The sequence below is a fragment of the Chiroxiphia lanceolata genome, chromosome 6, assembly GCF_009829145.1.
Source record: "Chiroxiphia lanceolata isolate bChiLan1 chromosome 6, bChiLan1.pri, whole genome shotgun sequence".
NCBI lineage: Eukaryota > Metazoa > Chordata > Aves > Passeriformes > Pipridae > Chiroxiphia > Chiroxiphia lanceolata.
In genome coordinates, this window is record NC_045642.1 from 61,557,739 (window position 1) to 61,701,917 (window position 144,179).

At 45.8% G+C, this 144,179-nt stretch overlaps 1 protein-coding gene across 1 annotated transcript; it reads right to left on the bottom strand.

The window, feature by feature from the left end:
- Window positions 1-800: 800 nt before the first annotated feature.
- On the bottom strand, window positions 801-65,690 carry PELI2 (pellino E3 ubiquitin protein ligase family member 2). The gene is made up of 6 exons (XM_032691511.1): window positions 65,523-65,690; window positions 40,567-40,696; window positions 9,835-9,936; window positions 4,486-4,683; window positions 4,008-4,196; window positions 801-1,410 (listed from the first exon to the last, which is right to left on the bottom strand). The coding sequence occupies exons 1-6, from the start codon at window positions 65,597-65,599 to the stop codon at window positions 844-846; spliced, it is 1,263 nt and encodes a 420-aa protein (XP_032547402.1). The 5' UTR covers window positions 65,600-65,690; the 3' UTR covers window positions 801-843.
- Between the last annotated feature and the right edge of the window lie 78,489 nt (window positions 65,691-144,179).

The window sequence follows — 144,179 nt, forward strand, 5'->3', positions numbered from 1 at the left end:
CCACACACCCAAGGGTCCTGGACGTGCCAAGCTAAGTTAAGCAGAAATAAAAAGGCCAGACTACACAGACACAGAAAACACTGGCTTAAAACTTAAGTATTCAAAAGAGTAAAGTGGTTTTTACCAGATGCAGAAAAAAAAAAGAAAAAAATCAGCCATCTCCCACACCTAATGGCCAGTGGATATCTATTACACTGAAAGGAAATCAATACAAACAGGATTTCCTCAGTTTCAAGTAATCTTTGATGCCTTTTTGGCCAGTTGTGTTATACCATAATAGATATTTTAATAGCTTTTATCCTCTACACTTTAGGCAGCTAATTTTTCTCTTACATACCCAATTATCTCTAGTGAACATTCACCTCTGGTTGTCCACACATTCTGTATTAGCTCCTTGAGAAACTATTCAAGTTAAATTATATTGCAAATTAAAGACAAGTTACATTCCGTATGTTCCTTCTAGATTTGAAAAATAGGTTTTAAAGGCTTGTCAAAGTTTAGAAGAGAAAACCTTTCCATTAAAAAATCTTAGCTTAAAAAAATCATTTAAGACACCTTTTTCTGATCCAGGGTACTAATAAAAAGATTACAAATATACTACAATTTGACCAAGAAGACTTCATGAATATGCTGCTTTTGAGCATGCAACAACCACTGATATCTGTCGAGTTCCAGGTATCAATGTATCCCAACTCCACCCCGGCCCCTCCAGCCCCACCCCGACCACCCCCCCCCTTATTAATAACGTTATAAAAAAAAGGGTAAAATCTAGAAGTTAGTGGCAAAAATCTTCACAGTAAATCATTAAAGGAAACTTTTTATTGTGGTCGCCGCCGAGCGGCATCAGTCGATGGGGCCCTGGAAGATGAGCTTGACGCAGTTGTGCTCCCCGGAGAGCTGCGTGGCGCAGAACGGGCAGGCGGCGTGGAACGCGTGAGTCCCGTGGGGCAGCGGGATCTGGGACCAGTACTTGGCCGACTTCTCCGAGCACACGTGTCCGCAGGGGGTGAAGGCGTGGGTGGGGGGCCCCGCATCCACGTAAAAACCGGCCTCGCAGCCCAGCCAGAGCGGCACGTAGGGGCCCACGGTTCTGCACATGGGGCACTCGCGCTCGTTGGCCTCCGTGTCGCTGCGGTGCCCCCAGTTGTGGTAGCCGTGCACGTGGCCACAGCTGAGGTAGGCCCAGGGCTGCTTCTCCTCCACCACATCCTTCCTGTTGATGCTGGGAAAGGCCAGAGTGTTCAAGCCCACGGGGCACTGTGGCCTGGCAGCGTTGATCTCCTGCCGCAGGGCCTCGATGTGCTTCTGCGTCGGGGTGTGCAACAGTCCGTCCGCCGTTCTCCACAGCAGGGTGGCCCCGCACAGGTCGATCAGGGAGCCGTCCTGGAGGATGTTGGTCTCATTTTCTACCTGGTGGTGGGACACAAGGGGAGGTGAAGTTCAGCCTGAGAGCTTTTACAGCCAGCCGAGTTAGTTCTGCAAATGCATCGTCTTGCTCACCAAAGCATCGCCATCCCTACCTGTCACTTCATTTTGTCTTATCGGTGCCTTGTGGCCCCTCCTGTGCCTGAATCCACCTCAAGTCTTAATCTATATTTAAGACTATAAGAACGGAACTACAGAATCAACTAGGTTGAAAGAGACCTCTGAGATCATCAAGTCCAACCTTTGGCCCAACACAACCTCGTCACTCAGACCACGGCACTGATGCCACATCCAGTCTTTTCTTAAACACCTCCAGGGACAGTGAATCCACCATCTCCCTGAGCAGCCCGTTCCAATGGCTGATCACTCCCTCTGTAAGAAATTTCTTACTGATGTCTAACCTAAACCTTCCCTGGCACAGCTTAAGACTGTGCCCTCTTGTCCTAATAAGCATTGGTTTCTTATTCTGTGCTTGTACAGGAGGTTCAGCATTTCCAACAGCAACACTAATTATTATGAAGAGCCTTCCTGCCTCCAATTCCTTGGGAAAGGATATACCCCCCCCACCCCTGACCATGCACTTTCCCTCTCTAATATTGATTCTCTGTGTGCCTTTGTCACAGTTCAGTAACTCATGATAGACTGAAGAGGAGACTTGCCATTCCCTAAGGGTTGCATTAGCAGGTTCTCTCCTGGAATTCTTTGCCCACAGAGACTGACAGAGGCTGCTCACTCAGTAAAAAATCCTTTCTGGACTGAAAACTGCTATCCAGGACAGTTCAGGTATTCCATGCAAATACAGCCCCAGTGTGCACTGCCTAAAGGCTTCTCTTGTCTGATTAAAAGCAGTTATCTGAAACATTTTCAAGGAATTATGACAAAACCACATTGTACTTCACTGAAACATTCCTGATTTTAATGTCACAAACATATAAGCAATTTGTGCTTTTCCTATCAGTTATGATGAATATGTATTTAAAAAGTTCTTTATGAAATTAAAGAGGAAAACAGACCTACTGCCTGGCTTTATACACACAAAGTATGTGGAAAATACCACTAATGCAAAACAAACACCCAAATACAAACAAACACGTTAAGTAGGTCACATGAAATCATCATGTCTGCCTCAGAATACTATGAATGACAACCAATTTGGCATTTACATTTTAATCCAGTTTAAATTCACAGCTTAACTGTGGATCATCCTTGCACAAAACACCTCGATGGGCACAATGCAGACCACAGATAAGAGGTCACCAGTGCAAAATGGTGACTTCCAGCAGAAAAATTCAGTGGCTCAAGTAGAGATGAGAGAAGCCTGGATTTGATGCTCTTTTCAGATAATTCCTTCACAAACAGCAAAGCAAAAAGCTCCCTCATATGCAACGTGTTCAATTCATTATACAAGCCTCCATTTGATTTTATGAACCCAATCAACGAATACTGATCACATCAATACCAGTGTGCCATGTAATTTTATTGAAATGAGAATTCGAGTCATTTTGGATGCAGGGAAGGGGAATTCATTTGTTTTGCTGTGCCTTTCTTCAGCACCACTAAAAAGGTGTTTTGCTACCCACGTACAAAGGGTGCAATTGCCACATCATCTGTCCCAGTCCCCGGGCGACGTTCGCCTGCCACTGTTAAAAGTGACAATGCAATTTATGTCCTGCAGGGTGTCTGCTGAAAGCAGAACAGTCCAACTCCATTTCCATAACTCCCTAAGCAGTCAGTTTTCTGCAAAGCCAAGGGCAGAGCTGGAAAGTCAGTTCAGTGTGAGTGTGTGGGATCCCTCCAACACCTCTGAGCCAATGGGAGCTCAGGGTAGCAACACAAAAGTAACTTTGGCATGAAGAAGAGGAGGACATTCCCCCAGTCTATATGGTGCTGTTTGATTGCTATCATTTCTTATCCCTTTTCCTTCTGCCCCCAAAGGAAAAAATAAAATGCATTCTCCTTTGTAGGCTCTACAGGTCTTGGGAAGAGGAAAGAACAAAAGCTATGGGAATTCTCTCCCATCTTGTATTGAAAAGTGCACATGTGCTTTCATGGAACTTCTCGTTATGAATGTCACAGGTCTCTGGCAGATGAAATCTCTCACTTCTGGTAAAGGTAAAGCCCATCCTGCTTCACAGGATAAAACAGGAATATACTTTCAGGGCTTCTCTTATCTTCCTAGTGGCAGGTAAATCAAACAGAAGGTGTGTTGTCCAAACTGCTTCTGCATGCAAGTGGACCCTTCAGACAAAGACAGCTCCTTGTGCAGTAACTTCCAGACAGCCCCAGATCCCAGGAGAACATTGCAGAGATGGAGATTCAAGAGCAGAGTTTATTTAGCTTTTACACTCTGTGCTGTTTCACTTGGGAAAGCGGCTTCAGCAGAAAATTTAGAGTGTTCTGTATATCAGAAACAGAAGTGCAGTGCAGAACCTGCTGTAGCACACAGATATTTAAATGCTTTCAGTGCCCACCACCCAGGGACAACACTATGACTCTGCAGTCACCCCACAACTGCCTCCACTCAGTGCCAGGAAAACAAGCATCCCTTGTTTTGTTTTAATCACCAGTCACTTCCAACTCACCAGTTTCCCCCTCTGCTGGGCAGACCTGGTTTCCCGGAGCGTGTAGACATCCCCACAGACCGAGATCTCCCGCCACACTCCGGGCTTGGACTCCTCCGTGAACCCTCCTTTGGGATGCATCACCAGCACCCCGTTGGTTGTCAATCCATCCATGTGGCCATCGGGATTTTTCCACTTTGCCGCTTTTTCCTGCGTGGGACAGTCACAGTGACCATCAAACCAACCTGAAGAAAACCCACCAGCAGCTACTAAAGTGGAGCTCCACTGTTAAAGACCATTATGACCACGAGTCTCTGCTGCTCATAACTCAGGGCACATAAAACTGCAGCTCCTCCTTAACACTGCAGCTGGGACTTTGGGGTAATAAAAGCCTAATGACAGTGTAAGTTATCAAGTAGTACAAAGGACATTTTGGGGCTTGAAAATAACAGAGAATAAAACCCAGAGCTTGCTCATAACAATTATTAGTAGTACTTACACCAAGAAATATGTTTTTAGATGAGTCAAAGCCAGCTGCAAAGATCCTTGCTGTGTAGGGTGGGCTCCTGTCACAAACTATCCTGCAGGCAAAGCGGGATATGGTGCTCTGGGTGATCTGGGTTTCATCATTATTTTGGCTTCCAGAAATAGTATCTGTTACTACAAAGTCTATGGGGCTTTCTGTGGACCTCCCAACCTGCAAAAAAATTCAGATACAAATATAAATAGAAATACCCATGGAAATGTGAAGCACCGAGAACACAGTTCTGACAAGTTAATATTGATGGCATCAGTAAACTACTGTCTCCTCAATTTTTGGATGGCAAGATGCAATCAGAGACTCACCTGTATTTGTCACAGGCAGAAACACTTCACTGACATGGAATGGTAAATTTTCACTTACCACAACTGATGTTCGTGTTTGCTTGAAACAAATCAACAGAGCTGATTGCTTTGACGAAAGTATTGTCAACAAAAAAAGTATTATCACCTTGTATTTCCTCATCCAACCACAGCAAATTACTTATATTCTGTCAGTGAAGGAAACACTGGCTTGGATTGACAAATTTTATTCACATTTCCAGTTCCAAGGCAATTTGCCATGAAAATAAAGGACTTTTTTTTAGACACATCATAACAAAAAGCTACCCACCTTCACGTTTTCAGAATTGGTGGTCCCAGAAAGAAGAGTTCTCAGGCAAAACCCACCACATGATTAACAGAATTAATAAACTTTCTCCAGCAGAAATGAAACACATTTGATCAGCAGACAAGAATATTTTTCTATTTTGCCATCTATGAGTTTTAATTCTAAAACTAGGAACATCCAGGCAGTTGGAACACTTCATGACACATGGATAGAGGGAATCTGACTGCCAACCAAACGTACAGTGAGGCTTTATCAATATTTCCACAGGGAAATTAGTGTTACACCAATTTTGAGCATAACTGGGAAGGGGAGCTGAGGAACAAGGAGCGGAACAGAATATTAATTTTAAAGACAACTTGTGATCAAACAGAATTAGGAATATTCCTCACATGAAACCACCTTCAGTATCAGGCATCTACATTTATATAAAATAGCCTCCTCACTGCACAGGATCTCACTGTCCCCCAGGAAGTTACATTTGCTTAGTTCCTGCTCTTCAAAGCAATATGGGGAGATGTGTGTGGTTCCATCACTAACAAACATCTCTGCAAACTAAATTTGCTGCAAAGACACATTATTCAAGAGTCAAAGAAAGTAATATTATTAATACCTAAACTCTTGGCCCAACTGAACTGACAGAAATAGTACAGGGATCTCTCCTGTACTTCTCTTCTGCTTCAAGCTCTACTTTGCAGGGTTACACTCCCAACACATGTCAAAATTCCCATCCGATGTGACACATCCAGTTATTTTCTCCATCTCCCAGGTCTCAGCCCAAGTAGAAAATGTGATGAGTTTGCTGCAGAGGAAACACTCAAAAAGGCCTAATCAGAAGTGTACATTTCAATTTTTCACTCCTAGAATACCCTAGGGACAGAGTTTAGAAACTGTTTAATATGGGACACTTCTGATTTATAGAACTTGACAACTTGAAGCTGAAATTCACAAAGCAATATTCTTCTTCTTTTTGCAGTATTATTTCTAACAGGCTTCTATTTCCCATCCAATGCAATTCCTGTTAAGAGTCAGCACCAGGAACCTTATGAATATCTTTTGACTATTCTCTGTGTGGAGCTTCTTAAAGGATGATCAACAACAAACATGAAATTAGTTCGTTCATAACAAGTTTCTGCCTGTTGCAGGCTCTGAAATAGATCATTCCACCAAAGCTTTTAGATGCAATTAGAGAAAAACCTGCCTCATTTTTCCTTAAAGGATGACAAAACACACAAGTGCTTGCTCCGAGTCTTCCTCACATCACACTAATTGGTAACGTGAAATACAAATATGTTTGGATGTAACCATTAAAATCTATAAACAAAGTTTTTATGTGGTTTTTAAAATCTCTGAAATGGCAAGTAATATTTTATATAAACACAGTAAGTACTTTACTGATCTCATTCGTGTCACAAGTATGTCTATGTGACATCAAATAATTCAAATATTTGGTTTTCTTCCCTTTTTTTCCTTGTTGAGAAAGCCTTCTAGAGGATCAGTCATGTATTGTGCTACTTTTCAACATCAGAACTTAATTTTAAGAAGTGGTCTTCAAAATCTGGCAATTTCTTCATGCTCTGTATCAAATCAAGAATTTGGGTTTGAGATCATCTGACAAGAAGCTCTGTAGGGAATAAATGAAGAACTCGATGTTATCAAAATCACCCATCAAAAACTTGAACTCATCTGCTGTTGCAGTCAGACCACAGTCACTACACACCCAGTTCCATTATTCAGAGTTACCTTTTTACACACTTCATTACTCATTTTCCTTCTGCAGCACAGAAGACTTTCTTCTTTCTACCAATTTCAGGCTGTGTTTTGGGACTCTTCTTGTTAACTGTGTCATATTACATATTATTTCACAAAGCTGCTTCCAGTAACAACCCATAAATCTTCCAAGTGATGCCTAAGACAGGGCCTGCTGCCTCCACTGCAGGTGACTGTTGAAGGCTGCGTAGGAGCCAGGCAGTCCATCAGTTTGCTCGTGTCTACTGTCAATCACAGCAGTTCTATTAAAAACACTCCCTCCTGAGACGAGGCAGAAGCAGAAAACCTGCCAGCAGATAATTTAACAGCTGCACATTCTTGGTCTTCAACAGAATTTCACTGTGAGGAGAGGGAGAATTGGGCCGTGCATCTTCTGAAGGGCTGTTCTTCAGCAAGAAACCCATGTTCCGTACAGAATGTCCCTGCTCCTTGGGTAAGTTACTTAAGGTAGAAGCTACACATTTTGGTTCCTGGTATAATCATCCCATCAAAAATATGGTCATTTTCCTTTTATTGCAGAAAAATGTCAAGAAAAATGGCATTTAGACAGCCTGAACACTGCTCTTCAGTGTCTTCTGAATTTCCTTCCTGTCCCTTGTATAGTGTCCCATATTTTCCATGTATGGTTCACTTTAGATAAGCACCTACTCGTGCTTCTTCCTGGTTTTGAGATTGGAAAGCATAAAACAAGCTGTTGTGAGTTTGCAATCTTCCAAGTTTTCCTGTTTGTTTCTGGTAAAACCGCAGACTAACAAGTTACCAACACAACACTTCTCACATTTTTCCTTCAAAGAAAAAGACTGACAACAGACCCTTAGAGTGGATGAAGGAAAAAAGGTGACAGCTTTTTTGTGAACTGTGAACCTCCCTCATTTTCACAGGAAATCAGCTTTAACTCTATGGATTCAGTCCACGCAGGTTAGAAATGGTACCTGGCCTTTCAGCATTCCTTTTGCCCACTTTGGATCTCCCAGACTAAAATGTTACAACCATCATTATAAGCTTCTCACATTCCTTCCTGGGGTTACTCTGCACAGGAGGAAGCAGTGGAGATTTGAAAAAAGCCAAGTGATTCGCCCAAGATAATACATGTTAACAGCATCAAAGTGGGGCCTTCATGCTCAGGATAATCCTGTGGTCCAGACATTATCCTTCCCTCTTCAACTTCTGCATCCTTAGTGTGCCACACAATCCAGGAAAACACACATTTGAAAAGAAAACAGTGAATTCCAAAGACTGACTATCCAAGTGATGCTTGATCAACAATAAAACTTCACTCTGTGGATCAACAGACATGTAACTTGTTGTCACATCCCACAGGGCTGCACAAAACACTCCTCAAGTAACTTCTCTCCAAATGCCCACAATCAGATTACTGGGGATAATTAAAATCCAATGGCTTGTTTTTATAATGGAAACCTCTCCAAGCTGCTGTCTGGCATCACTTCAGCAGCCAGTCATTGCCACAGTCGACCAGAGAATTCCTGTTTCCCGTCTCACCAGCCCCTCCAGGCCAATGCATGGAGTGCAATCCTCAGGGAACAGTGGCAGGGAGTGGAAATATGAACCAGGACACAGCATTTGGAAGTTACAACATGACCATCTACACATCTCAAGACAGAAGAAAGAGATTGCACTGAAAAGAGGACTTATAACAATACAGAAGCCTTAACCCTTATCAATATCTGTGATTTAACCCCCTCAATAAAAGCTGTAACCACCACCAGGACAGTCTGCAATCAAGAGAAGAGCTGTCTATATACAACACACCCAGAAAAGCAGCTGTTCTGCAACTCTTTATTAATCACTTTAGTGAAAAAATTCCAGCTTTCAAAAATGGCTTTTTAAAATTTACACACAGGAAAAAATTTCATTGGAGCCATTCAAGAAATAAACAAATATCACATAGTAACCCAAAAGGATGGGGGACATTTTTCTTTTACTAGAAAACATAGAAAAAAAAAAGCTATTTCAGTTCACCCTGAGTGTGTGATCCTTCATCCTGCAGCAAATGAACGAGACGGGGGTTTAATCAATTCCTATTTGGACCTAACAGTTCCAGTCACACTGGGAAAATTTAATATAGAGCAAAACACAGAAGCCACGAGAGGCAAAGACACCCCAACAGAGCTATTTCCTCTTCTGTCAACAGCACTTGAGGGCTGACCCTCCTAAATATGAAAGGCTGGAGGAGAAGGAATAATGATTCCTGGGGAGTGCCCTAATTAGGAGTCACAGACAAGACAGATCTGATCAGTCCAGAAAGGAAAAGGTTGTGTGTGTGTGTTTGGGTTTCCCCAAGTTTGAAGTCTAAGTTTGTACAGGATTTCTGCTCCCTTATTATATATAAAAATAATCATTGCCCAAGGAAATAACTCAGGTTACCAGATGTTAAATGCTGCAGAAAACCCCAAATGCAAACAGGGGAGAGTGAACACGTGCTGGATAAGAGATGGTAGGTCAGAGAAACTCAGCACAGCCCCCTACACCACCTGAGACATTTGCACACCCCTCAGGAACAGTTTATCCTTCTATCACTGCTTTGTCTCCTTTAGGGCACAGCTCCCACATTCTTTTACCTTCCTACTTCCCATCCCACGTCCTTCTCCTATCAACCTCCTTTTCACTCCAGCTACTTGATTCACGGGAGGGTGGTGGGTGTATTTTTGTGCTTATTCATGAATCCAAACAAGCACACATTTCTAGGCAGTACTGTTTGTCTTTGGAGGAAAAGCAGAGTACAGTGGGAGCAGTAAGTCAGTAAGGACATTAACAGATGCTGGTGTGGGTTTGAGAAGAGCAGAATAAAGCAAAATTTCAAAGTGCTCCCATATTAAAGCAGGTGGGTTACACCATGGAAAACCCACAGATCACAGAGAATACCCAGAATTGTGCTTTTAAAACAACAATCCATGCATTGCAGAGTCTTACCTGGAACATGTCTGTGTCCTTATCATGAGTATATTCCACTATAACTGTCTGATTCCTGGATAATGTGAAAGAGATACTGTGCTGACCTTTAGAGCTGATTGCCTGGTGAATAAAACAACAACAACAAAAAAGAGATGTCTATTACACACAAAAATACTGTAATCAAATTCATTTTGCTGCATAAACACCTTTGCTGCGATCAGGAAGAGCAGTGTATCGTGACATGTTATTACAAGGCTGGGTAAACACACACAATGGGATCTTTCTGGTTTGTTTTTAATGGAAAAGCCCAAGCTGCACTTGTTTATTTCTAGTTCAAAAGCACCCAATACTTACCATTTTTATAGTTTAGACTCCAAACACCTTCTCCCTCTGAAATCATATTCAGTTCCTAACCTTTGTATCAATTTGTAACCTAGGACAGACTTGGGGTTTAGGGAGTTTTGGTTGGTTTGTTTTTAAAGCAAGTGAGCAACCCAACTGATTTCCAGTTAAAAGTGCCAGGATTTCTGGGATATCATTACCATTAAGTAAATTTCTGGTTATATGAGAAACAGTTTAACATTTTATATAAATGCTGACAAAACCCAAGCACTTGCAAGGGGTTTTTTCTGCATTAAAGGAACATTACTTCTTACTACCTGTCAAAGTAAACTAGTTATAGATATGGATTTAGCATCAAAGACTAAATAGTATTTCAATATTTAAAAGAAGACTAGAACAGGGCAACTCCTATTTTCTGCTGTATCTTACCAAGATTAAGGGAAAAGAGCTGAGAAACTAAATCTATTGGCTAACAGGGATATAGATGTAAATATAAGGTCCATATAACTGCACACAATTCTGAAAGGTAATGAGTGTTACTGCTCAGAAAACACTTTGCAGACACTTAAGCAGTGAATTAATAGGTTAATTAAGGCTTTCTCTAGCTTTCATCTGAGGGGATAATTTTCTCCAAGAGGTTCTCACTTGCTCCATTCCTTCATACTGCTTTTCACCTAAGGAATTCACAGACAGGGATGATTAAACTAAACAACTAAATATATTCCACTCATCTGTCTGCCATCTCTCACAAAAGCCTAAATTATGCCAAAGCCACATCAATTATTGAACAAATCATTAAAAATCTTTCTGAATGCTGGAGGTATTAAAAACATCTATGTGCATACTAAAAGCCTACCAAGGGTTAGCAAGGGTAATTTGAGACAGAATTATTGAAAACACATAATGGAAGGATTGTTCTCTTGCAAACCTCCCGCACTTACAACACCAGAGGTGCTTTTACAACACACCTCCTGCTGAAAGCTCTCAGCAGCTCCAACACTTGCTAAAGAGTTGGGCTTAGGTGATAACACCTGGAGGGAAAGGATTTAACATCTTTGTGGGAGACAGGGACAGTGGGACTGATGGTGACACCAAGCTGTGCGGTGAGGGAAGGGATGGCATCCAGAGGCACCTGGGACAGGCTGGGACAGGTGGAACCGTGCAAACCTCATGAAGTTCAACAAGGCCAAGGGCACCTGAACCTGGATCAGGGCAATCCCAGGCACAAACACAGGCTAGGGGGAGAATGGATTGGGAGCAGCCCTGAGGAGAAGGAGTGGAGGTGTTTGTTGAACAACAAGCTCAGTGTGACCCAGCCATGTGCACTGGCAGCTCAGAAAGTCAAATGTGTCCTGGGCTCATCCCACAGCGTGGGCAGCAGGAGAGGGAGGGGACTGTGCCCCTCTACTCCACTCTGGTCAGACCCCTCCTGCAGTGCCACCTCCAGCTCTGGGTCCCCAACATAAGGAGGACATGGAGCTGCTGGAGCGAGTCCAGAGGAGGCCACAAAGATGATCAGAGGGCTGGAGCAGCTCTGCTATGGAGACAGGATGAGTGTTCAAGGCCAGCCTGGGCAGGGCGTGGAGCAACCTGGTCTAGTGGAAGGTGTCCCTGCCCATGGCAGGACGCTGGAGCTGCACAATATTTAAGGTTCCTTCCCACCCAAACCATTCCGTGATTAGGCAAGACAACCTTTTCCAGTCCCTTCCCAGTATTTTCTTTTCTTAAAACTTTCAAGCCATAGCTTCCCTGATTTTGTTCCAAGACTTGTAACAGTGAAAACACTTGAAAAGTGATGCAAACATATTTGGCAATCGGTGATATGCAGATTCTGAATTTCCCAGCCTATTTATAGTGTTTTGCAATGACCATTATGCTGGCACACACAGCATGCTGCAAGAACAAACAGCATCAAGATGCAATTTGGATGGAGTCACAGTCGTTGTGACCTGCTGGGACACTCTGGAGCGTGTATGGAAAGTTTTTATTCTCTATGCAGGCTTGACAACTATCAAGGGGATCTCAAGCCCTCAGGTGTTCCTAGAATATAAAGGAAATAAAGTGATAAACAGGAGACCCTTACACCTTGTGTTTTCAGCTTAACATGGCAGTAATCAATTTATATTTGTATTGCCAGATATCACCATTTCAAACGTCAGAAAGGAATAGTTTTCACGCACAGGAGTTCCTTCATTCCCACAGAAATGTGCTGCAGCTGGGATACAATGAAGGACAAAATTCCCAGGCAGGGATGTGTGCCCTAAGTTTGTCAGACAAGCTCCTGCATCAAATGGAAGCTTTGGCGAGACCCGAAACTCAAAGTTTTAAGGTCTGATGGAAATAAACACAGAGGGAAATATTAAGACATCCAGAATTCCTTAGTAAAGTCATGTCCTAAGCCTGCAGAGCTTAAAACTTAGGTATGTTATAATAATACTGACCTGGGTCAGCGTGTCCTCTGAAATTCCAGGGTAGGACAACCTTTTCTGTGTGTGCTCCTTTCCCCTCTCGACTTTTTTCCCCTCATCTACTTCCTCTCCTCTTTGTTTTCCACTATTTAAGCCCAGTTAGTTTCAGTGAGAAATGCTACATTTAACTTCCTGGAATTGTTGTAATCATTTTTAGGAAAAAAACCATCCCAAGAACATTATGAGAAATGTTTCAATTTGTGTGCTCTCACAGTCTGCTCAGCACCAATTCAAAAGACACTTTACAGGCAGCTTAAGTGCTGGTCTCAAAGCAATTGGCCACTTGTAAGTAAAAAAACAAACAAAAAAAAAAACAAACCACAGTATTTCAGGAACTACACAAAGCAGTGAAAGTTTAGTATCCTAATAAAACAGTATTGAGTGGAATGCAGACACAGGCAAATCCTGAAGGATTTTTGACAGCTTGAGGTACAACAGAACCACACTACTGCAAGTCCCAAAAGAGCCTGGAGACTGATTGCACCAACCCCCTTAAAACTGGTTTGTAGCAACCAATAGTGAGTTTGCCTTTTTAACTGCTTTTAGCAGTCAAATTTCCAGACTTTTTTTTTCTTTTTTTCCTGGCAGCAGGATTTCCCTCCCAAAACCCCCTCATCTTGTCATGGAATTGCCCTGTTGTGGTCACTGAAGTCATGAGAAGAGCCCTGACCCTTCAGGATCTAGAGCAGCATCACAAGTTTTAGGAGAAAACTTCAGAGGTCCAGGTTGGACAACACCACATCCAACTTTCTGGCAGGAATTAAGACACAAAAGAACAAACATCTGGCACTAAACTTTACCTCTGCCTTTTCTCCTCCACCCCAAGGCTGCCAAAATCCACCACAGCAAGAGTGAGTATTTTTAAAGCTTGTAACTCTTGGGTGTGTGGAATTGTAAAATCATCTATGTTCTAAAAGACCTTTAAAGTCATCATATCCAACCATAAATCCCAGGGCTGTGGTTCCACTCGAGTGGCTGTGGAAGACAACACTTCCTTCAAACAATCCCAGCATTTTGGGCTCCTTTACTCTGCCATGTGCTTAATTTGAGATCGGTTTGCTCCTGCCTTTTAGGTTCTTAAAGATTTCATGAAAATTATACATTAAATTCAGGAAAAAAAACCCCAAAACTACCCTTAGTTCCCAAATTCTGGAAAAGCCTCACTAATATATATATATAGCCTTAGCCTGGCAAGCAAATCCAAAGCACATGTCACCTCTTGTGTTTTAGGAATGCTGGTGGGGAGATATAGGCTGGAATTATTCAGCTGCTGGATTAATTCAGCCATAAAACAACAGATTGTTTTATATGGTGAACTGTCTCAAGCTGCTGAATTCAAGCCATTCCCTTTGGAGGAAACAGATAGGAAAGTGGAGATTAACTGACAAAAACCCTGAGCAGGAATAGAGGGAAGAAATAAAGAGATTCCTCCAGAATAATTCCACTGTTAGTGACTCCATGTCCACACTGGTGCCGAGGGACTTGAGAAGTCCAAATGCCAAAGAAAAGGAATGGGGAATCCTGAGGTGCCATATTTTGAAGGGACAGATCTCCCCAGCATCATTCCAAGACAGAGCTGATGTTTGCACAGCAGTCCATCTGTCTCCATGAGGTTTTCCAGCTGGGGGACAGTTAAGCCAAGCAGGAAGACTCCTCTCCTCCCCCCTGCCCAAGGCAAACCCCACACACCTCCCCCACTGCCTCCAGATCTGTGTTCTGGTGATTTCGGGTCCAAAGACTGAAAGGAAAAGGTCCCCAGCCCACCCCACAACAAGAACATGGCCTATACAAATATTACTCTTGATTTCTTTCACTTCTCAAGTTTGCTGGTTTTCAAGTTTACACTTATATCCTTCCTTGCTGGCTGGAAGTTCACTCAGCCCTGGTTTTTCCCCTGCCTCCTTACACACACTTTTTCATTCTTGCTCCTTTCTCTGCGTTTTGAGAACAAAAACCTCGTGGTAGCCCTTTGCCCCGGCAATCAAAGCAGCAGCCAAAGGCTACGACTTACAAATCTGTCGGGTCTCGGAGGAGCCAAGATCAAACAGAGATCAAACACAACCTGCTTCCCCAGCAGCAACGCTGCAAAACCCTGGAATATCACAGCCCACCCCAAATCTGTGCTCTGCACTGGTGGGAAGGTGGGTGCCTTCATTCCAAGAAGGGAGGAAGTAGAATAACCTCACCCCAAGTATAAAAACACCTTGTAGATAAAGGAAGTAAGAATTTACAGTGGTTATATTTAAAAACAGTATTTCCTAGTGGTTGGGTTTGGTTTTTTCTAAGCGTAAGTATAGAAAAAGGAGGGAACAATAATAATAATAATAAAAATAATAATAAAAATAATAAATCTTCAGCAGATTGGTTGCCTGACCAACTGAGTGGCACCAGTGTCCCCTCTCTCCTAACCCTGACAGCAGAGGTGGCTGTTTTATCAGAATGTCCACCTTTAGCTCCTACACAGGCTTCACCTCTGCCCTCAGTCAGATGTTCCCTATCCAGGAGCATCTCCCGGTGTATCCAGCAAACTCCTGCACGCTGACAACGTGGCTCATTTCCCTGAGTCATCCCCAGCCCCAGAGTTCAAGAGCAGGTCAGGAGCTCACGGCACGATTACATCAACTTAACACTATTAAGTCAAACCTCCCGTGGAAGGAGCGTGTAAACGAACCAGAGAAGCACATCCCAAAATTCTCACAGCCTTCAGGCTGCTGCTTACAAGGCTTCCAGGGAACAAGTCTAATCCAGTTCTAGAAATAGAGATTTTATTGCTTCCTTCTGGTTTGCAAACCATGTTTCCAAGGAAAGAAGAGGGGAGGGAGAAAAAAAAACAAATCTATGCATTTGGAAATTTAAAATTAAACCGTTCCCTTGTGCCAGGCAAACTCCCCAAAGAACAGGAGAGGGACTTAATGTTATTATGGCTCCCAACTCTCGTGCAGAAATAAAGGCTAAAATCCATTAAGAAAGAGGCAGATGTCCCACAGGAAGGGCTGCTCCGTCAGAATGGGAGTTTTAGTTTAGTTAATTAGGTTGGATTAGGACAATCAAGTGATTTATGGGAACACTTTAGTTCTCTTTGTTGGCAGTCGGGCTGACCCACACCACAACTGACGTGTCCAAAATTAATGACAGCAGAGCCTTCATGAGTTAAATGCTCTCGGACTTGGCTGCCGGCCTTCGATTTCTTTTACAAAGAGAGAACACAAGAAACACTCAGGGATGTCAGACAAAAGATCTTGCAACTTAAAAGGGAGCTTTAGCCAGCAAGGAAGGAAGCCTTTAAAAGCAAAGAACACATCACATTCCCACTGGATTTTTGGACAGACTGGCTGCCAGAACCAGCAGACATTGAGTTACCATAAAGAAAACACAACAGAAGCTCACGATCATGAGACACTGATATTTTACCCACATCAGAAAAGTGCGTCCACTTGGGGAGCTTCCCAGCAAATCAAGACAAATGTCAATTCATGTAACATTAACTAAAAGACGTTTGCAGTTTTACTCTGTCTCAACTTGAACCCAACCAGTAATTGTCCAGAATCACTGCTCCTCTAACACTGCATTTCACTAAATTCACATTGACCTCTGGCTGCTGCTAATACAGCTATTACATGACATTTTCCTCTAGCCTTTTGCAACAAAAATAAGAGATTATTATGGAAACCTTACAAGTTTCGTGTTCCTCCAGGAGAGGCTGAAATATCTGTACCAACCAGAATCACTGGCCCAGTTCTCTAATTCTGCATCTGCCTCCTGCACAGCTCCATACGAGCCCATTCTTCCATGTTCTCCCTTCCTTCCCTTATAAAAACTGTCTACATGACAATTGGAACAACATTTTGGAATATCAGTTGGAATATCAGTTAACACCTTGTCTGTCTCTAATATTTCAGATATTATTCTCATTCTCATCAATTATTGTCAATATTCTCTTGACAACTAAATGAGTGTTAGGAAATGGTCAAAAGAGAGCAAGAATCAGTAGCTGCAGGTGAGGAAAGAAATGTGCCACCACAAAGAAATTAAATTTTGTCACTTTAAAACTATGCACTGTCTGCAATCCCTGTCACAGTAAAGGAGTTGACACATGTGACCTGCAGGTCACCCACCTCTCCAACTTACTGAATGCAGATCACCCCCCAAAATTCAAGGCTCAGTGCCTACACAGAAACAAATTCAGCATAGTCTGGTTTATTTACACTCCAAGTTTTTATGGCTTTCCGAGCATTCCCAAGTTTGCTCCATGCACCCTTTGCTGCTGAGCTGGGAGCCTGGAGGGGGCAGAAGGGACAGCACATTTGTCTGGAGCACATCAGAGCCATCTGCTCCGAGTGCACACGTGGGGGCTGTGCCACCACTTGAGCAATTCACCATTTATCGACTCAACAGGCAGATGTTAAACCATTGTCTCCATTTGCTGAACCTGCCTGGGTGTGCAGTTTTAGACAACCAGCCAACACCACACGTGTATTCTCCAGAAGCAGCATCAAAACGGGCCATTCTCTGGTTTGGGGACTGGAGCAAGTAAAGAGGCAAAACTCTCAGAAGTTTTTCTAGATAAGATCCTGTAAAGCCAGGTCAGGGCTGACAGACACTTTCCAGAGAAGAATGTGGAGCAGGCTACTCCTCAGACAAAAATGAGCATTCAAAACATCTTCAGAACACATGGTGGGTGTTGGTTAAATTGCACAGATTGAAGTTTAGGGGGCCAAATCATCATTGTTGCAGCCACAGTGCAGAGTCCTATCTCATTCATACCTAGGACTGCTGGCCAGCTCTGGTAAAACAACCCAAGTTGTTCCCCTTAGTAAGTAAAAGCAGCTCAAAGCAGACACCAGTTCATATAACAGGCATCACTACGTGATGCAGCGGCTCAGGAGTTGCTTTGTAAATCACAAACCTTTGGTGGATGTGAACCAACACTTTGCCTCACCAACCTGTGAATCATTTTCCTCCCAGTATCACCTTTTTGCTTTTCTAACCCTTGAATTCTTTCTTCTCTCCTTCCATTTTCTCCAGTCCGTGTTCAGTAACATCACATTACAACTGATCTTTCGTCCATCTTTGAAATCATCTGTATTCTTCCTCCTTCAGTCAGCTTGCTGAATTTTCTCCCCTGAGCAGACCAGAGCTACAGACAGCTCAGAGGCACCAACTGAGTGTCAGATACACCAACTACTCAAAGCATAAATCATCTACCCCAAAATCCAGAATGTTCCTCTGGACAAAACACTTTGCTGCTACACTTTATCACAACTGCTCTGGATCCCCCCCCCACTGTGTTACAGGTTAGATTTCCATGTACTTGTCCACACAAATTGCAACCAAATGATTTAAGATACCTCTCTGAAGACCAGCAAAACCTTCCCTGACATGTGACCTTCTGGAAAACAAAACTTCTGACCCCAAAACTCCCGGCATTATTCACTAAGAGTAAGGATTTCTCCTGGAAGACTACAAGCCTATAGATTTAAACATGAAGGCATAAACATGATTTTGTCACTGCAGCTGGATCACATCCCCCAAAACTCTTGACACACCCACAAAAATATCAGTAATTAGAGGAGGATGCAACAGTGTTTGTAACTGAACATTCTGGTGCCAACAGTCTACAATTCATTTATACACATCAGGAACAAAAGCAGCAGATGCCTGGCTACACTTATGTAGTTAGATATGCCAAGCACACAAAATACCCACAAATTAGAATCCTTAACTAAAAACCAGACAAAAAAAAATATAGTGATAAAAGTCCCCTCAAGGGCTTCTATCAATCCACAGCCTGAAAGATTTGTACACTCTGCTCATCAGCAGTGAATGCTCCTGTGAATCAAAGCACCCCTGAGCACCAATCTGGGCCTGCCTGCCAAAGGAGAGCACATAAAAACACCAGGAGAGGCTGCAGATCATCCTACAGCTCCCAGGAACCATAAACTGCATCTGACACAAGTCAATTTTACATTAAGGCAGCCAGAGGCTCTCCAGACAGTTACCTTAACAGACCTGTTAAAGCAGCTGCACAAAACTCTCTCAGGAGGGAAAAAAGGGAAACTTCCTCTTGCCAAAAAGCCATTCAGTGCTTCTAGAAAGCAGTTGCATTTTATAAAACCCAGCAAGGGGCAGAAGCTCCTTTCTACACATCACACTAAAGAATACTGTCCTGGTAGAAGGCACTCTTGGACAGAACAAACCCAGAAGCAACCAGGATCTTTTCTACTGGTCTGGGATTCCTAAAGGAAATGCACCAAGTCACTGAAAACTGGACTTTGAAGCAAATCTCTTCCATGGGGACTTTCAACAAAAATAAATAAATAAACTGCAGAATAGTTCAACTGGTACTTGAACCAAGCTGGACAAACAAGTCCACCTTTCAAAGAGCATCCTCACTGCAAGAGACCTGGGGGCAGAAGGCACAGCGGGGGATGTGTGTAGGATCTGTCTCCTACAAGGATGAAAAGGACAGATCTGATCTCTCAGTACCCTTAATACTCCAGCAAAAGAAATAGCATATGTTAATACCACACATCTTGCTGTGGAAAATGATCCCTTTGGGTTTCTTTACAGTCCCATGAGTACGCAGTAAACAAAATATTTCTAACTTCCCCGTTCTTATTGATACAGGTCACCAAGAATCTTCCGGTGTAAAGCTCGGGGCTTACTCACATTCCTTACACACAACTCAGTACATTTAAAAATACACACACACTCTGTTTGAACTGTGTTTAACTGAGGTACTTAAGCGATTTAAGTCAACAAGATAATACCCTAAACAGCAGTCAAAATGCAATCCTGATTTACACTGCTGCACAGGAGCTGAAAAATCAACTTGCTAACAAGTGGGAGCTTCTCTGCAAGTGCAGTTGCCAAGCTCATTTCAAAACATAAGTGACTGTAAACTCTGAATCTGTGTAGAACTGAAAACAAGGCTGGTCCCAATTCCCAACTCTTTTTTATCCCAATTATCCAAGCTAAAAAATAATTTAAGAAAAAAAAAAATCTCTTCCCTCAGGAGAAGGCGTGGCTCTGGGAACACGGGGTAACCAGTACTGCAATTCCACCTTGAAAATTAAGAAGGACAGTGAGAAAGCAACAAGTACAAATGCCACTCTCAGTCACTCACCTGAATAAACAAAGTGTTTACAACCAAATTTAGGACTCATTTATCACAATGTTTTGTCCCTGGGTGTCACTCCAAAACTTCTGCCATCCAGGTTCACAAAACACATTGGACACTAGAACAGGGAGGTTCAGCTGAAAGCCAAGTATTTGACTTCTGCATCTCTGTGTATTTACCAGCTTCGGCGTGGAATAAGGGACTGGGGGAAATTTCAGTATCAACAGAGCAAAGCAAGTACAAAAGAACTGTCTGAGCACACTTGAGCCAAAATACAGGTCATGTCTGCCACTAAACTGGGATCGGAGCGGAGCCAAACAGGACTTTTAGAGCGCAGTCCAACCCAAACAGTCGCTGTTGTAAATGTGCCACATCCTCAGCCTCCGTGCCCGGAGCGTTTCACCTCCTCATTCACAGACCCGGGGAAGCCTTTAGTGACATTTCAAAGCCCAGGGTGTGAAAAGGGTGAGCTCGGGGCAATTAACACCCAGGAAAATCCGAGCCTGGAGACGGGCATTCGACAAGAGCAGCCACATCTGCTGCCCTCCCATCAGATAAAAGCCCACCAGAGCCCATTACTATTCCGAGCTGGTAGCAAATTCCCTCCCTTTATAGCTTTGGAATGGAATAAATTTAGCTTACTCCAGATTGTACTGAGGGATAGTCTGCAGCCCAATTCCCAGTGTTCAGAGAAAGTAATTAGAGGATTAGTCGCCTCTATTGGTCCCCGCTCCTGTTATTTTCATTGTGTTCTCAAATTCAAATCTTCCGTCGTTTTTCAGTCAGATTGATTCGGACAGAGGAGAGGAAGAGAAAATTTATTTCCCTGAAATTTAAATCTCTCGTGCCAGCTTAAAAATTCAAGCCACAAAGTACTCGTTTTGAAAAATGTATAATCCCGGAGTTTGGTCCTGGCAGGCTGCGCTGGTGCATCCACACCCAGGAGTTACCACTTATCTTTTCTGCAGTTTATTAAAATTTAAAGGCAAGCTTTACAGGCAACTTGCTTTCCATTCATATGTAATGGCAGATAAGAGAACGGGCTCACCAGAAGCTCTGCACTTCACACATGGTTTTACCACTGATAGGACCTGCTGCCCTCCCTCCCCCAAACAGGCTCTCTCAGACCGAGAGAAAGCACAACTCCATCCCATATTAACGCGTTTTTTCCACATTTCCCTTTAGCAATAAGACCCGAACTGCCTGAACGCACAGTCAAAAAGATTCTTTTTAAAAATAAAAACATACAGCACAAGACTAGAGTTGCAATAGCAAATTTATGGGATATGTCACTATTTCTATGACAAACGCAGACCAGTTCCCAGTGATGGATGGGATTTGGGGTTTTATACTGAATGAAACAAACTCAGAAACAGCGTTAAACAGGGACACAATGCACGTAGCAGGCCCACAGTGTAAATAAGGCACAGTTTTAATTAGGGTTATAGAGTACCCAGTGCTTCCCAGAACAAAGCAGCCCACGTTTATGTGGAGAATACAGAAGCCTTATGAAATTACACACAGCAAAAAGCACTTCAAGGTCCTTTTTTTACCCCTCGGCAGGCCTGGGTGGAAGCTCCTTACATCAAAATTACTTGTGTTTCCCAGTATTAACTGATTTAAATCATGTTTTTAATTTGGTGCCTTAAACTACTTGACTTCTTAAATCAGTTGATTAAATCGGGTTTTTAACAAGTAGGAAAATCTTTGCTGTGTTGATTCTTCTCCTGGCAGAGCTTCGAGTGTTGAACACACAGCACTGTCAGGCTGCCCATAACAGAGATGATGAATAAAGATGATAAAGATGATAAGTGTGCTCAATATTATTGCTTATATTTAAGAAAAAATTCATTAATTTAAATATATGTTTCTGAGAGCTTTAAAAGCAACATTTGACAGGTTTCAGAGTCAGAGAGCAAAAGTTTCCCCTCTGCAACCCCTCTGCCAAAAAGCCCCATTTCAACTTTCGAAATATATATATATACACACACACATAAATATCTATCTATATGTAACTAAAAATATGGAAATCACACGGCTCTGGGTTGAATGTTAGTCAAATTCCTGCACACTTTTGGAATATCTGGATGGTATCCAAAGGAATCCCCAAGACACTGGATGTGCAAATGGCAAGTGAAGTCAACCACGGGTGAGTGAATTAAGAAGCAGCTCCAGTGACTCCTTGGAGCAAACGCTGTCTACAAGTAAATTTTCAGATCATCTCATGCAGGCAGGAAAAAAAATCATGAACAGGCTTTTTAAAAAAAAAAATAAATAAACAGCAGTGACTGTGAAGATGAAATTGCAGAGGCTCTGCCACCACTCTGCTGAGCTCAGAAAATAATTTAAGAATAGTTAATGTGGGAACCTGCACTGACACCAATTGATTCTTTCACAAGGTATGAAAAGTAAAGCTATGAAACCCAGCAGGAAGCCTAATTAATGACAACAGATGAAAATGGCAATCCAGATCAAATGCCAGATAAAAAAAAAATAATTAAGAGCTTACATATTTTTAGAGCAAATATAATAAATGGAAATCCAAAACGATAATCTCCTCAAAGTCAATATAACTGAAGAGTGTATTCAAATTCACATTTAATATAATTATAACTGAAAAAAACTTACCAGTTCTTACCACAACCACCCAAGAAGCTGGTTCAGATACACTGATTAAAAACGAGAACTAAGTAACAGAGCAATGCTGAAGAAATGCAGGGCACAGAGCCAACATAAACACTCTTTTTACTTACAGATTGTACACAAATAGTTGGCTTTACTTAGAGAATTACTTTCAGAAAATTGCAGAGGAACCTCTATTCAATTCTATAAACACGTAAGGAAGGGTCTGAGTGTCTCAATAACTGAAAGCACTCCTCACCTCCAACATCACTTCCAACCACTGTCTTAGTATGTCTTGTCCTATCAAAACATTCATTTTTGCCTTGACCCTCCAATGCTTTATTAAATCTCTGGGATAATGGCATTTACTCATTAACAAGTGAGGTAATATGTAGAAAACACCTCACAACCAAAAGGGGTTTTTTCAGCTACATTAACCTACCCTGCTCTATCACCCTCTACCATTATTACTAATATGGCTCTGGCACATAATATGTAATTTAGAACACCTTTTATCACAGCCATCTCATCCTGACCTTTTCATTTCTGTAGGTGGCAACTGATGTAAAATTATTGCTACTCAAGAGATTTGCCCTCTGATTGTTAAGTTGGGTCAGGGAACGTGGATAACAAGGATTTAAAATTATGGCAGAACCTATAAACCAGAATTTTTGGCTGATTACAAACTACATTTTACACTTCACACAGTATCAATCCAAATTTACAATTCCTCAGATGAAACACAAACTTCAGTTTGAGGGGTGTTTTTTTTGGTGTTGGATTTTGTTGCTGAGCCTCTGTAAGAACAGCAAATAATCCCTTAAATCTCTGCTCTGTTGCAGGTGGATCCACAGCACCTGCTTTGTCTAATGAGGCACCAGGAACACAAAGCCCTGACAGCTGAGAGGGTTTTTCCCTGGATCCAGGAAGGAAAAGGCTTCCACCTCCTTCCCTGCAACCTGAGGGTTCTGCAGGCAGAGCTGGAGCTACAAATCACACACGGGCTATAAAAGATGTTATCTTCCTTTAATCTTCCCAGACTGATGCTTCCCAGGCTTTCTATCCACATACATACACAGATATTATCCTCTCACTATAAGCACTGTCATTTTCTACACCTAAAAGAAAAAAAAAAAAAAAAAAAAGAGAGACTCCATTTTGGCATTTACTCCCAAACAGCCCTAATTTGTTTTTGTAACATCCACTACCCTCCACACCCCTTTTCACTGCATTCAGTGGCTACTGCAACACAAAAACAAGTTCCATCGTTCTCCAAACAGGGATTTGAAAGACAATAGTCAGCACCTGTTTCAGAATAACCACCTACTTTTGCATACTTCATTATAATATTTTCCCCAAAAGAGCACTTAGAGAAATAATGAAGATTTCTGAACTCCCAATTACTTCATCGGGTCACATTTTCCCCATACCAGGGATCTCTCAAAGTCATCCCATTGTCTCCCACATGGATTTAAGTGCATCACCCTTGGCTAAGACATTTCAATCTTCTTCATGCTAATTTGATACCATCAATATATTAAGTGTAAATATATTAAATTAAAAGCAAACCGGGCTTCTTCAAAGAGCTTCAGCTTTCATACAGCAACAAATGAGAATTTCTAGGCAGTTGCTGCAGTTCAGAAGCAAATTCCTGAGCCACTTTCTGCCACATAAGTGGCAGTTTTTGACTGTCTGTGGTGAGTAACTCGTGGAATAGCTCATTTAAGCTGCCAGTTTTCATTTGCTGCTCTACAAGGCAGAGTCTCTCCATTCCCTCCTTCAAATCAGTTTTGTGACTCCTGTTTGAATCCTCTCCAGCTTTTCAAAATCCTCTTGGACGCTCGACAGCAGAGCTGCAGAGTGTTGTATAATGCAGCTCATCAACACAGACTGTGCAATTCCACCATTCCCTTCTCATCCAAGCCAGGAAATCTGTAACTCTCTTACTGATTGCAGAAAACTTTGATTTCCAAGACACAGTCCCTGTTGCAATAGCTACAGACCCTGCTGAATCTCTCCAACTATTTAGTTTTGCTGGTATTTTGGTTATAGCTAATTATAAATAACATGCCTCTTTTAAAAACCCCTTATCACCAAGACAACCTCAAGGCAGCTGTTGCATTTTATTTACCCTTCTGACAGTTGAACTGCTACCAATTTTCTCAAGTGGCGTTTGTGGGGTTTGTTATTTGGGGTTTTCTTCGTTGTCTTTTAAAAATTTTCTGTCACTTGATGCATTTAATGCTGGAAAATTGCTTACCACTATGGAATCCCATTAGTAATCAGCTCAGGAATTCAGATTTCACAAATAATTTACTGGGATTTAAATTAATTAATAGCCAGTTGATAATGGTTAAGATAACATCACACAAAGCTCCTTTCCATTTCTCTCTTTTTGACTTCTCATACCAGGATATAATTAACTAAAAAATAAATAGTAAGGAAAATACAGTGCACAAGTTATTATCCATCAGCTTACCATCCTCATCCACTTCCCAGCATCCCACAATACTGTGGGACACCAGCAGTTATTTGATCCCTCTCAGCTAAAACCAGGAAGATGCCTCACATTCACCATAGTAACAGCCCAGTCAGACTTATCACCAGGCAGATGAACCAGGATAAGGTGTTTAGGATTAACTGTATCCATACCCACTGCACATAATCAGACAAATTCCACGCTGAGACCCTGCATAAATCAGCAGATTATTGACAAAAGGACATTATCCACAGAATTGTGTTCACCAGCACCATATTCCCACCCTGCACAGGGGACACAGAAACTCAGCTCCGGTCCCTCATCATCCAGTTTGCCCTTCCAGGCTCTTGGAACTCTTCAGGAATTCCCCACTGCTCTCTCTCCAGCCATCAATTCCCTCTCTCCCTCTCTCTTTAGCCACTCAGGATTCTTGGAAATACTCATTTAGAAAATGTTCCTCCTAGTTAGCACTCAAACCAGGATTCACCTTCTAATCCTGCAGTGAACAGACACACACACTGCTCTGCTTTTCCCCCAGATCCCTGTGGAGAGGGATGAAAAGGTTCATCCTGGAGAGGTGCTGTGCAGGCTTTACTGTGCTCACCTCCCTTTGGGAAGGGAACAGCCAGGCTGCCCTGCATTCCCAGCAAACACAAAGATGCCTTGGTACTTAAACTGCAGGAAAGGGGCCCAATCCAACCCAAATGGAAGAGGAACTCGTGGCACTCATGGCTCCCGACGCCTTCCTCAGGAACGGGAGGGTGAGTAGTTCAGAATTCCACATTCCTCCTCACTGCTGCCCCATGTGCTTGCTGAAAGAGTCTTCTATAAACCAACATCTCATTTACACTCAGCAAGTCACAGAAGTGTCAGAAAACATTTCTTCTCAAGTGATGACTTGGAGATTCCTTACGTTATTACCCAGCCAAGCAAGGAATTGCTTTGGACTAGAACCTGCTAAATGAGTTTCTCTCAACACACTCACCACAGACTGTTCCCCTCAACCCAGATGATAATCCCACATGCAAAATGTTAGGATCATCCTTCATATATAATCCCATCTTCCACTGAAATGGAATCAAAACGCACAACACCAGAACATTTAATTCTCACTGGTACATTTTTTTTTTTCCCTTCCTCCTTTCTGGGAGGATATGAAAAAGTCAGGATTTACAAAGCGCCAAATCTATATATTGGCATACTCTCTTTAAAGTGAAACATTCTGAATGGACCTCTCCATATCACCTCATTTCTAAAAATAAATATTGAACAATGGTTAAGGCTCACTTTCCAGGCACAGAGAACCGTGAATTGCAGGCAGCTACTTAAGTACATTCTTCTCAAAATATTACAGACATTCCCTTAACAAGGAGCTCCAAATGCATTCAGTTCCCCTGACTTGAACTCAATACTCAAATGCTGGCAAATATATCACTATATACACTGCGGAAAAAGAACTATGCCTTACTAAAATACACAAGCAAAAGAAAGAGCAAAAGAAAAAACAAAAAATCATTTAAAGGGTCTTGAAATACCAGGTGCTCAACTGAGATAATCTTATGAAGGGAAAGTATGAACAGAAGATTTTGTGTCTGTAACCAAACGTGTCTTCAGCTCAAACTTCAGATTTGAGAGCTAAAATCACCAAATGAAACAGGGTTTAAGTGTTAGGAAAAGACAAAGCACTACCTTGAAGAGGAAAACGTTACTACAAAGTGTAAGAGTCTGGAGGGTCTGAAGCACTCCTTAGTTGCCCTCAGGGTTGGATCAGCAAACCTAAAACTTGAGGAAAGCCTGCTTAAATCCATCATGGAATTGTTAGAGCAGAAGGCTTTAAGGGTTAAAGTATTAGGTGCCTGTCAAATGACATTAAGCAATATTAGAAACAGAGCAGTTTAAAGCCGTTTCAGAGCTGGAAGTGTCCCTGCCTTTGGCTGATAGTGGGGGAACGAGCTGATGCAGCACAAAGTCAACGCTTTTACCACATCACTATCAAACGAGTGGGTTTGAACACCAGAAGGCTCTGTGAGAACTGCACGGATTCTCCTGTTGCTACAACAACAGAAAAAAAAAAAAAAAAGAAAAAGGGGGGGGCGGTTAAATGTTCCATCAGCAGGGATGAAACGGCACACACAGAGAAAATAATAATTTGTTGTGTCTGTTGAATCCTGAACTTCACCTTGCTGGGACACGGCAGCGGGGAGAGAGGAGCCGCTGTAATGAAGCCCCTCGGGAGGACAAAGCTGGAGATAATTGCGGCTTTGTCTCTCCGCACATCAACCCGAGCAACTTCTGTGAGAAAGTTCAAACGCCGCCTCACAAATTAATTCGAGATTTTTGTTTTCGGTTCAAAACAAACAAAAAACCCACACGGGCGCTTGGGGGGGGGGGGGGAAGGCACTGAGGGAAGAACAACCAGTTCGAGTTGTAAGAACAAAAGGGAGACATTCCTCCTGCAGGGAAAAAAAAAAAAAAAAAAAGGCTGAGCTGTTACTATGAAGCTTCTCCAGTGCAAACACTACGGGGAAAAACGAGCTGAAATTCTGGAAAAGATTCATTTCATCACAAATCAGTGTTCAGATGCATGACTGACACCTTCAGCCCAGACAAGCTTCCAAGGAAAGTAATAATAGTTTCGAGGAAACCACAGCTCTGAAAGAACAGCATGTATCCTACATTTTTCGTTTCAGTACCAAAAGGCCTCAGTACCAAGGAAAATAGAAAGACAGCAGAAGAGTTTGAAGTGAACATGTAATTTTTAGTGCTCGTCTCTGTGCATCTCACTTGGCAAGGCAGATAAAGCACTGATTTTCACTAAAACGCAGGGCTAATCTACTGTAACTAATATTCTAATTACAGAATCATGTTTATTACTCCAGGATTCCCCTTTCACAGAAACGTGAACAAACAGCGATACAACAAAACACTACAATTTCCTGCTTTACAAAGTTAAAATCTACTTATTCATGAAAATTCACAACTAGGAGTCAGTGAAGACTTTAGGATTCAAGCCAGAACCATCAGGGGTCTGAACAACTTCCATGAATACAGGCATTCAAAACAAACGATTAAGAGAACAATTTGTAGTTCTACACTTTAGATTATTAAAAACCTTTTCCAGATCTAAAGTTATATGGAATATCCTGTCAACACAACCCCTCCCCTCCTGTTGCTGCACTGTCACAACTGGTGTTCAGAGACTATAGAAACTTGCTGTGGCAAAAACAAGCTTCTCATTTTGCCAGCTCAGGAGAGAATTAAAAAAAAAAAATCAAAATCTACCATCATGGAGCAATGGATCAACACCAGTGCAAGTGTTATTGTTACAAGTGAAAACCGGGACACAAAACCCCTCACAATTCCTGTGCATCCTGGACTATTTTTACTTTATATATTCCAGCAGGAGCAAGGCTCTACACCAGCACTGAGTGCTGAGCACAGGGCATACATGGTTTATATATTAAATGCAAAATGAGAAGAAAAATTCTCTTTTAAAACCCCATGAGTACATTTTCTTTTCCAAAAAGAAAATGTTCAGCAACGTTTTCCTGAAAAGCTCAAAGGCATCTCACTGAGAGGCCAACTGGAAGAAGAAAAATCAACTCAAGACTCCTGGTGTCCCTCACTTCCCAGTGACAAAAACAGTGGGTGGAGGAGCAGTAAAGGTGGGTCAGTGGTAGGGGATGGGAGGGGGGAGGTGTGATGGGAAGGAAAATAACAGCAAAAAGACTTTAATCCATCGTTTCAAACCAATTCATTACATCAAATTCCCCCTTCTTTATGTTCTGTATTATGTCTGCATTCATAAGGTCCACAGGAGATGATGCACAAGGGAAGATAAAGCACAAGCTTCTATATCAGTTTATTTCCACATTATGTATCATTGTCTCATAAAAAGTTCATACAACACATTCTTCCACAACTGTATCACAGCCTCATCCTGTATGACAATTATTTAAGAGCTCAATGCAACCCCTTCAGCCCAAACCTTTGATGCTTTAAAGTCTTGGGGAAATTGGAACTAAGTCCCAACCCAATTTTGCAGCAATTCACCCAAACACCAAACCAAAGAGCAAATCTTCCCTCTGTTAACACACACAACTGACCAACCTGCACCTGACAAGGAGACAACCTGCCCCACACAGGTATCAATCTTAGTTTCTGCCAAAAGCACTTTAATACAACCACAATCATTACTTTAAAGGCAAAGTGTTTTCCTTCAACGTGAAGCAAAACATACAGTCAGTACAAGAAACTATGAACAGAGAACTAGTACAGCAAGTCAATCATAAATTAGATTAACACAATGCCAAAACATTTAGCACATTTTTGGCCTTTCCACTTTGCAGACAATTTCTTCCTGCTGACAAAGTTATCTTAGCAAATTCCATCAAAGGTGAATCTTATCCCACTCCAAGACTTCCAGTGGTCTGTATGAAAAAGCATTCCATCACCATACTAGCTTATAGTCAGCAGGCACTAAACAAACAGAGTGAAAAGCAGTGAGATGCTTCATGAGGAAGGGTTGCAGTTGTAAAAAGAACGTGGTATCTGGATCAATGCATGAAAAAAACCAAAAACAAAAGACAAAAAAAAGAAAGCACAGAAGCAGCAAACCATCCTGGCAAATTAATGTGCAGACTTTGCCCAGGTTGATAAGACTGAGAACATAATATTCGAATAAGAAAGAGTTCCATTTTAGAGGAAACCTACTTTTTATCTTCACTGTCCTTCAAATACACATTGATACACAACGGGAAAACAAAAATCACACAAGTGATAAAGAAGAGACATTATGTACCTGTAACAAGTACCCTAAGTGCTCTCTCCTTCCTGTTAATCAAGCCTGAGAAACGGGAGGCTGAAACAATTCTGGAACACTCAACAGGCTGCTTAGATACAGTTGAGGTATCTGATTTATGGACGTTTACTGGTGTTAACAACACAATTCACCAGTTGGCAACTGAAAGCCAAGTAAGTATTGCTTTAAAGACAGCCTGTGCACAATTAACAAGCGATTCTGGGCATGACATTTCCTTGAACACAACTTCCTTGACTTCAAAACAAGAAGTATCCCAGTCTTGGCAGGAGTACAGAAAAAAAATGACTCTGCAGACACTCGAGGTTTTGGCAGAAAAATTACTGAAGGACAACAGATTCCATGAGGATCCCAAGATGTCAAACATCCTCTGCACACAAACTTGCTAGAGGTCCTTCTGGAGCGACCTTCAGCCAGGGCTAAATCAGCAATTAAGATACCAAAGTGGGAATGACCTCCTGGACACAGCCCTTGCTCTAAACCAGCACGTGCTGCTCAGCTGGAGTTGAGACTCCACTGGCTCTGCAGAGCCCAAGCCTGCACAGCCAAGGCTTCAGCACCTTCCCACGTGGAACAAATGTGCCAACACAGGTACCACTCTCAGCCTCAAACCCAGCCTTTCATGGCCCTGACACTCCTTTCTCCACAAGGAGCTGCTGGAAGAGCCGGGCTGCCCAAGGGATGGGCTGTCTCTACCTTACCTACTTCTGAGCACTCTTGGGGGGGTTTATCCTGTACAAAGTGCCTTATTCAGAGCAATTCTAGGTAGGATTGTTACACTTGGAGCTGGGAGCAAGACTGTTTGGGTATCAGAGATCATCCAATTCCTGTTATTGCTGCACCATCAACGTGGCAAACATTCGAACACAAATGACAACAAACAGCTTCCGTGGAGCAGCAGGGGCAGAACCACCCCCTCGCAGCATTTGAAGAGCCTGCAATCCTACCTGAGGCAGAAATACCTCTTATTACATTCCAAAATCTTTTTTCCAGAGATCTGTCTGAAGCCATCCAAGCCTTTGACCTAGGAGTGTGCCTCCACACTCCTGTTTCAAAGTGGTTTATTATTTTTAAGACTAAATGTGGTAACTTTCACTGCCACCAAGCAAAAATTAATTATAACTTCAGCCTGGAAAAGCCTCAGTGCATTCACACAATTACACTGTATGGTGGTGTTCCCTCTTGTCACCTGTCTTTGCTATGCATACAGATTTTTATTTATCATTCTGGCTAAATTTTAATCAGAGAATTCCTGTACAGAATTCCTGAGCAGTCAAGAGAGAAAAAAAATCAGGGCCCTCCCTTTACATCTGAGCAAGTACATTTTTATCTGGAGAGAGGAAGAGAATGCAGGAAAGGGAATCCCTCCTGAAGGTGATGGAATCAAGCAGAGCAATGCCAGTGCTTCCCCATCACACAAACAGTGACTTTCCAAAACACTAAGCTGTGTTCCATATAAAGAATTTATAAAATGAGGAAAACTGTAACTAAATCAACAGCAGGAATTCTGCAGGTACTGGTGTAAGTAGATTAATCCTGCAGCACTGAGGACTCTGCCAAAGGGTTTAAACAATGGACTGTAGAGAACTAGTGGTTGTCCAACACCCAATACTGGAACAGAGGTATAGAACACATATCCCTGTTTAAACTTACTGAATGAACTCTGTAACCAAAGTTTACTGTAACAAGTTTCACATCTAAAGCTACAAATTCTCTCAAAAAATTTCAATATTCTTAAATAACAATTGGAACACTTGCTTTTGTCCGTTTCCCCCCCCCAGTTCCTAAAGTACTTCCATGGCAAAACTCATAAAAGCAGTTAAGAAAAATATCTGTAAAACTGCATCATCTAAATCTGTACATTTACATAGGCATCTGACAAAAACACATCTGGCAAAGTTTTGAATTAAAGCAATGAATGGGGGCTACCTGAACTCAATGTCCTGACTGTTTCAGTCTGTGTGAGACCCTGAGTAAATTCACACACAACCCAAAGGAATTTAATAGATACGCAACTTTTTTCCTTTATAAAATCCTTTTCTATTATTTGCAGGGGAAAAAAAGTTCCTCAGAAAGAGCCCTGTTTTTATACACATCACAGTGACACAGCAACACTCTCAACCCCAGCAGTGTCTGGGTACAGGACAAAGATACTAAGAGGCAACATTAAATAACCAAGATATTTTTAACCAAGCAAAAGAGAGTTAAACCTTCTCAGTAACAGTCAAGAGCATAGCAGAGTGATATTTTAAGATATTTAGCAAGGGCTGTCTCCTGCACAGAATTGCAAACACTTTGTTTTGACTTGCACAGTTTATTTATTACACTCAGGCAGCAACAGAGTCAATCTCTGTGACAAAACACCAAACAGGAAGATTTGAGAAAGCTGGGAGGGGGAGGGCTGAGCTGGGAAGAGCACTTTCTGTGCTATTACAAGTTTCACAATCCAGCTTTCCAAGGCCAGCTTCTCCTTTGCAGCAGAGGAGGAGCAGCTGAGGCGAGGTCAGCTTTGTTCCTGCCTCCCACCTGGACCACCAAGGCACTGCCTCATCCCTGACCTTCGGCAGTGGCAGATTCTTTGGTGGGCTGAAGGAGAGACACAGCGCTGTGGAAAACCAAATGCTGACAGAGGAGAAGAAAAATTTCTTTCTGTAAGAAAACAGGGAGGAGGAAAAATTTCTGCTTTACACAGTAGCCCATTGTCTGAAGTCTATGATGGTAAATATCATTACACGAAGGTCAGAAGTCAAAATGAATCCAAAGCCTCCCCGAAGTTCCTTTCAGGCCTCCTTCCAGCTTTTGTGGGTTTGCTATCACTGTCCTGTTCAGCATTTCCTCCAATCCTTTGTAGAAAATTCAGAACTTGTAAGGTTTGTCTCTATAAAGTACAGTGTCTCAAGTGTGCAAACCAGAGAAATCAGCCCACAACTGAAGCTTTATTTGATCAATCCCACAATTTTTTTGCATTCATGAAGCACATAATAAGTTTTGCTTTAATAACGCTCACCAAACACTCTAAAACCTTAAGCACAAAAAAGCATCTCTCCCTCACCTTCTCTCAACCACATGATCTCTTTAATTACCTCTTCTGGAATTCTGGATTATGTTAAACAGATGCAGAGCCAAAATACTGTGAAGGCAAGAGCTCCAAAGAGAGAGGTTGGCTGTTATCTGTGTGATCAGCTCAGGTCCACCCAAACAGAGGCACATCTTCAGGTGGCTGAACCACAGCTGAGAGAAGTTCACCAAACCTTTGGCCACTTTTTGGTAGAAATGGAGAGTTACTGGTCCTACAAATTTAGTTGTGTCAATATGAGAAGGCAACAACTCATTCAAGAATGAGCATACCTTATAAAGACAGGGAGAGAAGAGGTGGAATAACCTCATTCAGCTGAAATGAAGCTTCACAACAGCGGCTGCTGAGGAAAGCACTGCCTGGGGAAAGGAACAAGCTCTAATCCTTGGAGGCTGTAACCTCCTACCCAAAGAAAACTTTCCACACATCATTTCCCAAAGAGCTGGAGAATAAACAAGCTGCTACAGGTTCAGAAATTCCTTGATCATCCAGAGTGTAAATGTGGATGCTCTGATCCCAGAAAGTCCTGGTTCTCAGAAGTCTGATCCTACAAAAGAAAGCATCTCTGCAGTTAAACTTAACTGGGATTTGAGATTAGCAATAAAACCCAGAAATCTGCCTTGCTGCAGGACAAGTATAAAATGTCCTTTATCTAACCAGGAAAGTTCCAGGTTCTCTTCAGGTTCCCCTGCTCAAGAACAACATCCCTCAGCAAGCTGAGCAGTGCTGTTTTAGACACAAGAGCTGTCCAAGCTGCAAACAGGGGGTGCTTTATCATCTAAGCCTTCAATCACTGCAAAGTCTGGGAGGAGAAAACCTTGTGCAGCTACAGGGACTGGAACCGAAGTTTCTTTGGTCACATGAGACCCACGAGCGAAAACCAAACACACAGAAATCAAACCTGTACTTGCTTCCCCCCCCTTTTCTTACCCTGGGTTAGAGCAAAAGAAAGAAAAGTATCCCTCAGTGTCTTAAACTTAGAAAACAGGAGAAGTTCTCAGGAAAATCTCTGGAACCACGGAAGTGGTAGCTGTCAACATCCACAACACTTCTGGATGATCCCAGTGTGAGACAGATCACTGGAAGACACTGGTCTTTTCTCAGTGCAAATGCCAGGCCAGTCCCCAGAGGGAGAGTTCCAGGGAATGTGCAAACCTGACCTCAGTGCACCAAGTCCCACAGTTTTTCAGCTTGACTGAGAGTGTTCTCCCTGGTACCAAAAAGCTGAGGAGATCCATCATTCCCTGGCTGTGGTAAACTTAATGTAGGAAGATCTCAGAGCTCACAGTGAGATGGAGCTGGAAGAGGACAGAGAACTGAACAACAGAGCAAGCTGGTAGTGCTGGGCCTGTAATGAGCTTCCTGAAGTCCAAGTGATTGCATCTGCTGCTGCTGAAATTAGAAGGCCAAAGCATATATTACCACACACATTACCTCACTCCAGGTATCTGCAGAGTCCAGAACTTCCTGAAGGACAGGCAGAATCACTGTGGACAAGAGACAGGCAGAATTTAAAGGCAAGTCTGTACACAACACACACAGCCTCACGTGGGAGCTCACCTAAGCACAAGCTCTGATGAAAGCCCAGTGGCCAAACTCCTTTGTTTTCTTGGAAGGACAGCTCAGGAGATGATTAAAAAAAAAAAAATCATCTTCTAGGAGCAAACCCATAGTGCTAAAGAACTCTGAACTGCTTTGTGACTGCCAAAGATTTTCTACATGAGCAGAAGAGGTTGGAGCATTCAGCACATGAAGCACTTTGCCGGGGATACATCCCTTCAAAAGAGATTATCAGGATAAAGTTCTCCCTGTTTTCTTCCAAAATATTTGTGGGGTGTTTGGTGTTGAGTAGGAGCAAACCAGCAGGATCCCAAAACAAAGTAATCCTGCATCTAAAAGAAAGCATAAACATGTCTCAGACAAGAGACCCACAGACAGTGGGAAAAGGAATCTCCTGGTGTCACAAGAGTCACCCCTCGAGTCTGTCACTTGGAGAACAGATAACATTACTCATTTTATATATTTAGATTTTCTTCTTTCCATCAACAAAATCTCAAGGCATTCTGGAAAACAAGCATTTTCCAATTTGTAAAACAGGAGTAGCAGCTGTTTGTTTCTTCGAAAAGTTACTGTTGGCCAGTGAAACTCGAATTGCTTTCTGTGTTTTCAAAATAATTGCCCCTCTCAACAAAGCCTTGGAGCAGAGGAGTCTCATCTCCTCTTTGATTCAGTTCCAGCTCCTCTGTTCCAGCAGAGCTGCTATGACTGAGCATATGCTGCTTGATTTTTCCAAAACACAACATTCCATCCATTTAAGACCATTTCATTTGGACACGAGTTTGAGAGAAGAGGAAAAGTATATCCATCATCAGCTGCATGTTCCTCTTGCTACATTTTCTTCTGAGCATGGAACAACCCATACACAGAAGAGGAATTCCTGTATTATAGATGCTGACAGCCCCAGACTCCAATAGTTGCATAAAAGCCCTCATAGTCATCAGGCTGTTCCTAACTTTGCTCCAGCACAAACCCCTGGAACACCACAGCAGATCACTTTTTAATGTTCTAGAGAGAAATCTCCCTTGGTAAAATCCCAACTTCCAGGGATGAGTTATCCCCAACAGCAAGTTCAAAAGGCAGTACCAACCACACAGGCAGAAACAGTATGTTTGGCTAATGTGGCCTCATTTGATCCAAACCTAGTTTTGGGTGTTTTCACCACTTTTAGGAAGCCAAGAGCAGCCCAGCTCTCAGGAGAAATGCACTTCTAAGACCAAATCCATCCTAGCCAATTAACAGCCCAATTAGAATAAATATGAGACAGGACAGAGCTTCACCACTACAGTGGTGGTCCAAAATTTCCACCCGAAATTGCTGGGAAGGGTGAGGAAGATGCAGGAACCAGTCAAACTGGAACAAGAGAGCTTTAAACAAGTCATGCTACGTTAAGCTCAAGCTGTGAAAATTTTATGTTCCAGTGAAACCATCTCCAGTACAAATCCTACTTGTTGCTCTTCCAGTGGCACAAACAACTGAAGTCATTCCATGATGGGCAGCAAGGTTTGCACTGTCTGACCTCACACTACAGCACTTAAAGCTCAGCTGAGATGCAGCCCCTCCTTTCCACAGCTCTCCATTATCACAAGACCAAACCCCCCAGGTTATTCCTGACACAGTCCAGGAAGCTGCAAACTGAGACGCTGCACAGCCTGGATCCCTGTGGGAAGCCAAGTGGAAGCATATGGGGAAATGCAACATTCCCAAGTTTAACACTAGTCCTGCTGATCCCTGCACCTTCCTCTGCTTTCAGACGGCACCCACGTTCAAGCAGAACCAGCTCTAAAATATTGATTTAGAGCAGATGTAGTTTAAAGAGAGCTTACAAGGAAAGCATTTTTTGATCCTTTTTCTTTTTACCCTCTGCAGGGAGAGCGTGAAAACAAAAAGCAACATTAAGTCATAAAAAAATAATTGTTGTAGTCCTCAGCAATTTTTTAATTCCCCTTCCTTCACTAAACATCTGGGTTTTGTTAGAAAACACTATAAAATGATTTTCCAAAACCTTTGACATGCATTCTGCTCAATAGGTCCCAAAAGCTCAGGAAGGAGAGCTTCAAACCAAGTAAGGGTTGTTATTTATGAAGCCTTACTGGTGAAATTGGTCCAATCCTTCTGTCTGACCATTCCCTGCTACTGAAGGGCACAGGGATAGAGAGTCAGCATGTTAAGGTGATGCTCTTTTAATAGAGAAAAGGACAGTACACCCAGGAAACTATTATTCAAGCAGACTCTGTGTGATGAGCCAAGAAAAAGCTGTTCCTGCACAGCCCAGGACTCTGGAGATACCTGTGCCATTAAGTTACTTCAGAACAAATTAGTGCTCCACGAACTGATTAGACCTTAAATAAGCCCAGTAGGAAAGAGGGAAGCCACTGACAGGCACAGCAGCTGAGCTCTACAGCTCTCACTCACAATGAAAACCACAAAGCTGCCAGTGCCAAAGGGATCTCTGGTCCTTTTACTCCCCATTTAAAGGATGTCAAAGCAGATGCAGTATCTGATCACAAGAATCCTGTACTTTCATTTTCCCTCGTCACTCAAAGCACAAATTGCAGCTCTGCCCCCGACCTAATAATTATTGGTATGGTTGCATTTTGTTCTCTTCCAGCAGCAGCAGGAAACTTGATTGGAGCTGCAGGAACCCAGGCAGTGACTGCACAAGCTGCTGTTGTGATAGCACAAAGCAGAAGCCAACTCGGCAGGTAATTGGACTTGAAGTCGGAAAAGATCTTCCCCAGGCAGCTTGAAATAGTAATTTCATAGGGGAGAAAATAGGTTGGCTTTATCCACCACAGGTTACCAAAGGAAAACTTTGATCCTAAGACAGACAGACATAATAAATACCAAGACACACCACTATAAAAAGGTAATAAAGGTGGGGGGTTTTGTAGTCTGTAGTAATTCAAAAGGCATTTGCAACCTTCTGTGGGGTCAGTATTAAGAATGGAATCACTCAGGCACCAAAGCAAAACATTCCTTGTTAGAAAGGAATACTTCCAGTGCTTGATTCCCTTGCCCACAGACTTAATACTCTGGAAGGTCTCAAATCCCATATACACTGTTGCAGTCATGCTTCCAGAGTAATCCTAGGGAATTCTGGGGGGCTACTGTCAACTGTTCATGCTTCCTAATGCCATACTTCAAGTAATTCAGATGCACAGAAAGCTCCTTCTTCATTTCTCTAAACTCTACACCCATGGAAGTAATTTCAAAGCATTAGAAACCAGTAAGGAAATCTAAGTGCACACAGACCTGAAGTCATGGGGGATTACATGATTAGAGTGTCCAGTAAAACCAGTAACCTCAGTGTTAGTGCCAGCTGCCAGCACCCCCCCATATGGGACTGGAGGAGGGGGAGGTCTTTCTCCCACTGTTCCACAAAAAGAACTCCAACTAACAACATCCAACAAGGAGTTAGTGATGGCTGAGAAGAAAGAAAGAGGAGTGAAGATCCACCTGTGTAAACCTAATGGTCCACTGAATCAAAAAGACTGGATGTGTACTGGAACATGAACACCTCTGCTCAGCAGAAACTGGAATCATACAGTTTTCTTTAGATGGCATATTATTCACCTACTTAAGATCTGTAAGAAAGATATACTGTCCTTAAATATTATTCCACAGTGATATTAAGCTGGTTTATCTGTCACTCACAGACACCTGTTTCCCTGTCAGACATGTACCCCCAACCAAAAAAAAAAAAAAACCCACCACAAACCCCCAGAATATAAAAATCCCTTAAGAAAACCTCTCATATCCCTCCCAAAACCTCGTAAACTCCGGTTCAGCATCCCAGTACTCCCAGGTGACCCTGTGATGTGATGATTTTGAAACAAACTCTCTAGTTCAGCAAAGGAGATTATTAAAATCTTGGATTCATACACAGTTAAAAGACTCACAGTCCCTCACTCCCCACCCCTGACGTGTACACAAAGAAACTCGAGACAGCATAAGAGTTTTAAGCGTCCTTTCTTACCTTCCTTTCTCACAGCAAACCCAATTTTGAGAATGCTGAAAAAAGTTTGTCTTAAACAGTGTGACTTCTGTGAAAAAGGGGATACCAGAAAATCTCCTGACTGCTGCCTAAGCACAGAGTTAATAAAACAGGTTTTAAAGCGAAGTGAATAATGTTGAAGAGGTGCATCCATATTTTAACAATACTCGGAAAAAACCTGAGACTCATTACCCCGTGCAGTGCTTTCCCCCCAGACACACCCATATACCCAAACAATCTTAAGTTTTCTCCAGCACCTCAGAAGGCAGAGTGGCAAAAAAAACAAGCTTTCAGTGGAAGAAACAAAAGGCCCTGATTCATATGCAATTAGCTCAGCTAAATTTACTACTGAAGCCATTGCTACCCCAGCTGTCCTTGACACCTGCACAGCAGGGACAATGGGACGTGACAAGCAGCCTCCTGCCACTTATTGCAGTTTTCAGGCTTAGAATTGGTGACAAATACAGTTCCTCAGCTGCTGCATTAACACAATTAGCACAAAACCAGCCCTGCACCTTATTCCAGTATCCACATCAGAGACAAAACCAATGGAGACAGTCAGTGCCTCGCCCACCTCTGCTCAATCCACCACCCAAGAAGCACCAGTGCTCTAAACATAAATGTGTCTTCCCACTCCAGGTTCAGCTTGCAGTGACAAATAAGCAGAGCAAAAGAAAACTGGTATCTGAAAAGTTAGAAGGAAGGATACAAAGGGAGAAAACTTGTTAATATCCTGTGCAGCACAAGGTCCCACCATTTTACTTTCCTTAAATACGAGTTAGACCGAAAGACTGAGAGCAGAACTAAACTTTTTGAGGTCAAGTTGTTATTTTCTAAGAACCAAGCAGCTCACTCTTTATCAGTCTGTGTTTCTGCAATCACTGACACAAACTGTGTGCAGAAACCATACCCAGTAAAATGATTTAGGCTCTGGTGCCTAAGATGTGAGAAAAGCCTATGACAGCATCTTAAAAATAGAAGAGTCCTCTCTGTGCATGGAAAGAGCTCTCACTGAGATCCTCTGCACCCCTGCTCTGGCACACACCCACCAGCCTTGCCCCAGACAGCACTATAAACGCATAAAAGCTCTTTTATTAGGGTTCAGAGAAAGTGCAGAAGAATCCATTCAACTTGACATATCTACCTGAATCCAAATCCTGGGAGGACCGGCTTTCACGTCCCAGCCCCTGTGCTATCTTTATAAGGGCACTAATTTGTACAGCACACATATTTTATCTGCACTGCAAAAACACCACAGATGAACATTAACCAGATTCCTTGTGCTGTCTGCCAGGTGTTTAAATATTTGGCAACTCAAATACTGCAGTCTAAATGCTTCAGATTATCCAGTGAGAACACGGGTATGTTTCCAGCCACTGTGTAAAACACATTTTTTCCCCATTTGTTACATTTTTAAGCAGCAGACTGGAGTTACCAACACAAACATCACACTGCAGGTCTATTTTGAAGGTCGAGTCTATTAACTCACAAAAGCTTTCACTGAAAAATATGCACAGAAACTTTTAATCCAAAAGACTCCCCCATTTATCTGCACTAGGCAGGCGCTGCACAAAGGATTCTGCAAAGAAAACAAGCTCTGATATTGTATGTTTTGATAAGTTTAGGTGTATACCGAGCATTAGAAAACATAATCCCACACTATGTATTAAACAACATTCTTCTCTTGGTCCAAGTTAGACAACACATTTCTCAGCAGCGTGAAGATCCATGACTTTTTGAAGCTTGAAATCTATTCCACCACCAGAACTTTGACCTGGACAGCTCTATACATTATTATATTACTGTGTTAATATATTTACTGCTTTTCCTCCTTCACCCACACTAAACTTCAGGTAAAAACTTCCACAGTATCATTATGAGCAACAAAAATGAAAGGCCCAGAGGGATCATGACATTTTTTTATACCATGTCAGTTATCTTCCTGAGGAGGAAAGAGATATCACTCCAGTGAGAAAGACATTAAAATACTTTTTCTGTTTTTATCACAAAAGCAGTGACAGCTTTCTGAACAGGGGCAGGAAGGTCAGATTATCTCACACCTGAGCTTACAGGCTATTTTAAACCAGTAACTGGATTAAAATTAAAGCCATATACCCTCAGAAAGAAAACCCCCTGCAGCCTCTTCATCAAAACAAATGTATCCTACTACCACAGAACAAACTGGCAGCAAGGCAAATCAGCAGTAACATACGAGGAATTCTCCACTCAGGATCATCAGAAAACCAGGATTTGTCCCCCCTGTGCCATACCTTTGATGCTTGAGGAGTAGAGATGACATGAACAGTGCTGGGTTTAACTCCATTGGCCTTGGGACGCTTATAAAGGGCAAACCTGCTTTTCCTGCGTCCTCTGTCACCGTTCGGGAGGGATCCATTGTACCTGGAAATAAACCACAACAGCTGAGCATAAACCACCATCAGTTTGGAACAAGGAAAAGGAGGGACTGGACATGTGGCCACAGAGAAGGAGAGAGTGGTAATTCTGGTATCATCAAATGCACGGGCAAAACAAAACAAGTCCCAGCCCTGCTAAGTTTTGTTTCCTGAATTATGAGCGTTCGAACATTCTTTACCTACCAACAGTTGAAATTCTGTTCTCATTAAAAAGGTAATTAAACGAACTACTACAAATGAACTACTGAGCTGTTCAGCCACAGAAATACTTCTTTGCCTCTAGAATCAAAGGAATTTGGAATAACACCCTACATCTTCACTAATTCAGAACAAAGGGAGTTTTACAATGTTTTTACCCTATCAGCCCTCTTCAGACATCTCATACAGGAATGGGGCCAACCCAGAAAAATAAAGTAATTTAGGGGCAAATAAAACTGTGTGAAAAGGAATTTTACTCATACAAAAAAGCTTTTCCTCATTGTTTCTCCCTCTCCCCTTTTTTTTTTTAAACTCTTAATCCTAAAGGCTTCATCTATTATTAAGGGAAGAGGATGCAAGTGTTTTTAATTTATGTGACTATCTGAAGCCTCACTAATGACTTCCTTTATCAGGTGTAACACAGTAGCCTTCCACAGTTCTTTTCATCTCTCCCTGAGGACACAAGACCCAGAGGATTAATTATTCAGAGAAGTCTTAAGCCTCAAGGGGACACAGCTCCTTCCCCAGGGAAGGGATCAACTGGAAACTTCTCTGCAATGCATAAGCACGGAATTCACCTCCACCTCACCCCAAGATTTAGGTCAGGTTGATGCTTCCCCCCACAGCACTGTCACCTGTGACATTCCTGCCAACTTCCAGCTGGTCTGGGAACAGCTCTCAGGGCGGAATATGGAAAGGAGAAGCAAAAGGCAGCAAGGCAGAAACACAGAATCTTTTATTTTCTTATCATAACATCCTGAATATGTAACTAAGCGGTTTGTGTAACAGGAGAAGGCACTTGGAGAGCTTCTCTCCTTCTGCAAACAAACGGGGAACAGGGAGTGGAGGAAAGCAAGGGGTGTCATTGCTGAGGCTCTGCAGAAGGCTCAGTGCTCACTCCAGGCAAGGATCACCTGCTGGGACACAGGGAAGCAGCTCCCAACTTCACATGCAGGGATCTCAAATGCAGGACAGCTGAATGTTTGAGCACAAGCAAGAACAGACGTAAGATCAAAAAATCATCTCAAATCTAAGCAGTCCGGAACATAAAACCTGGACCTTTTAAAAATACACATTTATTACATGATGCTAAAGCCACACAGAAAGTTGAGAGACTTTCAGCTGGGCTGAAATTGGACTTGTTCTCTCATTCCCACTTTCATAGGGAGACTACGGAATCTTTCTGGAATATCAAAGGGGATTCCCTGACACAGCAGGAAAACAACAGGAGTAAATCACTATTATTTCACGCCAGACCTACGAGTACCTTGGAAACTTGTTATCAACCCTACACCAGACGACAGAGGCACAGCAGATCCTCATCACAAGAGCCCAACCCCTACAAAGATACATCAATATGATCCACAGGCAGCTTAAATACCAGCACTTAAAATAGGAGTTATTTGATTCTCCAACTTCAATCTCCCTGGATATACACACATGTTTTCTTTCAAAGGCACTGTATTACCAGGAATATGCCAGCAAGTTTTAACGTGCCTGAAGACAACATTCCTTCTACGAGTATTTTTATCTGAAAACCTAAGAAAGCAATAATTCCCTCAGTAGTGACTACATATTACCACTGCTAGCTTTACATTCTGTAATTATTATTTTTTTTAATATTTGTGTAACTGTTAAGTGATACTGAATTAAAGCAGTTCCAGTTAAAACCAGGCAAGTGGGATTTTATTCTCATGTTCACCAAACAATCTGAACTGGGAAAGGCTACTCCATTTCATTTCAGTCTCTGTGGGATTTAGTTACTTTTAGGAGAGAGAAAGAAGCTGCTCAAGGTTAAAAGACCTTCTGAAAACTTTAAATAGGAAAGAAATCCAAGCAAAGCGAAAGTTAAATTCATTCATCCTGATTAGCACCGACAAATTTTCAAGAGGGTTCTCTCCTCCTGCCAATTTCTGAATTTCCTTTCCACAAAAGGGCAAGAGGAACTGAGTGGTGGTTTTATGATTTGTTATGCTTTAATTATAGACCTGCAGGTTTTATTTTGATCTGAGAGTGGCAGAAAGAGCTGGGACAATTAGTAGGCACATATGTTTTAGAGGAAGGGAGAAAAAAAAAAAAGGGTATCAGAGAACTTGCCTCTTTCCACAGCTGGCACATTCCTGCATTTTTCCTAGGCCAGGACTCTCAGCTTGTTCTCCACAAACCAACCCTCCCCGTGGCACTGGGGCCACACCTTTGCTTCCCACTTCTTCAACAGCCTACATGCCCAGTGACCTGGCAGTAATGCCACGGGATCTTCCCAGCCAGGGCAGGACCTGCCCCGCTCCTGAGGCACAGCCCGTTCGTCCTGGCCCATCCCTGCTTTTCCAAAAGGAGCTGTCCCACTGGATTCTGCAGGAATACAAGCATGGCTGCCCACACCTTTGCTGAGTCAGCTTTCCCAAGCACAGGCACAAGGAACTACAGCCAAAAAGCAGCCTCCAGCCCTCTCCTCTCCTTCACTTCCCTCAGCTCTTCTGAGCAGCAACAACTTCCTCCTTTGGAGCATCAACAGGATGGAATGGCACAGGAAGAGAAGGGACAAGCACTGAGGCCACAAATTCTCCAGACACTGGGAGACTCCAAGCTTCCCCTCAGCCAACAGGAGCTTCCTCTTACAACTCTCCTCTCAACAAGCATGAGCCCATTTCCCTTCCCCTTGCACCCTTCCAATAATTCCAGAAGCAGCTTAGGGACCAGCACATGAGCACACCAACTGTTTGCTTCACAAGAAGGCCAGTGCTGCCCCTCTTGTTCCAGAAAACCTGCAGGTGGAATTCTCCTCTGCCCCACCAAAAAGCCCAGAACAAATGTTGTTTCCAACTAATAAACCAGGGGAAAAAATAAAATCAAATTTCATAGACACAGAACAACAGTTTCTGAGACCATCCCGCTCTCACGTGGGCACTGCTGAAGTTCTCCTGAAGTTCATCTGACCAACACATGTGGAAGGAACAGTCCTGTACTTCTTCCAAATACCTCTCAGTGACAGCAATTCCAGGGAAACCTGCATTATGAAACCTCCTGGGATAATCATCTCAGTTGATAGCAGCACCATTCCTTGCAAATAAGGGAGTGGTGCTGGCAGAGGCCATGGGCACCCTCATTACCAAAGCCAGTTTCCTACAGATTTACATCAAACACTTGAGGACTTTGGTACATAATGAACTGCAAACTCCAATTAAGCTTTTCCCATGGTTGGGATATGTAAGGAAAGCCTCTCCTCCACAAGGATTCATGGTTGTCTGGAAAGCAAGACCACACATGTTCTCTCCCACGGTCCACTGTGGCAAGTTCCTGTTTTCCACAAGTCTTGTACTACTTGTACTACTACTGGAAGTACTTGACTACTTCAGAGATCGAGCTTTGAACTGTTTGTCAGATGGCTTGTTACACAAGCTTTTTTGGTTTATGTTTATTTTGGGGTTGTTTTTAAAAAAAGAATCTGGCCTAGACAGTGATCAAGAGTAAACAAGACCTCTGCTATTTGGGACAAGAGCTCTAAATCTTGACCTGCACCTTGAAAAGTTCAACTTAGGAAAGTTACCCTAAAAATTAAGGTGAATATCCACTACCTGACAGAGAAAGTGCTGCATGGAGCCTATCTTTTTAACAATGCTATCAAAATACAAACTGTCATAAAACTTTAATACTTTCCATCTATCTCCTGAAAGACTACAAGCTGAACAATGCCTAATTTTCACAGCTAATAAAACCCCTGGACAAACAGGAGCCATTTTACTTTGCTTTCCTTGTCCACCACTAGCAGATCTACTGCACACCTTGACATTTTTAGATGAAAATCATCCCATTTCAGACTTCACTGTAAAGAGGTGATGTGCCACAGTTCAGTTCTTACCACAGCTCTGATGAGTCAAACAGCACATCTTTGCTTACTAAACAATAAAACTGCAGAAGTGAATTCAGACTTGAGGGAATTTTCCCTTTTAAGTACATTCTGATCCCATATTTGGTATAATGCTGTAGTACACACTCCACACACACCAGAATTCAGTTTGTGTGTTTTTACCATCCCTGACCCAGCCTGGTCCAACCCCACTGCCCAAAGCAGCAGTCTCACCTTTCATCTGTTTGTTCCTGCTACATCTCTCCCTGGTTCACATGAAGGGGAAGCAAAACTGGATTTGTGCTTTAAATTTAGTTTTAAGCCATATAAAGCCACAGAAACACTTATATCAGCAACATGGGGAAACAGCACAGAGGGCAGGGGAGATTCCCTTGGAAGAACTGAGAGTCTCCAGCTCTCAAGGCATCTACAACATTAGAAGGTTAAAGACACATTAATCACCTTTGCAATCCCCAGCTCCAGAGCTTTTCAAGGCTGTACACTCAGGTCCTGACTAACTGGGAAACCCTTTTCTGCTGAAGCATCCAGCCCTTCCTTCTTTGGACACACATTAAAAGGGAAAAAAAGCCACATGTTTATAGTTTACAGCAAAACACAGAAAGCTTCAACATATGCAACACTGACAACAAAGTGAGTGACCTTGTGTTTCCTTCTGTGCAATATCACTGCCAGTACTTCAGGCTCTTCACACACACCCTCTCCCCTTGTATCACACTGAACAAATTCATTTTGTATCCAGAACTGATGGACTGTTTCAGCACAATAACTTGAATGGTTATGGATTTTCTTACTTTTTCAGAAAAAAACAAGAATTATTTCAAATACATTTTTCTGCACCAGAGCTTCAGAAAACAAGCAGGTGCTGCCTGCCAGTTATCTGAGAATTCCAGTGAGACAGAACAGTGAAGTTATTCTCAAACTTAATCTCATGGGGAAGAGCTGCCAAATAGGAAAAGCAAAGCTAAGTAGTAGTTTTGTACCACCAGGATACTACTGGTTCATTGCTTCCTTTGAACTCTATTCCCTGTTCCTGTGGATCAGTGTCAGAGGCATTAACTCAGTATGAATTTCAGTCTAAGCTTGTCTCCAGCTGATTACAGGCATCAGTGTCTGTCTCAGAGGCACCTCCACCACCACCAGAGGTATTGCTAGTCCTGTTCCTGTCAGGAATTTTTGGCAGTGAACATAAGGCTGCTCCTTGAAAAATGGAGTGCTACAGATGACTACAACAGGTAACAACAAACACTTTCAATGCTGAATTTTTTTGGAGGTTGGAAGGAGGATCCTGTTATCCTTCTTGTCATTCCCTGGTACTCAAAAAGCCTGGATTGCCCAAAGATTCCTTTCTCTTTTCTCAAGGTGCCCTTTCCCCACTGAATCACATGGACCTCTGGCAAAACAGAGTTGCTTCCTGACCACAGAGTGACACAAAGCACAGCTGGGCAGAACTTGGAGGCACCTTGTCCATCCCCAACTCAAAGGCTTGATCCAGTCCATCCATGACACGTGTGTCTCAGTCAGTCTGGAAGATCCAGGCCTCCCCATCACCTTTAGAGTAAAAACTTTCCCCCTGCACACAGCAAGGAAGACTCAGGTCAAAACAAGTCTTCTCCACTTCCTTCCAAATCCAATAAGAGCTTAAACCACCTGTTCCCTCCTCTTTTTCAGAGCAGGCTCATGTGCTACAAGATTTAATTCCCGCCTGATTTTTTTTTTGTTTTTCCTTCTGAAGGAAAACATTTTAAGTCGCTAGAGCAGCAAACTAAAGTAGTATTAAGTAGAGTTTTTGTTACTACAATTACTACAGCAATGAGCAAGTCACAGGTAAGCAAAGGGCTTCCATCCTTTGATCAGCAAAAGCCACTGATCCAAGACCTTTGGTTTCTGCAACCTTGGAGGAAGTCCTGGATGAAAGACAGTCCCACCTCAGACTCTGCTGGCTCAGACATCTCCAGAGGTACAAACACTTCCTAATCACTACCAGTTGTACAGCTTAACAAAGCCAGTCTTCCTGCAGAGCAAGAAAATCCAAACCAGCAAGTTCCAAAGTCACAAATAATCTCATCTCTTTCCCCAATTAAGAGCAATGTTTTTGCATCTGTGAACTTGGTTATCCCTGAGAAGGGTACAGTGGAGTCATTAATTGTGGCTATAGTCAGTTTGGTAGGGATTTTTTTTTTTGCTTTTGAGGCAAGTGTTTGTTCTTAGAACGTGCATCTCTTAAGTCATTTTACTATCACAAAGCACTTCAGGAAGCATTCCCTCCTCCAGTACTTTTGGAATACTCAGGGGCATAGTGGTCAGTGCAGTGTGTTCACCACAACCCTTCTCTTCCCAAATTTTAGCACTGCCTGCCTAGTTTACTGCTACCTGTGCAGTCCAAGAACCTTCAAAGAAGCTGCAGGAGTTCAGTAAAATGCAGTCTGACCCCATAACCCCAGATTTCTCAGAGAAGGCTGATTTGCATCACTGGCCCATGATTACGGGTTATTTTTAATTAATTTTTTTAGCTACCCTTCAAAAGTCGCTCTGCTCCCATCAGGAAACCAGCAGTCAGTTTGCCCAGAACCTGTTTTCTGTTCACATGCAGGTGGTGCTTTCCTGATTGGAATCACAAGTGGGATTCTAAAAGGTTATACACACCCCGACAAAAACCAACATACAAATCTCTCAGAGGCACCTACAGCGGATCAGATAAGCTGGAACCTACTTTAGACAGGGTGTATAAATTAAGGAGAACCTTATCTACTGACAACACCACAAGCAGTCACATGTGCAGGAGCTGGGCTTCTCCAGGGTGACCTTAATTTCTCCCTGGTGTTCTGGGACAGAAGTGGTTGCCCTTCTGTTTTGTGGGGGAAAAGCCTGTTTCTGGCTGCTGTGCCCTCCTCCTGTTCCCTCCACCTCCACCTGCCAAGTGATGAAAGGATCTGGTACAGATCAGAGTAATTCCCTGTGAACTGTTCCACCTCCCACATTCCCTCCACCACCAGCAGCACTAGACTGCTATTGAAACAACTGTAACATAAGAGTAATAAAAAAAAAAAAATCAAGTTTGTTTCAGGGAGAATATTTCTAGAAGATACAGCTCACTGATCCTCATGCATGTTTAGCTTATGCAATACAGGCACTTCAAGAAATTACGCACCTGATGTATGTTAACTTCACCCTACACAAAAAGCTAAAGGATGCTATTTGGCTTGTAAATGCCAAAAGGATTGTGCAAGAACTGCTTTTAATCAGCTTTATTTTATGCTACACATCAAAATTCCCAAATCTCTCTGCTATCTTGATATTCTCCCCCTCGCTGACATGAGGGAAAAGAAATTACAGAGTAAGAAAACAGGGAAGTGGAAGGGAACAGTCTCCAAGTGAGGGGCACAGGAGGCAGGACTTTATTACTCCAACTACCTGTAACATAAGACAGAGATCCAGCCACGAGTACAAAGTAGCTGCTATTCCTTCTGGGATGGGAGGAACTTTCTGTAGAAGCTTCATATAAATCCCTTTGATTTTTCTTAGCAAGTGGTTTGTTACTTGCCCCAGATTATTTTGTTTAAATAGTCTGTTACTTCTGCTTTTGTGAAACCAAAGGCAGCTGCATGAGCAGCACAAGAGTCTGATTAAAAGCCGGTGTTCCAGAAGAACCTAAGAAGAGCTGGTATTCCAGAAGAATCTACAGGACCACGCTGATGCAGACTCCTAGAGCACAGGATAAAGCTTCCATTAAAGCAGTCAAATAACATGACAGTTCCAAACAACTTAATAGCTGCAAACTATCTGTAGGCAGCCCAGTTAAGCACTACAGCCAGAGGAAGGAGTGGCTACAGTCTCACAACATAGATTTCTTAGAAGTCATCCATAACCACGGTATTAGTAAGGGAAAAGAAAGGCAGAAACTTGAACCAGAAAAAAAAAAAACATATTTAAGATACTATTATACCAATTCCAATATAAGTAATATGCCAGCAGAGCACTAGAATGCAAGAGGTTTTCCTTTAAGAAAGCAAAGGGTAAGGGAACCTGCTCTTTCACATAATGACTTCCTTAACAATCCTTATTTCCAACATTTTACTGCTCCCCCCAGCATTCATTTAACAAGGAGGCAATTTTATTCAGTGCTTTAAGCCCATCTCTAAAGCTGTCAGCTAAAACCATTCACCACTGCATAAAACCAGCAATGTTAGTGCACAGCAAAATACAGGGTATAAACTAATCAAGTTCATTTCAAAAACCTGGTTTTTATTCCAGCTGAAAGAGCACAAGAGGTGGGCAAAGCACCATGTTTAGAGAATCCTCTTTCCAACCCTAAACCTCTCATAGTGGAGGAAATGCTACTCATCTGAGAAGGATCTATAATCCAGCCAAATGCCACTGGAATTGTTTGATACAGCATTTGGTTAAATTAAATACAAACAGTATAAAGTGAGATCCTCCTTTTACTGCATTCAAAACAAGTCAGACAAACACAAAATCCCTTTCAAAGGGAAGTACTGTGCACAGCTGGGTTTCCATGCACAAGAGAAAGACGTGAAGGAGGAAGAGTGTTGATCCCAAACACCAGAGGCTCAGGAACCACACAGCTTTGTTTGGAAACAATTTACAATCTGCTCCTTAATGCCAGATCAAAAAAAGGCTGCAAGTTTCAAAATTAAGATAAATTACACTTCATAACACGCCAGGGGACAGGAGACCTCAAAACCACCTTTCCTGATATACTAAATGTGCTCCCAACCTGTTTGTGCTCCATACATGCTGGAAGGTGCAAAAGGAAGCTGTTCCAAGTTTTAGCCTGAGGAATGAATAGCAATAACACCACGTTACATCTGAAACTTCACTACATTAAACATTATGGGAGAAGCTACATTTCACTCACAGGGCCATTGAAAATAAAAGCACAATCCCAACAAGTCATTTCCTAAGACATCAAATGCTTTCCCTAAAACCCTATCAAGGACTATTTGACAGTTCACATTTTCATAAGAAAAGTGATGGCTTTCTTATAACTTCAGTTCTCCTTCAAATAGGAGCAGTTGCAATGTCATTTTTGTGATTCCACAGACAAGAAGTTCCAGGATGTCTGTTACTTACAGCTTGTTCAAACACTCAAGCATGACAAGAATCTTCTTAGCTTGGTTTCTGTATCATTTAGCACAGAGGAAGACCTAAAATTTGCATCCATTTTGTGAATATGGGTGATCTCACCAGCAGTGTTATTGCATAGAGAGTGAGGCACAACTACTGTATCCTGACCTGCAACATCTGAGTCAACCCCTCTCAATTTAAACATTCCTTTGAGTTTCCCAGGGAAAAGACACCCTTAGAAATTGCACAGCTCCCAGTTTAACCCCAAGGGTTCAACAGCATCTCAAATGTTTGCCTCAGAAAGAGCAAATAAAGAACTAGGTTTCCTTCTTTGTAGCACTTGCAAGAACTGCTGCCTCCCAAACACAGCAGCTTCCTCACTACCACTGGTGCTGCATTATCATCCACTGCTCTGTGGCACCAGTAGTCCAAGGGAAGAGAATTTCCTGCATTCCCTGCTCCAAGCACAGTCAGAGGGGGTAAGCAAGGAGAAAACACAAAGAGTTACCTTCCTGTCTTCTGCACTCAGCAAGATCCAGAGGTTAAAGCTTCCATGTGCAGGTTATTTTAGAGGGCTCCTGCACTACTACCCTGCTGGACCAGATGTCCCAGCCTGGCTGAGAATCCTTCTGTGGTTACATTCAGCAGGAATTACTGAGGGTGAGTTACTGTCAGAGATTCCTGCTTTTAGCTCTTATTCTCCAAACAATATAAAGGAAAAAAAGAAAAGAATGGGCATTGTCTGAGGTAGCTGCAGAAATCAAAGCAGTGAGACAAAGAGCACACACCAGCCTGGATGAACTGCACAAGCACCACGAGGTAATCCAGAATTACACCTACAACAGCCTGCAAGGGAGCCAAGCAACACCTGCTCTTGGGTAACGAGAGTGTTCTGTGCCCTAAAACCCACCCAGGATAAATTATTCTTCATACCTCATTTTAAAGAACTACCTGAAACGTCCTGGATCACCTGCATGTACCATAAGCACAGAGTCATCACAGCACTGCTGAAGCTTTGGGGTTTTTTTAAAAAGTCTTAATAACCCAGAAATTAACAGTGCAGCAGTGCAGAGAACTAGACTTCAATGTATCTTCTTCAGACTAAAAACACTCTGACAGCTCCCTAATTCACAGCAACCTTGGGTGTTTGCTTTTATCATAATCCATAACAAAGTTAATCAGACATCTCTAGCCAGGAAAAGATTTTTTGCAGGGCTGTGAAGTGTTTACTGCTGATCAGCAAAATGAATTCTGATCTGTACAGCTTTGTGACAGAAAGTCTTTCAGCTTCACCCTTTCACACACAGAATTCTGAGGTTTTTCTTCCCTTAAGAGGGCTTCCCAAAATGTTACATCAAACATCAATCCTTCAGAGGCCTCCGAACACCACCACAGATATTTAAGAACTATGAGGTATCTGCATGAACATACTAAGAATGAATCAAAGTCACAGAGCTGCTGAATTCCTAATGTTTGGGTTTTTTTCATTTCTAAAAGCTCAGAGACGCTGATCTCCAGCAGAATCTCCCTACACAACTTCTTGCAGTGGCTGCTGGGACAGGAGACCTTGCACTGCTGTTGTCTGCACATCCTCAGTGATGCAGCAAGACTGAAGGCTCTCCAGCAGCTGAGTTTCTTGGAAGACCAAAATTTTCACTTATTTGCAGGGCTACTCCAGCCTGCCCACTCCTGGTTATGCTCTGCAAACTGGAGCTTCATTCCAGCAGATGTTAAGTAATGTGTCCAAGTGGGACAACGCTTTGGAGAACAGAAAACAAGTTTAAAACCACGGTTAGTTCTCCCTCAATTTTTTTTTCCTTTGGAAATACAGCTCTTTTTCTTTGTCAACACCCACAAAGACTGTTAGCATACTATTACTATTTTTGTTCACTAACTTTCAAAAAAAACAAACCACTCCATATGTTTCCCTCTATTTGACTGTATTCCTTTGATTTTAAAGGCAAGGATGCCCTATGGGGCAAAGCAGACCAAGAAAACAGAGGATCTGTTTAAAGCAATGTTTCCCAAAGTACAGGCTGTAATTTCAAACAGCATTGCAGGACTTAGAAGTAGCATTTGCAAGCCAAATGGAAATTCAGCTGTAGAAATAAAGCTCGTGAGCCTGAGACTGAAATTGGAAGTGCACTGCCCAGCAACCCATAACTGGAGGAGCCAGTTCAGAGGCACAGAAATCAAGTAATTGATTGCAGCTGCCTGGCTCCAGAGATTCCCTTCTGCCCTCAAGTTTTTATATCTGACATCACTCTCCATAAGGGCACCTTGGCCATGCTGCACTGTTTTCAGCAGTAGTAAGATGCTAAGGAATTTTGCATCTCACTGCAGTGCAGGAGGACGTGCAAGTACAGATATAATGTCTCCTTTTTCTGTGGGTTTTTGCAGATACCCAAATTCTTACCTGTCTTCCCTCTCCCAGCTAAAGGTTCTGGACATGCATTTCAGAATATGAACAGCACATTCCCTTGCTACTCTGTCAATACTTTGGCATTCTATCCATAGCAGTATCTGTAAGGGTCTCCCACAAGTGTTTTACCTTCCTCCCACAGCCCCAAAAAAGCAGAGGAAAGAGCTGCAGCATTTGCTTCTGGTATGTAGAAATCTCTCTGGCTCTACCACCTTGAGGGGGAGTAGAAGATATGAATGAAGTCCAGAAACACTCACACTCCATCAGTTTGTTTCAGTACCTTTGCCTGTAAAACTCAGACTAAGTCTTCTGGAACTGTCCTTTATAAAGGAACAAGCCTGAAGTCCATGGGAGAGAGGTATTCATGTCTGGACAAATCCCAAACTTCTCCTTTTGGCCAAGGACAAAAAAATCCTCCACCAGGCTATTTTACAACCACTTGGAAAGGGAGACTTTCCACCTCCAGGAAGTTTAATTTTGAGTAACACAGAATACTAGTCCTAGTTCTGCAGCGAGCTCATTCATGAGGCAAAAGTATGAGGCTGCTGAACTACACAGGACATTGTTTACAACTCCCAATAAAAAGTTTCAGGTTGTGTTCAGAATGACTCCAAAAAGCCAGTTTACCAAGAAAAGCAGACACTTGGAGCTATTCTTCAGGGACATCTTTTTCCACTGAAAAGGCAGAGAGGAACTGATCCAAAGCAGAAGTACAGACCACCACCAGACCCTTGCCCTGTAGTTCATGAAGGCCACTTAGGCTTCTCCAGGACCCCAGTCCCAACCACAGCAGTTCTGATCCCAAGGCACTGCACTGACTTGCACACACAACACAAGGAACATTTGCTGCATTGAAGTTTTCAGCTTCAGAAACACCTGTGACAGACCCTATGGTGTGGCCCAGGCTGCTGCTGGGCATTACAACACTCTTCTACATCCATCCCTGAGTTATTTGGGGTGGCAGTTCCCACTCACTCAAAGCTGACATCTCACCGTTGTTATTACTCCTGCAGGCAGTGGAGGGGAAGCAACAGCAGTGACAAGGAGAACAATCAAAAAACAAGGAGTTTCATAAGCCAGAGAACCAGCAAAGCATGATTTCCTCTGGGTACATGTCTTACAGTTGGATTCCTTCTTTGTCTACTATGGTGACAGCTCCAAGTGAAGCTTTTTCTCCGAGGTGAGAATCGCAGTCACAGGGATTCCCCGATGCCTAAGGAGGTGGGGGCTCATTCATCTCACAGCCTCTCCTCAGCTGAGCTCAAGCAGCATTGGGGAGGCTCTGGAATAAAATCAGTTCAGTGACACTTCATTCCCAGTTCCGGAGAACAACTTCACCCGTCACCGCATCTCCCAGGAAATCACGGCGTGTTCATCAGAGGCAGATAGAAAATGCCTGGGATAGGGAGCTAAGAGTCAGGAAGGGTGAGGATGTGGTGTCCTCCTGCAGGAGGACTGCCCAGCCAGCCAGGAGGAGCAACTACCTCACACCTGTCTCCACTCCAGCCCTTTGGGTCCTCACCCCAAAACTGACCATCATGTTCTGCCCCAACATCTGCTCTTTGCACCCTCAAAAAGGCATCAGATCCTTAAACAGATTATCCCACACCAGTTAATCCCAGCAGTCCCACAGGCTACCAGCAGTTGCCATGACCAGTTTGAAACAGGCACTTGTTTAGACCTTCTCTAGATTTTAATTCTCTAATCTTTTGTTGTTGTTGTTATTTATGCCAAGACAACCTGCCCATCTGAATAGTCTTATCTGGACTTTTGTTCTTCCAAAGCGAAGGAGGATAATACAAACAGAAAAATAACAGGAAGCTAAAAGGTCCTGTCAAATTCTGCTCGATATATCACTTTTTATTTAAATTGTGACAACAGCTGTCACGCTCTGAATAGGCCTGTACATCAAATAAACCCCATCCTTCTCCAAAAAACAGGCAACAGAATATGTAAAGCCTAGGAGTAAAGGAAGAAGAAAAGAAAAAATATGCATTATCTCCAACCAGGTCTTTAGACTTAATAAAGGCTAGGGGTGGGAAGTTATCTTTATTTAAGTAAACCAAAGGTTGCTTACTGTCACTTACAGAGGCTCCACTTAATTCATGCACAAGTAATGGCAGCAGGAGGGTGGAGAAAATCCCTTTGTACATCTGGTTTCAATGAACGAGTTGTTGTTTTTACAAATGGATACACTTATTTTCTGGCTATTAAAGAGCATCATACATTCTTATCTCTTAGTTTAACCCAACCAAGAGTTTTGCTCTCTTGACTTATGCATGACAAACTGATCTCTAATGCATTTCTCAACCTCTGCACAGCACAAAGCACCCCACTTTTATGAACTGATTTCATCAGTTCACAAAACTGAGACAGCTGGTTTTTCTCAACTGTCATCTCCGCCCAAAACTTACAAATCAGCCCATACTCCTTCTGGCTTGGGTCTGAACAGAGCCTGCAACTGGAACCCAGCCAACCCCAAATCCAGTTCCTTCCTTCCTGCCTTCATGCCCAGAGGTGAAAGAGCAAATCACTTTTGCCTCAGAGATCTGCCTACCCTTTAGCAAAGTATTATTTTACAACTGTTCTCTCTGTGCTGAGAGATTTCCAGTAGGCAAAGCCATAACATAAACCAGGCTCCTCCAAGGAGTTTAAGGTGCAAACCAGCAATATCTGACCAGAGGCCAATTCCTGATTTGAAAGTCACATTGCACATAATAAACTAGGAGAGTGCACTGAGCTTGACTTAGATCCTGCTAATCACTTAAACCCCAGCTTTGCTTACAGAGGGAACTGTATTCTTTGTAGTCTTCCTGCATCCTTACATGGAAAGGATTTTTTTGCTGTATTACACCAGTCTCTGCACGTTGGAAACTCAAAACTTGCCATAAAACTCAATGTATGGCACTCCAGTACTGCAGCTGGAAGTGGGATTGTGCAAACCAAGAGATAAGGCACAGCTGAGCCAGCAATGGAACTGCAGCATTTTGTGCTCAAACACTGAAAGTAAGGCACAAAACACAAGTCAAAAGTTAAAGCTCTTCTGCTCTGACAGCAAGCAGCCCGTGAAAATACTGAAAATACAGCTTATTTATCTTTCATAGGCAAAAGGAGAAACATACCCAGAGCTTTTGGGAAAGCTCTATCAGAGCCTTTAAATGGGTGCAGGAATTCACTACCAAAAAAGGTTAGTTAAGAAAGTACTTGTGAAAATTATGAAAATTGTTCCATTTGCTTCATTTGCTGGTAGTTTTTTGGCAAAGTCCACCAAGGTACTGACAGCACATTTAATTAAATCTTCTGGCAGAGTCAGATGAGGGAACACTCTTAGGAGGGAAGAAATCCTCTGTCTCCACTGCAGTCCTGCAGCAAAGCACTGCAACCTTTCCCAGCACAGACTGGTGGTTCTGGAATGGGACTTTGTGCCCACAGCCCAGGACAGAAGGCCACACACTAAAATCTAAAATCATGAATCAAAACTCACTTCCTGATGCACTGGGAAACTACTCCAGCAAATTTTAAGATTCAGAAAGCAATTCCAAGTGGGTATTACACATCTGTTAGCAGAAAGGTTAGGACAAGCACAAGGTAATGAATCCCATCTAGTCTGAGAGATTTCTCTTCAACATCAAAATGATTTTTAATCCAAGTATTGAGCTGCACAGTATTTGCTCTCAGAGGTCAAACATGGACTAGGAGGAAGGCAAGTTGGAAGTACAGTAACACTTTGGTTTATTAATCAGTGTTCCATAAAACTCCACAGTCACTCTGTGAGGTACTGAACCTGCCACAGGATGTGCCTGGAAGCAGGAACCATGGAGCTCCTGGTATCTGTCAACAGCTCAGCCTTTCCTGTGAAAGGAGGACGTACACACACTGCTCCTGTTTCAAAGGCTGTGGCTCCACCACCCTAAATCAGACACCAACAATCAAACTAAAGTCATGCTGCTGCATGTGAAGAAATACAGCTGTGCTTATATCAGAGTTTCAGCCCATTAACTTCTGTGTCCAGACTAAACACTGCTTTCACTCTTCCTCAGGGCATGTGCTGGAGGGTTTGCACATTTGGTCTCCAGTTTATTTGTAATACACAAGCAGAGATTTAAGCTTTTCCAGCTTCAATTTGTTTACTTTCATACAGTGACTAATTGTCTTCACAGTCAGTACCACTTTGCCTTCATCCATGACATTCCCATGTCCTAAAAGGATACAACTCCTAAGTTTGAAGCCTACCTGTCGGTTGAGGCATGACTAAAGCCATCCACTTTGAAGAATAAAATTGTTTCATGACAGTTTATGAACTTACTGGATTCTAAAAGACAGCACACATTTGTGGGTGAAGAGTAATTTGAAAGCCTACTAAGCACATCACAACAGTTCAATAAGTGTTTCAAAAAGTTAAAAAAAACCACAACATTTATCAGAGAAAAGGACTCTGCCAACACTACTTTGTCCTCAATTCCTTGAATGTAAAGAGAGTAAAAAGAATTTTGCAACAGCAGGGATCAGTTAATATTACAATACTCAAGGAGACAACCATAATGCTTCTTGGCTTTCTCCTTTTAACCTACTATGGGCCAGCTGTTTCTAATTTTTTCCTACCTGTCCCCATTCCTTGGGACAATTTGCACCACAGCAAACTAACATTTTACAGCAGTATTTGTCTCACTGACTGCTTGCACCTCTGTTAAATACAGTTAGTTGCTGCACAGCAATGTAGCTATATCACAGTTAACATAACCAATAAATATGACACAAGAACATTAGGTCTTTATTGACAAACACTTAGTGAGGACACATTCCTCATTCCCTAGCACAGGAAGCCTTCTTACACATAGATTAGGAACAGTCCACATCTACTTCACCCTCCTTGAAGCACCCAAGTTGTACCTACAGTGGGGTCACTGTGCCTAAGCCCAGTATTAAAAATTATACTGTTAAATGAGGAAAAAACCCATCTAAAGCAAATTACCTTCAGAAGCACAAAACAGAGCCTGCCTGCTTTCCCTCTCTGCAGGAAGAACAAACTGCTATTGAGAGAGCAGCAATGCCTGATAGGTCCTTCAGCCATCAGCACCTTCCTATCACACCTCATCAAACAGAGCTCATCTCCAAACCACTTTGCTTCTAATACAAGGAACTCTCCATCATTGGAGGTGTTGTCTGTATCCATTTGCACAACTGCTGTTCATAATACGTTTCAGCCAGATGACATTTCTGTTGTGGAACAGAGGAAAGCTTTTAGCTGAATTACTTTATCTGCACCATGAGCCAACAGCTGCTGTACCACTCAGCTGCACACGAGCTTCCCAGTGACCTCTCCCAGGGCTTCCAACGCTGGGATATGAAGAACTGCACAAAACTTCATTGCAAGATAGCTGATACTTGCTATTCTCAGGAACAGAGGTTACACTAGTCAGAAAATGTAATTGCAGAAGCATTGTCTAAGCGTGTAGACAATGCAAGTCCAGTGTCACCTTGTTCACACACCACTCACAGCCCAATCACACTAAAACCCCGTGTCCTCCTGCCCCACAGCCCCTCAGGAAAACATCTTCAAAGACTGAATATTTATATTACAACTGCTGTAGCTTCACTTGTCTCCTGCAAGGATTGTCTTCTTGTATCCTGAGCTCTGTTAGCTCCAGACAACAAGTGCTGTTGGCGTTTCTCAGTCAAACCTAAAGAAGGTTTAGTCTGAGTGCTGAACTCCCAGCACCACAATGCCTACTCAGACATCAAGAAAACCCTACAAACAGTTTACTCCCTGCTGTCCTTCCCTGGTCTGTCTATGGTTTTCAATCCCATAACCAGAAAGGCCCCATTAAACGGCCATCAACACCACAGAGACCCAGCCAGAGAGTTATTTGCAGAGGTCATATGACAAGGTTAAATGCACATCTGGCCATCCAGGGAGGATGCAGGATGCAGCACTGCCCCAGCTCCTGCCCTGCCCTCAGAGCACACTAATCCACTGCCTTGGAACCCCTACTGCTCCTCACTGTACTCCTTGCTTAACACGAGGACCGAGACTATTCCAGGCGACCGAGTAATAGGATTTAAACAGTCTAATCCCAGCTGTTACTTACAGTTTGTCACACAAGTCACGAACTGGTCCCCCAAAGTACGTGAATGTCACTATGAACTCAAGCCCCAGGACTGACCTGCATAAAGCTACACCAGGAGATGGCTAAAAAAAAATAAAAATACGATGCCAAAATAAGAGGCATAAAACTCTGAACTGCATCTTGTCAAGAAGGAAAAAAAGCATCTAAAGAAAAAGCAAGGCCCCTTCAACACGGTATTAGAATATGCAGGTGACAAGTGAAAAATGCAAGGGCACCACTTAGTGATGTCTTTATAAAACAAACAAAATGAGCAGCTTTGCCTTTAGAAGTCTCTGGAAGCAAGGCATGCTTTCCATGCCAGCATTCCCATCCCTGTCCCTCAGAGTTCCAACACAAGTCACATGCAAGGTTTTCAGTGGTGACCTTGGGACAGAGCGAGAATAAACACAAGGATTTCTGTTGGTACAAGGAAAGGCATCCTCAACACAAATGAGATTTAGGGTATCAAACAGTACAAGTGAAAAAGGATTTGACAGCACAAAGTACACTGGAAACCAGCTAGAGATCCTGCTGGGAGCTCAGACCAAATCCTCCTCTGCTTTACTTGCCTTGCTGACCACAGGACAAATACCCACAAGTATGACAGTGCAGAATAACCAGACACAACTCTAGATCACATCATTAGAAGCATCTCTACTGAACAAAAAGTAGAACTGCAACTAAAAACCTAGAGGAGTCGTCTTTGGAAGGTTTCATACCTGTTTCAGCCAAAGCCACTCAGGACAAACTCAGAGCCAAAGCATGTGCAGACAACACCAACAGGAAATACAACACAAGACAAGCCTCCCTACACAGCAGGTGCCTACAGGCACCTCTGTAGTATTTTGCAAACAGCTGTAAAACTTCTCTGCTGGCACTGTGAACTTGTGAACAAACCCTACACCTTCAGCAAGGCACCCAGGCTCAGGGCTGCACCACGCTCACACCCCTCCCCATTAGCTGGGAGTACAGGAGAAGGTTGTATCTTCTCAAAACTGCACTGATACCTGTTATCACCACTGAGCAAGTTAGAGAGCAGCATTAGCTCCATAATAAATGGGAATAAACCAGCCATAACTTGGGTTTGAACTGGATAATAAAAAGTTCCTGAATTCTTAGGGAAAATCTGTTCCCAAGCAACCTTGTAATCTCAGTTGTAAAACAGCTTGTTGTTAAGAAGGAGCGTGAAATAGCTTAAGGAAGATACTGCTTTCAGCAACAAAAAACAAATCTTAGCAGCCTAGAAAGTCATTTCTAGGTTTATACGCATATTTTAAAGTAGAGCCAAGTGGACTTTCCACAGTATTTACCCACTTATAAATTTCAGCTGAAAATGGAAAACTATGAATCCCTGATTCTGCCATGATGGGAAAGGAGCAGCTACTTGGTTCTACACAACAACTGCATCAAAGGCAACAAAGTCTTACATTTCTCAGACTTGTTTACTCAGAGTAAACTGCCTGTTTTCCATATATTAAGAAAAAAATCCCCTTAGTCTTCCATTTCCACATGTGTGACTTCCTGCCTGTACACACCGAGGGGATTAGTTTAACTTCCAGAAGGCTCTCAGTTTCCTTTTTAGAACAAACATTAAACATGCAGATGTTTGATGCTCTGATTTGCTTCAACAAATATAGATTTTAGCTTCTGGAGTCTGATGTTTCTGCTCTCTTGATTTTACATGGGTACTGAGATGCTGTGAATAAAGCCTACAGCTGGATACAAATCTGCACTCAGAGAAAGTCAAAAGTACTCCAAGGAATAGGAGAATTGCAGAAAACCAACTTGAGTATGTTTTCTTTCTCAGCTTAAACGAAGCAAAACCTTTGCTCTATCCAGTCATGCACAATCTTTCACTGAAAAATCCACAAATCTTTCTTCAAATATAATCCTTTCTGCTATGTTTTTCTACACTGCAGTTGATGTTCTATTCAGACACAATACTTCTGGTGTTTGATTAATCTACTTGCAAGTTCTGAACTGACCCTGACCACACAGCCTCAATGTGCAGCATGTAAGACCCACCATAAACTGAGCACGAGGCATAAAGGTCTCCAAGAAGCCATTGCCAATATCAAATAAAAAAAAAAAAAATCCATTTCTCCAGAACAGCAGAAACTGCTGGAGCCAGTGATTCTCCAAGAGAATCCTGACCTTGAAGGTATTTAAAGGGTGCCTCTCGTTATCTCTACAGTTGCTCCTTTAAATGAAACTAAAGTACATTTTTAAATAAGGCTTAAAAGCAGAACCTGAATCACCCAAGCACTTTCACCAATATACCTACACCATTTAGTGCAGAAAATAACAGAATTGTTAAACAAAGCTTCAGCTTGATATCAGGCAACAAATCTATCCATGTGCAAACTAGGACCCCAATTTAATTCCACAGCCAGGATCCCTCTGCCTTCAGTCCACAAGAAGCAGCAAAGAGCTGTCAAGGACAAGCAGAGACACCACGTTATGTCTGCATTTGTCAACACCACTGCAAAGCTGCAGCAGCTTCCTCGTGAACTGCACAGCAAAAGAGCAACAACAGTTACCTGAAAAGCCAAACAGGTAAGTTTAAAAAAAAAAAAAAAAAAGGAAATGTGCTTATGAACAGAAAACTCTTCAGAAACTTTGTTTACCCTGTCAGGGAGGTAACAGTGAAGGAGCAACTTCAATCAGTCAGAAAAAGCCACTACAAGAAAGGAATTCAGTAATGCAGGTCCTTTCAGGTTAACAGGGAATGACTGTTTCAAATCTAAAGTTGCTTCAAGTATAAAGTGGTCCACCCATCAGAACAGCTTCCCAAAAATTACCACAGAATTTATCACTGCAAACACAGGTGAGAATGTTCACAGAATCCCTGAATGGTTTCAGTTGGAAGGGACCTTAAAGAGCATCCAGTTCCAACTCCCCTGCCATGGGCAGGGACACCTTCCACTAGACCAGATGGCTCCAAGCTCCAACCTTTTATTCTGCTTTTCTCAAAAGGTTAAATTTAAGCAGAACTACAGCCTGTTTATTTGAGGTTGTTCAACAGTCCACATTAAACAAAACTCACATAATTCATAGCAGCTCCTTTGGGCCTGAAGGCTCCCAGTTTACCAATTCATTTATTTTAATGGTTGACAACGGAAAATTTACATACAAAATGTTGACAGCAATCCCAAAGTGACCACTGCAACAACACTAAGGAACAGCCCATAGAATTTTGTGTAGTTAGATAAAAAATTGATTAGATATTGCAAAACCCATTAAGCCTGTAAGACAGAGGGCTCCTCAGCTGAGGATGCACCAGGCTGCACCTCCTTGCTAATGAGTAGCAAAGAAATTTTTGATTAGTAACAAATATTCCATTTGTGTGCACACAGCTATTAGAAACCCCATCCAAACCCTTCAGAACTGGCTGCAAGGCAACAGTCAAAATATCCAATGTCAGGTACAAAATCCTTCACTGCTGGAGAACTCAGCCATTGGCAAACACTCATGTCTTTGGTGTTCCTCCTTCAACTTACATCTTTTTAATCAAGTGAGTTTTCTGAGAGGCCACAGCTGCCCATGGACACCACCCAGTCCCAAAGCAAGGGGGATTTAAGGGCACCAGGCCACTGACACCTGCCTTCAGTGACAGCACCTTCTGCACCAGGGACCAGCTCCCACAGAGGAACAAAGCCAGGCCTGAAGGACACATGGAATAAAGTCATCAGAGCACAGTTCAGAGCTGGGGACAAAGGGGACCGGGAGGAAGGGGACAGGACACACCTCAAGATGTCAACAAGATACCAGACAAGTCAAACAAAAGCTACTGACAAACAATGCACTGACACCGAGACACTGTTCAGGTACTTGTTACCGCATTCAGCATCTCCTCAGCTCCCTCCAGCCACGCGTTCCAAGAAATACATAATGAGCCTTTACTTTGACAGGACTTCAAACAAAGCTGCCTTTTCTTTTTTTCTTCCCCCCTCAAAAAAAAATTAGAATATGAATGCTTCTGCTCCACCAAGAAATCCAGAGCCTTTTGTGAGCAGATGATGCTCCGAGCAGATGTACTACAAGCAGATTCACAATCGAGCAGATGATCTCTTCTTTACCAGCCATCTTGACCTGCCTGGCTCGATTTACATAAACTGTGCCTATTCACTACAACATCGATTATGTAAAACTCGGCAAAACCTTGACCAAACACGCAGTGCCACATCACTGGCAGGGCAGACACGTAACGGCGCTGCTGGGAGAAGGTTGTTGGAAATGTGTTTGCAGCAAGGACCGGCGTGAAACGGCCTGGGCATCACTTGGGCTCACGTTAAGGTGCAGACGAGTAACCACAACTATTGCGAGACAACACAGCAACGTGTCCTGGTGGTAGAACCACCTACTGCCAAAAAAAACCCCAAAAAACGCCTCCCCCCCCCTCTGATTTAAAGGTCAACGACCTCGCCTTAATACTGCTGAGACAGAGTAAGAGCAAAAGATAAAGGGAAAGTTTTGTCATCTTAAAAAACAGGACTCTCAGCAGCTTGCCAGGTGTGCCAATTCCTTTGTTCATCACCCTTTTCACCACCTAATTTAAAAGTCTCGTAGCTCAAGACACAAGTTATTCATCAACATCACAATCAAGGCTTTTTTCAGAAAAACAACAACCCACACAGTGTCTCAAAACAGCTTTTTTCTTTCCCCCCTCTTTTCAAATCTAGCTGCGAGGCTGCGCTATCAATTTTAATCAGGCAGTTGTAAGAGGAGCTGCTTCGCTTCTGCCAGTCCCCAGGTCTCGATTTCACTATGGAGAGGAGAGCAGACTTACATTGTCTTATTTAAATCAGGCTCCAGATTACAAGATTTTAATACAAAACAGGTATTAAGAGGTTTTTTTAGCACTCTGAACAGATGCTTAAGCCGTTCCAAGAGTTCCTAGTCACAAATGTTGAGTCACCAAAGAAAGAGAGATATGTTTGCATTATTTATGGCACTACAGACAACATTCAAGATATCTCCGATAGGACATGCACTAATTAACTCCTGAAGTGGCAAATGGATCTTAAATCTCCAGTCTTCGGTTCAAAAATGAAAAAATGCAGTTCCTGAAGTCATGGAATTTCCTGGACTGCTTCCATCATGTCTCCCTATTCCCACATCCCGGCTCCCAAGCACATTGTGTGAGCAGTGACAGCAAATGCCCCATTGTTTCAGCGCAGTGACCAGAGAGACTCAGCTCCCCGTTCACAGACTTCTTGTTCCCGACTGCACTGCAGGGACAGGAGGGTCTGTTTGCTTTTCCACTACATGCTACACCTCAGGAGATGTAACCTCAGCAGTTCCACAGAACAGCTGAAACTCAAACACGACCTAAACTCAGCCATATGAAGTTTATTTAAATTTCACTGGCATGTTTCAACACACACAGTGAAGATCAAGACCCCGGGAGAACCGATAAGCAGAGATCAATGGGTTCCCATGTTAAAGGCAGAGCACACCAGACTTTGCCAGGTTAAGATCAGAGCCAAAACATTTCATACTTCTGTACTTTCAACTGCTGCTAAAAATAGTAGGGCAACAGAAAGGAAAATGCTTCCAGCTGTGCACAAAGAGCCTCTGCAGCACAACATCAATTTATGCACTCTAATTTAATTAAAGATTCAGCATTATACTATGACTTTATTGTCAGAGACAGTGTTGCACAGCTGAGCTCACCCTCCATTTCCACAGCCGAAACACTAAGAACATTTCTTTATTAAATTCAGTGTGATATGGTTATTTCTAACGAACCGAGTGACTTAAATTCAAGGATTTCAAGTACCAGCTACGCCACGTCCATGGGAGCAGCTGTATCTTATTCCCCGGTAACTGCATCTTGACCCAGTCTCGTGACAGGAAACATTCAGAGCATCCCTTAAGGAAAAAAGGGTGCACTGCTGGATACGAGCACCCATCCTGGGCTGCTCTTTTCCAAACAGTTGTTCCGCAGAGGTGAACGCAGCTCTTTTTGAAACGACTCGACCAAAACAAAACAAAAATCCCTAAGAAGCCAGAACAGGGTTTCCCACGACCTTGCAGCAAACATGTACCAGATTCTCGGGGGGGGGGGGGGGGGGGGGGGGGGGCGGGAGGGGGGAGGCTGAGGTTGTTCTGCCTCCACGGCTGGCTCGAAACCTCTCTGCTGTGTTTACGTATAAAAATTATTCCATTAACCATACGTTTCCACGCGTTAAAGTATCAGAATTAAGCATCTCTTGTAAGGGTTCAGAAGGGCTCTCAGCAAGCGCGGCTTAGACGCTTCTCCCTCATCTGCTTCCGCGGCGCTCAGCGAGCTCGAACAGCAGGGCAACGGCGTAATGCCAAGCGGATTACTTTAAGATCCATATCAAGCCGAGAAAATAAACATTTCCACTACGAATCTGAATATAAGCACTTCACCCTCCTCCTCCTCCTCCCCCCCCCTCCCCTCCTCGTTCCAAAGTCATCTCCCCCTGCCATCTGCAAGGAGGACGCCGTCTCCCGGAGCCGGGCGGGCTCACACGGAGGCAGGGGGAGAGAGGGGGTGTCTGCGTGTCATAACGCGGAGCCCCGCACCAAGTTTTTTCTTCTTCTTCTTCCCCAGACCCGTCGCGACATCCCCCCTCCCGCCCCCCCCTCCCCGGGAGCCGCCGGTCCCCGCTCCGCCCGTTCCGCCCTCGGGCACCGGGACCGGCAACGGCCGCGCCGCGCGCTGCCCTCGGGCACCGGGACACCCCCTTCTCTCCTCGGGCACCCGCGAGTCCCCCCCCAATCCCTCCGCGATCCACTCAGGAGCCTGGACAACCCCCCCTTTCATCCCTCCCCGATCCCCTCAGGCACCGGGACCCCCCCCCCCCCGCCGCCTTTGATCGCTCCCCGCACACACCGGGACCCCCTTCGCCCCCCAACGGCGGCTCCGCGCGCTCGGGCGGTGGGAAGGCGGGAATCACCCCCTCGTTCCCCCCCTACCACCACCCTTCCACCTCCGAGCGCTCCCTCGCAGCGCCGAGACACCCGAGGGGAAAGAGCGGGGGGGAGACACTGAGAGAGGGGGGGAAGCCCCCGCCGCTCCCCCCGCCCTGGGACCGCCGCGCTCCCCCCTCCACCCCCCAACCCCACCCCCGCAACCCCGGCTCCCCTGCCCAGCGCTCACCCCAGCACCACCAGCTCCCCGTACTTGACGGGCTCCTTGTTCAGCGCGCACAGCTCCTCCTGGCTGGGCGAAAACATGGGGCCGCCGCCGCTGCGGTCGCACCGACGGCCGCCCCCCCACCGCGCCTCGCGTCGCGTCCCGTCCAGGCAGCCGCCGCCGCCGCCGCCGCGGGGCCGCGTCCCGAGCGGGCTCCGCTCCGCTCTGCGCCCGCGGCCGCCAGCAACGGCCACTACACCGCCGGGGGGACGGGGGCGGGGCCAGCGCGGGCTCGGACCAACCCGCCGCGCCGGAGGAGGCGCGGGGGGGGCACCCGGAGTGTCCCCGCCCTCCCCACGCCTATTAATGGCCGGTGGAGGGGGTGGAGCGAACCACGCAGAGCACCGCCCCCTTCCCGCGCACCTCCCCCCCCCCCCCCCCCCCCCCGGCACAGCGAGCGGTGGTACGGCCCGGCCGTGTTATGTAAACATAGAGTAAAGGGGACCCGGCCGCTCTTAAAGGGGCCGCGCACCCGCGGGACCGGCGGGACCGGGGGCTCTGATCAGCGGGGGGGGGATGGAGGGGGCTCTAGGTCACCTCACGATGTGTTCCAGATCACCTGTGACGTTCCAGATCACCTGTGACGTTCCACATCACCTGGGGGTGTCCAGATCCCAGCGGTGTCTCCAGCCCCCCCCACCTGACCCAGGTTTAGGTCACCTGCGGGGCTGGGTCTCTTCTTGTCTGTGCCGGGGGTTCTACATCACCTCCCCGCGCCTTTGGAGATCTGTGGTGCTCTGGGATCCCCCGGGGAGCTCCTGAGTCACCTCCTGCCCCAGCGGGAGGGGGCTCGGACCACCCCCATCTCCTGAGCCTTCCACGTGGTCTCCAGCAATGGGGCACCCTCAGCTTCTGCACTTGTGGCTGGGGAAGGGCAGCTCCCCTGTCTCCCATCCCTGGAGGTGGCAGGAGCCACAGAGCCCACCTTCCAACCCCTTCTGTCCACTGTCTCCTTCTGGGGGTACAGAAATGCCTCCACCCTCTTTGTTCTTCAGTGGTCTTGAAGGTCCTTTCCAACCCAAACCATTCTATGATTTCCAAGGATTTTCTCCCCCCCCAGTGTCTCCCCCAGCACTCTCTTCTCTCCTCCTTTGTCCTCTGTACCAGACTAAAGCCCCAAACCAACAAACATTGGCTTGACATTGATCGAAGTCGAGGATAGAAATCCTCATTAGCCAATATTGGGGGGCTCCAAGCCACTAACAAAGACAAAAGTAATCTCAGCATCCACCACACTGCTCCTGGCCTTTCCCAAGGAGCATCCTCTGAGCTGGCACAGTCAGACCCAGGATCAAGTCCCATTCCTCCTGCTGAAAGCTTTCCCTCCGCCAGAAATTGCATTTAGCTATTAATTTTCCCCAGTAATGTTATTTTTCTGTCATTCTGGTGAAGAGGTGAAATGGAAAAACCCAACCAATCTCGCAGGGCCACACAATGGAGATCTTCCCAGGGGCTGTGTGAAGAAGACAAGATTTTATTAAAGACAGGGAGCTGAATTATTGCAGATTTATCTTCTTTATTGCTCTAACAAAATAGAAAAGAAAGCCGGGCTGTAAGTCACTGTCAAAGAACACAAATACATCCCCGAAAACAGTGTGAAAAACAAACCTCCTGGCTGCATCCTCTTCCACTTCTCCATTTCTCCCCTGAAAGCAAGACCTTCAGAGTAGCTTGGCCTTCACGTGGCATAAACAAACTTCCAATACTTTTCCAAAAACTGCTCCCAGACAGCTCAGTTGGGCTTCCATAAGTCAAACGTGGCTGGACTTGTAGCATCTGCTGCTGCTCCCCCAGCCCCATGTGGCAATGGAGGGATGAGGAAGGACCTGGAAGATCTGATTTTGATTCTTTCTCCCACTTTTTCATTTTTTAACATTGAGCTTTTTGTAGAAGAGGGGAAAGTTGCACAAAATTTTACACACGAAGTTCATAACCACAAGGTTCTGCACCCTTTGGCCAAACTTATTTTTTTCTGCACACAAACCAGTACATTTGCTGTCATTAAACACAGAAGTGCAGAAATTATTAAATACAGCAAATGCACTTGTTTGCGCTGCTGAAGAAAACCTGATAAATTCAGAAAATGTGCTCCTTTGCAATGCTGAGGAAAAAAAATTAAATACAGAAGATGCTCTTCTTTGCATTGCTGAAAAATAAATGTGCAGAGAAAAGAGCCCAGTGGGATTCACAGGGGAATATTTGCATCTGATTTATTCATAGGAGGTGGATGAGCTGTGCTGGGATAAGGAGTCACACACCTGCCACATACCTGTGGTGGGAGACTGTGAAACAACCCCTGAGCCTGATCCATTATTTCTTTCCTTGGAAATGTGCTTCATTTGTTCATGCCCAATCCCTTCATTCTGCACCTCCCCATGGGGTGTTTTAGGCTGACAAGTGAAGAGGGAAGATGAGCCCCACAAGGTGTTTTAAGGACTGCTGGTCTTTTCCTCCCAAACTGTAGTTTTTCTCATTTCAATTCCAACAGGACCAAGTGCTCCCAGCACTGGAAACATGCTTTTAATTGTTTGATTTTTAAATTTTTTAAATTTTTGGCCAGGAGGAGGGAGCAGCTTTGCTGAACGTTGCACAGCTCCCTGACCCACACAGACCACAGCCCCAAATCCCAGCACTGCTATTCCCTCCAGCTCCAAACATTCCTTTTGCAACTGGTGCGAGCAACACTTGGCTGGCATTTTTCCCCAAACCCATTGAAATAGTTGAGAAATATCTCCACAGCTGCATTCTGCTGTTTTTCAGCTCAAAATATCTTGTGTTTTCGGATTCAGGATGGCTCAGAGTGGCTTTTGAGGGCCGCGAAGGGAGGTTTGGTAGTTTTCCACTGGAAGTGTGAATCACAGATATCTTGGATCACCTTCCCAGCAGCATCAGTGTTGTGAGAGGGAGTTTGCTCCCAGGTTTAGCAGGAGCAGCTGCCTGGATGGATGGAGGGCTGTCCAGCCAAGCCAGACGAGCATTAAAATCAATGTTTGGAAAAAAATCCAAAACATGAAGAAACAGTGCATGCCCATTTATTTTTAAAATGTAATAAAAAGTTATTTTAAATGCAGGAAGATTAATAAGGCTCTAATTCAGCAAAGTACTTCCAGATGTGCTGGACTCCGGGTGTACTTCAGTGCTTTTATGAATCAGGGCTTAAGGAAGGGGCTTAAAATGCAGAGAACGTATTGAAAGAGGTTTTGAAACTAAAAGAGGGCAGGTTGAGACTGGATTTTGGGAAGAGGGTGGTGAGGATCTGGCACAGGTTGCCCAGAGAAGCTGTGGCTGCCCCATCCCTGGAAGTGTTCAAGGCCAGGTTGGACGGGGCTTGGAGCAACCTGGGATAGTGGAAGGTGTCCCTGCCCATGGCAGGGGGGTGGAATGGGATGATCTTTGAAATCCCTTCCAACCCAAACCATTCTGGGATTCTATGAGTCTAAATAGCCCCTGAATCACACCTGCAGCTTCCACTGCACATGGAACTCATGTGGCTCAGCACAGAAATAGGGATAAAGGTTTCCATTCCCAGCCCTGTATTATTGCTGTTCATAGAAAGGTTTCCAGGAGTGGGATCAAATCTGTGTTCAGCCATTGGTGTGGATGGTTGGGAAGTTGATCTCTGGGGTTGCAGCAGCCTGGATTTGGTACTCCAGGAGGGGAATAAGCCCCAGGAAAGGAGAAAAACTGTCTCAGCTCCAAGGTTAGGATTAAGGGGGTACGACCTGGGTGGGTGCAAACCCTTCTGGCTGGAAAGTCTCCAGCTGGCAGGTGAGTGAGTCTCTCGAGCAGCCACCGAGTGGAAACAGCAGAAGAAAGAGCTGTGTTTTAAAAAAAAAGCCGTTTTAAAATTAGATTTGATAAATAAACTACAGGAAAGATGTGATTGCTCATAATAATATGTGCGGGGACCCTCTCAGTCCTGTGTTTCAGAGGTTCAGTGCCTAAAGTAGATCAGACTGAGAGAGATTTGCTTTTTCTTGCACCATTTGGGAATCATTTGAACCTCCTATTGTCTAATTTTCCACCGTGTATGATTGTCTTGATTCCCGGTAACATCTAAAATTTAGAAAGGAGAATTGCATTAAAAAATAAGTGGAAGAGCTAAAAGAATAAAATACTTCCAAATACCCCAGTAGCAGCTTAAAGATATGGTACAGGCTCCAGCTTAACACGTAAACACAAGAGTTTAATAAAGACCCTAAAGGATTTTTTAAAAACAAAGAAGTTAAGCAGCAGAGTGAGGAAGGGTATTAGGAACAAAAAAGATAGCTGTCAAAAATGAGGAAAATAGAATATAGCATAAACACTGGCAAATATAAAACCACAATAAGGCAAATGGAAAGGGTATTGCAGAGCAGTTTACCAGAGGCATAAAAAAAGCACATAAAAACATAGAAGAGACAGAAAGTCAACCAGGGACTCACTGGGACCAGCAAAGAGTGAAAGTGAGGAAGAAGTTTTGGGTGAAATAAAATGCTGGTGGCTCAAGCAAATGAGCACCACATGTGTCTGCACCAGGAGCTGGAGGTGGAGATTCCCACAGCAAAACCCTCATTATCTGCAATGGCTCTGATAAGCTTCTTAAATACAAGTGTCACCAACAAAGATTTTGGAATAAACAGGTAAATTTAAATTGAGAGAGGAGCAAATTTCCAGGGTGAGATGTCACTGGCCCAAGTCTTGGAAAGAGAATCAGATATATTAATAATTGTATCTGTATAATTATATTTTACAAAACATTGAATTTGTATAAATATATTATTATCTATTTGTATAATTATATAAAGGACTGTATTTGTCTACAGGATGAGAAATAACAAACTTGCCACTGAAGAAACAAGTCTAAGAGCTTAAACTTCAAGAGTTTAAATCTGAGTGTAAAATACAATCAAGTTCAGGTAAATATGGATACCTGGGATGCACTGGGAAGATCTGATACAGCAGGGAAAGGACAATACAAGGCTTTTACAGAAAGAAGCCAAAGTTTATAACACATTCACACCCCCTGAAGCAGTCAATGAATATGTTGGAGAAGGTGATTGCATGTGTATCACATTCCTGGGGTTCAGGAAAGCTTTACCACTGTAAGAGCTGTCAAAGAGATAAAAGTAGCAGGAGATAAAGAAAGGCCTTCATGGATTAGCAGCTGAGTGCAACAGAAAGCAAAGGCTAGAGGTAAGTTCTCATTTTCACAGCGGGGAGAGGCTGTTGCTGGGGGTTTTGTGGTGTCGTGGAGCCCTGGCCAGGCTGCTGAATTCTAATGGGAAAGTTTGCTGACGAGCCAAAAATTTTAAACTGACTGCAAGGACCCAGCAAGAAAATGTCCAAGTACATACAAGATGACCTTAGCCATATCTGTCTAATGGCTGGCTCTAATTGAGCCATTATCCTTCCAGAAAGGCATCCTGAGGTTTCACAGGCACTATAGGTCCTTCTCTTCAAAGATCAGCTCAGAGAACAATCTAAGTGTAAAACACAAGTAAAATGCGCCAGGATGTTTCTGTGTGTCTTTTCCAGCTACATGGGTTACCCCAGATGGATGGTCTGTATTGCTTTGTCTATGCCCCATATGTCACCCACCTTCCCTGGAACACCAGCACTGTGCACTCACTTCACAGCTTGATTCCTGAAGGACTTGTGAGAGCTAAGGGGGAATAAACACCTTTTGTGTGTGTCTGCCAAAATCAGAAGCACTGGCATCCCAAACCTCAGTGTTGCCTTTATTGCACTCTTCCCAGGAGGATCCAGGTCCATCCACAGTTCCAACCCCTGCCAGGGTCCTGCAGCCCAGAGCCAAGTCCCCTCTCAAATCACCATATCCCTCTCCTGCCCCAATTGCTCATCTGGGAATGGAATTTCTCTCCCCAAGGCTCATCCCTTTTTCCTCATAAATTTCGTCTCCATTTGAAAGTTAACACTAACGCAGCGGTGGGAGGCAGAGGATGGGGACAATTTCAGTAATTTACTTACACCTAATTTAGGGGAAATCCTGTTAGTCTGACCTTTTTCCAGCAGACAAAGCTGATGAGACTGATTCCCTGGGCTTAGACCACATTATCCCACTACAGGAACTATCCATGGCAATGATGGTCCCCATCCCCCAGGAGAGCAGCTCCAAGAGCAGATGACTGGGTCCCCATCCACAAAGAGATATCCAGCCATCCCATAAATCAACCAGACTTCCCCCAGTCAAACATAATGAAAACACCCAAATCACTGCAGGATATGAAAGGAGCTCTGATTTCTGAAGCTCTGGAAAAGCCCAGGTCCATGGTCTCAGCCTGGCTCTGGTGTGAAAGGCTCCCATGGCAAGGGCTTGTCACTTAATTGCACCGATCCCTGAAAGCCTCCTCTAGCTGCTGGTATCACACAACCAATATTTATTAACAAAGGAATCCACTTTTCAGGGAATGCTTGAGGAATTTCAGGATGATGGGAGTCCCACTGCTTGAGCAGCGTGAACCTCAGTCCCAAAACATCCCCAATTTGCAGGCGCCAAAATATTTCACCCACCAGCAAAGCGTGAACACCCACAAAGCCACTTAAATTCAAACATCACTTTCACGTCTTTCCACAACAGAGAATGAAATGCATTTTGGAAATTATTGCATAATAGAAATGAGAGATGGTCCCCTGGCTCCTATTCAGGCAGCAGATAATCAGTGGGTTACAGAAACCTCTCCCACATCTCCAGCATGATCCAGCCTGTGCTGTTCCCAAGCAGGATTCAGCTCCATGGCCAAAAGTCAGTGGAGGCCCATCACCTTGTCTCCCCAAATTCCTCATCACTGCCTTGTGCAATCTTTGCAGGACTGATACATATGATTTTGGAAGAGAAGGGCAACACTGTTTTGTCAAGGGCTGAGGGATTTCAGTGTGACCTTGTGTTCTTTTAGGAGGTTTTTTACAGTGAGGGTGGTGGAACACTGAACATGTTGACCAGAGAGGTGGTAGACGACCCATCACTGGAAACATTCAAGGCCAGGGTGGACAGGGCTCTGAGCAACCCAATCTAATTGAAAATGTCCATGCTTATTGCAGGGGGTATGGATAGATGACCTTTAAACCTCCCTCCAAACCCAAACTACTCTATGATTCTATTCTGTGATTCTGGTCTGTGGAGTTCAGACTTCAGGGGCAGCAAAACCTGGCAATTCATCAGTTTGTTCCTCTTCTTAGGGTAAGAAGGTGCCAGGTCATATCTGGATAAGTTAAAAGCACCATTTGGCCTCCAAAGTATATACACACCAGTAAAGCCTTATAACCACCTCCTAGCATTTGACATTCTTTTCACTGCTATAATTTACTAAATGCATTGCCAGGTGCTCCTGGCAGCTTTCCAGGCTGCCTTCGGCCAGAACATGGATAAACTCAGGAAAAAAAAAAAAAAAAAAAAAAGGCTGTTGCTGCCCCTGAAACCTTGAAATCTGAGCAAGAGGAAAAAAATGAGGGGGGAGGGGGGGAAGCCACAACAAAAACCAGCGACCACCATCCGTGCACAGATGTCAGCAGGATGCAGCAGAAGGAACAACATCCTGTGACATCCTGTTAAACGAACGTGCAACGGCAGCTCCCGAAATCCCTAAAATCCCGAGCGCTGCCTTCCTGCCGGGCCGTGGGAGCATTTGCTTTATAGATGGTTTCAGATGGTCACTTCTCCTCCGCCTGCTCGCTCTGGGTAATTAGTAAGTCGTTATCTCTGCGAGCTGAAAGGCTCTCTATTGTCGGGATCGGCTGATTCCCGTCCCGTTGTCATTCTTATGGGCTCTTTAGCAGATGGACGGCTCAAACTGTATTTCACAGCAATAAGGTAATGGCTGAGAAACACAGTTCTGGTGGGTCCCTCATTGCTGCTGGAATCGTTAGGAGATGGAGAAGGCTTGTACCTCATCAGATAATGTCTTTCCTTAACAAAGGAGCCGAGTTATCTTGGAAGAGGTTGAGAGCTCTCTGCTTTTTTGGACGGGGAAAAGGCACTCGTGCTGCTGAGTTATGTTAAAGGAGGCAAGATTTTGCGTGGAAACACGAGAAGAATCTATGAAAAGATTGTGAGGCATTTTTTTGAACAGAAAGAGCACGCACATACCTGCTGTTGCCATTAAGAGAGAGAAGATGAATGAGGAAAGCCTTTGAGCTGAAAGAAAATCAACATGAATTCATTGCTAAGGGTTAGGTATCATATATATAGTGTACATCCAACTCCAGCAACAGAAAATGCATTATTGAAGAAATAGAAAGGACAGGAAACCACTTGCTAATAAAAATCATCATCTGCCTTCTGGAATGAAGGACTCCTCGGTTCAGATGTTTTAGTCAAATCAAAGCATCCAGGAAAGCAAAAGCAGCCTTATAAATCCACATCTGGAACTGCAGAGCTGGTGGCAAAATCACAGGATCACAGAATGGTTTGGGTTGGAAGAGACATTAAAGATCACCCAGTTCCACCCCCTGCCATGGACAGGGACACCTTCCACTAGACCAGGTTGCTCCAAGTCCCGTCCAACCTGGCCTTGAACACTTCCAGGGATTTGGGGCAGCCACAGCTTCTCTGGGCAACCTGTGCCAGGGCCTCACCACCCTCATTGACTCCACAGGTGAGGTTTAGGGTCTTACAACTCCAGTTCTCCACAGGGTGAAAGCAGAGCCAGGTGGTCCAGTGACCACATTCACACCCTCCCTGCCAAGCTATATTGTACAACAAACATCCCAAAGAGACCCATCCCATGTTTTTCTCCGTGGGCTGTTAAACCCACTGGTGTCCAGGCACATGGTGAAGCCCATGGTAGGAACACACTGACATCTTTATGAGGAAGAACAGGCTGTGACAGCCCTGAGCGAGAGCGGGAAGTTATCCTGTGTTTCGTTCGCCTGGTTTTCAGGAACAGATGGGAACGGAGCCATAGGAAGCCTCCTCGTTCAAGAACTGGCCCAACTTGCAGCTCATTAGCGAGGCCCTACACAGCTAAACCCTCTGCTTGTCCCATCTGCAGCAGCCAAGGCCTCGGTGACCTCAAACCCCCCACCTGGGACCCCTAACCCTGCCATGGCCGCTTATAAATCTTTACATTTGAGACGCCAGCGGCCGATCGATGATTTCAGGATGCAAATGGAGCATATGGAGGCTATAGCAAGCAACACAAAGGCAGAAGCCACGGGCCATTTCCATGATCAGAAAGAGAAAGAGTTGCTAATTATGCAAAGGTCATTGACCGAGCGTGGTGCTACATTTAAATATTTCAGCGTGTCCTTGCCTGGATCCCCTCAGAAATGTTGGGTAAGTGCTCCTCTGTTTTGGGGGAGATAAGGGAACACAGAAAAAGTGCAGATGTCTCTGTTTCATGCCACATGAGAACTTTAAAGCAGGCTTGGGTTTCTCTTTTTTTTTCCTCCCTGTAGTTATTTTTTCATGCTCTGACTCCTGGTTACTCCACACAGTTTCCAGTTTCTACCTCCCAAAATTCGCATCATCCCCGTGCCTCACTGATGGATGCAGCAATGGCAGCTTGGTGCTGCAGGGTGTCACCTCCACCCCAGCCACCCTGTCACCTCCTCTGTGCCCACAGGGCTTGGCTGACACGGTCAAGGCGAAGGAGACAAAGTTTGACTCTTGTTTTTTTCCCCTCCTCCTCCTCTTTGCAAATGTGTAACAGTGAGAAGGGACATTGTCCTCAGGTCCGTGGGAAGCACAAAGCGATGGCTGTGCTGACCTCCTTATAAAAATTCAAGCCTGTCCTCATTTTCCCTGGAGGTTTTGGTGGTTTGCACACACGTATCTTTGTCCTCCTCCCCTCATCCCCAGTGCTGGCCAGACCAACAGCCCAGCCCTGCTGCCCACACCAGCAAATCCTGACATACCCAGTCAAAAATTTGACAATTAAGGACAAATTTTGAAAGCTCTTTCTTGGAAGAAAACCTCGCTTTTATTTCCAGGGATGCTGCCAGTTCAGTTCAACAAATCTCAGTTGCCAGCACTGACAACTCAGCTTTTCCCAAAATCAAGCCCTTGAAACCTCTCTGGCCAGTCCCTCACCACTGCAGGTGAAGGGAAGGGTGGGATGCTGGATGTGTAATTTAGAGATTTTCACTTAAATATATTCTCTGTGACCACTGAGGTCCCTGGCTGGAGTCTGTGATTTTTAAAAAGGATTAGTGCTGTGGGAGCCTTCATCCAGATGCCCCCCAAAGAGGTTCTGACCTGGTTGTGTGCTGAGTACTTTGCCCTCCTAAACCTACTGCTTCAAATCCCTATTGCTTTTCTATTTCCAACCCTATTGGTTTGGGTTTTTTAACCCCTTTCAGGCATTTAAATACTGAGTTCACTACTGGTATTAAAAATTTTTTAAAGAGCTCTTGATCTAGCAACCTGACACATAATTTTTTACATATTATATTTATATAGATATAAAATATTATATCTTTTTATCTTTATTGTAATGCTTATATATTATTTTTTATTGGGAGGATGGATGCCCACAGTCACACAGGGTAATTCATGTTCATGGGAAAAACTGAGCTTCATGACAGGATGTGTATTCACCTCTTCCTGCCTCCCAGAGCATTTTTGTATTGATGCAGGGTCATTCTGCTCTGCTCCTCTCTGAAAATTTGGGAGGGAAGAGTTACAATGTGGGTAAATACGTGGGATGCTCTGGGCTTCTTCCCTTAGCCACAAGCAGGATTAAAGCCAAAGAGCTCCTTCCTGCCAAAACCAGGGAGAATAATCCTGTCATAAGCCATTAATATGGAGCTGCATTGGCCCTTGGCAGCAAACCACCAAACCCACAACATTGTGTTTAATTTGCTGTTAGAGGACAGACTGAATCTTCTTCACTCCATTATACCGAGATGATATTTCAGCACCAAGCCCTGGAAAGAAGCCACTGCTCAGCTCTCCATGACTCCACATCTCCATCCCATCCACTGCTGCTCTAAAGGAATTTTCAGGAGCTCCTGTTTGCTGGGATGGCCCACGTGCAATAAATCCCAGGGTTTTCTATTCACACCAGCGCTGCCGTGGGAAGCAGAAGGTGTTTCCTCCCCCACCTCCACCCCACCAGCCCCAAGAGCCAGTCAAGCCCTGGCACCCATTTTGGTCCCATGTGCACGCCAAAGTAGCAAGAGCAAGCAGAAACAACCCCATTTTCACCCCAGAACAAGAGCCAGATTGGATTTTTGACTTTCCACAAGGTTTCTTCCTTCCTTTCCCTTCTCACCCCAGCCCACATGTCCTTATGCGAGCTGGGCTCCCTGACAGTGCTGGGCTTTGACTGGTGACTTCCTGCCTTCCCTGACTTCCCACTGGACACAAAGCCTTCCCCCATCATCCAGGATGTTGTTTTCTATTTTTACTCAAATCCCTTTAACTTTTTGACATTTTTATGGCAGCAGCCTGGAGGAAACAGATTATCCCACCAGTGGTACTCTGTGGCTCCAGTCCTTGGTTAAGAAGATAAAACTACTTCTTTTCAGGGTTCATCACATTCCTGAACTGCCTGTAACTTCTAACTCACAAAATAGGGAATAAAATGCCTGTAAGTTTTGTTCCATAAAATTTTATGATTAGTCATCATATTCTTCATGTAGATGGGGAACAATGAGCAAGGAACATCCCTCGTTTTAATACAGACAGCCTGGGAGACAACTTTTATCTCAGCTCCTTGAATATTTGTTGACTTCCTCAAGTCCCATCAGAGCTTGGAAGCTGTTGGTGACATGAAAAACAGGGCACAAGGATGCGCTGAGGTCTTTTACAAGCTGCAGTCACTGACACGGGGACCACTGCTGGTATTTTGTCATAGAATCCCAGAACGGTTTGGCTTGGAAGGGACCTTAAGGACCATCTCATTCCAAACCTCTGTCATGGGCAGGGACACTTTCCACTAGACCAGGTCACTCCAAGCCCCATCCAACCTGGCCTGGAACACTTCCAGGGATGGGGCAGCCACAGCTTCTCTGGGTGACCTGCCCCAACCTTGTCCTCACTTGTGCAGAATCTGAGCTTGATATTTATTTCTTTTGGTTCTGTAACAGCAGGGCCTAACCCTGCTTTTATTTTTTTGCCTATATTTTCTGCCAAACACACTTGCTGTAAGGTCCCACTTTTCCTTTGTTTCCAGCACCTGGAGATGTGCAGAACAACCACCGCCTCAGGAATATTTTGAAGCAACAAGAGGAGAAACTCCAGAGTGGCTCCAGGGAGAACGCTCCCACGTTCCTGAGATTCCTCTTCCAACGCTCCACCGACAGACTCACGGTTTTATTTGCAAAAACTGGGAAAGCTTCCAAATCCCAGCCTGTGAAGCCTTTCACGAAAAAGAAATAAAAAAGCAACAGAGGAAAATCACGTTTTTCCCCGCTGTGGAGCGAGAAACCTTTGCAAGCAGCGAAGCCCCTGGAGCTGTGCCCCTGTGAAGGACAACGTGCTGTGAGTGTTCACCGCTGATGTGATGCCCAGGAAGCGTGTGGGGCCCAAGATTTCAACTTGCGAGCACAGCTCTGGGTTGTGTCTCCAAGGATAACGTGCTCTTCGCCCACAGGAAAATTCAAGGCAGGAATAAACAAGGTTTGCTGGGAGCCCTTACAAAGCAGGGTCCCTCAGTAGAGCTTTTGCACCGTTTTTTCTTGTGGTGAAGCCGCCGTTGTGGAGCAGTTGCTCAATCCCATATACCTGGATGACAGTCTCTTGGATTTTCCCCCATTTTCCCAGCAAGTAGGAAAAATAAAAGAGGAAAAAAGAAGTGTTTCTGCTGGACAAGGGTAGGACACAGGTAACCCCTGACACCTGCAACCAGGCCAATGTGGGCAAGCACGTCCATGCAGGGCTTGATGCCGTGATGCCAACACTCTGATTGATGTGAACAGCAGTGGAGGAACCCCTGTTAGTGGCATAAATTTGCCACATGGGCTCGGGGTTTTGTAGCAGAGATTTGACTTTTGCTCCCTATTATCCTGCTGGAGCTCAGAAAAACCATTGGCCTTGAGAGCACAGTTACTCTTCTCTCCGAGTTTTCCACTTAGTCTTGGTTGGTTCCTGTCAGTGACACCAACAGAAGAGGGGGGGAAAAGCTGAAGCAATGGATATTACATTGTTTTAACCTAATTTTGCACATCCTGAGGTCTCATTCTGCTGGTCAGGGAGGCAAATGAGCTCTGCCTTTCCAGGTCTGATCTCCATCTTGTTGCAGCCTTTCCTCAGACTCAGGGGTGACAACTCCCCATCCAAAGTAAAGGAGGTGGGTGGCACTGATGGACAACCTGCCTTTCAAACACTGGATGGTCACAGAGGGGCTGAGACAGGTCTGTCTGTTGGGCTGTGCAGCCTCACCACATATAAGCAATTAGTGTTTGTGCAGAGAGGGCTGACAGACCCTGTTTTGGCAAATGCTGAAGTGTTGACACTTCACAGCAAGGTGCATCTTGTGTTACTGGCAAAGAAGGAACTGCTCTGGTAAATTCACAGGGTTTCCCCTCCCATTGCTCTAACCCAAAATCACAGGGTGGTTTGGGTTGGAAGAGACCGCACAGATCACCCAGTTCCACCCCTTGCCATGGGCAGGGACACTTTCCACTATCCCAGGTTGCTCCAAGCCCTGTCCAACATGACCTGGAACAATTCCAGGAGTGGGGCAGCCACAGCTTCTCTGGGCAAACTTTACCATTGTCCCACCACCCTCACAAAGAATTATCTGGGTCTGGAGCTGGTCCTCTGTCACCATCCTGCCAAGCACCAAAACACTCCCATCACCTCTGGGTTGTTATATTTGCTGTTTGAACACAGATAGAAAGAACAAAAGCTGGTGTTTACAGGTCCCCTAGCCATCCATGTGCTTGTCTTCCATGGGAAAACTTCAGTGCCTTGGACAGCTTCCCCTTCTGGGTGTATCTATTGCTTTTGCTTTGAATTTGAGCCGCCTGACAAGCAGCACACTGGATCCCCCCCACCTTCAGAGCGAAACCCTTGCCGTGGCAGCCAAGCCCTGCTGCAGATGTTATCAGGAAAGGGAATTATTTGCTACTGGAGAATGTACTTGTGCCTCACAGCTATTGGGCTGCACAAATATGTGGAGTGTTGCCGATAACTCACCAAGGGAAGTCTGGAAAACGGATCCTGCAACGAAATAATTCCGCTTGTAGACTCTTATTTTATGTGTTTCTGTTTCCTTCCTCCTTCTCCTTCCCCCAGCTCCTTTTCCATTTACATCTAAAAGGGGTCTTTGTTTTTTCTGAGTTAATATTTAGTCACTTGTTCCCGGTTCAAGCCTCCTAGCTCAGTTTCTCAGAGCAGAGGCATTCCCAGGGTCTGAGCAGGACGTGGATCCGGTGCCACACAGCTCCTCCAGGTATTCACGGTCCACACTGGAAATGGCTTTTACATATGGGTTTGTAATTGAGTGACGCAAACTTGCTAATTACAAGCACCCAGAAATAAATATCACATCCTATATCACAGAACCACAGAATCATTGAGGTTGGAAAAGACCTCCAGGATCCTCGAGCCCACCCTGTGGCCGATCACCACCGTGTCAACCAGACCAGAGCACTGAGTGCCACATCCAGTCTTTTCCTGAACACCTCCAGGGGTGACTCCACCACCTCCATTGGCAGCCCATTCCAATGTTTAACAGCCCTTTCCACAAAGAAATTCCTCCATATTTGGTATAACAAAAATCCAGGATTTAGTCCACTTCAGAGGTGATTTTTCCGATGTCACCATCAGACTGGAAGTTCACATGACTTCGGTTAAAGAGGCCGTTCCCAAAGACGCTGCTCAAACAAGGATGTATTTCCAACTAATCATTTTAGATCCTCTCAGAGACCTGCATTAACTCCAGGAACAGACACGGGAACCTGTCCATTAATGGATTGATTTCCACTGAGGTATCAGCCCCTCTTTGTTCAACTGCTGTCAGAGCAGCCAATGGTGCTCAGTTGATTAACAAGGCTCCAGCACTCCTTGTCATTGCTTTTTCTTGCCTTTTGCATTGAAGCTACAAGTATGTATGTCTCTGCTTCTAGGCTTGTCTATATGCAAAAGTATTATGGTCTTATCTGCCAGCTGAGCTACAGCAGCTGGAACCCAGAGCTTGTCGTTATTCCAATACAAGACCCTGTTACATCATATCCTCTAAACTGGATTTAATTTCTGTTTGTAAATAAGCAGATACTTTAAGCAAGGGGGAAAAAAATGTATTTATAGGCTTACATAAAGCATCTGCTCAGACTGATGCTGAAATATATACAGATTGGTTTACAACCTATAACTATGATAGTTTTTATAACCAGAGACTGAATTGTAGTTTTTTAGTTCCACCACGTGGAGAAGCCTGTAAGGTGAGACCTCAGACTGATTCTACCAGAACTCCTTCCCACAGCTGCATGGACTTTTGGGGTTTGTTTTGTTTGCTCCAAGCATTTCCTGATTTTGCTCAAGTCAGCTGAGAATGAGACTTGGCTGTACGGCAGGATCCAACTTCCCAAAAGAGCACAATGGCTGAAAATCCAGGGATGCAGAGTTGAGTGCAGTTCCTCGGTGAAGACAAGAAGGTATCAGCCACCACCCGATTGCCTTGCCTGCATTTCTTGGCAGAAGTGTCTGCAGCTTATGAATTGCCAAGAAAACAGAAATACTGGAGAGATTGTGCAGAAAAATAGATTTGTCTTTGGTGTGAGACCACCGAGAGTTTTCCTTGACACAGATGGTCCCAAATTATCAGCCCACTTGACCACCAGGCAGGAGGTGGGCTTCACTTTGGCCAGAAAAAAAGCAGGGGAGAGCTTGTGGGGAGAAAAGAGAGGAATTGCTGCCAGACTCACAGAAGGAGCTGTGGGGTGCAGGCCACATGCAACGGTGGCCAAGGAGCTCAGGAGGATTTGTTAGGGTTTAGAATCAAGAATGGTTTGAGTTGTGAGGGACCTTTAAAGACCATCTAGTTTCAGTCAGTCCCAACACCGTCCCTCGAGGACACCACCAAATGATCTCCATTTGGACACTGAGCCACTGAGTGACTGCAACACTTTGGATATGGTCAGCTGGGCAATTCCTTCTCCTAGGGAACAGCTGAGTTTGTGATGGTAGATGACTCAAAGGCACCTATGAGTGCCTTTGAGAAGGGACGCATGTCCTGAGACATCTGATTTAAGTAGCTGGTGGAGAGAGGATTTTCCAGACATGTACTGCACTGGCGTGCCAGCCCCTTCCCCAACCTGAGAGTGGAAAGGGCACAGAGGCACAGACACCCACCCTGCCCTGCTTCCCTCTGTGGGCCCCCTCCCTGGTGGCCAGTGTGAGTAAAGCAATGCCCTCTTCTCCCTCTTTTCCACATGGCCACATTTCTTTGGCACATCGGCATTTTTCAGAGTGAAATAGAAGAAAAACCCACCCCTACACCCCCTTCCCATGGGGAGATTTACAGCAGACAAGAGTGAGGTGAACCCGTGTCCTTCAGCTGAGCTCTCCCAAGCACACACACAAAGCTTTACAGACCCGTGTATTTAATTCTCACCAAAAGAAAGCTGAACTCGAGAGACGTGATTTAAGAACATTAGGTTGGCACTTGGCTCCAAACCCCTTCTACCTCCTCAGCCGTTGACCACAGCAGGATGATTTTGCAGTGTAATTATTCTGCCTGCTGTCCTGAAACCACGCAGAGATCGAATTATATAACAATACTGTTTAAGCACTTGCAAAATGCACAATTTGATTAATCTCAGCAACGCGCCGGCTCCGAGATCTAAAAAGACAGCCGTGTGCATTTTAACAAAGTTAAAGCCCAAAGCTTTTTATTTCATCCTAATGGATAGCAAAGGTCATTCTCCATTTGATAGATGATGATAGCGCTGCTGCATTTGTCTTCTGGCTGGCAGGGCCGGATCCCTCTGAAGTTCATGTTAATGAGATTCCTCCCACCACAGAAACTAAATTCTCCAGTGAGGCACTGGCGCTGGATTTATCGTGAAGACACCCATTCTGCACCCTCACAACAGGATGAATGTAACTTCCTATCACGCTGATGAGGTGCCCACAGCAGCTACGTCCTGATGGAATGATGTTTTCCATGACATAAATCCCAAGTGGTAGGACCTGACTCTGCCACTGGACATATTTCTTCTCCCCGTGACTCAGCTGAATGACATTTTTCAGAAGGAACAGGTACCAGCAAAGAATTAAAGGGTAGATTCTGCATTTTCCCCTTGGGAAAAATTATTAAAATAAAGCTATTGGCCCGAATCCTGGAGGGATGGTATTTATTTCCCTTGTAAAACCACTCAGCAACATCCAGAAGTCAGGGAGTTCCCAAGCTGGGCCATAAATTAGCAGAGATGTGTTCATGTGCTTAACGGTGCTCCTGTGTCTTGCACGGTGAGAGGTGGGTGAATTAAAGCTGTGGGAGATGTAGAGCCTCTCTTCCAAGAGTGAGGTGGGAGCTAAGGGGGTAAAATGAGTCTGGACAGCAGCAGGGAGCACGAGATCCTTCTGCAGAGGAGAAGGGCGTTGTAAGAAGATCAGGGAGCAGACACCAGTGCTGTGGAGTCCCCAGAAGAGCAAGCCCTCTGTGCCACAGCCTTCCTCCTTCTCCTCCTCCTCCTCCTTCTGCTGCTAAAGGAACCCAGCAGACCATCGGGGAGGCACGGAAGGAAAAGCCCAGGAGATGAGATCTTCAGGGAAGAAATCCTACCTGGAGCATCAGCTGCTGAACTAGGCATGACTAACTTGATCCCTTGTCCCAGCAATTTACCCCAACACTGTGGGTTTTGAGGGCTGTTCCAGAAAGAAGATGGACCTTCCCGAAGACTTGCCATGTCTTCATAGAATCCCAAAGTGGTTTGGGTTGGAAAGCACTTTAAAGCTTATCTAGTTCCACCCCCTTGCCATAGGCAGGGACACCTTCCACTAGACCAGGTTGCTCTAAGCGCCATCCAAGCTTTCCTTGAATACTTCCAGGGATGTGCCAAGAACAGCCCCCTGATATCTTGGACACTCAAATGTACACATACATGACCCTTTCACTGAGGTGGAGATATCCACTTACAGTTTGCCTCTGGAGATCCCTGTGTTTTCCAGCTGCCTCATTCTGCGAAGGCAGGAAAGTCCTGAGTGCTGATGAGTGACTTGAAGTGATTGGGAATGCTTCAAACACAGGGGTTTGTCCTTAAATTACACGGCCCATTAGCAAGGCTAAATTAAAACAACACTATTAGCAGGAGATCTGAGGGGGAAGGTGGCTTCAATTTTCATATAAATGACACATAACTGAATACCAGAGATTTAATAACCTGATAACAGCCCTTCAAATCCAGTCTTAACAACTGCAATTGTTCAAGCATAGGCCACGGCCCCCAAAATCTTGAGACAGACACCGGAAAAATCAGCAAAGTGTTGTACAAACACTTCTTGAGCTCTGCCAGGCTTGGGACCATGACCATTTCCCTGGGAAGCCTATTCCAGTGCTCAACCACCCTCTGGATGAAGGACTTTTCCCTCATATCCAACCTAAACCTCCCCTGACGCAGGAATGAGCTGTCTTGAGTGATCACACTCTTCTGAAAAACCCCATGACTTCAAAACCTGAAGCATCCCTGGGCTGTTTGATGGGCTGAGCGTTTCCCCTGGGGGATCAAACCCCTCAATCCCAAAATCAGAGGGCAGCAACTGCGCTCAGAGCTGACACATGATGAGCCCTGCTGACCACCAAGCCCTCCCCGTGCCAGGCAGCAGACATGCACTCACAATGGCCCCTTTCATCCTGACCTCCAAAACCCATCTCATTTTGGGAGGCCACACAGCCCTCTCTGTCCTCGTGACTTTGCTGCCTGTCTCTGCCTCAGGACAGGCAAAGAAATCGCTGCAGTAAAGTTTAAAGAGCTGCCGCCACACAAAATTCCTACTTATTAGCCATAATCATAATCCTATAATGACAATATAGTACATTATAATTTGCAAGCAGAGGGAAATCTTGACATAAATTGCTTGTCTCTGATTCACCGACCCGAGTGCAATTATGGCACCTCAGTTATGGGAAGTAGATTCTTTATCACAGAATCACAGAATCCTCAAATGCCCTGAGATGGAAGGGACCCTCAAGGATCATCGAGTCCAACTCCTGGCTCTGCACAGGACGCCCCTCAAAAATCACACCATGTGATTTATGTGTGAGCCTGAGAGGGCTTGGTATGAGTGACATTGCCCTCAACACCCACCAGACTCAGCCCATTATTGAGGTCATTACTTGCACCTCGGAAGGAAAAAAATGTCCCACTCATGGACCAGGACTCACCTCTCCAAACCATTGTGCAAATAAATGGAGCCAGAAACGTGGCACTTGGGGTCATGGGTGAGTGGTGGGATTGGCAATGCTGAGTTAACAGCTGACTTGATGATCTTGAGGGTCTTCTCCAACCTAAATAATTCTATGGCTCCATGCAAGCAACCTGTCCTGCAAAGCACCCACAGCCTGAGAAAAGTGAGGGGCCAGTTATGAGTCAGAAACCTCCATTTTAGTCCCCACTTTGACTGAATTTCTGCTGCCTTTGGGTCGCTCCAGGGCCAGGCTGCAGCCAGACCCCCTTCCCCTTCCAGGCACAGCCTTGGCACTGCAAGGATCAGGATCAGCTGGGCAGAGCCTTTGCTCCAGGTGCTGCAACGCTGCGGCAGTGGCTCCCGGAGCTGCTGGAGCCTTTGAGTGTTCAAACACAAACAAGATTTACTGGGAGCTGCTGCAATTTCAGCAAGGCTGAGTTTCTGGGCTCCCTCCCCACGGAATGCAGATGCTGCTGTAGGAACTGGAAGCGTTTCTTGGGGGGTCTCCTCGGAACCCCCAGCGGGCACCTCCACCTTTCACACACCGGCATTTTAACTCCATCCTGGTCTGTGCTAATAAAACACGAGACTGCATTTAAATAAGGAGCTGGGAGAGTCCCCAGGACTCGTTAAAGGTTATCACGGCTCTGTTACTCATCCTAGAGGGGAAGGCAGAGGGAAGCAGCTGACTCACATCACGGCAACACGGAGAGGGGCTGGCAGGACCGGAGCCCTGATTTCCCCCCGGCACGGGGCTGCTGTATGAGCACAGACTGTGATTTTCCTCCATAACTGCTCTTTTTTCCCGACTTTTTCTCCTCAAATTAAACTCTGACAAGCACAAGAGAACCCTAATTTCCCACCTACGTGTGTGTGCAAGTACCTGTAAGGGAATCCTCCTGCTTTTCCACCTGGATATCAACATCCCTGGCAGTCTCCACATGCCTCACGTAGCCTGGGGGTCCAAGCCTCTTTTCAAAACTTCCCCCACATGCTGCACATCCCATCCTTACCCCAGCTCATTTCCTGCTCTTTTCTAAGGGAAAAGCCAGCTGTCAAGCATGTACATAAATTGTCCCAAAGCCATGAAGGCTCTTATCACAGATAGAAAACTCCAGGCACCCTAAAGGACGTGCCAGAGCTCTCTCCCTTCCTCGGGCGGGCTCAGCCCTGCTCCCAGCACGGTCCAGAGGAGCCTTGGCTGTGCAACACAGTGGGGAAGGCAGGCTGCAGGCAGGAGTGTTGGAAAAAAGGTCATTTCTTGGTTTGGCACTGAGTCAGAGCTGTATTTTCTGCCTTCTGACAGCATTAACCAGAACACCCAGATGCCCAAGGTATCTCTGGAGGAAGGAACCCATAAAGTTGGCCAGTTCTTGCTTGGTTTAGGGCATGGTCAGGGTGTAAAAACAGGCTCCTGGGGGCTGTTTATACCCAAGCCTGACCTTTTAACCTTAATTACTTTATAGCAGCCATTTATAAACATCCACCATGTCCATGAAAATACCATGGGTAGCACCTCCTGTGAATGGTGTGGCTAATGGAGAGCTGGGACAGGGCTGCAGAAAAGATGTTTCTTGCTTCCCCTGTGAAACACAGCAAAATCCTCTCCCAGCAGAGCAGCCTTTCCTTCTTTTTCCAGCCGTCTGTGTTATTTTTGTGTCGTGTTGCTGGTTAAAAATACCCCTTGCCAGCAAGAACGGAGTTATTTGGGGTGCCCTTGTTTATCTTTGTTTGGGAAGAGCACTTGCCACCATCAGCTGCCTCCTTCCTCCTTAAAAATCATCTCCTGCAAGAAAACATTGATCCTGTGCCTGGTCCATGGCCCTGATGGGCTTTCAGCCAGGCCTGATGTCTCCAACACCAAGGGGAAGGGGACACAAGTGCCTGTCACATGTGGAGTATGGGGGAGACCTCTCCAGTCTCTTCCCTGGATATCAGAGCTTGTGGCTTTTGAAGGAGATCCTGCAAACACGTTCCTGGCTGCAGGAAAAACAGAAAAACAATATGGGTCTGGACATCAAGATGAGCACACTGGGAGGTTTCTTCTTGCTAAGCATTTCCATGACACCAGATGCCCTGAAGACACCAGGAGTGAGAAGCCAGTAATGACCGTAAATAATTTGTGAGTGAAGCTGGAGCTGATCATGGAGACAGCCCCAAAGCACTCCTGCAGCTGCCACTTCAGAGGGACAAACAGGGTGGGAAGGGTCTAACGACCCCTCTCCATAGGCATGAGGGGAAGGGGATGCCCAGAAACCCAAAGTCCCTTCAGGATCCTGAACAGAAGCAATCTGATGGTGCTGAAAGCCTGGGTTGTTCATTAGTAACCACAACTCTTAATAGTGTCCATGAAGCATCCCCCAAGTGTCACTCTCCCAACAAGCATCCTATAGGTCCAGCAAAATTATCTCCCCCAGTCCTTGGGAATCTTTTGTTGTTTTTGTTTACTGCAGGGCATTTTAAGTCCTGAAAGAATTCCTGGGGAAGCTGTAGCACCCTGTGCTCAGCAGTGCTGTGCCCTCATCAGTGAATCAGGCCTTTCTTTTCTCCCTCCTGTGTATCGCTTTTTTTCCCAGGCTAAAGTAGTCAGGGAGTAAAAGTCTGGAATCTAACCACAGGGAGCATGAAAATATTTAAACAAGCTGGTTTAAATCAAGGTTTTGACTTGCTTTTGTAATGGCCCCTTCGGTCAAGGCTTGAACACACCATTGCATTTTGGACTGGGAAGCAGAGGACGGGTGTGCTCCACCCTCAAGGTGAGCGTGGAGGCAGAGGCACGGCCTGTGGTCTCCAATATTCCAGAGAAAGAAAGGAATGTCTTTAATCCTCCTTTTTTATTATTTTTTTTAATTAATCTGAGCAGGGGTGGTTTTGATCCAGCCTGTGGTCAACCAGACTCTTACCACTGATCCCCCTCCATCCTGCAGCTGCCACTGCACATGGGACAGCGTGGAAGAAATCCCAGAGCACCAGAGGTGACACTGACCCTCTCCATGGGTCCTATTTTCCTAATTTCTTGGGTTTTTTCATGTCTCCATGTACCCAGAGGAACTGTGCAACTCCACTTCCCACTCGTCCTCCCTTGTCATCCCTAGAAAACACATCAAAGCCAACCCCTGCACTCAGCAAGGGCTGGAGCAGCCCAGTCTCCTGCTTTCCAAGGTAAATAATGACTTTGATTAGGAACTATGCCTAATTAACCATAAGGAGCTGATGACTCAGCTGACTGTCAAAAGCTTTTTGGCTCTGGTTTCCCATTTCCACAGCTTGACCCTTCATCTGCCCCCTGGAAGCTCAGGGAAATCCCAGTTACACCGACCAGGTCGTCCGGGTTGGCCTCAAGCTGTGACACCTTTTTTAGAGAGACTGGTAAAACCCCTCCTGCAGGGGACAGCCAGGCTCCAGAAAAGGAGATTATTTTTGTCCTCACTTGGATTTCAAGAAGCAAACAGGCTCTGTTGATTCAGACGTTGCTCTTGGACTCGGGCTGGTAAATAGTGCAAGGTTTGCTCTTTTTATCAGCTTGCTCTGCAAATCAATAGGAGGACTCAAAAACGTATTGTCATCATAAACCAAGGAATTCATTAATGCCCGTTGTTTGCCTCCGTGTTTTAATGGAATGCAAAGCAAATACATCCGAGGAGTGTTCGTCAGCACGAGTCAGGCTGGACCAGGATCTCCTGCCACTTTTAATTTACCTGGGAGAAAGAGGAGATGAAGAGGTGGTAGGACCTCGGTGAAGATGGCTGGAGGCTTGGGACTTGCATCTCCCCTCCTGTGTGTATCCTGAGGGAAAGAAATTCATCTTTTGGATGTGCTCTCTGACACCTCTACTCCATGGGAAGCACTGCAGGAGTGGAGGGATGTGTCTGGGTGAACTCCCATCCCTGCAGAGCCTGTTGTCTCGCCGAGAGGGAGAGATTTCATCTCATTTAACGCCTCTGGACAAAACACTACATGTGAAAACTGTATTTCTTTAAATATTCCGTGCACCCTCTGACAGCCGTATTCCCTCTCCGTGAATCACCAAGAGCAGATGTCCTGGAGGTTATATATGTTCAGTAAATAGACTTTTTGGCACCGAGCTGAGCAGTTTCCTTGCAGCACTTTTGAAGTGCAAAAGGGGAAAGATGCAAAGTGTCAGCTCCGCTGCTGTCACACGGATTCAGGAGCAAGAACCCACAATCCCATCCAGTCCCATGAGTGTGTGTGGGCAGCTGAGGGGGATCTGGGCATGCCAAGGGGTTCACATGTCCCCCTTCTTGAGCAAACTCTCCTTCCAGGCACTGGGTAACAAGGTCAGATCCAGACACAGTGCAAAATCCAGCTCTGTGCCCTTGCCCGTGTCCCTCGGGTCCTCTTGGGACTAGGCAGCAGGAACAATGGAAATCCCTGGGATTTCCCCAACATCTAGGTGTCTGCAACTATGGCTGGCTGGAGGGCACTGTGGATATCTTAATAGATTTTAAATCTTTTAAAGTCATTTTCTCCTCACTTGCTCAGCAGCTAATCAAGTGTAAGGTTCTGCACCTGCACTGGGGCAACCCCAATTTTGATACAAGTTGGAGGATGAAGGGGTTGAGGAGCCAAGAAGGACTCGGGGTTGCTGGTGGATGAGGGGCTGGACCTGACCTGGCAATGTGCACTGGCAGCCCAGAAAGCAAATCACATCCTGGGCTGCATCAAACACAGCGTGGGCAGCAAGTCAAGAGAGGGAATGTCCCCCTGTACTTGGCTCTGGTGAGATCCCAGCTGCAAGTGCTGCATCCAGCTCTCAGGCCCATAAGGTAAGAAGGACATGGACCTGTTTGAGAGCATCCAGAGGAGGCCACAGAGATGCTTAGAAGGCTGGAGCACCTCTGCTGTGGAGACAGGCTGAGAGAGATGAGGTTGTTCAGCCTGGAGAAGAGAAGGCTCCGAGGAGACCTTAGAGCCCCTTCCAGTGCCTAAAGAGGCTCAAAAAGAGCTGGAGAGGGACTTTGGACAAGGGCCTAGAGGGACAGGACACAGGGAATGGCTTCCCACTGCCAGACAGCAGGGTTAGGAGGGATGTTGGGAGGAAAATCTTGGCTATGAGGGTGGTGAGGCCCTGGCACAGGTTGCCCAGAGAAGCTGTGGCTGCCCCATCCCTGGCAGTGCTCAAGGCCAGGTTGGACGGGGCTTGGAGCAACCTGGTCTAGTGGAAGGTGTTTCTGGTAATTGCAGTGGTTTTGGACTACATGACCTTTAACCAAACAGTTCCACGATTCCATGACCCTTCTGCTGTCCCCGTGGGTAAGTCATCTTGGCACAGCCCCTGCACGCTCACACAGGGACTAATCTGGCCCCATACAGTGCCTGCCTCGAATGGAGCTGCCGCCAAAAACGAGCTCATTTGCACATATTTATCATCAGAAAAAAATAGCCGCTCACTGATCCAGAACATTCATCTCTAAATATTTACAAAGCATTATTTATCCGAATGAAAGAGACATTTTTCACTCAACAGACGAGGCATATGGTAGCGGCGTGCGAGAGGAGATGAATTGCACCCAGTAATTCTAAACAGATTTAATGCCAGCAATAATTATTTTTAATAAGACAGAAAGTTCCCTGGGTGATAACTGAACATGTAGCATTTGAAAGGGATTGTGCCGGCCCACATTGTTGAATGTTGTTTGTTCAAATACGCTTGTTGTGCCTTTTGGTACCTCGGTGCAACTTCAACCTGCCTTTCTATCTCCCTTGGGGAAGGAAAAAAGAGGAGGAAAAAAAAAACAACAAACCCCAAACCCCAAGTCCTCTGTCATTTATTTCAAGCATGTCTTTTAATTACAGAGCTGCATTTAGATAGTGTACAAAATATTCCGGGCTGGATGCCTATTTAACAGACTCCCCAGTTGCTGCTTGAAGCTGCTCGGCGGAACACAGTGTGAATCATTATAAAATCTCTCACTTCAGTACATACCCAGGAAAATGGAGAACCAAATGTACTGACAGCAAACATTTAAGAAAGAATGACACAGGAGGGGGGATTTTGCCAGGCTTTGGTTTTTCAGAGGAGTTTGATGGATGCTACAGACGAACCCAGCGGGTCCCCAGCCCTAAATCGCTCTCCGCTGTGCTGCAGGTCGAGGTGTTTTGTGTCACCCACCTGTCCTCGTGTCAACCCTCCGTGAAGCTCACAAATACCAACCCCCCAGGGGCTCTGAGGTCCCAGTTGTTTTTGTAATGCTGGGGGAGTGCACCTGGAGAAGATGCAGAAACCTTTGGCACCTCTTGCAGTCAAATCATAGATTCATAGGATGGCTTGGGTTGGAAGAGACCTTAAAACTCATCTCGTTCCACCCCCCTGCCATGGACAGGGACATCTTCCAATAGACCAGGTTGCTCCAAGCCCGTCCAATCTGCCCTTGAATGTTTCCAGAGACAGGGCATCCACCACATCTCTGGGCAATGTAGTCAGTTCAGTTTTAATGATGGTTTTACACTCTTTCCTGGTCACCTGCTGATTTCAGCTGTGGGGGAAGCAAGAAAGAGGTGATTGTCCCTAGATCCCATGCCCCTGTTGGTGTAGAGTCTCTCTTCCTCCATGGCATATCACTGGAACTTCTCGTGCAGGGAGGGGGACAGCAGAGCCGTGGCCTTGCACCGGGATAAGTGCAAGAATCAAGAATCATAGAATCATGGAATCACGGAATCACAGAATAGTTTGGGTTGGGAGGGCCCTTCAAGACAATCTTGTTCCAACCCCCCTGCCATGGGCAGGGACACCTTCCACTAGACCAGGTTGCTCCAAGCCCTGTCCAGCCTGGCCTTGGACACTTCCAAGGATGGGGCATCATTTCCCCATGGCCTTGGGACTGTGACCCAGTGCCACATTCAAGACCCCTCTCTACCCCCAGGCAGGCTGGCAGGGCCATATCCAGGTGATCTGAGCTCCCTCACTGCTTATTTTCAGCTGGGAAGGTGAGGAGTGATGGGAACGGGATGCCAAGAGCAGGCTGGGCTGGAAACACAATCTCTGTGCCAGACAATGACACAGCCAGAGGTGAGCAGGGCACACAAACGAGGCCAATGGCATATTAATGAACAACCAGATCTACCTGGGAACAGCTCGTCCATCTGCTGAATAAGCCCCTGTAACGAGCTTATGTGCTGCCCTTACCTGGGCTCTTTGTTGTGCATCGGGAGGGTGCAGCACCACCCAGACCCTCCCTGCCTGTGCTGGGCTCAGGGCTGATCCCCTGCCACCACGAGGAGAGCAAATCCCCAGGCTCAGCCCTCAAAAGCAACAGCTCAGAAAAGATTTAGTTATGTTCCTGGCAGGGCTCAGGGTTTCCAAGTCCCCTACAATTACAGTGACAATTCCAGGGCTGCCGGTGGCTGCAGTCGGAGTCGGGGAAGCAGCGTGGGGGCTGCTGCAATTTAAGGGTGGATTTGTGGAGTTTCCAGCGTAAGGGAATGTCAATTCCTGCTGAGGGGTGTAACCAACACCAGGACCTCGTTGCCTAAACCCGCCCTGACACACTGTGAGGGGTAATCCTGGCCCTGACAAACCCATAGGTAAAGGTGCAGGAGGGATGAGGAAAAGTGGCATGGAGAGAGCACGGGGCAGCTTTCATTTTTGGTCCAGGAGAGCATGAGCCCCAAAGGAAAATTCCTGGAGTCTGATGCACTCACAGATGCTCAGACTACCACTCTCCTTGTCTCTGAGAAAACTTACCCAGGAGAACCATGAACATCTACATCACCTGGGGATATTTGGCTGAAGATGTGTCTCAGAACCTAACACCTCCTCCAGGAGAGCTGAGGAGTTCAGAAACCCTTTGCAGCCTCACTTGGGGGGATCCAGCACAGATTCCATAAAGACAGGTCCACTCCATCAACCTCCAAGCCTCTCCCCATGGCTGTTACTGTATTGCAAATAAACCAAAGGAGACGATCACCAAATTTGGGAAGGCAGCCAGTGAGAAGCAGGATTTTCATCTTCAACTGCAAGAGTCGTAACAAAAACTATCTTATTCAGCAAAATCTGTCCCCTGCACCTCAAAATTGCTCTAACCTGCTTCTAAGTGGGATGGACATCTCTGATCCTCCAACTGTTCTCATTCAGGAAAGACAAATGGGATTTTGTTTACATCCCTGGAGCCTTTGCACTCGGCTGGGCTGGAGCACACAGCCAGCACACACAGGCTGAGCTGAAACACAGGTTGTTTCAGCAAGTAGAAAGCTCAGGGGCTGAAACACAGGTTGTTTCAGCAAGTAGAAAGCTCAGGGGGAATTATCTCGTGCCTCTGAAGTGCTATTGTCGGGCTGAGAAGGCCTGGGGCTTGAGGTTTAATAGTCAACACTATTTTAGGCAGGTAAAACCCACCACTGCTTCAGCGAGAGGACTTATCCAAGAGCAGGAGGTGACTCTTGACTTGTTCTCTGCCATGGTTTGTGGCAGTCCCACGTGCTGGGATGCTTCTGGGGAGAATTTTGGGAGATCTTGAGAAGAAGTTCACATGCAACCTTGGGCTTGACCATAATACTCACCTGCCCACGTCAGCCCCAGCAGGACATCAGACATGAGTCCTGCCAAAAACATCCATCATCATTGACATCAAACAAACCTCATCCCCCTGTGCCTGACAGTGGTTTTGGTGTGTTCCTGAGCAGCTAAACTTTGTGATAATGCTCAGATTTCCTGGTACTGGGCTCAGAGAGGGCATGATCACTCTTTGTTTCCAGCATCAAAGCTGTGCTCTTCCAGTGCACAGCGTTATCAGCAGTTCATTATCCCTCCCACCCACCCAACCTCCTCATCCTGCCATAATAAAGCAAGTGGCAGAAGTCAAAGGCATCGTTCTGGGGAAAGCTCTCAGGAACTGTTCATCAAACTTGCCCTTTTATAATGAGAGCCATCTAATTTACATGCTCATTTAACGCTTTACTCCACATCTGACGGCACGTTCCAGCTCCCTCCTTCCTTTGCCCAGACCCCAGTCCCTTTACAAAAACACCATTTCCCCTAAATCCTAATTAGGTCACTGTGACCCCACATAAGCTCCCTCAAACCCCTTTGTGTCCCAAACAGCACAGCCTCCCAAATGCTTTACCCAGACACCCTCATCACGAGGTTAAGCATATTCCAGTCCAACGAATTAGCAGATCTGTGAGCTCCGTCTGATTAATAAAACTGAAATGCCTAGGGAAAAAAAAAAAGATAGGGAAATCATTCCTAGGTCTGTTCCTGCTACGGAACAAACACCCTTCCCCTGCAGGGAAGCCTCTCCTGCTTCCCTCTTGTGACCCTTTCCAAAATCTCAAGCACGGCTGGCAGCCCACAGACCTCCCTGTGGGGGCCTATCCCAAGAAAACACCAAGAGGGCTTAATGATGCATCTCTCAGCTTGCAGGAATATTCAAACTGAGTGAGAAAAAAAGTAAATTTTTCCTATTTCTGGGCTGCTGCCATGAAGCACTCCTGCAATATGAAACAATGCAATGCTGTGGTGCAGGAGTAGTACACGGCAGCTCAGAGTGGCTTTGCGGTGCCCACACTCCCTTCTCTGAGCATCCCTCACCATGAGCATCCTTCATCCCTGTCCCTCCAAGCTCCTGCTGCCTCCCTTTTCCCTGCATCACTACTTGCCCCACTTTTGCTCTGTCCAGACCTCACCAGTCCGTGCTGCCTCACCAACTGAAGCTGTGCTGGTTTTAACACCCCTCTACACGCTCCTAAAACCAGCCCTGGGACCTCCCAGCGTCGCTAGGCACGGCTTATCTCCCCAGCCCCCCTGAAAGGGCCAGCTCAGGCACAACACCCGACCTATGCACAGGCTCCTTAACTCCCCTGAGCACTCAGGGACTACTAACAGCACTTCTGCTGCTCAGCACAGGACCCTCACGAGCTCATTTAGGGGGGCTTTGCACGGCTGCCTCTCCTTTGTACTTATGGCACAGACCTTGCTGGAGGACCCCGTGCTAATCCTGAGTTCCACCCCTCCAATGCAAGGAGGCATTTTCAGATATTCCAATATTAATTTCAAATATTCCTTTTTTTATTTTATTTTATTTTTTTTTGCAAATATGACGGGACAGGCACGGAAAATAAATAAAAATAAAGAATCGTTGTAGTGCTATTAACAGCCACTACTCCTATTACCATAAGCTCAGGGTCACTGGGGTGTTGTGGATGCAAGTCAGGGAGCTCACAGTAATGCTTCCCCAAAGGGATTTCCCAGCTCAGCTCCCAGTTTGCTGCCGGCAGAAACGGCCCTGTCAGCTCTTTCATCAAGTTAACAAGCTCTGCCTCAAAATTAGTTTTGAGGTCTTTCCCCCCACAACAATCCTATTACCCCAGCCGTCCCAGGATCCTGCAGCCGTGTGCTGATCTCCTCTCAGATTTGTTCCTGCCCAGCTCACAGCGATTTGTTTTTCTGCTGACACGGCCCTTCCAGTCAAATCAGTTTGCTTCCCTCCCTGGTGTTTACATTCCTGCTGTATTTATAGACAGGCATCACGTCCTCTCCCAACCTCCTTGGCCAAACAGAGATGATATTTTTCAGCCTCTGGCCTAAAATAGGCCCTTTTCCCCGGCCCTTCCTGGTGACCCTTTGCTGCACCTGCTGGATTTAAACTTTTGGGGGCAAAGACCAGAGCTCCGTGGCACATTCCCAAAGAGATTTCACAGGGTGCTTAAATATTTCCTCGTCTTTATTTTGCTTATTATGCTTTAGGGTCGCATTTTCCTTTTCCCCCAGCAGCATCACATATAAATGGCACACAGGGAATGCACCGAGGTCTTTCTCCTCCTTTTAGTTTCCACTCATGAGCCCACAGTTCAGTGGAAAATCTGCTTCATTTTCCAAATTCATGAGCTCACCTTCTGCAGTACAGCATTTTGCCCTGATTTTATACCACCTCTAACCCCTGCCCTTGCCTTCACAGACCTTCCCCAGGCCACAAGAGCCACCCTGACCCTCAAACTCCCGCTGTAATCTCCTGTCAGCACACGGCTGATGCTTAAGGGGAGGCAGACAGACAGCAGTTCCTGTATTTTCCTGGCCTAGAAAGTCTGCTCCTTTCACAAAGAAAGAAACTGGGTGACAGCAGGTTGGCCTGGCATCCTCTATGGCAAAATCCATGCCGCCCTGCATCCTGTTTCCTAGTACCTGCTGGCAGCCAGCAGGAAAGAAACCCAAGGGAAAACATCTCCATGCTGGGTTCTTGTGCCAGGGATTAATTTTCATATAGCTCATTAACTCACCCAGCAGCAAGCTTGCTGCCCACACTTCATAACTCCAATTATTCCCTCCATCCCTCTTTCATCCCACAGCCTCCCAAGCCTTGCAAGCTCAAGAAAATAAAATCATCTCAATGACTAGGTCTTTTTATCCCCCTTTTTCAAGTCCTTTCTGTTCTCCAGTCAGATGATGCCACCTCTGACTTCTCTGTCCACAAAGGGCTACCTTAAGTATTTCATGTGAATGCTGCAGGGAGAAATACTCGCTCCATTTCGGGTTATTATCTCACCAGAATGCCATATATTATCCAGCAATCTCCAGCCAAGCAGGGGGTCTGTGTATCTCCACATTATTTTGTTTGGAGCACACAGATTGCTCACTATTTGGTTCTTACCACAGAGAATACACTAAAAAGAAAAATAGGAAGCATCCACTTAGGCTGCTGATATTATCCTAGGGGAAAAAAAAGAAAGGAGCAATTGCTAATGACTCAGGATTCCTCCCAAACACATAGAGTGTCCTGAAGTCTGGCTTGAACTGTAACACTTGGTGCCTGTAAGAAGAAGAGGAGCTGTGGTTGCCCCGTCCCTGGAAGTGTTCCAGGCCAGCTTGGACAGGGCTTGGAGCAACCTGGTCCAATGGAAGGTGTCCCTGCCCATGACAGAGGGGGTTGGAATGAGATGACTTTTAAAGATCCCTTCCAACCCAAACCATTCCATGATTCTAAGTAAACAGAGATGCACCAGCATCAGCCCCAGCCCAGCAAATGGAAAGCTGCCTGCATGGTCTCCATCACTATGGCCAAGGGAAAATCCTGCTGACTGGAGAAACATGGAGCCAGCTGAGGCAGAAATCACAGCTTCCTGCTGGAGAGGCATCAGGAAATGGGGCATGGCTCCTTGGATTTCATGTTTCTCAAGGGAAGGGACTCCACGAGCATTTGTGCTCCCTGGCAGAACACACCTCAGGGGCTTCACAGGGATTTCATAACTCCATCAGCGCGAGTCGTTTACGGACTTAAACAGATGAGACATTTTTCATGCCCATGGTAATCAATTCCTCCGCTCAATTAGCCTTGCAGATCTAAGAAAAGATGGATCTTATTTCTAGACCATTAAAAAAAAAAAAAAATCAGCATCTCCACAGCACGTCTGTGCTCATGGAGGCTCAACAACCAGACTTTCACCCTGCAAAGAAGGATCCAGGTGCCAAGGAGGGTAATAAAGGCAAGGGCAGACAAGATTCTGCCCTGAGGCTGGGAAGGGGTGGAAATTATCCAAGGCAGGAGCACATATTGCAGACAGTGCCTGTCCTCAGTTGCTCACTCGTGGACTTCACCCGTCATTTGCCTTTGCTGGAGGGAACGGCTCGGAAAAATCCATGTCCGTGTCCTCTGAGACCATGGCTGGGGACAGAGCTGGTGTTGCAGCTCTGCCTCCAGCAGGATTAGCGCTGGGAGAAAGAGGGAAAGGGATTTAACCTGCTGAGGATGAGCTGACAGGGGACAGGGAGAACCTCAAATACAAAACAAAGACAGCGAAGTGCTTCTACCCCTTGCCTCGCTCCCTTCCCTGAGCTGGCTGGACTTTCTAAGTCTGTGTCCATGCTCCTGGACAAGAGGCTGGGGCACAGTGGTGTCCCCAGGAGTGAGCAGTACAGCCCAGAGCACAGCCCAGGCAGCTGTGTCCCCACCATGTCCCTGGTCTCGTGTGTCACATTGTGACCTCAGCCACCAGCCGCAAACGCAGCATCTTCTGCCAGTTGCAACTCAAAACCAAAAAGAGATAAAGAAATCCTCCAGCACACACAGAACCCACCCCTCAGCCCAGAGCACAGCATCCACCACGGTCCCCTCTGCATGGCAGAGAGGCAGAGGAGGGAAAACATTGGGGTGGGGGGTGTCTGACTGCTTCCAGACTTCTTACACCTTCCCTAGAAACATCTGGCGATGTCCAGTATCAGTGCCAGACACCAAAGGAGACAGACAGGGCTTAATCCTGCACGGCGGCCCTCAGCATTCCCACCCGGGGCTGATCTGATCCCTGTGGACATGTGTGCTCTGATTTGATTAATCAGAGACGATTCCTTGCTGCTTTCCCTCTCTCCCCAACTCCAACAGCAGCTCTCCAGGAGGACAGAACTGGTCGTGTGGCACAGCATCCGTGTTGGGTGTTCCTGCAGGAGTGGAGCATCTGTCCCCACTGCCCTGACCCTCTGTATGAGCTGCACGGAGCTCAGGGATTAGCAAAGGTCCTGCAACCTGGAGGCTTCCATCCCTATCCCGCAGCCTGCCTTTGTGCAGTCCTAATACCCTACCACAGCTCAGAGCAGTGTTTCCCCGGGACCAAGCACATTTTCTACATCTCCTCTGCAGCTTCCACTCTTCCATGCCCACCTGGAGAGGTGCTGGCAACCCAAATCCTTCCCCCACCCCCAGGATATTTTGGTTTTCCTATATGCATCAGTGGCTTTAACATTTGCATCCTTTGGTCCCAGCTCGGGAAGGGAAGACAGAGATCCCAAATGTTGCTGGGCTGACTGGGCAGGTTGGGCTGGAAAAATTCCCTGTTGCTGCAAAGGGTGGAAACTGGCAACCCACAGGTGTTCTGTCCTTCCCGAGAGGATTCATCCTGGTGTCTAATAGTGAGAGATTAATTAAGCTTAATCTAAAATTAACTCCATGGCCCTAAACATAAGAAGGATGTGGACCTGCTGGAGTGAGTCCAAAGGAGGCCATGAAGATGTTCTGAGGGATGGAGCACCTCTGCTCTGGAGACAGGCTGGGACAGCTGGCTTTGTTCAGCCTGGAGAAGAGAAGACACCAGGGAAATCTCAGAGGCCCTTCTAGTGCCTTAAGAGGCTCCAAGAGAGCTGAAGAGGGACTTTGGACAAGGGCCTGGAAAGACAGAAAAAGGGGGAATGGGTTCAAACTGTCAGAGGGCAGGGTTAGGTGGGATGTTGGGAGGAAAATCTTGGCTGTGAGGGTGGTGAGGCCCTGGCACAGGTTGCCCAGAGAAGCTGTGGCTGCCCCATCCCTGGAAGTGTCCAAAGCCAAGTTGGACGGTGCTTGGAGCACCGTGGTCTAGTGGAAGGTGTCCCTGCCTGGGGCAGGGGGTGGAACTGGAACTGGATCTTTAAGGTCCCTTCCAATCCAAACCATTCCATGATTCTATGATTCTACAAAAGTAGGATGATTATATCCCCACCAGCTCTTCTGTTGTCTATGACCATTGCAATTCCAGGTCCCCTCATTTTCCATGACAGAGTCACACAGGTTTGAACAGGTTATATCTCAGCCTCAGGAAACCCTGACATTGACTGGATGCTGCAGTGGGTCACCTTTTATCAGATCTGATACCTCCTCATCCGCCAAAATCCTACTCAAAAAGCAGTGGATGCCCTGCCCATGTCCCTCTCCCAGATAATTATCACCATCCCTGTGCCCCTATAGCCATGCCATTGGGGCATCCCCATCCCCCTGTACCACTGGCTTCAAAACCCAGCCTCAGATTAAATAATCCTGCATTTGGTAGGGAAATAATTGGTGCCACTCTGTGACCTACTGCTTTTGGTAATGAAAGCCTCTGTTCCAACCCAATTAGCATGATACTCCAAAAAGGCAAAGGACAGAGCTATGATAGCTCAGGGATAAAAACAGTCAGTGGATTTGGATTGGATGGGGAGAAAAGGTCACACAGGCATCACAACCTTACAGCAAACCCTGTCCCAGCTGTACTTCTGGACTGAGTGGAGGGAGGATTCATCAAGGACCTGAGGATGCTGTGAAAAGGCATCGCACCCCACGGCGGGGATGCATCCCCCACCCACCCCCACTGGGGTGTGCCCCAGGAGTGGAAAGACCACAGATGCCTTCTCCAGTGTTGTGGACACCCTTTGCTGAGGGGTGTCCCCAGGGAGGGAACGCTGGAGGCTCGGTTCCTCCCGGTGTTTGAAGTGGAAGCTCCATCCCGAGGCGTCGAACGCCGCGTGTGAGCGGCCTCACGTCGGCAGCTCCCGCTCCGGGGCTGCTAAAGATGGCGTCGGATCCGCAAAGCCCGGCGCTTACACGGAGTTATCGGGCTGTAATCCCGGCTGCCTTGCATAATGGGTTGCATTACATGTAATCCATACACTAATACGCTCTGAGCGGGAGCCAGCGCGGATATCGGGCTGTTTACCTCGGAAAAAACAACTCACCCCTCTGCAGGCGGGAGGTTGGGGCGCCCCAAAGGACCTGCTGAGGGAGCTGCCTCTGTAAAATAAAGCAAACTGGGGGATTCTGGGCAAAAACTGCTGGTGCATCCCTGGAACTGTTCCAGGCCAGGTTGGATGGGGCTGGGAGCAACCTGGTCTAGTGGAAGGTGTCCCTGCCCACGGCGGGGGGTTGGAACGAGATGGTCTTTGAATTCCCTTCCAACCCAAACCATTCTGGGATTCCATATAACAGTTATGGTATGTAAATGTATTTGGGATGCTAATATATAGCTATACATCATGTAGATAGCAGGCAGACCGTTTATAACACACAGGCCACATATAGCACATAAACAATATATAGCACATAAACAATATATAGCACATTTCTGTGGCTGCGTGGAAGGATTTACACAGGGAAGGAGTATGAAGGCAGGAGGGAGAGGGCAGATGTTCTCCAGGGCAAACCCTGACCACAGGTCCAAGAGGATTGAGAGCGGAGAGCCCAGGGGACAAAAAAAAAAAAAAGGCAAAAGAGCAAATAGAGCTTAAAAAAACATCTGTGGCAAAATAAAGCTGACTTGATTTATGGATAGCATTTTAAATTATAGGCTTTGCAAAACACACGGAGTTTGTGTTTTATTAGATTTGCAGCCAGAAACAGGAGAAAGTCGTGGCAAGAGGGAAGGAGGGGAGGACACAGCTCAACTTCCCCGGCCCTGCCCACCTCCCATCCAGGGTGGGAATGGGAGCCACACCGTCCCAAAGGGAAACAAATGGGCTCTAGATAATAAGGTAATGGAGAGCAGGAGATTTAACCTGCTTTGAAAGACACGTTACAGCTGTGACAGCTTCGTGTCTGTGCCTTGGGGGCAAAGAGCTTATTCCCACCCCACCTCCTCCACAGGCACAACCTCTGCAGCCAGCCTGGTTTCCCCCAGGGCTGAATGCAGTTGTGTGTCCTCATAGTAAAGGTATTTGCAGCCAGCAAATGGTCTGGCAATCCCAGTAGCTAATTAGCATTTTACAACCTAAATTATCTCTTACACCCTCCCCCCCCCCAGTTTTCCAATACTCCCGTGGCATCCTGCTAAGATTGGCCGTGTTGGTTTCTTTTGCTGTTCCAGAACCAAGTGAAACTTTAAGACTAAAGAAAAAAAAAACCTCTTCATTAAAGAGTTCATTTGAAAATAACATCCCCCATGATTTTTAAGGAGGGAATGTGTTTCACGTGGCGTTTCACACACCATTAAAACTGAAGAATTTTTGACCAGCCGACGGTTTCTGTTGGGAGTGCTGATGTTTTGCTCCTATCTGTGTGTACTCCCATGTACCAGCTATTGCCATCTGGGAACAGCCTTTTACTACAGTAGATTTATCACACAGAGAAATAAGCTCAGTTGTCAACTTCTCTAATATAAAGATGAGAGGTGCAGCACAGATCTAAAAGCAAAATACTGTCCCATATTCCCTATTAAGCTGAATCCTGTCAGGTTTCTCCTGTGTCTCTATTTGTGTTCCTTTCTCCCAAGATGTAATGAAAAAGAAACTGTGAAGCAGAAGAAAAAGGAACAATGTTCTTTAATCTAGAAAGAAAAGTGATTTTTCCTTGCAAGGAAGTGCACTTGGAGAGTAGTTCAAATGAATTAGATGTTAGGAAGAAATTCTTGGCTGTGAGGATGGTGAGGCCCTGGCACAGGTTGCCCAGAGAAGCTGTGGCTGCCCCATCCCTGGAAGTGTCCAAGGCCAGGTTGGACAGGGCTTGGAGCAACTTGGGGTAGTGGGAGGTGTTCCTGCCCATGGCAGGGGGTTGGAATGAGATGGTCTGTAAGGTTCCTTCCAACCCAGGCCATCCTGGGATTCTATTTTTCAGAGATACCAGACCTCAGCCCACATGGGGCTGTACAACATCATGTCAACAGCAGGAGAAGGATTTGGGGTCCAGAAGAGCATTTCCAGGCTGTTTCTGAATAGCTGAGTGTGCTTCTGGGCTCCTGATTCCCACCTGACCACAATCCCAGTTGGTTTGTAAAGTCAAATGAACCCTAAGGCTTTGGGTCTGATCACCAGCATCACCATCTCCTCTCATATCTACCAACCAACCATGAAAGTAGCATCATGCAAAAGGGTGTGGTTTACCATCATTCTTCCTTCTTCTTCTTCTTTTTCTTTTACTGTTACTTTTTCTTCTTCTTTTTTCTTTTTCTCTTTCTTCTTTTACTTTCACCTTTACTTTTTCTTCTATTTTTTTTTTTTAACTTGCCCTTCTCCTTTCTCTTTTGCTTTTTCTTCTTTTCTTCACCCTTAGTTAGAAGCAGATCAGCATCTCATTCCCCTCTGCAAAGCACTGTGAGGTCCTGGCGAGAAAAGCCCTTTGCCAGGTGCTGATGTGACCAGCCAGGTCCCAGGCTGGAAAATGCCAAACCTTAAACATATATTTAAGGCAAATCTATTCAGCAAAGCTCTCAAGCACTGAAATCTCTGGGACTTCAGTATGTGCTCCAATCCATGCTCTGGAACTGGGGCTTGCACTGCCACAGAGCTGGAGAGTCCCTGGAAAGGGGATTGTCTCCCTTCCCTTCTCAACACGATGCCTGAGTGTTTCATAGCCCCAGAATGAAGCAGGGAGGGCACTTGTGTTTAAAGAAAACATCTTTAACACAGGCAGGTTTGTAGCTAAAGGCAAAAGCAGCGGGAATGCTGCCTTCCCTAACCCCCTGCCCAATTTCAGGCTGCTCAGAAAATGCCAATGTCACAGAAAATAATAATAACAGGAATAACCTCCCTCTCACACTGCACTTTGCAAGGCTGTGACTGTATGTTCCATGGCCATCATATATTTAAAAGGCTTCCAGGGGGCAGCTGTATGTCTTCTGGTTTGCTGCACAGAAATGTTATTCTTTCAACAGTGTTTGCCCTTCGTATTCCCAAAGCCACGAAATCCTCTTCTCCCGCTTCCCACCACCACTCTGTGCAAACAGGAGGACAGCCACAAATATCCCGTCATCAGGGCACTTAGCTCTGCTGCCAGCCCCTAAAGCTGGTGGAAAAGTGCTTTGCAGGCACTTTCCCCTTCTGCTGGGCTATGGCAAGGCAGAGGGTGAGCCACAAACCCAGGAAGCTGTGGATGACCCATTCCTGGAAGCGCTTAAGACCAGGTTGGACAGGGCTTGGAGCAACCTCCAAGTGGAAGGTGTCCCTGCCCAGGGCAGGGAAGTTAGAATGAGAAGGGCTTTAAGAGCACATGGCAAGAGGTGCAGCTATTTTATTTATTTATTTTGAAGCCCTATTTTAATGGTCCATTAGTCACACACTCCTAAAACAGGCAGTTTTCTTGTGACTGGTTAGCAGAACGGACAGCAAATTGTCTGTCCTTGGCCAGCAGCAGCAGCAGCTCTTTCTGCCCAAATTTATGCCAAATTGGCAAATCTCCCTATGATTATTTCATTTTTTTGAGCTTCTGTGGCTGAAAACACAAGAAATTCTGTGAAACATAAGCTTTTGGGGCAAGGCCAGGTAGGATGGGGCTTGGAGCAATCTCACCTAGTGGAAGATGTCCCTGCCCATGGCAGGGGGTTGGAACAAGATGGGGTGTAAGGTCCCTTCTAACCCAAACCATTCTGGGATTCCATGATGCAGCTCTTCTGGAAGGGCTAAAAGGATGGACCACTGTTGGATTTCAGCTTGGCTTCTCTCCAGGTTTGCTTGGTAACCTCACCAGAGGCTCCAGGAGAAACCCTAAACCTGGGGATGTGGTCATCAACTCCTCTTTGACCTTAGTAGGGCTGGGATGTCATCCCATATCCCTTAAAGATGTTCCAACCTCTTCCCAACTCCTGTATCAGCTTGATTTGAGATTCCCTTTGACAGCTCCAAACCCACTATGGAAATACAATGGCAGCTTTTCCAAGGGTGAGACATCCCATTTGGGATGAGCTTTCCAAAGGGCTCCGACACCTGAGGAAATGCACCTTCAGCAGCGATGCTGAGCTCAGCCCTGGATATTTGGGGATGGCTGGAAAACATCTCAACTCCACTAAAGCTTGGAAAGGCTGGAATCAGGCTGCTGGGGCTGAGTTTGGAGCTGATTCACCAGGCATGGGAGGGAAAAAGCCAAGTGCTCAGTGGTGTGTGTGCCCAGCTTTCCAAACGAGCTCATGTGTGGCAGGGAACGGACAGAGATTTGCAGTAATTGAATGGAATAATATACTGGATGGAAATATCAAATATATTTCATTCAGAGATAAATGAGGCTGTAATTAAATGGTGTCATTTAATGTACTGCCCAATGGACACAGTAATTGCTTTTTTTTTTTTTAAGAGGCAGCAGGGTAATATCCACTCACTCATAAAGGGGTGATGATGCTGATTTAATCCAGTGGGGGGATAAACAGCACCCTGTGTGTCACACCCCAGTGCAACAAACCTAAAAGTTCACTTTGATCACATAACTACATTTCATGCATCCTCTAATCCCCCTCCTGCTCCCACCCAAAGCAGACAGGAATTAGAGCTGGTTTCATAGGACAGACATGGATCTTGCTCCTTTCCTGCCCCAAAAGCTGAGGATACCTTCTCACAGGAGTTTGACTTCAAGGATGCAAAAGGGAAAGGGAACAACTTATCCTTATCTGCCTGCTCTGTGTCAGTAAAGACCGCCAGATTATCCAGTATAATTACTGGAAATTTAGTGCCAGAGTTGGTGAAGAGCTTGAAAGAAATCCGTTGGGATTTGTGGCTTGTGGGGCACGAAGCTTATCCCAAATTACTCTCAGGTGTCCTCCATCCCACCCCCTCTGCCCCCCCAGAAAATCTCGCTGCCTGGGTAGAAAAAGCATCTCCCAAAATTTTAAGGGCTACCAGTAAATGTCTCATACCAACCAGCTCCTGGTGTTGGATTTTACATCCCCCTTCATCTCCATCCCCTGCCTTGCTCCCTGCTGGGTTAATTCCCCTCCCTCTGGGCTGCCCTCTCCTTTCATCCCTGTTTTAATGAGCTAAATCATAGTTAACAATTCTCCTCTTTAAAGCAGCAGTGGTAGGAACCAGGTTAAAATTCAGGGCTACTCTCTTGGGCTCCCTGTAAGCTCAGTCTAAATCAACAGAGTGAATTTGCCACGAGTGCTGCAGGTGATTCATGACATGACTTGTACCCGTACCAGCAAAGGGAGCCCTAAAATCATATTGATTTTACAGGCAGCACCACTTCTCTCCAAACAACTCGAGGTTTACTCACTGTTGATTTTTCTGCTTTTCTTTTTTAGTTAGACTGAAACTTTATTTTGCAAACAGAGCAGCTAAGGACTTGTAAATATGTATATATATACATATATTTTTATATATGTGTACACACACACACTATATATATATTTATATATGTGTATGCACACACACATATATAGATATGTATATCACACTAGGCTGGATATCTGGGGACATTTTTAGATTTTTTGCAGCTTGCAGCACCCAGTGCCTCCAACACAAGGGTGGAAGCTCACAGGATGATCCCAAAAATAAGTTCCTGTTTGGAGAGGAGCTGTGGTGTTTACTCCTCGGCCGAGGAGGAAGGATGGAGAACAGCCTCTCACCAGTTAATTTTAACAAAGCACACATTTTTCTGGCTGTGTCATGGGCTTGCATATTTTAACTCCTATCTTCTGTTCAGCAGCTAAAAAGAGACTTTCATTCCCGTTTTGGCTGCTGTGCCTCGTTCCCCGTTCCCGGGCTGTTACACGGGCTCTATTCTTACATCCACCCTCCTGCTGATAACAGGGAAAGACAGGGGTTCAGGGGACACCCCAGAGCTGCTCCCTCAAACAGGTGGGGGTTTTCTGCAAACACCGACTTCCACAAGCCCGTCACTGTTATGTCTGTGGCAAGGAGAGAATATGAATCAGTACCGAGGCTAAATTAGCTTTCTGCCCACAGTCCTTCCAAGGAATTCTCACAGAGATATATTTGTATTAAAGAAAAGAGATTAGAGGAAACCATATAAATGCAATCCATCATCCACAATTAGAAACAAGTGAGGGCAGGAGGAAGAGAAACTTTCTCTCTTTGAGTCCTTTTTCAGAGTGTGTATGTGTGTTTATATACACATACATATATATATATATATGTATATATATACACATATATATATATTTTTATATACATACACAAATATATTTATATATGTGTGACTATATATGTAATATATAAATATAATTTGTATTTATAAAATCATGTATATATGTTATTATGATATTATATATACAAGTTAAAAATATATATACATATATAAAGAGAGACACGTGTACATATATATACACGCAGGAAAACATAAATATGTATATTCATATAGTCAAGAATTTTTGTTAAAATTAAAGCTCTACAGTATACATATACCTTTACATATTTAGCATGTATAAATATATATTTTAGATGCAGAAATAGATTATATAGATATAGATATAGATATAGTATAGATATAGATATAGATATAGATATAGATATAGATATAGATATAGATATAGATATAGATATAGATATAGATATAGATATAGATATAGATATAGATATAGATATATCCACACTGTACATGCACACAAGCAGCCCAAAGAAGCAGAGAACCTACTTGCCTTGCCTAAGGCCAGACACATTGTCACCCAAAGGAAATTTTATCCCAGGATTTCACCTCTTTTTTTTTTTTTTTTTCTTTTCCCGTTAAAGACCCAGCTCTGGGAGCCAATTGAACCTTTTGTAACCACAGTTTTCTTCAAAAAAGCAAAGAGAGAAAGCTGTTTAATCAAAAATGTTGTTCTTATTATCACCATTTCATCGTCCACATCTCACCATCAACACCCTGGTGCCACACTGGGCTCCTACCAGGGCTCAGGACTCGGGGGCAAGAGGATTTTCAGAGACCCCCACTACTGAAGACACTTTCAGGAGCACTGAACTTACCAAAAGCATGTTAAAAAGCCCTTATTTGTTTGGGAAGTGTGGGAGGTGAAAGGTCCCTTTAAGTAGATTTAAAGTGAAAACCATTAGCAGTGCATTGTTCATTCAGTTCCTTTATCCATGACATGAGAACAAAACGATCTGATCTAAGCAAAACCTCTGGTTTCATAGCAACAACGGACATTTTATTTTATTTTATTTTTTTTTTTGTGGGGAAATATAATGCAAATCAGTGCTTAGGTGCATAACTTGTGACTACTTTATTTCCTGTACTAAAGTCTGTTGAAACGCTATTAAAATATAATTTAGCTAAATGGCTTCCTGGAAAGTAATAAAAAAACCCCAACATTTCTAGTATAAAAGTCAAAAAATACCAAAAGTGAGGTCATTTGTGAAAAATAACGATGCTGTTCAGCTCTTATATAACTCCTTCCATGAAATCTCAAAATATTTTTGAAGAAAGTAGTGTGGATTGCCCTTCTGTAGTGCTGGGAATCAAGAGCCAGATGTGAGGAAATTGTCCTGCCCAGGCCCCAGGCTTTGGAAGATACGGCAGAATTACAGCCCAGGTTTCCTCAGCTCAATGGGGATCTTATGGCATCTCTCAAGGAGAGACACCGTGGGTAAGGAAGCAGTGAGAAAAACTTCTAGAAGTGCTCAAACAGCTGTTTCAAAAGTCATCTGGGTGTCTTGGTAATTTGGTTGTCATTGAAGCCACGTCCTTCCCTGAGGTCTGTAAACGTGCTAAAAGTTCTCTACTGTTGTCAGGTACCTCTGCTGGGACAAGGGGGCTGAGAAATGCATGTTTTTTGCTTTTATACCCAAAATTTCCATGACATACGGCCTGTGACACGACCCCCTGCTCTGCAGACACTGTCACCACTCTGTCCTTCCCTTGCCATCGCTGCCTGATGGCCATTGCCCTTCAGAAAGCAAAAGTGAAGTTCCTGCAGGATCCAAAGCATCTTGGATGCTGAAGACTTGACATCTCCACTAAGTTTACCACAACCAGGTTATCATGTAACAGAGGAATCCCATCAGGTCTTTCTGACCTCCAAATTTGGGATGGAAATGGCCGCGGCTCCCGTGCAGTGCCTGAGTTGGGTGTTCCAGGCACGGAGCAGATCCGAGGGACAGATGCCAAATTTACAAGTGAAAAAGACAAACAGTTTCCTAGATGGAGGTTTTCAGCCTCGATCTTGAGGCACATGCCACCCTGCAGCTTTGGAAATGTGAACTTCAGTCCTGCCGAGGAGTGATGGCTAAATTTAAGGTGACTCTGGGAGCAGGAGAAACTGGATCAATTTTTTTATGGGCAGTTCATTTATAAGATACTTCAATGACCCCAATGCTCCAATCAAAGCAAAAGTTAGCCAGTCCAGATCTTGCCTTTAATCCTCTTTTTTTTCTGCAAAATAGAGTTCCCTTAGGAGAACAAACTCTGTGAGTTTTCAGGGCTGTTTTATCAGAGCTCCCTGCCACAGGCTGACTCTGCTGGAATTTCCCTTCCCTATGGGGAAAATTAGGATAAAAGGAATTGGGTTTTGATCTGGTGCAGCTTCACTGGTTGGAGACAACCAACTTGTGAGACAACTGGGGTCACACCAGTTTCTCACCAGCCCCAAAAATGGGCTTGAGTGCTTCACTGCCCTTCCCCTAAGAAAAAGTGCTCCTGATGTTTAATCCAAACTCCCTGGCTGCTATTTAAAGCCTTCATTGCTTTTCATGTCCCTGATGAGAAATAACAGAGAAACATTATCACATAATATAAAATATTAAACACCTGTTGTAAATATTAAATTATATACAAATACAACCTGGCACAGATAATACTCGATGCATTGTTTACATTGCTGCTGATTAATATTGGAGATTAAAATTAATACTCGCATAACATAAACATCAACATGCTTTTAGCATGCAATTAAGCTGAACAATTTCATCAGCACAAAATGTTCTCGTCCTTTCAAAATGAGACACAATAAAAACAAAGCAGCCCTGAAAATATCACTGAAATCAAACTCCAAATGCAAAACATTTAGATCATTAAAGATTATTTTTTTTTTTCCACTTCGGAACTGCTGTTTTCCAAACTAGAAGGCCGTGGTTGCAAGCAGACAGAAATTAAGGAGAGTGGGTTTAGATGAGATATCAGGAAGAAATTCTTCCCTGTGAGGGTGGGGAGGCCCTGGCACAGGTTACCCAGAGAAGCTGTGCCTGCCCCATCCCTGGCAGTGTTCCAGGCCAGGTTGGATGGGGCTTGGAGCAACCTGGGATAGTGGAAGGTGTCCCTGCCCATGGCAGGGGGTGGACTAGATGATCTTTAAGGTCCCTTCCAACTCCAACCACTCTGTGATTCTATGATGAGGTGGATCCTCTTGTCTTCACCACAGTCAGAGTCTGTCCCCCTCTTCACAGCTACGACGGGGTCATGAGAGCCACTGATATTTTGTTTCCAGAAAAAGCTGTTAAAAATGGGATGAATTAACAAAATTGTTGGATTTAAGGCATATGGACTCTTCCTTTGGCATGGCTCACCACTGGCGAGGTCTCAGGTGGGAGACCATCACAAGAGGATGCAAACAAACTGGGCAAACAGAGGGGTGAGACAAAGGAGATCAGAGGCCAAGAGGACTTAAAGCCTGAAGGAAATAGGGAAAAAAGACTGAGGGAAGAGCTCCCAACAGTCCTCAGAGTTACAAAAGTCCTTCTGAGGCTGTTCTCCATGTCCACTGCAGGCAGGACAAGAAGGGGTGAATTGAAGTGCAGCACATTCTGGGAAGATTCAAGGAAATCTTTCCGATTACAAGGTTAATTAAGCAGAGGTATAGATTACCTGGGGGAGCACAGGAGCCCACATCACTGGAAATCTTTAGGAACAAGTTAGACAGGCATGTAGGAATGATGTGGAATGGAGTGTCACCTTGGAACTGGCGACGTGTTAAACAGACATCCATTTCCCCTGATTGCTCTTATCCTCTGCGTTTTATCTCCCCAGGAGTCTGTCCAGCTGGATTTTAGCCACATGGGAGCTAAGAGGTTGCATTAGCTCTTCAGGGAGCTCTCAGACATCCACCAGAATGAGTGGAGACTAAACCCAGGAGATCCCTGCAGGGAAACCTCTTCCCGCTGTCCTCGCCCGGGACGTCCCGCTGTTCAGTGCTCCATCTGAAAATCCCACGGCTGCAGGGAACAAGGCAGGATGTAAAGCGAAGAAGACGAAATGTGGGTGTGCAATTAGGTGACAGCACATGTCCTGGCAGATGATTGCAGTGATAAAGCATTCCATATGCTCCGGCTCCTATGTAAATCCTCCTCGGCTGACATCATTCTGGAGCATTTGAGAACATACGCCGGCCCCTTATGTTTTCCCTGTCCTTCATAAGTGTTGCCAAGCACGGAATACCTAAACACAATTAACCTCTGTGTTGAGAGGCTCTGCTACATCCTCAGGGAGCTTCTCCCAGATATCCTTGGAGGCAGGGACATTGCCCTCCAGGGCTGGAGCAAATCCATAGGGGTTGCAGCAGCCTGCACGGGGAGCAGACAACTCTTGTCCCATCCTCCAAAGAACTGGTGAACCAAAGGTGCCAAACTGGGGCCAGTTTGAGATTAGAAATGCAAGGCTCAAACGAGATGGTGCATCCTGGCAGTGCCCAGGGCATCCCAGCCCAGATCCACAACCCGGATCTCGGCATCCAGAAAGCCACCGGTACGAATTGCTAAGCAATTTAGCAGTATTAGATCAGAGGGAAAGCAGGGGGAGAGAAATTGCCAACAGGGACTTCTCCAGAGCAAATTCCTGTCAATCTTTCCCACTCTTTGACAAGAAAACCAGCCCAGCTGAAGGAGGGAAGAAGGAGCTGTGACAGATCCTCACCCCGGGGAGGCTCCTGGCGCCCTCTCTGCTGACAGTTTTGCAAACAAACAAGGGGAACCTGATCCAGGTGAGGTTACAAAGGGGGGGCACAACACAGGGGAGGAAACCTGCAGTCAGCAAGCTGTTATCAGGCACTCGAGGCACCCAGTCCTCATATATTCCAAATTTGCATTAGCAACCCGGATGATAAACTCAGGAAGGTGTTGGAAAGAAAGTGTGTGGATAACTCTGGGCTGTGAGGGCTGCCAGGTTTTTGGAAGGCAGATAATTAGAAGCAATCTTGATAAATTCATGGCATTTATTTCGAGGGAGCTGCACAGAATTCAGCGGGAACAGAGAAGTAACGGGCTGTGTTTCAAATGGATAACTAACATCCAAATCCAGGTTGGGGAATAGCATCTGGAGAGGTCTAAAACACGACAAAAATAGCTGAGGAGGTGGTGATGGGATCCAGCTTGGGATGACACTCAGGAGGGAAAGGGCAGGCACAAGGGCCACCCTTGGGTGCATCGATGGGAGGTGACACCTCTCCCTGGGCACAACGTGATGCTCCACAGCTTAAGGATAATGCAGATGAGATGGAGCTGGTCCAGGAAAGAGCAACCTGACACGATCTGGAAACAACAGCCAACGCAGAAAGGATTAAAGAATTGGGGGCTGCAGACTTTTTCACCATCTGCTGTCAAAAAAAAAAAAAAAAAAGAAAACAAGCTCAGGTTTTGTCTGCTTTACCCAGAGACAGAGTGATAATTGGATACATTCAGCTGCATGTTTCACAATAAGCAGCTTCACTTCAGTGGTTGGATCCCCAAAGCAGGTTCTCTGCCCTGCAACGGCTCCTGGGATGAGGTTTCCCAGGCAGCACCTTCCCTTTGCAGCAGTGCAACACAGCACACAAACCTTGGGCATGATTTTCCTCTGCTGTGCTGGTCACCCTCGGCCGCTTCTCAACTCCTGCAGCTCACAGTGATGAGATGCTTTCATTCCTATTAATTTTACAGGAGTTGCACTATGGATACCTGCATGTGTTTTACCGGACCTGTCCTGGCACAGCCACAGACATTGCTCTTTAAATTTCTGCTTTCCACCATTTTTTTTTGGCAAAGCTGGTCCCCAAACCACTTCTTTGGAGTATCACTGGATTTTTTTGTTCCCCTCAAGTGGATTGTCTGAATTTTTTCATTCCCAGAGGAGGCCTGGGCATCCTAAGGAAGTAGGATAACAATCCCTGTGGGTCCCACTGGGTGGGCAGAGCAGGCAGGGTACCTATTGTTCTCTGCATCCGCTGCAGCTACAGGAGGAGGAAATCAGCTTTATCTGAAGCAAAGACACCAATTAGGAAAATTATAAGGAAAAACTTCCTGGCAATAGCATAGCAGTGCATGGGAGCAGGCACCTCAGGCAACTGCGGAAAGATAAATTAAAAATAAATATTTTTAAGAAACTGCCATATGGGAGATGCTTTTCCATACACAGGGAGAGGATGTTGTCACCTCGTCCTCTGTGGTCGACACCTGATCCTCTCCCACACTAATTTACAGGGTTCCCCTCTCTCCCTATCCCATCACATCACTCTTCCAGGTCCCTGAATCCCTCCTCCACTGGCAGCACCACGCTCCAGGGCCCCACCCTCACCCTGGACACCCACTACACTGAGCATCCCTTTAAAGGTTAAGAAGATTCCACACCTTTCCAAAGGGCTGGGAGAAGGGAAGAGGTTTTTACAAGGCACCAAGGTGGATGGAGGACGAGGGTGGGTGTTTTACCTCTCCTCACAAGCATCTGACAGGGGAAGGTTCATGTGGCGTCCACTACAAAGCCTCTGCCACTGGCACTGCAGAGGAATGTGCTGCAGGGTCTGCTCTGGAGCCCACCCAAGCATCATCCACATGCAGGGGGTCCCATCTAGTGGGAAAGCCACCTCTTGTTCCCTTACAAGGAAAAAAAAATAAATCTATTTATCTTCTCCTAGCCATAGCAAAGCAACCAAAACCCCCAAAAATCTCTAAGCTCCCTTTTAACTTAAGTTATTCCCTATGAACAATATTCTAGGGAAGAAAATAAAGCAGAGCCAGCCCAAATATCCAAAGGCAACTCCCAACAAGGGGATTGCAGAAGGGCCACCGTGGCTTGGCACGTAGCAGCAGCCAACAAGAAGAGCAGGGCAAGCTGCTGGCACACGGGTGGCTCATAAATCCCGTGTCTAGTGGGCTTTGTTTGCCTTTTTATCTGCTGGGGGAGAGCAGAAAGATCACACAATGAAATACGTTGTTCCCTTGGCGCTTCTCAGGTGTCTCTCTGGCCCGTGTTGCCCCTAATCAGAGACAAAACCGTGGTGCTGAGCTGCAAGGACACATCTGAGCGTGGAACTGAGCGTTGGGAGGGGTACCTCAGGAGGTTCTGCCTCTCACCATGGACGCGAATTTCCTAAAAAGCCAGAGAACAGCAAAAAAAAAAAAAAAACACAAAAAAAGCCCTTCCCTTCCACCTGTGTCCTTGCTAATCATCTCAGCAGATCTCTGAGCCCATCAGGCAGCAGGGAGGGAACCCCTCCTCGTCCCAGCAGGTCACCAAGCCTTGTGCCGTGCAGCAAAGCCATTCGGATGCCCATGGCATGGCATGGAGCCGGAGGGATCCGAGCCAGAGACCAGCCTGGCAGACCTGCAGGCAGGAGGGGGCCACCAGGACTCTGCCAACAAGCTGCTCCTGGAGTCCCTGCCCTCCCCTTCCTCCTTCAATATACCCAACTATTTGGTAGCAAACACGTAGCTGCGCTTTGCTGTCACAAATGCAACGTTTAGGTTTGGATCTCTCCCTTGAGTTAATCCCTGTTGGTGCCTGATACTCCCAGCTTTCCCTCCATGTCTCTCCATTTCCAGATAATAAAATTACAACTGCTCGATTCCAACCAGCAAAAAGACATTCCAGCCCCGGGCTGAGGCTCCCTGGGGTCTGGCAGGGCTGGAGCTGCTCGTGTCAGGGAGAAGTCACGACCCACAGGGGGAAGGAAGCTCCAGTTCAGACATGCATTTTTTGTGGCTGTGTTTGAAGTTTCTATAGCTACCAAAAACGAGTTGTCAGGAAATACTGCTGCACCCTTCTCCACAGGCTGCTTTGGAGTGGGAAAGCAGGAAATGGGGCCCATTGGAAGTGGTTTTAACTTCCCATATTTAAGTATCTCTCCTCCTCTTGTCTCCCTACCCCCTTTCTGAGATGGAAGAGCACATTCGGCCCTGTGCTGGCGATGCTTCACCAAGCTCAGTGGTCAGATTGCAAGGCCAGATGCAGCACAGTTTTCCTGCAGAGCTGGGAGTGACAGTGGCCAAGGACCCCGAAATCAGCTGGGAGGCAGCATGCCAGGACGAGCAGGGGCTGCTGCAGGAGGGGTTGGTTCCCAGCCCTGGGGTCTCCAGGTCATGGGCACTGATGTTTGTGGTGCTGAGCCCTGCAAGGATCCTGCAGAAATGCAAACCCAGCTCCATTTTCCCTCCCTTTCCCTGTTTCCATCAATCCTTTGTCTTTTGCATACGCATATAAATGCACACAGCACGCAACAGATAACCTTTAAATAATCTGTAATGCTGCTTTCTGATTTCTTTAGGGAGTCACAACCTCTCAAAAGCCAGAATCAACCCTTGGAGACCACGCTGAACCCCGAGGCCACCTTTGCATTCCGGTGCTTGCATCCACTGCTACAGTGATAAAATCCACCTTCCCTCTTCAGTGAGCCAGACTTCCACATGCTTTTGGGAATAATGCACATGCTGTTACACACAGTGCCTAGATTGCTCCAGGGGGACACAGGGGTACTCAGACACAGGACGATAAATAGGGTGTAAAGACCATTTCCTCAAAGGGGTTGAGGTATTTGAGTCCTAGAAGTAACAAATCTCACTTTGTTCGGGGATGAACGTGTTTCTGGAGGCATTATCTAGATCCAAGGTGTTTCTCCTCCTTCTGCCAAGTGTTGGGACACAACAGTGCAGGGAAATGCACTCACATCCCTGACAGTTTATGTTCTCCAGCAATTTGGACTGTCTTTCCACAATACACACGTACATAGATGGGGTGGTCCCTTTGGACTGATGAATTAGTAAGATGTGAGGTTTGGGAGGTCAGAGGTTGGGTTCACACAAACATCCCGAAGTTCAAATGTTTTCCCAAAGCTTGTCTCAACTTTAGGTGACCTTCTTCAGTTTGGAAACGTGAGGCAACCGGTGCTCCCCATGAGGTTACCAACACATCGTGAATCCAGCAAAGTCTGCAGCATCAACAGCAAAAAAAAACCCACTTTTCCTGGAGTATTCATTTGATTCTTGCCTTCAGCTGCTGGCCAGGGCCAGGAGGGCTCTCGCTCATAATGATGACCTTTGTCAAACACAATACAATGCTTTGGACAGCGTCCAGGTGCTCTCCAATGGTGTGGACATGACCTTCAGATGTTCCTCCCTCTGTCCTTCATGCAACCCTCTAGACCCAACACCCAGAAATTGGTCAGAGGTTTCCTTATTAAGCAAAAGCTTAATGAGCTCTGAATCACCAACATCAGGGCAGGGGTGGCCATCACCCAGACGCTGCAGGGAGGCCCGAAGATGACAGATGCACACTGTTACCTGTAACAATGTTATTCCTCAATTCCTCTGATGTCCTGCCCTGATTTAGGGCCCAACTTGCTAAATGCTGGGCACACAACTAGCAAAGGACAGCAGCACATCCTTATCCTCGTTCTAAAATCTGCCTCCTTCCCACAGCAGGGAGGTGACTCAGATGCTGACCTGGACACAGTATCCTGTAGATATTCGCAGAGTAACAAACTACCCAGAAGTGTTAATAAACCCCAGGATGCTGGTGGACATTTTGCTGCCTGCAAGATCTTTCACAACATTAAATTCACTGCCCTTTAGCAGAGCTCACAAACAAAACAAAGCCACCCCAGGTCAGTGCTTTAGTTATGAGCTGCTTAACAACGAGCAATATTTCTGCCGTTTTTTCTAACACGGATTCTGCTACATTTTGCTGTTGTCTGAATTGCCAGGAGATGAACAACCTCTCTCCTGGGTCTGAAAAATCTCCTTTTACCACTGAAACTAATTATGCTGTTAACCACTAATGCTGCCCAAGAAGAGCTAATGAGTTTCTAGACAGTGGGTGTTTTATCTCCCATGCACAGAGAGCTGCAGCCATACAAGATCCAGCACCAACACAAAACTTCTGTGGCAGCCACAGTCTGTCTGGCTAAGGGGAGAACCTTGGACACAACTGCTCCAAAACACCTGTCCCTGTCTCCACCACCTGCAATGCTCAGGAGACCAGTGGTGGAGATGTAAATGAAAGGATGCCCCGTTGCTTTTACACCCCCAGGATGTTGTCAGCCTTAATGAGTTAATATTGTTAAATCCTCCTGTGCTCATCAGCTGGGAAACAGTGGAGGAAAGGCACTTTCCAAGGTGGCCCCCCCAAGACAGTGTATGTACACTCCCATCTCCTCCCAAGACCATGTTTTTTATATTCCCATTTCCTTCAGCCATCTGCTGCCTTTCCATGTCCCCCCAGGAGACATGTCCTGTTGTTGTTGCAAGGTTTTATTGTTATCATCATCATTAGTTCTTAGGATTAATATCACAGAAGCAGCTTGGAGCACTAATCAGTCCCTTTTATGTTTCAATAGGGTCTGAAGGAATAGGACAAGGGGCAATTGTTTTATAACAAAAAAGGTAAATTTGGGCCAGATATAAAGAAGACGTTTTCCATGATGAGGGTGGTGGTACACTGGCACAGGTTGACCAAAGAGGTGGTGGATGCCCCATTCCTGAGAACATTCAAGGCCAGGTCAGGCAGAGCTCTGAGCAACCTGATGTGTTTGACAATGTCCCTGCTCATTGCAGGGGGTTGGACTAGATCACCTTTAAAGGTCCTTTCAAGCCCAAACCATTCTATGATTCTACGATTCATGTCGTACAAACACTGTTGGAGATATCCCACACTTGTCCTAGTCACCTTCCAGTGCAAACTAAGTAGATTAAGGGTTCCACTGGGCATTATCTTACCTAAAAAAACCTCAACATCCATCTCTAGCAGGCTTATGGACTGCACAGCCACAGTCACAGGAAGAGTCTGGAAGGAGGCAGGTCACCTCCTCCATGAAGCTGAGATACTGGATATCCAGGGAAAACACCCATGATTTGATTCTTGAATGGGTACCCTTAGTAGGACAGGTTATTTCCCCCCATCACACCATTAGACACCTCTGGTAGGGTGGGAAGACTCCTACGTGGGCTGGAGCAGAACCAAGCAGCACCTCAGAGTTTGTTTTTCCTGAATTGTGATGTCTGATCCTTGATGTTACCCGGTGGGATGTGATCCAAAACTCCCAGCTTGCTTTTCTTCCCCCTGCACTAACCCACTCCTCAACAGCCTTATTCACCAGTTTGTCCGTAGGGTTACCAATGTTTTCCATTGTCCCCAGGATACCACAGGAATTAAAGTAACACTGTACAGAGCTCAGAGGTGAGAAATGACCACAGATACTGCTGATACCACAAATTTTACCTTTGACCTTCCTCCCGAAGCAACAAATTCTTCCTTTTCCCCACATCACAACATTTGGACTCAATGACTCTAGAGGTCCTTTCCAACCTTAGTGATTCCTTGATTGTATGACCAGCACTGGTGAGGAGGCACTCCTGGGAGCAGGCCCAGAGCTGGGGTGCCTCTCCAAGGCACCCAGCCCAAATACTGGCAGTGGTGGACACCCAAAACTCTGCAACCCACTCTGTGTTCACTGCAGACATCAATGCCTATTGCTGGTCATGACATGGATCCTGTTTCATGAATCCAATAGAAACAAATTCTCCCTGACCTCAGCGAAGGTCTTGGGAGCAGAAGGAGACACACTGCTTGCTGACCCCACGGTGGGCAGCCCCCAGGCTAGGTAGGAGTGGGAGACTGGGATGCCCAAATGTGCCTGCAAGATTTCCAGCTCTCTTTCCGGCTCTCTTTCCATCCTCAGCCTTGCTAAATCTGCTAAATAAACACCTACACTTTATCGAGCATCTCACCTCTCCACACAGCAGGTGATTTCCCTGCATGTCACCAGTTTTTGACCTGTGTATTCATGGTGTTAATTATGCTCAGCAAAAGCAGCAGCATCGCTGTCTCCACATTTCTCTGCCTTCCTTCCCGACTCACAGAGTTCCTCCGAGTCCTCTGTGACCAACTTTCTATGCTGTGCAGCCTTTCCCAGCTCCCCCCGTTTTAAACGTAAGAGTATTTTTATATTGCATTCTTTGATGGATCATTCAAAGGCTTCAATAACCACATCTCAGGTTTTGTAGCCTTCCCTGAGCGCTGCCTACTGCTGTTGTTTACATCTGGGACTTCCAATTGCACAACGGTTCCTTCATGAAAACGTTACTTCCTCGCACTTGGGTTGAACTTGTGGCTTGAAATTGTCTCTTCCTGTGTGTTTGTGTGCATTTTCTGCGTCTGCTATGGCCAGACAGCAGCTGTCTGCTTCCTGAGAAGAAATTGCTGCTGTAAAAACATCCCCTGCATAGATAGGATGAGTCCTGAAGGAAGAGAATAAAGTATACGGCGCCATCAAGGTAGGAAAAGGGAGGTCAAAGAGCCTCAGGGACTCTGGCAAGCCTGGGAAACTTCTGGAAGTGGAGCTGAGAGTGAGGAGAACTTGCAAGGAGGGAGAAAGTTGATTTCCCTTATTTTTGCCTTTTTCATTGCCTTCCCTGTGCTCACCATGGAACTACAGGGGGTTTCTACCCAGGAAAGGGGACTGGTCCCATCACGGGGAGTTGGAGGTCAGGGAATGCAGAGCCCTGGAGGGCTGGAGCCCAGAGGTGAACTCGAGTTACACATTCCGGAGCCACTTTCATGCACAAGGCAAATCCATCATTTTGGGGAGTTCAGGAATAAGGAGCATTACCAATGTAAACCAACCCATCCACAGTGAGCTGGGGCCTTGGCTTGTGTCCCCTACCACTGCAAGGGCCCCTTGGGGCTCCTCAGCTTTCAAGGTGCTTCATCCCATCCAGGGCAGCCATCCCATAGGAGGTGATCTGGAATCTCTGGAGTTTCTTCTTCTCCACAGAGTGGGTGGACAGTGAGGGACTTTCCCTCACTCAGGGTTCAACATCTGGTGGAATCAACATCCCTGGGAGTGTTCAAAAAGCTTGTGGATGTGGCACTTGGGAATATGGTTTAGTGGTGAACACGGTGGCGCTGGGTTAGTGGTTGGACTCATGAGGTTGGAGGTATTTTCCAACCTAGATGATTCTATGATCTGCATATTCTGAGTGAGATTTTAACTTGGGTCTGGCCCTTTAACCCACTTGTTGGAGCCACACATCACAAGAAAGGAGCAGCTGAGAGACCCTCAGGTGCTGAAGGAAAGGAGTAAAAGATGGGGGAGAGCGGGGGTTAAATGCTCAGACACTTCCTCTCCAACACGAAATCCCGCTTAGGAAAAGATGCCAAAAAGAAAAATCCTTTCAAACCAGCAGCTGTAAAGGTCATGAGGGAAACTGCAGGGTTGAAATGATGTCTTAGGCAGAGCAGAGGAGCACAGCCAGAGGAGCAGCTTGGCCAGCACCCCTTATGCCCCTGGCCAACCCAACACCACAGCCTTTGCCATGCTGGTGTTGGGCCACCAGTGGTGATGATTTTGCCCCTTGGATGGCCCCATGTTGTCACTGGGAACAAACTGAACACACTCAAAAGCAGGTGTTGCACAGCCAGAGATGCTGGGAGTGGGAGCTGCCTCCCCAGCCAAGCATTCCCACAGGCAGTGGGCTCTGATGGCTCCATATAAACATCCATCTGTTCGAGGAACATCACGGCAAAACAGGCATTAAGCCCAGGAGCAACTGCTGGGCCTCCTTAGGCCTGGGCCTGAGATGTACCTTGTTCTCTTTTCTCCCCATCTTAACTTTTAAAGTCCAAATTCATCTCCCGTGACACAATGCTGTGCACTGAAGGAGAGCAGTGCATGCAGTGACAGAGGAGGGACCAACAGGTAAACACTGATCCCCGACATCTCATCCCCCCAGCACACGTCCAAGCCATTTTCTCCAACCCACCTCAGCCATTCCTCTCCTCAGTCCTCCTTTTTTGCTTCCCTGAGTCTGAGAGTTTTGAGTCTTGGACTGGGTTCCTCCTTCCTTTCAGGAAGCTTCTCTCTATTGAGTTTCTCATCGTGTGTGTCCAGTATATTCATCCGAACTCCAGTGGCAGCCTCGCCTGCAAGATGTTGTGTTTTTCAGATTTCAGCCATTACAGTGAACATTGGGTGGCCACACAACTCCTCTGCCTTGGCCAGAGAGTGTCAAGTTCCCTGGGTCCAGATAAATCATGGGGGAGGGAGCTGTGTTTTATTTTCCTTGGAATTTATTTAACCAAACAAAACCCGCCCTGGGGTCGGCAGGGACCCGAGTGCCACCCTGGGAGAGCCCCCCTGCAGCTGAATGAGGCCTCTGTTGCAGCTCACACTGGCATCTCTGTGTGAGAGGCCCCAGGGTCTCTATTGTACAGGCACCCCTGGCCCGGGGTGGCACGGCCATCCCACCCTGTCCATCTGAATCCCCTTTGGATGCACAGAGCCCTCAGAGCAGACATGCACTGCTGCGTGCAAGCCAGCAGGGCTGAAGCCCCCATGGGGTTGGGAGGGCAGTAATGCCTGATTTCTGCAAAGTCTGAGGCCAAAACAGTGAGCCAGAGAAGTCATGGACACTGAAACCGCCTATTTAAGAAATAATTCAGGTCATCAGTAGCTGGTCCTGCCTGGTTCTTCTCCCAGATTAACACTCCAGGGCTCGTAGCCGGATATTGATGAGAGTAACTGAGCTGATTTAGCATGGTGCTTATAATACTAAGGTTGTGGGTTTGATCTCTGTGTGGGCCATTCATTTGAAAGTGGGACTCAATGATCCTTCTGGGTCCCTTGCAACTCAGGATATCCTGTGAAATTTCTGTGAAAAGTGGCTCTGCCTGTCAAGAAGACTGTCCTTTCTAATCCACATCCTAAAGCAGCAAAATATCCAATTTTCCCAGAACCCACCAATCTTTTTTCAGTCAATCAATCAGTCTGGTTTTCAGGGGCACAGCACAGGGCACCCACAGTGCCGGGGAAAGGTGCAGGGCCCTGGGCAGGAGCACAGTACAGGGAAGCCCCACACTGGTGGGGGGCTTGAAACGGGCAGTGAGGTGTTTGGCCACCACCATCACAAGGTCTCTGACTCCTTTGGAAACTCATCCTGGAGCCACAGAGGAAGGCATTATGGATGCTCCCCTAAATAGAGAGGCTCGTGGTGTCCTGGGCTATCAGACACAGGTGGACATGTCCTGATGGACAAGGAAATCAAACCCAGCACTGCAAGTGATGCACTCCCATGGCTTCTGCTGTGGACATTTTTAAACCAGTTGGTTTGTCAATATGCTGGATAAACAAAGTGGGGAAAAGCCAATTACAGAGGAGACCAGCATCGTATTAGCAATCACTGTTGCTGCTGCTATTAGTGTTATTGCCCTCTTCCCTCCAAGCCTTTTTAGGTTCTTATACAAGAGATGGACTTTCCTGAAATGTCAGTGAGCACCAAACACTCGAAACTCCAGCCCTGAAGTGCTCTGGAAAACTTTTTGACTACTTCAGATATTGTATGAACATGGGAAAACACAGCAAGCCTGCGTCCAGGTGAGTCCCAGCCACGTACATCAGTGAGAAACAGGGAGCAGAGGCAGGCAGGGTGGAGGGAAGACACTCTTTTCAGACCTCTCCCACTGAACCAACCATGCTGGGAACATTGCACAGCAATCCTTGGTTTGCCAGCGGACAAATCCTGCTGCTCACATTCATAGAATCAGAGAAGGGCTTGGATTGGAAGGGATCTTAAGGATTATCTAGGTTCAACCCCCTTCCATGGGCAGAGACACCTTCCGCTATCCCAGGTTGCTCCAAGCACCATCCAACCTGGCCTGGAACACTTCCAGGGATGGGGCAGCCACAGCTTCTCTGGGCAACCTTTGCCAGGGCCTCCCCACCCTCACAGCCAAGAATTTCTTCCTAATATCTAATCTGTTCTCCATTTCAAGTGGGGGAAAGAGCCTCCATGCATCCTCACCCATATCCAGAGTTCTACATCAGCCTCATTAAAAATGAAAAAAGCAGTGACCTGATTCCAAAGAAAACACAGATTTTACCCACTTTTCTACAAAAGCCAAGTGGCTGCAACTGTAGGAACATCCCCTGAAACTCTGGAGCAGAGCAGGAACTTTCCCAGCATTGGGTCATTTACAGCAGGCAGAAATGGCTGGATCTGGGGCTTACATTGTAAGTGTGTGGAGGTACACTCAGAGAGCCAGAGCCAGCCCAGGAGGGCTTTTGGTTCAAAACCACAAAGAGCAGGATGGGGAGCCAATACGCTGGAAGGGAACCGGGCCTGTTCCCAGTCACCCCACGGCTCTGCTCAGCCAGGACTGGGGAAGAAGTGTCAGATCTCCTGGTTCCCATTCCAGAGACCTGTTCATGGTTAATGATTCTTTTGATCTTTCCCTCCTTGCAGACCATGGCCACGGGTAGTTGTTGACTTCTCCCCTCGGCAGGACGTCGGTGGGTTGAGTTTTACAGACATTCACAGCACAAGTCCTTGCTGAGGCAGGCACAGTGGGCTTGCTGTGTCCTGGGCAGTTATATTTACTCTGCCTTTCCTTGATGTTTTCTTTAACCTAAAATAAGATGTCCCAGACCAAAAGGGAAAAACAAAAAAAGTGAGAATGGTTTGCTCACAGTGTCTGGATAAACATATCACTTCCCAACCCTCAAATGGAGTTCATGGGATGAGCCGTGGAGATGGAGCAGCTTCAGAGGCTGGAGAGAATTGTAGAGGTGATGGGGTCCTGTTCCCTTTCTTTATCTGCTGACAAGAGAGATCTGCTTGGTCATACCCCACATAACAAGGCTTGAGAAATCAAACCCCCTCCTCCCTTAACTTGCTCTCCTGCGGTGCTTCTCAATAGGAAGACGTGGCTGTAATTAACACAGCCCATGCCCTCCCAGAGCTCCTCCTCAGGGACAGCTGCTGGCTGGAACCATCTATTTTTTCCCACCAGGAAACAGCACTTGTGTGTGAACATGTTGTTTGCTGGGAGTTGAGCTCCATCACGGCAAGAGGGCTCCGTGCTCCTCCTCCCCGGGAGCTGGAACGGCATCCAGGAAGGCTGGGTTTGCCTCAGAGGAAAAGCAATGATCTGTTTCAGCCCTTTAACTGTGGAAGAGTGAGTATTTCTGTGCTTGGATGGGCTTTTTTGTACCTCAGACCACCTCTCCCTGAATTAAATGAAATGTTTAAATGTTATCAAGTGCAGATAGGGCTGAAATTACATCCTCCATCAGCTGCAGACAGGGCTGGCTGATTGGCCTTTCACATTTTGTATCAGTTTAAGAGCCAAAGGTAGTGAGACCAGGCTTGATATCTCTCATAGACTCTTTCAGAAACAACCAGAGGATGAGCTCGGAGGAGATGAACCTCCATCAGCTCTCAGAGGTGTGCCAGGCAGAGGAGCAGTCTCAGTACCCCAAAGAAGACCGAGAAGTACCTCAAGATGAGCCAACTGCACCATCCTCTGCTGGACACTCTTGGGGTGCAGGCAAACCCCACACCCTGGATCCTCCTGTGCATCACCAGCCCTTTTCCCTGGTTTTGGGGAATACTAGGAAAAGCACATTTGACTCTGTCAGGAGAACATGGCACATAAAGGGTCTGCTGAAGTTTTGGCACGAGTCTTTCCTCAGCAGTGGGCATCTCTCAAGGTATCCAAGCATCAAGGGGGCCTGTGCTCACAATGCTTGTTCTCATTTGAGGAGGGCAGGAAAGATGTCCTCTGTGGGTCACAGCCATGGCAGAAAATGGGCCACTTGGTTTGTGTGTAAACCTGAGTCCAGGTTTGACATTCCTTTCTTCTCTCACCTCCAAAAATTATCATGAAATAATTTAGGTTAGAAAAGACCTCTATGATCATCGAGTCCAATCACTAACCCAGCACTGCCAAGCCCGCCACTGACCCATCTCCCCAAGTGCCACATCCACATGTCTTTTAAATCCCTCCAGGGATGGGGACTCCACCACTGCTATTGTTCCAACGCCTGACCACCCTTCCTGTGAAGAATTCTTTCCTAATATCCAACTTAAAACTCCCCTGGTGCAACCTGAGGCCGTTTCCTCTCATCCTGTCACTTGTTACGTGGGAAATGACTCCTTGTCCTCCACTGCAATGGTCTGGATGTAGGGACTTGGCTTTACAATCTTGCTTCTGCCATTAAAGATTCCTATTAAGGAATCACAGATCCATCACCACAAGTGACACAGGGGCAGAGCAGAAGGAAACTCTCTTCTGAGCATCAGCATTCAGCCATTAAACCAGCCCTGCAACGTCTCTCTGCTCATTCTGGGTGACTTTATTTTAGTTGCCTTCTTACATTTTTCTTGACTAATCCCCTTCAAAACTGGCCCTGACAAAAATAACCTTGCCTCTGGAAAAAGAGCCCATCATCTTCTGCCCCTGTGAGCCTGACTTGCACCCTGCCTGGGAGGTCATCCCAGCCACAGGGGACCTCTGGCAGCTCCACCTCCAGGCTTCCCGCTGACCCTGAGCCAAATTCCTGGAGATGTTGCAGAAAAAAAGCACGTTCAGCCCTTTGAAGCTCTCAGAAACCAGATGTCACCAGAGGCTGCCAGCCCGAAACACCTCGGTTGACAACCAAAAGATGTTTATGCTGCTGATGGGAAACGACCCAGTGAGTGAAGGGAGCTCAGCAAGGGGAGGAGTTCAGCAAACACAACGTGAGTCAGCGGCCAAAACGGGAAGTGACGGGTGAGGATGGTGGGCAGGGAGAGAGCTGGTGGATAGGGAGGCACGAACAGCTGATCAAGAGCACCTCCAGACTGGAGAGCAGCTTCAGGGATGCAGGAGCCACTCCCAGAGCTGCTGCCCTGCTGTGCTCTGGCTGGCTGGAGAGGAGAGGATTTTCTCTCCAACACAATGATGGAGAAAAAAAAAATGGTGTGGATGGAATGGGGCATGGGTTAAGCAGCCTACCACAGTGCTTCTGATTTACCATTTATTTACCACTGGGATTTAAATAACCTGCTCAGGGCTGAATGTAAAATATGACTGAATCAGACAGACTCAGCTCAGCGGGTGAAAGCCTGAGAAGAACAAGCATCATTTCCTACAGCTCCAGGGTAAGAGTTATTTAAGGACAAGGACTTATCCAAGGAGAGCCCCACAGTGATCTCCAAACTGTCCTCGCAGCCAGCTGGCTGGAAAAGAAACCATCTCATGCATTACTGAGGACTAGGAGCCTTTGGTCCCTGGTCTACTCTATTTTTCAAGGCAGAAGCCCCAGGGTTATCTACCTCCATTCCCTCCCCTCCCTCCCATACACTTTTCTGCTGGTGGAGCTGAGAAAATTTGTGAAATTCAAAGCCCTCACTACATCCATTACAAAAACATCTGCAGCACAACATCTGCAACATCTGCACTAGGTGCTAAACCAGGTATCTGAGCTGTTCCTTGCACGTTTTCACACCACACAAAAGTATCTAGAGGCCCAGAAATTGCTGTCCAGCCATGCTGGACAAGGCTGGGCCCTGCACTGAAGACCTTGTTGCAGGCAAGGAGGAAAGAAGGACTATAACCTCCAATTCCCAGAGGGAAATCAGAGGGACCACAAAAGATAGGTGACCTCAGTCACTTTATAGCAGAGCCCTCTTCATTTGGTAAAGTTTCATGATGTTGTCTTAAAATAAAGTGGTCTTTTATTAGACATTTTGTTAGTGCAGCAGCAGGCTGAAACTCCTGTCATTGCACAGTTTAAAAGCCAGGCTGTAAAAGCAAAATGATACAACCCTGATCATTAATGCATTTCCAAAAGGGGTTCTCACTTCTTTGCTTTGCCTTTCACAGCCCCGACGAGAAAAAGGCTTATGTGAGCAAATCTAAAATTAATCACCTGAATGTCTTACACATTCCCAGCTAACAAGGGCAATGGTGAATCATTGTCTTTGCAAGATGCACAGACCTGAAAGGCAGCACATCTCCTCTCTCCTCCTGCTTTTTCCCTGGATTTGTTGCTCCAGGAACTGAACAAACCTCTCATCCTTACATGCAGGCGTTAGAGGCAGAAATCGGGCAGCCTCACGTGGGTGGGGCAGAGACTTGCAAATAAATAGGATTCTACCTCTGAAGCAGGTTGTAGATGGCAGATCCCTTCCCATCACTCTGCCCCATCCTCATCCCTCCTTGTCTGCTGCATTATCAGGAAGTAATGATCCTTCCTGAGCAGGCAGGATGCTACAGAAATGTTTCCAGAGCCGATGTGATAAACAGGATCTGACAGCTTAGATTACCACCAGCACTGCTAATATCATTTCTGCAGCCAAGTGAGATATTTAGACAAGGCAGGCCTTGGTTTTAAGTCAACAATTTCACCTATGGAAAAGCAACATTCCTGGTGAGATGTTTCCATGGTGGAAAATATTCTGTGAGAGAGACCTGCCTTAGATACAGCTGAAAAAGAATTACCATCTACATACACTTCACCACTGATCACTTTGGGAATCAGTGAGGGATAAAAGCGTGTTTATTGTGTGAGCATGAGCACTGGGGGGGGGTTGATCCACATCCATTGGAGTCCAGAGGATTTTTCATTGACTCCAAGCAGAATCCAGGCCAGCTACAGTCCTCAAAAATCCTTAGGGCTATGGGGCAATCTCTGAGCTGAGAGTAAAGGCTTTCCAAGCAGGGATTAATTTGCAAGGAGAACTGAGAGCTGCAGTTGTCCCACAGGGCCCTGGCCCAGCGTGGCAGGTTTGTTTTGTTCAATATTTATTTGAGCAATGGTTGAGTTACACCCAGACATTGCCTTGAAAACCAGGGGAGAACTTGATCTACAGCTTGGCAAAGGGTGAGCCTGCTGCCTACCTGCACAAAGGCAGCCTCTGCCTGCCAAGAGCACAGCCTGCATTCCCTGGGATTTGGGCTGGAATTCACAATATCCTGCCTGCCAACCTGCCGAGCACATATCCAGCTTTTATCAAAGGGAGGGAGGAGATCCCTTAACCACATCCAATGTCTTTTGTTGCCCTGAGAACACCCTTTCTGCAGGGTTTGTCTCCCATTTTGTTCAGTCTCTTCATCTTGGTGCTGTCATTTTCCACCCCTCTGGTTTTCCCGGAGGTGTAAGTCTGTGCAGGGGCAGGGGAGCAGATCTCCCAGATCCATTGGGCCCACTTTCTCCCTGGAATTTCATCCTTTGCAGCCCATTCAAAGGAACTTTTGGAGGGTAAGGGTAACCACCTCACCACACCTGGAGCTTTTTCCACCCATCCTGGAGGCACTGCAGAGCGTTCAGCCCACTTTGCAAACTTTTCCTTGCCTTTCTTGTTCCCTTACCACAAAACAGGAAAATCAGTGTTGCTCCAGCCTCTCACAGCAACTCAACTTCAGGTTGAGACAAACATCAGTCAAATCTGAGCCCAGAAATGAAGAGGCTGGTGGAGTTTTAAGCAAAAGGGGAGTGTTTCTCCAAGGTGAGGGATGTGCATTAGACCACACTCTGCATGGTGTGCGTGGTGCACAGGGGGTTGGCTGCATAACAGCCATGAAGGAAGGCAGGAATAAAGATAATCCAAGTGGATGGGGAGAAGAAAGCCTGATTTCCAAGAAAAGAGACTTTGTGGGCAACAAGGAGACAGGATGGGGACAGCTTATCCTACAACAATTTGCAGCCTCTCTGGCCCTGGGACCACTCAGTGGATATCTCTGCTCTCTATACACCAACCTCTGGGAGTGGTGATGCTGGGTTTTAACACAAAATCCAGGGCTTCCGTGCACACAGAGTGCTGCAAACAGCATGGATTCAGGGCCAGAACAGGTAGCTATTCCTTGCATTTGGTGCATTTGCTGTTCCCCTTTTTGCAGAGCTGAACAGAGATCAACTTTCAGTCAGTGCCTTGAGCATCTTCATTAGAGGCTACTTGAAGGCCCCAGGCTGGCACTGCACAGCCTGGCCAACTCCAGGGGAGAGGTTTGCCAGGAAGAGCCCTCCAGGCTCCCTTTGTTTTGTCTGAACTGGTAAGTTTGGGAAGTCAGCTTAAAGCATTCCAGTTTGGAGACCCATTTCTCACAAACTCCTAAAGCCCCTTTCCTTCCAGCCCAACCCAATCCGACACATTTGTTTCTAGGCTAAGATCCAGCAAAGAGTTTTCTTTCGAATGCCAACAGCAGGTTTTTACGACCACAAAATAAACCTTGACATATGATATGTTTAGATAAGCGGTGGGAATGCTGAGAGGCTCTCAGTGATTTGAATCCAGAGGTGTGAACTGCTCTGCTCAAAGGACACTCAAAAATAATGGCACTGGGGCCGTGCTGTAACTTCCAGGAGGAATCGTGCTGGAGGCAACACTCAGCAGATCATACTAATGCTGGTTGGAATTATGGCTCTGCAAAGACATGCTATGCAGGAGCAAGAGGAGGCACATTATGATCAGCCCTGAAGTAACAGCGAGGACCCAGGAAGTTCAGACCCTGAAGACATGCCCCAAACCTGCCTCCCAAGAGCTTCTTTCACAGCTCCAGAGCAGCACAACTGGTTGCATTGTGCTCCTGTCAAGCAGGAAGAGAAATCTTCTCCCCCCACACACCCATGTCTAAGTGGTTTTACATGTCCTGGTGCATTTTTTTCCAAGCATTGTGCTGAAGGGATTCCCATGCTTCCAGAAATGCTCAGCCTCCTCCAGTGCTTGCCCTGCTCACATCGCTACCACCAAGGTACCCAGTTTGGACAAGACCATCTCCTGTGTAAAGAACATTTGTCTGAAAGTGAAACTGAGGAGCAGAGATCATTTCTACCAGTCCCTGAAAGGAAGTTTTAGCCCAGTGGAGGTCAGCCTCTTTTCCCAGGGAACAAGTGACAGGATGAGAGGAAATGGCCTCGAGCTGTGCCAGAGGAGGTTTAGATTGGATATTAGGCAAGATTTCTTAACTGAGAGGGTGTTCAGGCACTGAAACAGGCTGCCCAGGGCAGTGGTGGAATCACCATGCCTTGAAGTGTTCAGAAGATGTGTGGATGTGGTACGTGGGGACATGGTTTAGTGGTGAACATGGCAGTGCTGGGTTAAGGGTTTCAGAGCTATCGTGGGTTCTCACCACTAATGCAAAATTCCACAAACACTAAAGATTGTGGCTGAATATTAGAAATGCTCAGGATCTGCCCAGAAGGTAAGTCCTGGTGGAAATGGAAAACATTTGCACCCTGTAGCCCTAGATGGAGCAATTCCTGGGGATGGAGAGCCCACAGCCTTTTGCCCAGTCAGGATATCACAGGCTCCTGATTTCCCATCCACAACGAACTCAGCCACCCTGGCAGCACCCTGTGATGGTTCCCATCATCCCCATGAGCAACCACCCTGCCCAGGCAGCCAGACATTGTCAGACAATTCAGCTCAGGGCAGAACTGCAGCTGTGGCACAGAGCCAAGCCCAAGCCATCACCACTTTGGAAACCTCAGGGAGCCGGGGATGTTTGAACTCATGTCCTCAGTCCTGTCCTGTCCTCCCCTGGGGATAACTCTTTGAAGCACCCCGTGGTCGGGCTCCAGACCAGCTGAGCAAACCAGTAACAAGCTAAATGGTGTTGCTGGGAGAAGGGCAGTGGTCAGCTGTGCATTAGTGGTGCTTTCCCAGGGGAATATTGTGCAGTGCGGGTGAACTCCTGCAGGAGCCATCACACACCTCCCCATCGCGTGCAAAGAGCGTTTTGCTTAACTCAGCAAGGCACAACAACACAGCCTCAAATTAGCAGAGACAAAACAACACAAGTGGCTGCTCATCCCGCTCCCAGAGGAGGGGATAACACGACAAGCACTCGGCAGATGTCGGCCACCTGGCCCCGGGCGCCGCGCGGAGACGCACCAGCCTGAGAAACAAAACCAACAAAACCTGAGCTCTGACAGCCCAGAGCTGCCCCTGAACATTACCAGAGGTGGCGTGGGAACAAAACTCAGCGTTGCCCACCCTCAAACTGAGGTGCAAGTCTCGTCATAGTTAATATTTTAATTAAAGCCCCATGTTCTGAGGTCGATGTGGTGATGGAGGTGGCTCCACTCTATATTTCAGCCAAGTTTAGCCCCCTGATGTCTGCACTGGAGCTGGAGACACAGCTTCTTAAATATTTTAACAAATCCATATTTTGAAGACAGGCCCAAGGGCAAGCTGAAAGCCACCCTAATGAGCTGTACTTAATCACCCAGGCCCCATGGACAACTCCAAGACCTATCAGGTATCCTGCTCTGGCACTGAGACCCTGCCTGGGTTTCCTGAGCTTTTTGCTCAATTTTTCAGAAGAATGAACCCAAGTCCCAGAGTCCTCTCTATTTTTATCATGTTCCATCACTCCCTGCAAGAACCAGACAAACAACCCCAAGAAATGCCTTGGAAAGTCTAGAGGACAAAAATAAATGCCCAGACTGTGGTTAGAGGGGCTGAGCTTGGCTGAGCCAGCTTGGGTTGGAAAACAAGAAAGCTGTTTTCTTTTTAAATAACACTGGTGCCCAGAGAGCCAGAAATGCTATCCCACAAGGCCAGGACAGCATGGATCCACAAGGTGGGAAAGAAGGACAGGTTTGGACAACCCTGGCCTCAACATGCCCAGAGAAGTGTAATCCCAGTGTTGCATTAAACAGCTTCTTTCTCTCCCCTTCTGCCGCCTCCTTTCCCTCTACCTCCCAGCCAGCTCTACATCTGGATGCACCAAAAATAATCTTGGAAATCCTGTTTTCACCCAACTCCAGCCACCCACAGGCAGGGCTGGGGAGCAGATGTGGGGCACAGTGGCTTTACAGTAAAATAACCCAGAGAAGACATGGGTTTAGTCTCCTGCAACCCTGGACAGGTGAGTGTGACATATCACCCCTTGGAGCTTCTCTTCCCTCTCACAGAGATGGCAGCACCATCTCTTGGTCCCCCTTGTCACACCAGTTCCTGAAAATTTGGAGGTTGAAATAAATAAAATGGATACTCTGCTCCAGTGAGACCCCACCTGCAAGTGCTGCATCCAGCTCTGGGACCCCAAGCATCAGAAGGATGTGGAGCTGCTGGAGCAAGTCCAGAGGAGGCCACAGAGATGCTCCAAGGGCTGGAGCCCCTCTGCTCTGGAGCCAGGTTGGGAGAGCTGGGGGTGTTCAGCCTGGAGAAGAGAAGGCTCCAGGGAGACCTGAGAGCCCCTTCCAGTGCCTAAAAGGGCTCCAAGAGAATGGGAGAGGGACTTTGGACAAGGGCCTGGAGTGACAGGACAAAGGGGGAATGGCTTTAAACCATCAAAGAGCAGGGTTAGATGGGATATTGGGAAAAAATTCTTCCCTGTCAGGGTAGTGAGACACTGGCACAGGTTGCCCAGAGAAGCTGTGGCCGTCCCTGGACCCCTGGAAGCGTCCAAGGTCAGGTTGGGCTCTGGGAAGGAGTAACACCTGTCGGGGCATCAGGAGCTTTCTGGAAATTGCTTGATCCTTTCAGGGTGAGAAACTCAGTTGTGTGGGTTTAATATAACCCAGGAGCAAGTTTTCTGGAAACTGAGATCAAGAAACAGAGGAGAGATGAGGCACCCAGGAAAAAAAGGCTGCCTAAGTTAATAGGTAGGATAAATTCCCTGCTAACTCCTCTGCTGAACACAGGTTTGATCTAGAGCTGTTCTTGTGAGCATGGAAAGTGTCTCGAACAGGGATGGGGATGGATCTCCCAATTTTTTACCTATCCCTAAATATTATGTCCTGTAGAACTCTGCATCTTAGTGAAGAATCCAGGATGCTGCCTCTGGATCCAGGCTAAGCTTCTGGCTGGACTTTCTGGTAAAGCAAAACCCTCCTTTTTATCTACTATAAATAAAGATGCAGCACATCTCAGGTCTTCTGTTTTCTTGGTGACTCTTAAGAAATTCATGCAACCCTTAGTAGTCAAAATAATGAGATTGCCTCCTAATGTGAGATTTCCTTTGCAGGGTAAAGTACACCTAAGGGCTGCTGATGTAATTCTCTCATAGTAAGCTGATTAAATGCTGAGGAGTTAGAGCCTTTTATAATTTTATTGCATTAGATTCCAGAGATGAAATGAATAGAAATGACCAGGCACTGAAGGAGGCAGAAATCTGTGCCCACAGATTTTAGAGACTATAAATTACATTCAGCCAATCTAGAGAGGTGTCTGCAAGAACAAATCTAATAATAGAGTGTTCGTCTGTTCGACAATATGGATAAACTTGGGCTACAGGGGTTGTACAACATTAAAAGGAGAATTACAAGCAGGACCACAGAGAACAAGGAAAGGTCATCCCATCCCAAGGATCCACACCATCCCTTTGAGGAAGAGCAGCAGCCATTAGCACTGCTCAGCAACTGACAGCAGGATGTTATTACTGCCACTAATTACTTGTAGTGAGACATGAAGGTTTGCTGGGTTGGACAGAGGACATCACAAATCCATTATCCCTACCCAAAAGGTCTGAGCTGGACTTCGTAAAGTCGTAGACTCGGCTGAGAAATAAGGATTGAAGGCTCTCCTGAAGAAGCCTGGATAACTCTGAAAGTCCAGGCAGAAACAGCAAAAAGCTTCAAGGTGCAAATGTCAGTGTGCCATTGACTTTTGGTCAATTGGCTCTTTTCAGCCATCCTGGCCCAAAATTCTTAAATTCTGGCTTAGACAAGTCAGCTGGGACAGAGATTACCAGCGAGGCATCTGCTTGCCGAGCTCCCTCCCGTTTTTCCCTCACGAGGAAAAGCTGGATTTACAAGTAGCTTCCAGCCAGGGCCTTTGTGCACACTCTTGGGGTCGTCTTGGCCACCCCGACCACGGGGCCTGGTGTTTGCAGTTGTCTGGCCAGGTGATTTATGCTGCTCATCAACAAAGCAGGCAGTGTGAGCCGGACGACCCCGTGTAGGCCGTGAAATCCGAGGGATATTCATGCACCGACGCTTTACATTTTTCCCCGGAGCGACGCCGTCAGCAAAACGCTCCCGTATTCAGATGAGGGTCCCGCGAAAGGTCAGGCTGAAATTTGCTTGCATATCTGAGCAAATATTTGTGAACAGTTTTCCCCATTATTCTCCAGGCTTTTTACATATGGCCCGTTCAGCCCAGGAACGTGGTCCTTGTTAAAATATTTCTGGGGGACTGCAATGATTCAAAAAAGCTGCCTGAAAGCGATTCCTAGGCTGACTGTTCAAATGTATTTTCTGCAAACAAAAGTTTATTTGCTATGTATAGATAAATGCTGTCTGTGGGCTAATTTGGAAGCACTGTTGATTACCCATTGTAATGAGGCCTATTACATAATTAAAAGTGTTTTCTCCTGACTGCATTTTGCTGCTAATTAACATTTTATGCCATCTACAATGGACACTTTGGGCTGCATCAAAGACATTATTATGCAATTTTATCCTAAGAGCGGACTATGAATTATTAATTAATATCAAATCTGTTGATTAAAGGGTAATTTGTAAGTAAGCCAGTCATAGCTGGGAACATGCTTTACCCATAAATATTCCCCTGAAACACAGTCCAAAATAATATGGAGTAAGGAAAAGGTAGAAGACTGGGAGTGTGAGACATGGGAAACTGGGATCACTTACGAGAACCTCTGATGTTTTTCCAGAAATTCCTGTTGTTAGGGTTTTAATTAAATAGTGTCTTCTAAAACATGTCATGTCCCAGCAGGATTCACAAGGTGAAAAAGGTAGAACCCTTGTTCTTTGAGCAAGTCAAAAAACTACAGGAATTTACTGTACAAAGTCACCTCAACCTGGAAGTTCAGATCAAAATTTACCCAGGTTGGGGGTGGAAGCAGCAGATGTTGGCAGAGGTTGGAGAACACCTGCAGAGTATGTTTCGCTGCAGCATCACCTTAAAAAATGAGTTGTGGGCCAGAGCAAGGTTGCAGTGTGAACATGGGGAGGGTTGCCTGCCTGGTGGTCACTTATACAAGTTTATTTGTCCAAATAAGGGCTAAATTGGTCAAACCAAGATGGATGTGGAAAAATTCTGACTTATTGGGGTCAGGAGTGGACTCCCTTCAACATGATCCAATTCATCACCTGAATTGCCCACCATGGGTGATAACTGATGCACATCAGGCCCCGTAACATCCAGCCCAGCTGCACCCCCTGACCCTCACCTGTGAGGGTGAACTGGGAGCTCTGGAGGGCAGCATTACCTGCTGGGCTTGCCAAGCCACCAGCTGGGAGCCAGAGCCACCCTAAAAAGCCAACCTTGGGGCTTCATAGAAGACCAGGCACCCCCCAGGAGCAGACTGGGGGGGTGTGGAAGGTCCATCCCTCTCTGCTGTGCTGCCGTGAAGTGAGGGCTCATTAATCACAAGCACCAGGACACAGCATCATCCTGGCTTTCAGAAATAAAGGTGCAGCCTGATGTGCCTTTCCCCAGCCCTGGCATCTGCCCCCTGCTGAAGCAGCCTGTTTCTGTTCTGGGCTCAGCCTTGAACTGGCTGCTGCTCATCCTGAGGTCAGGAATGGTGGTATAATAATAGTAATAGTAATAGTTACTATTGTTACTATCATTTAAATAGTTCTAATAATTTCCAAGAGTATAATATTTATTGTTGTTGCTAGCATAATTGCTGCTATTATTATTATTATTATTATTATTATTATTATTATTATTATTAAACGGTCTGGTGATGTGCATGTTGTAGCATAGCTGGAGACACCTGAAATGCCCTCCACATGCTGCACAGATTGTGTCTGGGCAGGGAAAGGCAACCAGACTGCTTTTATTCAGCAGATGCCTGTCGGGAAAAACTACTTGTAGCAGTCCTGTTTACCAACACGAGCAGGCTGCAGGAGAGCTCTGTGTGTGTGTCAGCACCACGGGCACACTGCAATCAGGGTTTATGCTTAATTATGGCAAGGGAAAGGCAGAGGGAGGCACTGGGAGTGATGGTGGTGTCTGCAGTGTGGCGCAGTCCCTGCTGTGCCCACGCTGTTTCTCACACCCAGTGTGATCAGAATGGCACATGACCCGGGTGAGAAAAATAGCAAAATAGGTCATAAATAGAAAAACAGGTCAAGCAAATAACCACCACCTTCAGGTCTTGGACGTCCGCAGATGTCCTGGATGGAAAGGGCTTTTCTGAAGGCTAAGGGGGGGGGGGGATGATCCATGACATCTTTCCCTCAAAATCAGCTCCAGACTATCCCCACCTGCAAAACAGTGAAAATCTCCCAGATTCCCAAGCGCAAGCCCAACCCCAAGAGGTGAAGTTTCTCTCCCTTCTCATCACAACAGCTGCCTGTGTGGGCTCACCCTCTGCACATCTGTGCCCTCACACAGCCTGGCTGGCCACAGGCACCTCGTTAAGTCCAGGAGCAGTAATGAAGCCCAGGACCAATTAGTCGTCGTCCTCCTCGCAAGAAAAATACACAGAGAAAATAATTGTTGGAATTCATAAGCCCTTGGATACACGACAATTAATGAGAGCAGCCAGCTACAGAGACCTGCAGGAAGACACAGCTATGTTTGCACCAGCCCTTTCCATTGTGTTTTTCTCGTTTTGACTTCTCCCATTATTTTTGGAGGGCGTTAACGAAGAGCTCCTTCAGCCATGCAAAAATGAAGCCAGACAGTAAGTAGAGAGGAACTGAAAGGTTTTTCTTTACAGGGCTGGGTGATTCTGAAGGCAGACTAAAGGAAAAGGGTGATCACAGCATTTGTTTTACGCTTTGTGTTGTCACCTCACCTTTAGCAAGGAGTTTTGCACTTTGGGCAAGCTGACAGGTCCTGCATCAAGTGAAAACCCCAGCGCAGGAGATATCACTGGTAGCAGGTCTCCCAGGTTGGGGCACCATAAAAACAAGGAGGTGCTCCCCAAAACTGAAGGGATGTTTGTCTGTACTTGCCAGCGGTTTATTTGTGGGTCTACGACAAGAAGAGATCTTTTCTGAACACTTCTGGCCATCAGGACTGCAGGGGGAAGCATGAAAGCATTGACTGGATACAAAAAAAATGCTCAAACTGTAGAAAAAGATCCCCTTATTGCTATTTTTTTCAGGTTTTAAAAGCAGTGCCTCACCTGGCTAATTTCTGCTCTTCAAAGGTGGAGAGTACTGGGGGTCCCCCATTCACCACCCAGGACAACTCCAGCTTCAGCATTTTCCCCTCCTCACTGATGGTTCTCACAGTGAAACCAACCCATTCATTTTTAAAGCCGTGAAAACGCAGACCACATCCATGTCTTCCACCCTGGAAAGATCTCCAGGCACTTGAAACCATGACATATTTGCTGCTCCTGCCACGCACGCCTGTGGACTTTTTGACCCTGGCTGCTGGCAGAAAGCCAAGCAATCCTATGGACTGCAATATATATATATTTTTTTTTTTTTTAAATAAACATTTCACATATGAGAGTCTATAAATATCCAAGCAATTTATGGCAGATTTACCACTCTCCATTTTTCTGATCTCAGCGCTGGGGCTCAAAGTTCAGCCCCAATCCAAATTAATACACAGCAGTAGCTTTGCATGTCAATTAGAGGGAGAAGGTTATTTTCTGGCTCGACCTCTGAGATCAAGTGCTAATGCACTGCAGAAAAACGCAGTGATCTATCATCCAAACTCCAGCCAGGACCACTTTTTCCTCCGAGCAGGGCTGGCAATAACTTACACCACACCATCAGTCATTTCTTGGACGTCCTCTCAGGGGCATTCCCAGCGTTACTCCGGGACCAGGAGTCTTCATCCTCAGACACTGATTGAACACAGCACCTTATTATTCATTTTATGGCAGCAGCTTGGTACCCAGGTCATGGAGCAAGACCCAGCCACGGAGAACAGCAGCCCTCATGCCCAGAGACTTTGTGGTTTGAGGACATGCCGTGTCCTTGATGGGGATCCAATAAATGCTCCTCCCTGCGGAGGGGTTGCTGAAAAGGGCAGAGGTAAAGGAAGGAAAAGTGAACTGAGAGTGAATTATGTCTGAGAGCAGTCAAAAAGCAGTGCTTTTAAGCCATTACACTGCCCTGTGTCGTGGGGATCGGAAATCAGAGTCTAAGCTGTTCTCCCGCACGGACCAAGCGGGGAGGCAGCATGGAACCATCCCTGGGACCACAGATGAAGCTGTGACCCCAAAGAATGAGCTACCCACAGGGATAGAAGAAGAAGGAAGGGGGTATCCATCACTGCCATCTCCTCCTCTTCCTTCCTAACCCCAAACCCTGCACTGGCCCCACAGCTCTCCTGCACCACTGCAGCCCCTTGTCTCGTTGGTGAGCCCAGGAGAGACTGGGATAGGCAGCAGCCACCCAGATGCTGCTGTGAGCTTCCCCTGAGACAAAGAAGAATCCCAGTCCTCATCCCACACCAAGCTGCCTGCACATCCTGAGCTGCAAACCGGCAGGGATTTGTCCCTGCCTTCATGGGTCAGGAGCTGCTGGGGCTGGGATCACCAGAGGGCAGGACGAGCATCACTGGGCTGATGTCCCATTGCTGCAAAGAAGGAGCTTCCAAAAGACATTCTGGGGCATGGTGCAGCTCAGGATATTCTTTCAAAGGGGATATTCCAGGGCAAAAAGGAAATAAAAAACCCAATAATTTTCGCCCAAAATGACCTTTGCTTTCCAGCTCTTTTCCTCCCTCCCTCCTCCTTTTTCAGAGGCAATAATTTAGGCTGGAAAGAGGTGAAGAGCTATAAAACCTTCCCCCCAACACGGAGAACTGATGGCAGCCTATCCCTCTGGGTAACACGAGCTGGGAAGGATGCCAAAAGCCAGGCAAGTATTTCCAAATACCTGCCACACAGTGTGGGCTGTACATCCTCAGAGAAAATCAAATCTGCTCCCCACAGATGCTCCTGAGAAAGCGGAGGTGGGAGATGGTTTATGGGGGAGGAAGGACCTCTCTGGACAGAGAGGAAGGACAGCACATGCCTCTGCTTCCAGGAGCAAAGCGCCGTCCCAGGTGCCCTTCAGGGTGGCTCAGAGCCTGGTTTGCCTTTTTCCCCCAGTTGCATATTCATCTCCTTAATTTGTAAATCCCTGGAGCCTCGTTTGTCCAATTAGTGCTCTCTGAGTCTCTTGCTACTGGCAAATAATAGGCTCTTCCATGCACTATTGCATTACCCAAAAGGAAATTACTTGGCAGCTGAGAGCCAAGGCATCTTAGTGCCACAAGGAATTGAAGGGAGGAGAGGCAGCTCCTGCACCTTAACTGGCCCTGACATAAGCCCTGAGTGCACAGGAGGGCTCAGCCCCATCCTTTGCAGGGATGTGAGGTCATTTTGGTGCTGTTTTGGTGTTCTGGGAGCTGGGATTTGAGAAAAACTTGCCTGATCCATCTGTACCCAACAGCTTTGCAGAAAAACCACTCACCTTCACTCCTCTTAGCCTCCACATTACAGATGCTGTAGCATCCCACATCTCCTTCACAGTATTCCTTGCTTTGCTCCATGTTTGCTTGCTGTTGGTGAAAGTTATTCCAGACACCTCCCCTCCAGCCAGACCTTTTGCAGAAGAGTAAATCATGTGAGTGGGTTAAAAAAGATTCCCAAGCACTTGAAGAATGAGAACGTATTTTTAGCAACCACAACAACAACAAAAAAAAAGCTCTTTTTTTTCCCTTTCCCTCCTCTCAGCTGGTGCAGCTGATCCCTCAGTGAGAGGGATGTTGACACCACCACCATCCAGACCCCTCCAGCCCACTGAACAGGTGGCTGCTCCCTCTGAGTGTAATCTTAGCATGAGACCACTGGAAATCAAATTAAACCCTAACAGATTTCCCTGTCTCACCTGCAGCAGATCATCCTACTTTACTTACCTAAATCTCTCCAAATCTGGTCCATGCATTTCTGGGTATCCTTTGGAGGCAGAACTGAAGGTACTGGCATGGATGCTGGAAAGGGGTGAAAATTAAGCAGCAGACTTGATAATTTGGGGCACCTGACACAAAATCATAATATAGAATCAGAGAAAGGCTTGGGTTGGAGGGGACCTTAAAGATCATCTTATTCCACCACCTGCCATGGGCAGGGACACCTTCCACTAGACCAGATTTCTCCAAGCCTTATCCAACCTGGCCTGGAACACTTCTAGGGATGGGGCAGCCACAGCTTCTTTGGGCAACCTGTGCCAGGGCCTCCCCACCCTCCCAGCCAAGAATTTCTTCCTAAACTCTAATCTAAATCTCTCTTCTTTTAATTTAAATCCTTTCCCCCTTTTCCTATCACTATGACAGCAGAGCACCTTGCTGGAGACTTTTCACTTGGTTTATTAGGGTAGAAAAAGAAGGGGCAAACATCCAGCATCCAGACACAAGAGCAAAGAGGGATAGCAATTAATGGAATCACCAATGCTGGGATGTAGCAGCACCACAGAGCCCAGTTTTTCCTTCCACCAGCCCAATATTTAGGTTAGACATATATATTCCTTGACAGAGGTTTGTGGGCAATTTGACCTGTGCTAATTCTTCACCCCCAGCTGGGACAGAGCCACGCACCAGAAATCAATCTGCCTTGCCTCCATTTCTTGTCTGGCTGTGTGCAGTTCCTTAGGAAGAGGCAAATGTGTCCTTCTCTGATTTATCATACATCTTTAATAAGTGCATTTTATAGTCTAGGTCATATCCTTTCCCGAGTGTCATTATTTCAGGCTGGCCTTACACAACAAAAATGTGCCGTTAAAGTGTCTTCCTCCAGAGGACTCAACCAGCCCTTTGTTTGCAGCCTCCCTCGTGACTTGGAAAGCAGGAATTTCGTTTGTCACTGTTGAATAAGACACCAAGATGACAGTACAAGTGCCTAAAAAGGTGTGTAAAGTAATTGTGGCTGCAGCTGGAGTCTATTGAGTGTGGCTGGAACACCTTTTACTCCCTCAGGGGGGTTTGGATGTGCTGCCCATTTACAGCTTGCCAAATCCTGCCCCTGGAGAAGGCTCTTTGCCCACAGGAATGTTCTTCCCTTGGCTCAATTTTGGTTTTACAGAGGGATAAAGGAGAACAGAATTGAGTTTGGATCTGCTGGAAAACTGTCCATCCACAGGCTGGGCTGGTACTGAGCAAATTTAAAGTTCCATCAGATTTCAGTGGGCATTAGGTCAGACCTTTAGTTGTTATCCAACTAAAACCAACACTAGACCTGGAAATAAGCCAAACCCAGAAGTATTTGACCAAATTTTAGAATAAGCTTAGTCTGAACCCAGTTAGTAAAACCTGAAGTTAATTAAAGCAGGGATTGATCTGAGCATAAACTCTGGATCAAACCCACCAGGATTTTAGGGACAGCTTGGAACATAAGCCACCTCCACCATGTAGCCTCCTTGCCAGATAAAAAACAAGACTGGGAGTCAAACCATCCTTTCTTGGCTTTTACTGAGGGCCAATGACTTCCTTTTCCCCATGTTGTTCCCTCAGCCATCCCTCTCCAAACAGACCGAGTACTTCAGATTAAAACCAAGATCACACTTAAATTCACTCCTCCACAGACCTAGGGGAGGAACCAGCACATCCTTGGCTGGTAGTGTTTGACAAAGTCTGGATATTTGGACTCTGCCTTCCATCTTTACTTACTTCTGCTAAAATCTGTGCATCCCCAGTCCTTCCCTACCTTTTGGCCATGCTCTGTGCTCTCCAGGAGAATTGAGCAGGCTCCACTACTTAGCTTTAAATGAAGTAAATTTAGATCTGGACTTGCAAATCTGGGGGTTCTCATTAAAAGAGGGTGTTGATTTGGGACAGCAAAGTTTGGAAATGACAGAGGGATTCCCCACCAATTTTTCTTCTCCACTGAGGCAGGGGATGAGCCCTGACCACTGTTCAGCACTGATGAAAGAAGCACATCATTGCACATGAGATGTCTGACCCTAAGTCTCTCAAAATGGGAGTAGAATGAAGGGAGGAAGGAAAAAACCACATCCAACCTTAAATGGAGCTGGATTAGGAAGCTGCAGAGGGATGGAGGACACAGAAAGGTGAGCCAAGGCCTCCAGAACAGCAAACCTGCAGGATGTGCATGGGTACAGCCCCCAGACTTCTACCCCAGCACCAAGCCCTGTCCTCTTCCATCCAGGACACCACCACCAGACATTTCAGGACACCTTCTGCCAATTAGTAAACCTGAACTGAGCCAGACTGAAGGATTAAATAAATTAAGACAAAGGCTGAGAGTGTCTGTTAACCTGCTCAGGGCAGAGTAAATATTTGCATGCTGGGTCTATTTTGCTCTTCGAGCACACATTCCCTTGTCAGCAGATAAGCCAAGAGATTTCTCCACTCAGACATGCTCAGAGGTCTGCCTTCACCAGGAGGATTTCACATGGATCCTGCTTCCCTCTTTTCTCTGCCTTACTCCAGAAAGGAATAGACACCCACCTGCAAAGGACACACTTCCACACAGAGATGGGAACAGGATGAGCCACAGGCCATCCCAAGGGGAACTGTAGAGCAGAGGCTGGAGGGGAGTTAAGCAGGGATTTATGGATTGAATTTGCCTACTGAAGAGGCAGCTGGAGGAGTCTCTGGCATTAATGCACTTTTAAATGCACTAGATGTTTTTATTTGGGAGTCTGCTCTGTTTTCTGGGAGCACCACCAGGAGTGCCAGGGGTTGACTGAGCTGGCACTGGTCCCATGAGGGAGGTCTCATTTGGCCATGCAGTGGACAACCTGGAATGACACAGGGAATGCAGCAAACAGGAGCAATCTCTGGCCCCAGGGAATGAAAACATACAGCTGGGTCATGGCTACAGTGCCTGGAGCTGGTTCTGGAGCTGGTTTTGCGGGTTCTGGGTGAAACATCATCCTTGGTCTGGCACAGATAAAGCTGTCAGAGATGGCCACTCACCTCTATTTGAAAGATGCTGCCTGTGACAACTGGTGTTTAAGGGTCCTTGCTCCAGAGAAGGATGAAGAGAACCTTTCCCAGGCAGTGGGAAATGCCCCACTATTGCTTGAGCAGACAGAAAGAGATACTATATTTATTCCTACAGTCACATCGTAGAGAAAACAGGCAGAAAAAAATTTCCACATGAACTAACAGGGTATATATATATATAGACTCACTCTCAAATACTCTCCCTTCAGCTAAAAACAAGACATCTGCTGTTGCACTGCACACTCAGCATCACACAGAAATTATTCCTGATGAGCCTAAAGAGGAACTGAGTGAGTCACGGCTCCGACGTGGAGTCGGTTTTTCTCTGTTTTGAAAATATTTGCTCTTGAGCAACACTGTTACTGTTGTCATGCCTGCAGACCTGTGTCCCTTTGTGTGCAAGGGTAGAAGTGTTAAACTGGGGATGCAAAGGACCTCCATGTGTGAGTGCTCAACTATGGAGAACAGTCCAGGTCATGCTGCCCCGGCCACTCTGTGCCCACAAATCAGGCACCGAATCCTGGCACGAAGCACCAAGAAGCAAAACTCCCAAGAGCTGCCACTCTCCCCCTGGAGATCTTCTCCCAGCTCAAACTTTTAATCAGGTGGGTTAAACACTGTTGTCTCCACAGCCATCGTTGCCATCAGCCTTTGTTTGGGTGGTGGAAAAGGAGGAGAGGCTGAGTCCACCTGTGTTGGATCTGATTGTTTATTGATGTCACGAGCCCACAATATATTCTAGATATCTAGATCTGAGCTCTCAGGAATCCCAAGATTCCCTACCCATGGCTGGGGGGTTGCAACTAAGCCATCTTCAAGGTCCACTCCAACCCAAACCCTTCTGCGATTTTATGTCTGACACTGGTTTGGGCACCAAAGCACTTGGGAAAATAACTGTTCCATGAAATCATGGGTTTCCAGTCAGTGCATAATGGTAATTTTAGCACTGTGCTCTCTGAGCTTCCAGGAGGATGAGCTGAAGCTGTGATTCATGGCTAGATCAGCCCTTGGCTCCGTGGGAAAGGCTATGCCTTGGATGCTGTGCTTTCATGCCATAATGCCATATTCTCCCCTTTACACATGGCCATACTCCTCCACACCCCAAAAATAATAGCTCCCCTTCCCTTCCCAGGTACATTCAGATCTGCAAAGTGCCCCAATCCAAAATATGAATGGCAAGGAACTGGGGAAGGACCCCCGTGGACCCTGTGGCAGGTCCACTGCACACCAGCACATTCCCCATTCATGGCAAATTGTTTTAAGGAACCAAAAAAAATCACCCAGTTTGTGCTAAGAACGGGGAGAGCCTGTTCCTGACACTGCATAAAAAAGCTTAGCTTAGTGTTACAACAGGTTTTTCCAACATTTCTGGCTCTGGTAAAATATTTTAATAACCCTGATAATATTTATCATGTGGTTAGGGGTTGTTTGGGCCAGAACAAGACTTAACTCCAGCTGGCAGAAACCCCAGGAGCCAAGTAAGTCCTCTCTCTCAATTATGAGCTGATGTCCCTCACTCTCACATTCCCTGAACTGTCCCCAGTGATGGGAAGCAGCACTAAGGCCTTTGGGAAAAGCTTTTTTAATGGCTCGAATGACTTAGGCACATAATGCCACATAAAGCCAAGGAGGCTTAGGGCCAGATGTTTTACAGCAATTCCAGCATGTAAACATGTTCCCATGAGGGTTTCAAGAGAGCCCCAGGGAATTACCTGGCAGAGAGAGGTACAGCAGCTCCCAGAGAAGGCACTGAATGGGATGGAGTTAAAGGATTCAGTTCACTGGGTGGAATGGTGCTGGGTTCAGGGAAGCCATTGTGGCCACTGGATGCCACCACCCCACTTGCCAAGGGTGGGTCCCCCTGTTCTAGGGGCTGCAGCAAATTTCCTAAGCCTCTTATCCTGCCAGGAGCTTGCCAAAAAAACTTATATTAATCATTTCCTTATTAAGATGACTGTTTCAGCTCCCTAGGAGGTGTCACTCAAACAGTAGCGATGCCTGTTGGAACGTGCAGCTTGTCAGTGGGAAACAGGGGTTTAGATAAACAGGATATTCCCTGTGGGCAGCTCTTGCATCCCCCAGCAAGCAGGAAAGAGGTGGATTCCCGGAGCAGAGTGTTTTCCACTCACTGATAGAAGTAGGTGGACAGAGCCCCAGGCTGTGC

Excerpts from the sequence above, each read along its gene's own strand:
- PELI2 (XM_032691511.1), bottom strand. The coding sequence starts at position 65,599 with ATGTTTTCGCCCAGCCAGGAGGAGCTGTGCGCGCTGAACAAGGAGCCC. Across the intron at positions 40,697-65,522 it reads GGGGAGCTGGTGGTGCTGGG|GTACAATGGATCCCTCCCGA; the intron begins GTGAGCGCTGGG and ends GTTTATTTCCAG. Across the intron at positions 4,684-9,834 it reads AGGACACAGACATGTTCCAG|GTTGGGAGGTCCACAGAAAG; the intron begins GTAAGACTCTGC and ends ATTTTTTTGCAG.